This window comes from Symphalangus syndactylus, chromosome 7 (assembly GCF_028878055.3).
Source record: "Symphalangus syndactylus isolate Jambi chromosome 7, NHGRI_mSymSyn1-v2.1_pri, whole genome shotgun sequence".
NCBI lineage: Eukaryota > Metazoa > Chordata > Mammalia > Primates > Hylobatidae > Symphalangus > Symphalangus syndactylus.
Genome location: NC_072429.2, coordinates 4288408 through 4432586, shown reverse-complemented (window position 1 = coordinate 4432586; position 144179 = coordinate 4288408).

Genomic DNA, 144179 nt, shown 5'->3' with positions numbered 1-144179 from the left:
TAAGCGCTAAGAGGCCTACTTTGGGAAAAAGAATATCTTCAAATAAAAACTACACAGATGCATTCTGTGAAACTTATTTCTGATCTGTAAATTCAGTCAACAGAGATAAAACATATTTTTGATTGAGCAGTTATGAAACACTCTTTTTGTAGAAAATACAAGTGGAGATTCGGAGCGCTAAGAGGGTAATAGTGGAAAAAGGAATGTCTTCAAATATAAACTACACAGAATCATTCGGTGAAACTTCTTTCTGATCTGTGCATTCAGCTAACAGAGTTAAACCATACTTTTGATTGAGCAGATCTGAACACTCTTTCTGTAGAAAATGCAACTGGACATTTGGAGCGATAAGAGCGTAGTAGTGGAAAAAGGAATATATTCAAATATAAACTACACAGAAGCATTCTGTGAAACTTCTTTCTGATCTGAGCATTCAGCTAACAGAGTTAAACCATACTTTTGATTGAGCAGTTTTGAAACACTCTGTCTGTAGAAAATGCAACTGGACATTCGTAGCGCTAAGTGGGTAATAGTGGAAAAAAGAATATGTTCAAATATAAACTACACAGAAGCATTGTATGAAACTTCTTTCTGTTCTGTGCATTCAACTAACAGAGTTGAACCTTACTTTTGATTGAGCCGTTCTGAAACACTCTTTCTGTAGAAACTGCAATTGGACATTCTGAGCGCTAAGAGGCCTATATTGGGAAAAAGAATGTCTACAAATAAAAACTACACAGAAGAATTGTGTGAAACTTCTTTCTGTACTGTTTGTTCAACTAAAAGAGTTGAACCTTAGTTTTGATTGAGCCGTTCTGAAACACTCTTTCTGTAGAAAATGCAAGTGGAGATTCGGAGCGCTAAGAGGGTAATAGTGGAAAAAGGAATGTCTCCAAATATAAACTACACAGAATCATTCTGTTAAACTTCTTTCCGATCTGTGCATTCAGCTAACAGAGTTAAACCATACTTTTGATTGAGCAGATCTGAACACTCTTTCTGTAGAAAATGCAACTGGACATTTGGAGCGCTAAGAGAGTAGTAGTGGAAAAAGAAATATATTCAAATATAAACTACACAGAAGCATTCTGTGAAACTTCTTTCTGATTTGAGCATTCAGCTAACAGAGTTAAACCATACTTTTGATTGAGCAGTTTTGAAACACTCTGTCTGTAGAAAATGCAACTGGACATTCGTAGCGCTAAGTGGGTAATAGTGGAAAAAAGAATATGTTCAAATATAAACTACACAGAAGCATTGTATGAAACTTCTTTCTGTTCTGTGCATTCAACTAACAGAGTTGAACCTTACTTTTGATTGAGCCTTTCTGAAACACTCTTTCTGTAGAAACTGCAATTGGACATTCTGAGCGCTAAGAGGCCTATATGGGGAAAAATAATATCTTCAAATAAAAACTACACAGAAGCATTGTGTGAATCTTATTTCTGATATGTTCATTAAGCTAACATAGTTAAACCATACTTTTGATTGCGCAGTTCTGAACACTCTTTCTGTAGAAAATGCAAGTGGACATTCGGAGCGCTAAGAGGGTAATAGTGGAAAAAGGAATATATTCAAATATAAACTACACAGTAGCATTCTGTGAAAATTCTTTCTTTTCTGTGCATTCAACTAACAGAGTTGAACCTTACTTTTGATTGAGCCGTTCTGAAACACTCTTTCTGTAGAAACTGCAATTGGACATGCTAAGCGCTAAGAGGCCTACATTGGGAAAAAGAATCTCTTCAAATAAAAACTACACAGATGCATTCTGTGAAACTTATTTCTGATCTGTAAATTCAGTTAACAGAGATAAAACATATTTTTGATTGAGCAGTTATGAAACACTCTTTTTGTAGAAAATGCAAGTGGAGATTCCGAGCGCTAAGAGGGTAATAGTGGAAAAAGGAATGTCTTCAAATATATACTACACAGAATCATTCGGTGAAACTTCTTTCTGATCTGTGCATTCAGCTAACAGAGTTAAACCATACTTTTGATTGAGCAGATCTGAACACTCTTTCTGTAGAAAATGCAACTTGACATTTGGAGCGCTAAGAGTGTAGTAGTGGAAAAAGGAATATATTCAAATATCAACTACACAGAAGCATTCTGTGAAACTTCTTTCTGATCTGAGCATTCAGCTAAAAGAGTTAAACCATACTTTTGATTGAGCAGTTTTGAAACACTCTGTCTGTAGAAAATGCAACTGGACATTCGTAGCGCTAAGTGGGTAATAGTGGAAAAAAGAATATGTTTAAATATAAACTACACAGAAGCATTGTATGAAACTTCTTTCTGTTCTGTGCATTCAACTAACAGAGTTGAACCTTACTTTTGATTGAGCCTTTCTGAAACACTCTTTCTGTAGAAACTGCAATTGGAAATTCTGAGCGCTAAGAGGGCTCTATTGGGAAAAATAATATCTTCAAATAAAAACTACACAGAAGCATTGTGTGAAACTTATTTCTGATATGTTCATTAAGCTAACAGAGTTAAACCATACTTTTGATTGCGCAGTTCTGAACACTCTTTCTGTAGAAAATGCAAGTGGACATTCAGAGCGCTAAGAGGCTAATAGTGGAAAAAGGAATATATTCAAATATAAACTACACAGTAGCATTCTGTGAAAATTCTTTCTGTTCTGTGCATTCAACTAACAGAGTTGAACCTTACTTTTGATTGAGCCGTTCTGAAACACTCTTTCTGTAGAAACTGCAATTGGACATGCTAAGCGCTAAGAGGCCTACATTGGGAAAAAGAATATATTCAAATAAAAACTACACAGATGCATTCTGTGAAACTTATTTCTGATCTGTAAATTCAGTTAACAGAGATAAAACATATTTTTGATTGAGCAGTTATGAAACACTCTTTTTGTAGAAAATGCAAGTGGAGATTCGGAGCGCTAAGAGGGTAATAGTGGAAAAAGGAATGTCTGCAAATATAAACTACACAGAATCATTCGGTGAAACTTCTTTCTGATCTGTGCATTCAGCTAACAGAGTTAAACCATACTTTTGATTGAGCAGATCGGAACACTCTTTCTGTAGAAAATGCAACTGGACATTTGGAGCGCTAAGAGCGTAGTAGTGGAAAAAGGAATATATTCAAATATAAACTACACAGAAGCATTCTGTGAAACTTCTTTCTGATCTGAGCATTCAGCTAACAGAGTTAAACCATACATTTGATTGAGCAGTTTTGAAACACTCTGTCTGTAGAAAATGCAACTAGACATTCGTAGCGCTAAATGGGTAATAGTGGAAAAAAGAATATGTTCAAATATAAACTACACAGAAGCATTGTATGAAACTTCTTTCTGATCTGTGCATTCAGCTAACAGAGTTAAACCATACTTTTGATTGAGCAGATCTGAACACTCTTTCTGTAGAAAATGCAACTGGACATTTGGAGCGCTAAGAGCGTAGTAGTGGAAAAAGGAATATATTCAAATATAAACTACACAGAAGCATTCTGTGAAACATCTTTCTGATCTGAGCATTCAGCTAACAGAGTTAAACCATACTTTTGATTGAGCAGTTTTGAAACACTCTGTCTGTAGAAAATGCAACTGGACATTCGTAGCGCTAAGTGGGTAATAGTGGAAAAAAGAATATGTTCAAATATAAACTACACAGAAACATTGTATGAAACTTCTTTCTGTTCTGTGCATTCAACTAACAGAGTTCAACCTTACTTTTGATTGAGCCGTTCTGAAACACTCTTTCTGTAGAAACTGCAATTGGACATTCTGAGCGCTAAGAGGCCTATATTGGGAAAAGAATGTCTACAAATAAAAACTACACAGAAGAATTGTGTGAAACTTCTTTCTGTTCTGTTTGTTCAACTAAAAGAGTTGAACCTTAGTTTTGATTGAGCCGTTCTGAAACACTCTTTCTGTAGAAAATGCAAGTGGAGATTCGGAGCGCTAAGAGGGTAATAGTGGAAAAAGGAATGTCTCCAAATATAAACTACGCAGAATCATTCTGTGAAACTTCTTTCTGATCTGTGCATTCAGCTAACAGAGTTAAACCATACTTTTGATTGAGCAGATCTGAACACTCTTTCTGTAGAAAATGCAACTGGACATTTGGAGCGCTAAGAGAGTAGTAGTGGAAAAAGGAATATATTCAAATATAAACTACACAGAAGCATTCTGTGAAACTTCTTTCTGATCTGAGCATTCAGCTAACAGAGTTAAACCATACTTTTGATTGAGCAGTTTTGAAACACTCTGTCTGTAGAAAATGCAACTGGACATTCGTAGCGCTAAGTGGGTAATAGTGGAAAAAAGAATATGTTCAAATATAAACTACACAGAAGCATTGTATGAAACTTCTTTCTGTTCTGTGCATTCAACTAACAGAGTTGAACCTTAATTTTGATTGAGCCTTTCTGAAACACTCTTTCTGTAGAAACTGCAATTGGACATTCTGAGCGCTAAGAGGCCTCTATTGGGAAAAATAATATCTTCAAATAAAAACTACACAGAAGCATTGTGTGAAACTTATTTCTGATATGTTCATTAAGCTAACAGAGTTAAACCATACTTTTGATTGCGCAGTGCTGAACCCTCTTTCTGTAGAAAATGCAAGTGGACATTCGGAGCGCTAAGAGGGTAATAGTGGAAAAAGGACTATATTCAAATATAAACTACACAGTAGCATTCTGTGAAAATTCTTTCTGTTCTGTGCATTCAACTAACAGAGTTGAGCCTTACTTTTGATTGAGCCGTTCTGAAACACTCTTTCTGTAGAAACTGCAATTGGACATGCTAAGCGCTAAGAGGCCTACTTTGGGAAAAAGAATATCTTCAAATAAAAACTACACAGATGCATTCTGTGAAACTTATTTCTGATCTGTAAATTCAGTCAACAGAGATAAAACATATTTTTGATTGAGCAGTTATGAAACACTCTTTTTGTAGAAAATACAAGTGGAGATTCGGAGCGCTAAGAGGGTAATAGTGGAAAAAGGAATGTCTTCAAATATAAACTACACAGAATCATTCGGTGAAACTTCTTTCTGATCTGTGCATTCAGCTAACAGAGTTAAACCATACTTTTGATTGAGCAGATCTGAACACTCTTTCTGTAGAAAATGCAACTGGACATTTGGAGCGATAAGAGCGTAGTAGTGGAAAAAGGAATATATTCAAATATAAACTACACAGAAGCATTCTGTGAAACTTCTTTCTGATCTGAGCATTCAGCTAACAGAGTTAAACCATACTTTTGATTGAGCAGTTTTGAAACACTCTGTCTGTAGAAAATGCAACTGGACATTCGTAGCGCTAAGTGGGTAATAGTGGAAAAAAGAATATGTTCAAATATAAACTACACAGAAGCATTGTATGAAACTTCTTTCTGTTCTGTGCATTCAACTAACAGAGTTGAACCTTACTTTTGATTGAGCCGTTCTGAAACACTCTTTCTGTAGAAACTGCAATTGGACATTCTGAGCGCTAAGAGGCCTATATTGGGAAAAAGAATGTCTACAAATAAAAACTACACAGAAGAATTGTGTGAAACTTCTTTCTGTACTGTTTGTTCAACTAAAAGAGTTGAACCTTAGTTTTGATTGAGCCGTTCTGAAACACTCTTTCTGTAGAAAATGCAAGTGGAGATTCGGAGCGCTAAGAGGGTAATAGTGGAAAAAGGAATGTCTCCAAATATAAACTACACAGAATCATTCTGTTAAACTTCTTTCCGATCTGTGCATTCAGCTAACAGAGTTAAACCATACTTTTGATTGAGCAGATCTGAACACTCTTTCTGTAGAAAATGCAACTGGACATTTGGAGCCCTAAGAGAGTAGTAGTGGAAAAAGGAATATATTCAAATATAAACTACACAGAAGCATTCTGTGAAACTTCTTTCTGATTTGAGCATTCAGCTAACAGAGTTAAACCATACTTTTGATTGAGCAGTTTTGAAACACTCTGTCTGTAGAAAATGCAACTGGACATTCGTAGCGCTAAGTGGGTAATAGTGGAAAAAAGAATATGTTCAAATATAAACTACACAGAAGCATTGTATGAAACTTCTTTCTGTTCTGTGCATTCAACTAACAGAGTTGAACCTTACTTTTGATTGAGCCTTTCTGAAACACTCTTTCTGTAGAAACTGCAATTGGACATTCTGAGCGCTAAGAGGCCTATATGGGGAAAAATAATATCTTCAAATAAAAACTACACAGAAGCATTGTGTGAATCTTATTTCTGATATGTTCATTAAGCTAACATAGTTAAACCATACTTTTGATTGCGCAGTTCTGAACACTCTTTCTGTAGAAAATGCAAGTGGACATTCGGAGCGCTAAGAGGGTAATAGTGGAAAAAGGAATATATTCAAATATAAACTACACAGTAGCATTCTGTGAAAATTCTTTCTTTTCTGTGCATTCAACTAACAGAGTTGAACCTTACTTTTGATTGAGCCTTTCTGAAACACTCTTTCTGTAGAAACTGCAATTGGACATGCTAAGCGCTAAGAGGCCTACATTGGGAAAAAGAATCTCTTCAAATAAAAACTACACAGATGCATTCTGTGAAACTTATTTCTGATCTGTAAATTCAGTTAACAGAGATAAAACATATTTTTGATTGAGCAGTTATGAAACACTCTTTTTGTAGAAAATGCAAGTGGAGATTCCGAGCGCTAAGAGGGTAATAGTGGAAAAAGGAATGTCTTCAAATATATACTACACAGAATCATTCGGTGAAACTTCTTTCTGATCTGTGCATTCAGCTAACAGAGTTAAACCATACTTTTGATTGAGCAGATCTGAACACTCTTTCTGTAGAAAATGCAACTTGACATTTGGAGCGCTAAGAGTGTAGTAGTGGAAAAAGGAATATATTCAAATATCAACTACACAGAAGCATTCTGTGAAACTTCTTTCTGATCTGAGCATTCAGCTAAAAGAGTTAAACCATACTTTTGATTGAGCAGTTTTGAAACACTCTGTCTGCAGAAAATGCAACTGGACATTCGTAGCGCTAAGTGGGTAATAGTGGAAAAAAGAATATGTTTAAATATAAACTACACAGAAGCATTGTATGAAACTTCTTTCTGTTCTGTGCATTCAACTAACAGAGTTGAACCTTACTTTTGATTGAGCCTTTCTGAAACACTCTTTCTGTAGAAACTGCAATTGGAAATTCTGAGCGCTAAGAGGGCTCTATTGGGAAAAATAATATCTTCAAATAAAAACTACACAGAAGCATTGTGTGAAACTTATTTCTGATATGTTCATTAAGCTAACAGAGTTAAACCATACTTTTGATTGCGCAGTTCTGAACACTCTTTCTGTAGAAAATGCAAGTGGACATTCAGAGCGCTAAGAGGCTAATAGTGGAAAAAGGAATATATTCAAATATAAACTACACAGTAGCATTCTGTGAAAATTCTTTCTGTTCTGTGCATTCAACTAACAGAGTTGAACCTTACTTTTGATTGAGCCGTTCTGAAACACTCTTTCTGTAGAAACTGCAATTGGACATGCTAAGCGCTAAGAGGCCTACATTGGGAAAAAGAATATATTCAAATAAAAACTACACAGATGCATTCTGTGAAACTTATTTCTGATCTGTAAATTCAGTTAACAGAGATAAAACATATTTTTGATTGAGCAGTTATGAAACACTCTTTTTGTAGAAAATGCAAGTGGAGATTCGGAGCGCTAAGAGGGTAATAGTGGAAAAAGGAATGTCTGCAAATATAAACTACACAGAATCATTCGGTGAAACTTCTTTCTGATCTGTGCATTCAGCTAACAGAGTTAAACCATACTTTTGATTGAGCAGATCGGAACACTCTTTCTGTAGAAAATGCAACTGGACATTTGGAGCGCTAAGAGCGTAGTAGTGGAAAAAGGAATATATTCAAATATAAACTACACAGAAGCATTCTGTGAAACTTCTTTCTGATCTGAGCATTCAGCTAACAGAGTTAAACCATACATTTGATTGAGCAGTTTTGAAACACTCTGTCTGTAGAAAATGCAACTAGACATTCGTAGCGCTAAATGGGTAATAGTGGAAAAAAGAATATGTTCAAATATAAACTACACAGAAGCATTGTATGAAACTTCTTTCTGATCTGTGCATTCAGCTAACAGAGTTAAACCATACTTTTGATTGAGCAGATCTGAACACTCTTTCTGTAGAAAATGCAACTGGACATTTGGAGCGCTAAGAGCGTAGTAGTGGAAAAAGGAATATATTCAAATATAAACTACACAGAAGCATTCTGTGAAACTTCTTTCTGATCTGAGCATTCAGCTAACAGATTTAAACCATACTTTTGATTGAGCAGTTTTGAAACACTCTGTCTGTAGAAAATGCAACTGGACATTCGTAGCGCTAAGTGGGTAATAGTGGAAAAAAGAATATGTTCAAATATAAACTACACAGAAACATTGTATGAAACTTCTTTCTGTTCTGTGCATTCAACTAACAGAGTTCAACCTTACTTTTGATTGAGCCGTTCTGAAACACTCTTTCTGTAGAAACTGCAATTGGACATTCTGAGCGCTAAGAGGCCTATATTGGGAAAAAGAATGTCTACAAATAAAAACTACACAGAAGAATTGTGTGAAACTTCTTTCTGTTCTGTTTGTTCAACTAAAAGAGTTGAACCTTAGTTTTGATTGAGCCGTTCTGAAACACTCTTTCTGTAGAAAATGCAAGTGGAGATTCGGAGCGCTAAGAGGGTAATAGTGGAAAAAGGAATGTCTCCAAATATAAACTACGCAGAATCATTCTGTGAAACTTCTTTCTGATCTGTGCATTCAGCTAACAGAGTTAAACCATACTTTTGATTGAGCAGATCTGAACACTCTTTCTGTAGAAAATGCAACTGGACATTTGGAGCGCTAAGAGAGTAGTAGTGGAAAAAGGAATATATTCAAATATAAACTACACAGAAGCATTCTGTGAAACTTCTTTCTGATCTGAGCATTCAGCTAACAGAGTTAAACCATACTTTTGATTGAGCAGTTTTGAAACACTCTGTCTGTAGAAAATGCAACTGGACATTCGTAGCGCTAAGTGGGTAATAGTGGAAAAAAGAATATGTTCAAATATAAACTACACAGAAGCATTGTATGAAACTTCTTTCTGTTCTGTGCATTCAACTAACAGAGTTGAACCTTAATTTTGATTGAGCCTTTCTGAAACACTCTTTCTGTAGAAACTGCAATTGGACATTCTGAGCGCTAAGAGGCCTCTATTGGGAAAAATAATATCTTCAAATAAAAACTACACAGAAGCATTGTGTGAAACTTATTTCTGATATGTTCATTAAGCTAACAGAGTTAAACCATACTTTTGATTGCGCAGTGCTGAACCCTCTTTCTGTAGAAAATGCAAGTGGACATTCCGAGCGCTAAGAGGGTAATAGTGGAAAAAGGACTATATTCAAATATAAACTACACAGTAGCATTCTGTGAAAATTCTTTCTGTTCTGTGCTTTCAACTAACAGAGTTGAGCCTTACTTTTGATTGAGCCGTTCTGAAACACTCTTTCTGTAGAAACTGCAATTGGACATGCTAAGCGCTAAGAGGCCTACTTTGTGAAAAAGAATATCTTCAAATAAAAACTACACAGATGCATTCTGTGAAACTTATTTCTGATCTGTAAATTCAGTCAACAGAGATAAAACATATTTTTGATTGAGCAGTTATGAAACACTCTTTTTGTAGAAAATACAAGTGGAGATTCGGAGCGCTAAGAGGGTAATAGTGGAAAAAGGAATGTCTTCAAATATAAACTACACAGAATCATTTGGTGAAACTTCTTTCTGATCTGTGCATTCAGCTAACAGAGTTAAACCATACTTTTGATTGAGCAGATCTGAACACTCTTTCTGTAGAAAATGCAACTGGACATTTGGAGCGATAAGAGCGTAGTAGTGGAAAAAGGAATATATTCAAATATAAACTACACAGAAGCATTCTGTGAAACTTCTTTCTGATCTGAGCATTCAGCTAACAGAGTTAAACCATACTTTTGATTGAGCAGATCTGAACACTCTTTCTGTAGAAAATGCAACTGGACATTTGGAGCGATAAGAGCGTAGTAGTGGAAAAAGGAATATATTCAAATATAAACTACACAGAAGCATTCTGTGAAACTTCTTTCTGATCTGAGCATTCAGCTAACAGAGTTAAACCATACTTTTGATTGAGCAGTTTTGAAACACTCTGTCTGTAGAAAATGCAACTGGACATTCGTAGCGCTAAGTGGGTAATAGTGGAAAAAAGAATATGTTCAAATATAAACTACACAGAAGCATTGTATGAAACTTCTTTCTGTTCTGTGCATTCAACTAACAGAGTTGAACCTTACTTTTGATTGAGCCTTTCTGAAACACTCTTTCTGTAGAAACTGCAATTGGACATTCTGAGCGCTAAGAGGCCTATATGGGGAAAAATAATATCTTCAAATAAAAACTACACAGAAGCATTGTGTGAATCTTATTTCTGATATGTTCATTAAGCTAACATAGTTAAACCATACTTTTGATTGCGCAGTTCTGAACACTCTTTCTGTAGAAAATGCAAGTGGACATTCGGAGCGCTAAGAGGGTAATAGTGGAAAAAGGAATATATTCAAATATAAACTACACAGTAGCATTCTGTGAAAATTCTTTCTTTTCTGTGCATTCAACTAACAGAGTTGAACCTTACTTTTGATTGAGCCGTTCTGAAACACTCTTTCTGTAGAAACTGCAATTGGACATGCTAAGCGCTAAGAGGCCTACATTGGGAAAAAGAATCTCTTCAAATAAAAACTACACAGATGCATTCTGTGAAACTTATTTCTGATCTGTAAATTCAGTTAACAGAGATAAAACATATTTTTGATTGAGCAGTTATGAAACACTCTTTTTGTAGAAAATGCAAGTGGAGATTCCGAGCGCTAAGAGGGTAATAGTGGAAAAAGGAATGTCTTCAAATATATACTACACAGAATCATTCGGTGAAACTTCTTTCTGATCTGTGCATTCAGCTAACAGAGTTAAACCATACTTTTGATTGAGCAGATCTGAACACTCTTTCTGTAGAAAATGCAACTTGACATTTGGAGCGCTAAGAGTGTAGTAGTGGAAAAAGGAATATATTCAAATATCAACTACACAGAAGCATTCTGTGAAACTTCTTTCTGATCTGAGCATTCAGCTAAAAGAGTTAAACCATACTTTTGATTGAGCAGTTTTGAAACACTCTGTCTGTAGAAAATGCAACTGGACATTCGTAGCGCTAAGTGGGTAATAGTGGAAAAAAGAATATGTTTAAATATAAACTACACAGAAGCATTGTATGAAACTTCTTTCTGTTCTGTGCATTCAACTAACAGAGTTGAACCTTACTTTTGATTGAGCCTTTCTGAAACACTCTTTCTGTAGAAACTGCAATTGGAAATTCTGAGCGCTAAGAGGGCTCTATTGGGAAAAATAATATCTTCAAATAAAAACTACACAGAAGCATTGTGTGAAACTTATTTCTGATATGTTCATTAAGCTAACAGAGTTAAACCATACTTTTGATTGCGCAGTTCTGAACACTCTTTCTGTAGAAAATGCAAGTGGACATTCAGAGGGCTAAGAGGCTAATAGTGGAAAAAGGAATATATTCAAATATAAACTACACAGTAGCATTCTGTGAAAATTCTTTCTGTTCTGTGCATTCAACTAACAGAGTTGAACCTTACTTTTGATTGAGCCGTTCTGAAACACTCTTTCTGTAGAAACTGCAATTGGACATGCTAAGCGCTAAGAGGCCTACATTGGGAAAAAGAATATATTCAAATAAAAACTACACAGATGCATTCTGTGAAACTTATTTCTGATCTGTAAATTCAGTTAACAGAGATAAAACATATTTTTGATTGAGCAGTTATGAAACACTCTTTTTGTAGAAAATGCAAGTGGAGATTCGGAGCGCTAAGAGGGTAATAGTGGAAAAAGGAATGTCTGCAAATATAAACTACACAGAATCATTCGGTGAAACTTCTTTCTGATCTGTGCATTCAGCTAACAGAGTTAAACCATACTTTTGATTGAGCAGATCGGAACACTCTTTCTGTAGAAAATGCAACTGGACATTTGGAGCGCTAAGAGCGTAGTAGTGGAAAAAGGAATATATTCAAATATAAACTACACAGAAGCATTCTGTGAAACTTCTTTCTGATCTGAGCATTCAGCTAACAGAGTTAAACCATACATTTGATTGAGCAGTTTTGAAACACTCTGTCTGTAGAAAATGCAACTAGACATTCGTAGCGCTAAATGGGTAATAGTGGAAAAAAGAATATGTTCAAATATAAACTACACAGAAGCATTGTATGAAACTTCTTTCTGATCTGTGCATTCAGCTAACAGAGTTAAACCATACTTTTGATTGAGCAGATCTGAACACTCTTTCTGTAGAAAATGCAACTGGACATTTGGAGCGCTAAGAGCGTAGTAGTGGAAAAAGGAATATATTCAAATATAAACTACACAGAAGCATTCTGTGAAACTTCTTTCTGATCTGAGCATTCAGCTAACAGAGTTAAACCATACTTTTGATTGAGCAGTTTTGAAACACTCTGTCTGTAGAAAATGCAACTGGACATTCGTAGCGCTAAGTGGGTAATAGTGGAAAAAAGAATATGTTCAAATATAAACTACACAGAAACATTGTATGAAACTTCTTTCTGTTCTGTGCATTCAACTAACAGAGTTCAACCTTACTTTTGATTGAGCCGTTCTGAAACACTCTTTCTGTAGAAACTGCAATTGGACATTCTGAGCGCTAAGAGGCCTATATTGGGAAAAAGAATGTCTACAAATAAAAACTACACAGAAGAATTGTGTGAAACTTCTTTCTGTTCTGTTTGTTCAACTAAAAGAGTTGAACCTTAGTTTTGATTGAGCCGTTCTGAAACACTCTTTCTGTAGAAAATGCAAGTGGAGATTCGGAGCGCTAAGAGGGTAATAGTGGAAAAAGGAATGTCTCCAAATATAAACTACGCAGAATCATTCTGTGAAACTTCTTTCTGATCTGTGCATTCAGCTAACAGAGTTAAACCATACTTTTGATTGAGCAGATCTGAACACTCTTTCTGTAGAAAATGCAACTGGACATTTGGAGCGCTAAGAGAGTAGTAGTGGAAAAAGGAATATATTCAAATATAAACTACACAGAAGCATTCTGTGAAACTTCTTTCTGATCTGAGCATTCAGCTAACAGAGTTAAACCATACTTTTGATTGAGCAGTTTTGAAACACTCTGTCTGTAGAAAATGCAACTGGACATTCGTAGCGCTAAGTGGGTAATAGTGGAAAAAAGAATATGTTCAAATATAAACTACACAGAAGCATTGTATGAAACTTCTTTCTGTTCTGTGCATTCAACTAACAGAGTTGAACCTTACTTTTGATTGAGCCTTTCTGAAACACTCTTTCTGTAGAAACTGCAATTGGACATTCTGAGCGCTAAGAGGCCTCTATTGGGAAAAATAATATCTTCAAATAAAAACTACACAGAAGCATTGTGTGAAACTTATTTCTGATATGTTCATTAAGCTAACAGAGTTAAACCATACTTTTGATTGCGCAGTGCTGAACCCTCTTTCTGTAGAAAATGCAAGTGGACATTCGGAGCGCTAAGAGGGTAATAGTGGAAAAAGGACTATATTCAAATATAAACTACACAGTAGCATTCTGTGAAAATTCTTTCTGTTCTGTGCATTCAACTAACAGAGTTGAGCCTTACTTTTGATTGAGCCGTTCTGAAACACTCTTTCTGTAGAAACTGCAATTGGACATGCTAAGCGCTAAGAGGCCTACTTTGGGAAAAAGAATATCTTCAAATAAAAACTACACAGATGCATTCTGTGAAACTTATTTCTGATCTGTAAATTCAGTCAACAGAGATAAAACATATTTTTGATTGAGCAGTTATGAAACACTCTTTTTGTAGAAAATACAAGTGGAGATTCGGAGCGCTAAGAGGGTAATAGTGGAAAAAGGAATGTCTTCAAATATAAACTACACAGAATCATTCGGTGAAACTTCTTTCTGATCTGTGCATTCAGCTAACAGAGTTAAACCATACTTTTGATTGAGCAGATCTGAACACTCTTTCTGTAGAAAATGCAACTGGACATTTGGAGCGATAAGAGCGTAGTAGTGGAAAAAGGAATATATTCAAATATAAACTACACAGAAGCATTCTGTGAAACTTCTTTCTGATCTGAGCATTCAGCTAACAGAGTTAAACCATACTTTTGATTGAGCAGATCTGAACACTCTTTCTGTAGAAAATGCAACTGGACATTTGGAGCGATAAGAGCGTAGTAGTGGAAAAAGGAATATATTCAAATATAAACTACACAGAAGCATTCTGTGAAACTTCTTTCTGATCTGAGCATTCAGCTAACAGAGTTAAACCATACTTTTGATTGAGCAGTTTTGAAACACTCTGTCTGTAGAAAATGCAACTGGACATTCGTAGCGCTAAGTGGGTAATAGTGGAAAAAAAATATGTTCAAATATAAACTACACAGAAGCATTGTAGGAAACTTCTTTCTGTTCTGTGCATTCAACTAACAGAGTTGAACCTTACTTTTGATTACGCCGTTCTGAAACACTCTTTCTGTAGAAACTGCAATTGGACATTCTGAGCACTAAGAGGCCTATATTGGGAAAAAGAATGTCTACAAATAAAAACTACACAGAAGAATTGTGTGAAACTTCTTTCTGTACTGTTTGTTCAACTAAAAGTGTTGAACCTTAGTTTTGATTGAGCCGTTCTGAAACACTCTTTCTGTAGAAAATGCAAGTGGAGATTCGGAGCGCTAAGAGGGTAATAGTGGAAAAAGGAATGTCTCCAAATATAAACTACACAGAATCATTCTGTGAAACTTCTTTCCGATCTGTGCATTCAGCTAACAGAGTTAAACCATACTTTTGATTGAGCAGATCTGAACACTCTTTCTGTGGAAAATGCAACTGGACATTTGGAGCGCTAAGAGAGTAGTAGTGGAAAAAGGAATATATTCAAATATAAACTACACAGAAGCATTCTGTGAAACTTCTTTCTGATTTGAGCATTCAGCTAACAGAGTTAAACCATACTTTTGATTGAGCAGTTTTGAAACACTCTGTCTGTAGAAAATGCAACTGGACATTCGTAGCGCTAAGTGGGTAATAGTGGAAAAAAGAATATGTTCAAATATAAACTACACAGAAGCATTGTATGAAACATCTTTCTGTTCTGTGCATTCAACTAACAGAGTTGAACCTTACTTTTGATTGAGCCTTTCTGAAACACTCTTTCTGTAGAAACTGCAATTGGACATTCTGAGCGCTAAGAGGCCTTTATGGGGAAAAATAATATCTTCAAATAAAAACTACACAGAAGCATTGTGTGAATCTTATTTCTGATATGTTCATTAAGCTAACAGAGTTAAACCATACTTTTGATTGCGCAGTTCTGAACACTCTTTCTGTAGAAAATGCAAGTGGACATTCGGAGCGCTAAGAGGGTAATAGTGGAAAAAGGAATATATTCAAATATAAACTACACAGTAGCATTCTGTGAAAATACTTTCTGTTCTGTGCATTCAACTAACAGAGTTGAACCTTACTTTTGATTGAGCCGTTCTGAAACACTCTTTCTGTAGAAACTGCAATTGGACATGCTAAGCGCTAAGAGGCCTACATTGGGAAAAAGAATCTCTTCAAATAAAAACTACACAGATGCATTCTGTGAAACTTATTTCTGATCTGTAAATTCAGTTAACAGAGATAAAACATATTTTTGATTAAGCAGTTATGAAACACTCTTTCTGTAGAAAATGCAAGTGGAGATTCGGAGCGCTAAGAGGGTAATAGTGGAAAAAGGAATGTCTCCAAATATAAACTACGCAGAATCATTCTGTGAAACATCTTTCTGATCTGTGCATTCAGCTAACAGAGTTAAACCATACTTTTGATTGAGCAGATCTGAACACTCTTTCTGTAGAAAATGCAACTGGACATTTGGAGCGCTAAGAGAGTAGTAGTGGAAAAAGGAATATATTCAAATATAAACTACACAGAAGCATTCTGTGAAACTTCTTTCTGATCTGAGCATTCAGCTAACAGAGTTAAACCATACTTTTGATTGAGCAGTTTTGAAACACTCTGTCTGTAGAAAATGCAACTGGACATTCGTAGCGCTAAGTGGGTAATAGTGGAAATAGAGTATGTTCAAATATAAACTACACAGAAGCATTGTATGAAACTTCTTTCTGTTCTGTGCATTCAACTAACAGAGTTGAACCTTACATTTGATTGAGCCTTTCTGAAACACTCTTTCTGTAGAAACTGCAATTGGACATTCTGAGCGCTAAGAGGCCTCTATTGGGAAAAATAATATCTTCAAATAAAAACTACACAGAAGCATTGTGTGAAACTTATTTCTGATATGTTCATTAAGCTAACAGAGTTAAAACATACTTTTGATTGCGCAGTGCTGAACCCTCTTTCTGTAGAAAATGCAAGTGGACATTCGGAGCGCTAAGAGGGTAATAGTGGAAAAAGGACTATATTCAAATATAAACTACACAGTAGCATTTTGTGAAAATTCTTTCTGTTCTGTGCATTCAACTAACAGAGTTGAGCCTTACTTTTGATTGAGCCGTTCTGAAACACTATTTCTGTAGAAACTGCAATTGGACATGCTAAGCGCTAAGAGGCCTACTTTGGGAAAAAGAATATCTTCAAATAAAAACTACACAGATGCATTCTGTGAAACTTATTTCTGATCTGTAAATTCAGTCAACAGAGATAAAACATATTTTTGATTGAGCAGTTATGAAACACTCTTTTTGTAGAAAATACAAGTGGAGATTCGGAGCGCTAAGGGGGTAATAGTGGAAAAAGGAATGTCTTCAAATATAAACTACACAGAATCATTCGGTGAAACTTCTTTCTGATCTGTGCATTCAGCTAACAGAGTTAAACCATACTTTTGATTGAGCAGATCTGAAAAATCTTTCTGTAGAAAATGCAACTGGACATTTGGAGCGCTAAGAGAGTAGTAGTGGAAAAAGTAATATATTCAAACATAAACTACACAGAAGCATTCTGTGAAACTTCTTTCTGATCTGAGCATTCAGCTAACAGAGTTAAACCATACTTTTGATTGAGCAGTTTTGAAACACTCTGTCTGTAGAAAATGCAACTGGACATTCGTAGCGCTAAGTGGGTAATAGTGGAAAAAAGAATATGTTCAAATATAAACTACCCAGAAGCATTGTATGAAACTTCTTTCTGTTCTGTGCATTCAACTAACAGAGTTGAACCTTACTTTTGATTGAGCCGTTCTGAAACACTCTTTCTGTAGAAACTGCAATTGGACATTCTGAGCGCTAAGAGGCCTATATTGGGAAAAAGAATGTCTACAAATAAAAACTACACAGAAGAATTGTGTGAAACTTTTTTCTGTTCTGTTTGTTCAACTAAAAGAGTTGAACCTTAGTTTTGATTGAGCCGTTCTGAAACACTCTTTCTGTAGAAAATGCAAGTGGAGATTCGGAGCGCTAAGAGGGTAATAGTGGAAAAAGGAATGTCTCCAAATATAAACTACACAGAATCATTCTGTGAAACTTCTTTCCGATCTGTGCATTCAGCTAACAGAGTTAAACCATACTTTTGATTGAGCAGATCTGAACACTCTTTCTGTAGAAAATGCAACTGGACATTTGGAGCGCTAAGAGAGTAGTAGTGGAAAAAGGAATATATTCAAATATAAACTACACAGAAGCATTCTGTGAAACTACTTTCTGATTTGAGCATTCAGCTAACAGAGTTAAACCATACTTTTGATTGAGCAGTTTTGAAACACTCTGTCTGTAGAAAATGCAACTGGGCATTCGTAGGGCTAAGTGGGTAATAGTGGAAAAAAGAATATGTTCAAATATAAACTACACAGAAGCATTGTATGAAACTTCTTTCTGTTCTGTGCATTCAACTAACAGAGTTGAACCTTACTTTTGATTGAGCCGTTCTGAAACACTCTTTCTGTAGAAACTGCAATTGGACATTCTGAGCGCTAAGAGGCCTCTATAGGGAAAAAAAATATCTTCAAATAAAAACTACACAGAAGCGTTGTGTGAAACTTATTTCTGATATGTTCATTAAGCTAACAGAGTTAAACCATACTTTTGATTGCGCAGTGCTGAACCCTCTTTCTGTAGAAAATGCAAGTGGACATTCGGAGCGCTAAGAGGCTAATAGTGGAAAAAGGAATATATTCAAATATAAACTACACAATAGCATTCTGTGAAAATTCTTTCTGTTCTGTGCATTCAACTAACAGAGTTGAACCTTACTTTTGATTGAGCCGTTCTGAAACACTCTTTCTGTAGAAACTGCAATTGGACATGCTAAGCGCTAAGAGGCCTACATTGGGAAAAAGAATATCTTCAAATAAAAACTACACAGATGCATTCTGTGAAACTTATCTCTGATCTGTAAATTCAGTTAACAGAGATAAAACATATTTTTGATTCAGCAGTTATGAAACACTCTTTTTGTAGAAAAGGCAAGTGGAGATTCCGAGCGCTAAGAGGGTAATAGTGGAAAAAGGAATGTCTTCAAATATAAACTACACAGAATCATTCGGTGAAACTTCTTTCTGATCTGTGCATTCAGCTAACAGAGTTAAACCATACTTTTGATTGAGCAGATCTGAACACTCTTTCTGTAGAAAATGCAACTGGACATTTGGTGCGCTAAGAGCGTTGTAGTGGAAAAAGGAATATATTCAAATATAAACTACAAAGAAGCATTCTGTGAAACTTCTTTCTGATCTGAGCATTCAGCTAACAGAGTTAAACCATACTTTTGATTGAGCAGTTTTGAAACACTCTGTCTGTAGGAAATGCAACTGGACATTCGTAGCGCTAAGTGGGTAATAGTGGAAAAAAGAATATGTTCAAATATAAACTACACAGAAGCATTGTATGAAACTTCTTTCTGTTCTGTGCATTCAACTAACAGAGTTGAACCTTACTTTTGATTGAGCCTTTCTGAAACACTCTTTCTGTAGAAACTGCAATTGGACATTCTGAGCGCTAAGAGGCCTCTATTGGGAAAAATAATATCTTCAAATAAAAACTACACAGAAGCATTGTGTGAAACTTATTTCTGATATGTTCATTAAGCTAACAGAGTTAAACCATACTTTTGATTGCGCAGTTCTGAACACTCTTTCTGTAGAAAATGCAAGTGGACATTCGGAGCGCTAAGAGGGTAATAGTGGAAAAAGGAATATATTCAAATATAAACTACACAGTAGCATTCTGTGAAAATTCTTTCTGTTCTGTGCATTCAACTAAAAGAGTTGAACCTTACTTTTGATTGAGCCGTTCTGAAACACTCTTTCTGTAGAAACTGCAATTGGACCTGCTAAGCGCTAAGAGGCCTACATTGGGAAAAAGAATATCTTCAAATAAAAACTACACAGATGCATTCTGTGAAACTTATTTCTGATCTGTAAATTCAGTTAACAGAGATAAAACATATTTTTGATTGTGCAGTTATGAAACACTCTTTTTGTAGAAAATGCAAGTGGAGATTCGGAGCGCTAAGAGGGTAATAGTGGAAAAAGGAATGTCTTCAAATATAAACTACACAGAATCATTCGGTGAAACTTCTTTCTGATCTGTGCATTCAGCTAACAGAGTTAAACCATACTTTTGATTGAGCAGATCTGAACACTCTTTCTGTAGAAAATGCAACTGGACATTTTGAGCGCTAAGAGCGTAGTAGTGGAAAAAGGAATATATTCAAATATAAACTACACAGAAGCATTCTGTGAAACTTCTTTCTGATCTGAGCATTCAGGTAACAGAGTTAAACCATACTTTTGATTGAGCAGTTTTGAAACACTCTGTCTGTTGAAAATGCAACTGGACATTCGTAGCGCTAAGTGAGTAATAGTGGAAAAAAAATATGTTCAAATATAAACTACACAGAAGCATTGTATGAAACTTCTTTCTGTTCTGTGCATTCAACTAACAGAGTTGAACCTTACTTTTGATTGAGCCGTTCTGAAACACTCTTTCTGTAGAAACTGCAATTGGACATTCTGAGCGCTAGGAGGCCTATATTGGGAAAAAGAATGTCTACAAATAAAAACTACACAGAAGAATTGTGTGAAACTTCTTTCTGTTCTGTTTGTTCAACTAAAAGAGTTGAACCTTAGTTTTGATTGAGCCGTTCTGAAACACTCTTTCTGTAGAAAATGCAAGTGGAGATTCGGAGCGCTAAGAGGGTAATAGTGGAAAAAGGAATGTCTCCAAATATAAACTACACAGAATCATTCTGTGAAACTTCTTTCCGATCTGTGCATTCAGCTAACAGAGTTAAACCATACTTTTGATTGAGCAGATCTGAACACTCTTTCTGTAGAAAATGCAACTGGACATTTGGAGCGCTAAGAGAGTAGTAGTGGAAAAAGGAATATATTCAAACATAAACTACACAGAAGCATTCTGTGAAACTTCTTTCTGATCTGAGCATTCAGCTAACAGAGTTAAACCATACTTTTGATTGCGCAGTGCTGAACCCTCTTTCTGTAGAAAATGCAAGTGGACATTCTGAGCGCTAAGAGGGTAATAGTGGAAAAATTAATATATTCAAATATAAACTACACAGTAGCATTCTGTGAAAATTCTTTCTGTTCTGTGCATTCAACTAACAGAGTTGAACCTTACTTTTGTTTGAGCCGTTCTGAAACACTCTTTCTGTAGAAACTGCAATTGGACATTCTGAGCGCTAAGAGGCCTATATTGGGAAAAAGAATGTCTACAAATAAAAACTACACAGCAGAATTGTGTGAAACTTCTTTCTGTTCTGTTTGTTCAACTAAAAGAGTTGAACGTTAGTTTTGATTGAGCCGTTCTGAAACACTCTTTCTGTAGAAAATGCAAGTGGAGATTCGGAGCGCTAAGAGGGTAATAGTGGAAAAAGGAATGTCTCCAAATATAAACTACACAGAATCATTCTGTGAAACTTCTTTCTGATCTGTGCATTCAGCTAACAGAGTTAAACCATACTTTTGATTGAGCAGATCTGAACACTCTTTCTGTAGAAAATGCAACTGGACATTTGGAGCGCTAAGAGAGTAGTAGTGGAAAAAGGAATATAATCAAATATAAACTACACAGAAGCATTCTGTGAAACTTCTTTCTGATCTGAGCATTGAGCTAACAGAGTTAAACCATACTTTTGATTGAGCAGTTTTGAAACACTCTGTCTGTAGAAAATGCAACTGGACATTCGTAGGGCTAAGTGGGTAATAGTGGAAAAAAGAATATGTTCAAATATAAACTACACAGAAGCGTTGTATGAAACTACTTTCTGTTCTGTGCATTCAACTAACAGAGTTGAACCTTACTTTTGATTGAGCCGTTCTGAAACACTCTTTCTGTAGAAACTGCAATTGGACATTCTGAGCGCTAAGAGGCCTCTATAGGGAAAAATAATATCTTCAAATAAAAACTACACAGAAGCGTTGTGTGAAACTTATTTCTGATATGTTCATTAAGATAACAGAGTTAAACCATACTTTTGATTGCGCAGTGCTGAACCCTCTTTCTGTAGAAAATGCAAGTGGACATTCTGAGCGCTAAGAGGGTAATAGTGGAAAAATTAATATATTCAAATATAAACTACACAGTAGCATTCTGTGAAAATTCTTTCTGTTCTGTGCATTCAACTAACAGAGTTGAACCTTACTTTTGTTTGAGCCGTTCTGAAACACTCTTTCTGTAGAAACTGCAATTGGACATGCTAAGCGCTAAGAGGCCTACATTGGGAAAAAGAATATCTTCAAATAAAACTACACAGATGCATTCTGTGAAACTTATTTCTGATCTGTAAATTCAGTTAACAGAGATAAAACATATTTTTGATTGAGCAGTTATGAAACACTCTTTTTGTAGAAAATGCAAGTGGAGATTCGGAGCGCTAAGAGGGTAATAGTGGAAAAAGGAATGTCTTCAAATATAAACTACACAGAATCATTCGGTGAAACTTCTTTCTGATCTGTGCATTCAGCTAACAGAGTTAAACCATACTTTTGATTGAGCAGATCTGAACACTCTTTCTGTAGAAAATGCAACTGGACATTTTGAGCGCTAAGAGCGTAGTAGTGGAAAAAGGAATATATTAAAATATAAACTACACAGAAGCATTCTGTGAAACTTCTTTCTGATCTGAGCATTCAGGTAACAGAGTTAAACCATACTTTTGATTGAGCAGTTTTGAAACACTCTGTCTGTTGAAAATGCAACTGGACATTCGTAGCGCTAAGTGAGTAATAGTGGAAAAAAAATATGTTCAAATATAAACTACACAGAAGCATTGTATGAAACTTCTTTCTGTTCTGTGCATTCAACTAACAGAGTTGAACCTTACTTTTGATTGAGCCGTTCTGAAACACTCTTTCTGTAGAAACTGCAATTGGACATTCTGGGCGCTAGGAGGCCTATATTGGGAAAAAGAATGTCTACAAAAAAAAACTACACAGAAGAATTGTGTGAAACTTCTTTCTGTTCTGTTTGTTCAACTAAAAGAGTTGAACCTTAGTTTTGATTGAGTCGTTCTGAAACACTCTTTCTGTAGGAAATGCAAGTGGAGATTCGGAGCGCTAAGAGGGTAATAGTGGAAAAAGGAATGTCTCCAAATATAAACTACACAGAATCATTCTGTGAAACTTCTTTCTGATCTGTGCATTCAGCTAACAGAGTTAAACCATACTTTTGATTGAGCAGATCTGAACAATCTTTCTGTAGAAAATGCAACTGGACATTTGGAGCGCTAAGAGAGTAGTAGTGGAAAAAGGAATATATTCAAACATAAACTACACAGAAGCATTCTGTGAAACTTCTTTCTGATCTGAGCATTCAGCTAACAGAGTTAAACCATACTTTTGATTGAGCAGTTTTGAAACACTCTGTCTGTAGAAAATGCAACTGGACATTCGTAGCGCTAAGTGGGTAATAGTGGAAAAAAGAATATGTTCAAATATAAACTACACAGAAGCATTGTATGAAAATTCTTTCTGTTCTGTGCATTCAACTAACAGAGTTGAACCTTACTTTTGATTGAGCCTTTCTGAAACACTCTTTCTGTAGAAACTGCAATTGGACATTCTGAGCGCTAAGAGGCCTCTATTGGGAAAAATAATATCTTCAAATAAAAACTACACAGAAGCATTGTGTGAAACTTATTTCTGATATGTTCATTAAGCTAACAGAGTTAAACCATACTTTTGATTGCGCAGTGCTGAACCCTCTTTCTGTAGAAAATGCAAGTGGACATTCGGAGCGCTAAGAGGGTAATAGTGGAAAAAGGACTATATTCAAATATAAACTACACAGTAGCATTCTGTGAAAATTCTTTCTGTTCTGTGCATTCAACTAACAGAGTTGAACCTTACTTTTGATTGAGCCGTTCTGAAACACTCTTTCTGTAGAAACTGCAATTGGACATGCTAAGCGCTAAGAGGCCTACTTTGGGAAAAAGAATATCTTCAAATAAAAACTACACAGATGCATTCTGTGAAACTTATTTCTGATCTGTAAATTCAGTTAACAGAGATAAAACATATTTTTGATTGAGCAGTTATGAAACACTCTTTTTGTAGAAAATACAAGTGGAGATTCGGAGCGCTAAGAGGGTAATAGTGGAAAAAGGAATGTCTTCAAATATAAACTACACAGAAACATTCGGTGAAACTTCTTTCTGATCTGTGCATTCAGCTAACAGAGTTAAACCATACTTTTGATTGAGCAGATCTGAACACTCTTTCTGTAGAAAATGCAACTGGACATTTGGAGCGCTAAGAGCGTAGTAGTGGAAAAAGGAATATATTCAAATATAAACTACACAGAAGCATTCTGTGAAACTTCTTTCTGATCTGAGCATTCAGCTAACAGAGTTAAACCATACTTTTGATGGAGCAGTTTTGAAACACTCTGTCTGTAGAAAATGCAACTGGACATTCGTAGCGCTAAGTGGGTAATAGTGGAAAAAAGAATATATTCAAATATAAACTACACAGAAGCATTGTATGAAACTTCTTTCTGTTCTGTGCATTCAACTAACAGAGTTGAACCTTACTTTTGATTGAGCCGTTCTGAAACACTCTTTCTGTAGAAACTGCAATTGGACATTCTGAGCGCTAAGAGGCCTATATTGGGAAAAAGAATGTCTACAAATAAAAACTACACAGCAGAATTGTGTGAAACTACTTTCTGTTCTGTTTGTTCAACTAAAAGAGTTGAACGTTAGATTTGATTGAGCCGTTCTGAAACACCCTTTCTGTAGAAAATGCAAGTGGAGATTCGGAGCGCTAAGAGGGTAATAGTGGAAAAAGGAATGTCTCCAAATATAAACTACACAGAATCATTCTGTGAAACTTCTTTCTGATCTGTACATTCAGCTAATAGTGTTAAACCATACTTTTGATTGAGCAGATCTGAACACTCTTTCTGTAGAAAATGCAACTGGACATTTGGAGCGCTAAGAGAGTAGTAGTGGAAAAAGGAATATATTCAAATATAAACTACACAGAAGCATTCTGTGAAACTTCTTTCTGATCTGAGCATTGAGCTAACAGAGTTAATCCATACTTTTGATTGAGCAGTTTTGAAACACTCTGTCTGTAGAAAATGCAACTGGACATTCGTAGGGCTAAGTGGGTAATAGTGGAAAAAAGAATATGTTCAAATATAAACTACACAGAAGCGTTGTATGAAACTACTTTCTGTTCTGTGCATTCAACTAACAGAGTTGAACCTTACTTTTGATTGAGCCGTTCTGAAACACTCTTTCTGTAGAAACTGCAATTGGACATTCTGAGCGCTAAGAGGCCTCTATAGGGAAAAATAATATCTTCAAATAAAAACTACACAGAAGCGTTGTGTGAAACTTATTTCTGATATGTTCATTAAGCTAACAGAGTTAAACCATACTTTTGATTGTGCAGTGCTGAACCCTCTTTCTGTAGAAAATGCAAGTGGACATTCGGAGCGCTAAGAGGGTAATAGTGGAAAAATTAATATATTCAAATATAAACTACACAGTAGCATTCTGTGAAAATTCTTTCTGTTCTGTGCATTCAACTAACAGAGTTGAACCTTACTTTTGTTTGAGCCGTTCTGAAACACTCTTTCTGTAGAAACTGCAATTGGACATGCTAAGCGCAAAGAGGCCTACATTGGGAAAAAGAATATCTTCAAATAAAAACTACACAGATGTATTCTGTGAAACTTATCTCTGATCTGTAAATTCAGTTAACAGAGATAAAACATATTTTTGATTGAGCAGTTATGAAACACTCTTTTTGTAGAAAAGGCAAGTGGAGATTCCGAGCGCTAAGACTGTAATAGTGGAAAAAGGAATGTCTTCAAATATAAACTACACAGAATCATTCGGTGAAACTTCTTTCTGATCTGTGCATTCAGCTAACAGAGTTAAACCATACTTTTGATTGAGCAGATCTGAACACTCTTTCTGTAGAAAATACAACTGGACATTTGGAGCGCTAAGAGCGTAGTAGTGGAAAAAGGAATATATTCAAATATAAACTACACAGAAGCATTCTGTGAAACTTCTTTCTGATCTGAGCATTCAGCTAACAGAGTTAAACCATACTTTTGATTGAGCAGTTTTGAAACACTCTGTCTGTAGAAAATGCAACTGGACATTCGTAGCGCTAAGTGGGTAATAGTGGAAAAAAGAATATGTTCAAATATAAACTACACAGAAGCATTGTATGAAACCTCTTTCTGTTCTGTGCATTCAACTAACAGAGTTGAACCTTACTTTTGATTGAACCTTTCTGAAACACTCTTTCTGTAGAAACTGCAATTGGACATTCTGACCGCTAAGAGGCCTCTATTGGGAAAAATAATATCTTCAAATAAAAACTACACAGAAGCATTGTGTGAAACTTATTTCTGATATGTTCATTAAGCTAACAGAGTTAAACCATACTTTTGATTGCGCAGTTCTGAACACTCTTTCTGTAGAAAATGCAAGTGGACATTCGGAGCGCTAAGAGGGTAATAGTGGAAAAAGGAATATATTCAAATATAAACTACACAGTAGCATTCTGTGAAAATTCTTTCTGTTCTGTGCATTCAACTAACAGAGTTGAACCTTACTTTTGATTGAGCCGTTCTGAAACACTCTTTCTGTAGAAACTGCAATTGGACCTGCTAAGCGCTAAGAGGCCTACATTGGGAAAAAGAATATCTTCAAATAAAAACTACACAGATGCATTCTGTGAAACTTATTTCTGATCTGTAAATTCAGTTAACAGAGATAAAACATATTTTTGATTGAGCAGTTATGAAACACTCTTTTTGTAGAAAATGCAAGTGGAGATTCGGAGCGCTAAGAGGGTAATAGTGGAAAAAGGAATGTCTTCAAATATAAACTACACAGAATCATTCGGTGAAACTTCTTTCTGATCTGTGCATTCAGCTAACAGAGTTAAACCATACTTTTGATTGAGCAGATCTGAACACTCTTTCTGTAGAAAATGCAACTGGACATTTTGAGCGCTAAGAGCGTAGTATTGGAAAAAGGAATATATTCAAATATAAACTACACAGAAGCATTCTGTGAAACTTCTTTCTGATCTGAGCATTCAGGTAACAGAGTTAAACCATACCTTTGATTGAGCAGTTTTGAAACAGTCTGTCTCTTGAAAATGCAACTGGACATTCGTAGCGCTAAGTGAGTAATAGTGGAAAAAAAATATGTTCAAATATAAACTACACAGAAGCATTGTATGAAACTTCTTTCTGTTCTGTGCATTCAACTAACAGAGTTGAACCTTACTTTTGATTGAGCCGTTCTGAAACACTCTTTCTGTAGAAACTGCAATTGGACATTCTGAGCGCTAGGAGGCCTATATTGGGAAAAAGAATGTCTACAAATAAAAACTACACAGAAGAATTGTGTGAAACTTCTTTCTGTTCTGTTTGTTCAACTAAAAGAGTTGAACCTTAGTTTTGATTGAGCCGTTCTGAAACATTCTTTCTGTAGAAAATGCAAGTGGAGATTCGGAGCGCTAAGAGGGTAATAGTGGAAAAAGGAATGTCTCCAAATATAAACTACACAGAATCATTCTGTGAAACTTCTTTCTGATCTGTGCATTCAGCTAACAGAATTAAAACATACTTTTGATTGAGCAGATCTGAACAATCTTTCTGTAGAAAATGCAACTGGACATTTGGAGCGCTAAGAGAGTAGTAGTGGAAAAAGTAATATATTCAAACATAAACTACACAGAAGCATTCTGTGAAACTTCTTTCTGATCTGAGCATTCAGCTAACAGAGTTAAACCATACTTTTGATTGAGCAGTTTTGAAACACTCTGTCTGTAGAAAATGCAACTGGACATTCGTAGCGCTAAGTGGGTAATAGTGGAAAAAAGAATATGTTCAAATATAAACTACACAGAAGCATTGTATGAAACTTCTTTCTGTTCTGTGCATTCAACTAACAGAGTTGAACCTTACTTTTGATTGAGCCTTTCTGAAACACTCTTTCTGTAGAAACTGCAATTGGACATTCTGAGCGCTAAGAGGCCTCTATTGGGAAAAATAATATCTTCAAATAAAAACTACACAGAAGCATTGTGTGAACCTTATTTCTGATATGTTCATTAAGCTAACAGAGTTAAACCATACTTTTGATTGCGCAGTGCTGAACCCTCTTTCTGTAGAAAATGCAAGTGGACATTCGGAGCGCTAAGAGGGTAATAGTGGAAAAAGGACTATATTCAAATATAATCTACACAGTAGCATTCTGTGAAAATTCTTTCTGTTCTGTGCATTCAACTAACAGAGTTGAACCTTACTTTTGATTGAGCCGTTCTGAAACACTCTTTCTGTAGAAACTGCAATTGGACATGCTAAGCGCTAAGAGGCCTACTTTGGGAAAAAGAATATCTTCAAATAAAAACTACACAGATGCATTCTGTGAAACTTATTTCTGATCTGTAAATTCAGTTAACAGAGATAAAACATATTTTTGATTGAGCAGTTATGAAACACTCTTTTTGTAGAAAATACAAGTGGAGATTCGGAGCGCTAAGAGGGTAATAGTGGAAAAAGGAATGTCTTCAAATATAAACTACACAGAAACATTCGGTGAAACTTCTTTCTGATCTGTGCATTCAGCTAACAGAGTTAAACCATACTTTTGATTGAGCAGATCTGAACACTCTTTCTGTAGAAAATGCAACTGGACATTTGGAGCGCTAAGAGCGTAGTAGTGGAAAAAGGAATATATTCAAATATAGACTACACAGAAGCATTCTGTGAAACTTCTTTCTGATCTGAGCATTCAGCTAACAGAGTTAAACCATACTTTTGATGGAGCAGTTTTGAAACACTCTGTCTGTAGAAAATGCAACTGGACATTCGTAGCGCTAAGTGGGTAATAGTGGAAAAAAGAATATATTCAAATATAAACTACACAGAAGCATTGTATGAAACTTCTTTCTGTTCTGTGCATTCAACTAACAGAGTTGAACCTTACTTTTGATTGAGCCGTTCTGAAACACTCTTTCTGTAGAAACTGCAATAGGACATTCTGAGCGCTAAGAGGCCTATATTGGGAAAAAGAATGTCTACAAATAAAAACTACACAGCAGAATTGTGTGAAACTACTTTCTGTTCTGTTTGTTCAACTAAAAGAGTTGAACGTTAGTTTTGATTGAGCCGTTCTGAAACACCCTTTCTGTAGAAAATGCAAGTGGAGATTCGGAGCGCTAAGAGGGTAATAGTGGAAAAAGGAATGTCTCCAAATATAAACTACACAGAATCATTCTGTGAAACTTCTTTCTGATCTGTGCATTCAGCTAACAGAGTTAAACCATACTTTTGATTGAGCAGATCTGAACACTCTTTCTGTAGAAAATGCAACTGGACATTTGGAGCGCTAAGAGAGTAGTAGTGGAAAAAGGAATATATTCAAATATAAACTACACAGAAGCATTCTGTGAAACTTCTTTCTGATCTGAGCATTGAGCTAACAGAGTTAAACCATACTTTTGATTGAGCAGTTTTGAAACACTCTGTCTGTAGAAAATGCAACTGGACATTCGTAGGGCTAAGTGGGTAATAGTGGAAAAAAGAATATGTTCAAATATAAACTACACAGAAGCATTGTATGAAACTTCTTTCTGTTCTGTGCATTCAACTAACAGAGTTGAACCTTACTTTTGATTGAGCCGTTCTGAAACACTCTTTCTGTAGAAACTGCAATTGGACATTCTGAGCGCTAAGAGGCCTCTATAGGGAAAAATAATATCTTCAAATAAAAACTACACAGAAGCGTTGTGTGAAACTTATTTCTGATATGTTCATTAAGCTAACAGAGTTAAACCATACTTTTGATTGCGCAGTGCTGAACCCTCTTTCTGTAGAAAATGCAAGTGGACATTCGGAGCGCTAAGAGGGAAATAGTGGAAAAATTAATATATTCAAATATAAACTACACAGTAGCATTCTGTGAAAATTCTTTCTGTTCTGTGCATTCAAATAACAGAGTTGAACCTTACTTTTGATTGAGCCTTTCTGAAACACTCTTTCTGTAGAAACTGCAATTGGACATTCTGAGCGCTAAGAGGCCTCTATTGGGAAAAATAATATCTTCAAATAAAAACTACACAGAAGCATTGTGTGAAACTTATTTCTGATATGTTCATTAAGCTAACAGAGTTAAACCATACTTTTGATTGCGCAGTGCTGAACCCTCTTTCTGTAGAAAATGCAAGTGGACATTCGGAGCGCTAAGAGGGTAATAGTGGAAAAAGGACTATATTCAAATATAAACTACACAGTAGCATTCTGTGAAAATTCTTTCTGTTCTGTGCATTCAACTAACAGAGTTGAACCTTACTTTTGATTGAGCCGTTCTGAAACACTCTTTCTGTAGAAACTGCAATTGGACATGCTAAGCGCTAAGAGGCCTACTTTGGGAAAAAGAATATCTTCAAATAAAAACTACACAGATGCATTCTGTGAAACTTATTTCTGATCTGTAAATTCAGTTAACAGAGATAAAACATATTTTTGATTGAGCAGTTATGAAACACTCTTTTTGTAGAAAATACAAGTGGAGATTCGGAGCGCTAAGAGGGTAATAGTGGAAAAAGGAATGTCTTCAAATATAAACTACACAGAAACATTCGGTGAAACTTCTTTCTGATCTGTGCATTCAGCTAACAGAGTTAAACCATACTTTTGATTGAGCAGATCTGAACACTCTTTCTGTAGAAAATGCAACTGGACATTTGGAGCGCTAAGAGCGTAGTAGTGGAAAAAGGAATATATTCAAATATAAACTACACAGAAGCATTCTGTGAAACTTCTTTCTGATCTGAGCATTCAGCTAACAGAGTTAAACCATACTTTTGATTGAGCAGTTTGAAACACTCTGTCTGTAGAAAATGCAACTGGACATTCGTAGCGCTAAGTGGGTAATAGTGGAAAAGAGAATATGTTCAAATATAAACTACACAGAAGCATTGTATGAAACTTCTTTCTGTTCTGTGCATTCTACTAACAGAGTTGAACCTTACTTTTGATTGAGCCGTTCTGAAACACTCTTTCTGTAGAAACTGCAATTGGACATTCTGAGCGCTAAGAGGCCTATATTGGGAAAAAGAATATCTACAAATAAAAACTACACAGAAGAATTGTGTGAAACTTCTTTCTGTTCTGTTTGTTCAACAAAAGCAGTTGAACCTTAGTTTTGATTGAGTCGTTCTGAAACACTCTTTCTGTAGAAAATGCAAGTGGAGATTCGGAGCGCTAAGAGGGTAATAGTGGAAGAAGGAATGTCTACAAATATAAACTACACAGAATCATTCTGTGAAACTTCTTTCTGATCTGTGCATTCAGCTAACAGAGTTAAACCATACTTTTGATTGAGCAGATCTGAACACTCTTTCTGTAGAAAATGCAACTGGACATTTGGAGTGCTAAGAGAGTAGTAGTGGAAAAAGGAATATATTCAAATATAAACTACACAGAAGCATTCTGTGAAACTTCTTTCTGATCTGAGCATTCAGCTAACAGAGTTAAACCATACTTTTGATTGAGCAGTTTTGAAACACTCTGTCTGTAGAAAATGCAACTGGACATTCGTAGCGCTATGTGGGTAATAGTGGAAAAAAGAATATATTCAAATATAAACTACACAGAAGCATTGTATGAAACTTCTTTCTGTTCTGTGCATTCAACTAACAGAGTTGAACCTTACTTTTGATTGAGCCGTTCTGAAACACTCTTTCTGTAGAAACTGCAATAGGACATTCTGAGCGCTAAGAGGCCTATATTGGGAAAAAGAATGTCTACAAATAAAAACTACACAGCAGAATTGTGTGAAACTACTTTCTGTTCTGTTTGTTCAACTAAAAGAGTTGAACGTTAGTTTTGATTGAGCCGTTCTGAAACACTCTTTCTGTAGAAAATGCAAGTGGAGATTCGGAGCGCTAAGAGGGTAATAGTGGAAAAAGGAATGTCTCCAAATATAAACTACACAGAATCATTCTGTGAAACTTCTTTCTGATCTGTGCATTCAGCTAACAGAGTTAAACCATACTTTTGATTGAGCAGATCTGAACACTCTTTCTGTAGAAAATGCAACTGGACATTTGGAGCGTTAAGAGAGTAGTAGTGGAAAAAGAAATATATTCAAATATAAACTACACAGAAGCATTCTGTGAAACTTCTTTCTGATCTGAGCATTGAGCTAACAGAGTTAAACCATACTTTTGATTGAGCAGTTTTGAAACACTCTGTCTGTAGAAAATGCAACTGGACATTCGTAGGGCTAAGTGGGTAATAGTGGAAAAAAGAATATGTTCAAATATAAACTACACAGAAGCATTGTATGAAACTTCTTTCTGTTCTGTGCATTCAACTAACATAGTTGAACCCTACTTTTGATTGAGCCGTTCTGAAACACTCTTTCTGTAGAAACTGCAATTGGACATTCTGAGCGCTAAGAGGCCTCTATAGGGAAAAATAATATCTTCAAATAAAAACTACACAGAAGCGTTGTGTGAAACTTATTTCTGACATGTTCATTAAGCTAACAGAGTTAAACCATACTTTTGATTGCGCAGTGCTGAACCCTCTTTCTGTAGAAAATGCAAGTGGACATTCGGAGCGCTAAGAGGGAAATAGTGGAAAAATTAATATATTCAAATATAAACTACACAGTAGCATTCTGTGAAAATTCTTTCTGTTCTGTGCATTCAACTAACAGAGTTGAACCTTACTTTTGTTTGAGCCGTTCTGAAACACTCTTTCTGTAGAAACTGCAATTGGACATGCTAAGCGCTAAGAGGCCTACATTGGGAAAAAGAATATCTTCAAATAAAAACTACACAGATGTATTCTGTGAAACTTATCTCTGATCTGTAAATTCAGTTAACAGAGATAAAACATATTTTTGATTGAGCAGTTATGAAACACTCTTTTTGTAGAAAAGGCAAGTGGAGATTCCGAGCGCTAAGACTGTAATAGTGGAAAAAGGAATGTCTTCAAATATAAACTACACAGAATCATTCGGTGAAACTTCTTTCTGATCTGTGCATTCAGCTAACAGAGTTAAACCATACTTTTGATTGAGCAGATCTGAACACTCTTTCTGTAGAAAATGCAACTGGACATTTGGAGCGCTAAGAGCGTAGTAGTGGAAAAAGGAATATATTGAAATATAAACTACACAGAAGCATTCTGTGAAACTTCTTTCTGATCTGAGCATTCAGCTAACAGAGTTAAACCATACTTTTGATTGAGCAGTTTTGAAACACTCTGTCTGTAGAAAATGCAACTGGACATTCGTAGCGCTAAGTGGGTAATAGTGGAAAAAAGAATATGTTCAAATATAAACTACACAGAAGCATTGTATGAAACTTCTTTCTGTTCTGTGCATTCAACTAACAGAGTTGAACCTTACTTTTGATTGAGCCTTTCTGAAACACTCTTTCTGTAGAAACTGCAATTGGACATTCTGAGCGCTAAGAGGCCTCTATTGGGAAAAATAATATCTTCAAATAAAAACTACACAGAAGCATTGTTTGAAACTTATTTCTGATATGTTCATTAAGCTAACAGAGTTAAACCATACTTTTGATTGCGCAGTTCTGAACACTCTTTCTGTAGAAAATGCAAGTGGACATTCGGAGCGCTAAGAGGGTAATAGTGGAAAAAGGAATATATTCAAATATAAACTACACAGTAGCATTCTGTGAAAATTCTTTCTGTTCTGTGCATTCAACTAACAGAGTTGAACCTTACTTTTGATTGAGCCGTTCTGAAACACTCTTTCTGTAGAAACTGCAATTGGACCTGCTAAGCGCTAAGAGGCCTACATTGGGAAAAAGAATATCTTCAAATAAAAACTACACAGATGCATTCTGTGAAACTTATTTCTGATCTGTAAATTCAGTTAACAGAGATAAAACATATTTTTGATTGAGCAGTTATGAAACACTCTATTTGTAGAAAATGCAAGTGGAGATTCGGAGCGCTAAGAGGGTAATAGTGGAAAAAGGAATGTCTTCAAATATAAACTACACAGAAACATTCGGTGAAACTTCTTTCTGATCTGTGCATTCAGCTAACAGAGTTAAACCATACTTTTGATTGAGCAGATCTGAACACTCTTTCTGTAGAAAATGCAACTTGGCATTTTGAGCGCTAAGAGCGTAGTAGTGGAAAAAGGAATATATTCAAATATAAACTACACAGAAGCATTCTGTGAAACTTCTTTCTGATCTGAGCATTCAGGTAACAGAGTTAAACCATACTTTTGATTGAGCAGTTTTGAAACACTCTGTCTGTTGAAAATGCAACTGGACATTCGTAGCGCTAAGTGAGTAATAGAGGAAAAAAAAATATGTTCAAATATAAACTACACAGAAGCATTGTATGAAACTTCTTTCTGTTCTGTGCATTCAACTAACAGAGTTGAACCTTACTTTTGATTGAGCCGTTCTGAAACACTCTTTCTGTAGAAACTGCAATTGGACATTCTGAGCGCTAGGAGGCCTATATTGGGAAAAAGAATGTCTACAAATAAAAACTACACAGAAGAATTGTGTGAAACTTCTTTCTGTTCTGTTTGTTCAACTAAAAGAGTTGAACCTTAGTTTTGATTGAGCCGTTCTGAAACACTCTTTCTGTAGAAAATGCAAGTGGAGATTCGGAGCGCTAAGAGGGTAATAGTGGAAAAAGGAATGTCTCCAAATATAAACTACACAGAATCATTCTGTGAAACTTCTTTCTGATCTGTGCATTCAGCTAACAGAGTTAAACCATACTTTTGATTGAGCAGATCTGAACAATCTTTCTGTAGAAAATGCAACTGGACATTTGGAGCGCTAAGAGAGTAGTAGTGGAAAAAGGAATATATTCAAACATAAACTACACAGAAGCATTCTGTGAAACTTCTTTCTGATCTGAGCATTCAGCTAACAGAGTTAAACCATACTTTTGATTGAGCGGTTTTGAAACACTCTGTGTGTAGAAAATGCAACTGGACATTCGTAGCGCTAAGTGGGTAATGGTGGAAAAAAGAATATGTTCAAATATAAACTACACAGAAGCATTGTATGAAACTTCTTTCTGTTCTGTGCATTCAACTAACAGAGTTGAACCTTACTTTTGATTGAGCCGTTCTGAAACACTCTTTCAGTAGAAACTGCAATTGGACATTCTGAGCGCTAAGAGGCCTATATTGGGAAAAAGAATGTCTACAAATAAAAACTACACAGCAGAATTGTGTGAAACTACTTTCTGTTCTGTTTGTTCAACTAAAAGAGTTGAACGTTAGTTTTGATTGAGCCGTTCTGAAACACTCTTTCTGTAGAAAATGCAAGTGGAGATTCGGAGCGCTAAGAGGGTAATAGTGGAAAAAGGAATGTCTCCAAATATAAACTACACAGAATCATTCTGTGAAAATTCTTTCTGATCTGTGCATTCAGCTAACAGAGTTAAACCATACTTTTGATTGAGCAGATCTGAACACTCTTTCTGTAGAAAATGCAACTGGACATTTGGAGCGCTAAGAGCGTAGTAGTGGAAAAAGGAATATATTCAAATATAAACTACACAGAAGCATTCTGTGAAACTTCTTTCGGATCTGAGCATTCAGCTAACAGAGTTAAACCATACTTTTGATTGAGCAGTTTTGAAACACTCTGTCTGTAGAAAATGCAACTGGACATTCGTAGCGCTAAGTGGGTAATAGTGGAAAAAAGAATATGTTCAAATATAAACTACACAGAAGCATTGTATGAAACTTCTTTCTGTTCTGTGCATTCAACTAACAGAGTTGAACCTTACTTTTGATTGAGCCTTTCTGAAACACTCTTTCTGTAGAAACTGCAATTGGACATTCTGAGCGCTAAGAGGCCTCTATTGGGAAAAATAATATCTTCAAATAAAAACTACACAGAAGCATTGTGTGAAACTTATTTCTGATATGTTCATTAAGCTAACAGAGTTAAACCATATTTTTGATTGCGCAGTTCTGAACACTCTTTCTGTAGAAAATTCAAGTGGACATTCGGAGCGCTAAGAGGGTAATAGTGGAAAAAGGAATATATTCAAATATAAACTACACAGTAGCATTCTGTGAAAATTCTTTCTGTTCTGTGCATTCAACTAACAGAGTTGAACCTTACTTTTGATTGAGCCATTCTGAAACACTCTTTCTGTAGAAACTGCAATTGGACCTGCTAAGCGCTAAGAGGCCTACATTGGGAAAAAGAATATCTTCAAATAAAAACTACACAGATGCATTCTGTGAAACTTATTTCTGATCTGTAAATTCAGTTAACAGAGATAAAATATATTTTTGATTGAGCAGTTATGAAACACTCTTTTTGTAGAAAATGCAAGTGGAGATTCGGAGCGCTAAGAGGGTAATAGTGGAAAAAGGAATGTCTTCAAATATAAACTACACAGAATCATTCGGTGAAACTTCTTTCTGATCTGTGCATTCAGCTAACAGAGTTAAAACATACTTTTGATTGAGCAGATCTGAACATTCTTTCTGTAGAAAATGCAACTGGACATTTTGAGCGCTAAGAGCGTAGTAGTGGAAAAAGGAATATATTCAAATATAAACTACACAGAAGCATTCTGTGAAACTTCTTTCTGATCTGAGCATTCAGGTAACAGAGTTAAACCATACTTTTGATTGAGCAGTTTTGAAACACTCTGTCTGTTGAAAATGCAACTGGACATTCGTAGCGCTAAGTGAGTAATAGTGGAAAAAAAATATGTTCAAATATAAACTACACAGAAGCATTGTATGAAACTTCTTTCTGTTCTGTGCATTCAACTAACAGAGTTGAACCTTACTTTTGATTGAGCCGTTCTGAAACACTCTTTCTGTAGAAACTGCAATTGGACATTCTGAGTGCTAGGAGGCCTATATTGGGAAAAAGAATGTCTAAAAATAAAAACTACACAGAAGAATTGTGTGAAACTTCTTTCTGTTCTGTTTGTTCAACTAAAAGAGTTGAACCTTAGTTTTGATTGAGCCGTTCTGAAACACTCTTTCTGTAGAAAATGCAAGTGGAGATTCGGAGCGCTAAGAGGGTAATAGTGGAAAAAGGAATGTCTCCAAATATAAACTACACAGAATCATTCTGTGAAACTTCTTTCTGATCTGTGCATTCAGCTAACAGAGTTAAACCATACTTTTGATTGAGCAGATCTGAACAATCTTTCTGTAGAAAATGCAACTGGACATTGGGAGCGCTAAGAGATTAGTAGTGGAAAAAGGAATATATTCAAACATAAACTACACAGAAGCATTCTGTGAAACTTCTTTCTGATCTGAGCATTCAGCTAACAGAGTTAAACCATACTTTTGATTGAGCAGTTTTGAAACACTCTGTCTGTAGAAAATGCAACTGGACATTCGTAGCGCTAAGTGGGTAATAGTGGAAAAAACAATATGTTCAAATATAAACTACACAGAAGCATTGTATGAAACTTCTTTCTGTTCTGTGCATTCAACTAACAGAGTTGAACCTTACTTTTGATTGAGCCTTTCTGAAACACTCTTTCTGTAGAAACTGCAATTGGACATTCTGAGCACTAAGAGGCCTCTATTGGGAAAAATAATATCTTCAAATAAAAACTACACAGAAGCATTTTGTGAAACTTATTTCTGATATGTTCATTAAGCTAACAGAGTTAAACCATACTTTTGATTGCGCAGTGCTGAACCCTCTTTCTGTAGAAAATGCAAGTGGACATTCGGAGCGCTAAGAGGGTAATAGTGGAAAAAGGACTATATTCAAATATAAACTACACAGTAGCAGTCTGTGAAAATTCTTTCTCTTCTGTGCATTCAACTAACAGAGTTGAACCTTACTTTTGATTGAGCCGTTCTGAAACACTCTTTCTGTAGAAACTGCAATTGGACATGCTATGCGCTAAGAGGCCTACTTTGGGAAAAAGAATATCTTCAAATAAAAACTACACAGATGCATTCTGTGAAACTTATTTCTGATCTGTAAATTCAGTTAACAGAGATAAAACATATTTTTGATTGAGCAGTTATGAAACACTCTTTTTGTAGAAAATACAAGTGGAGATTCGGAGCGCTAAGTGGGTAATAGTGGAAAAAGCAATGTCTTCAAATATAAACTACACAGAATCATTCGGTGAAACTTCTTTCTGATCTGTGCATTCAGCTAACAGAGTTAAACCATACTTTTGATTGAGCAGATCTGAACACTCTTTCTGTAGAAAATGCAACTGGACATTTGGAGCGCTAAGAGCGTAGTAGTGGAAAAAGGAATATATTCAAATATAAACTACACAGAAGCATTCTGTGAAACTTCTTTCTGATCTGAGCATTCAGCTAACAGAGTTAAACCATACTTTTGATTGAGCAGTTTTGAAACACTCTGTCTGTAGAAAATGCAGCTGGACATTCGTAGCGCTAAGTGGGTAATAGTGGAAAAAAGAATATGTTCAAATATAAACTACACAGAAGCATTGTATGAAACTTCTTTCTGTTCTGTGCATTCAACTAACAGAGTTGAACCTTACTTTTGATTGAGCCTTTCTGAAACACTCTTTCTGTAGAAACTGCAATTGGGCATTCTGAGCGCTAAGAGGCCTCTATTGGGAAAAATAATATCTTCAAATAAAAACTACACAGAAGCATTGTGTGAAACTTATTTCTGATATGTTCATTAAGCTAACAGAGTTAAACCATACTTTTGATTGCGCAGTGCTGAACCCTCTTTCTGTAGAAAATGCAAGTGGACATTCGGAGCGCTAAGAGGGTAATAGTGGAAAAAGGAATGTCTCCAAATATAAACTACACAGAATCATTCTGTGAAACTTCTTTCTGATCTGTGCATTCAGCTAACAGAGTTAAACCATACTTTTGATTGAGCAGATCTGAACAATCTTTCTGTAGAAAATGCAACTGGACATTTGGAGCGCTAAGAGAGTAGTAGTGGAAAAAGGAATATATTCAAACATAAACTACACAGAAGCATTCTGTGAAACTTCTTTCTGATCTGAGCATTCAGATAACAGAGTTAAACCATACTTTTGATTGAGCAGTTTTGAAACACTCTGTCTGTAGAAAATGCAACTGGACATTCGTAGCGCTAAGTGCGTAATAGTGGAAAAAAAAATATGTTCAAATATAAACTACACAGAAGCATTGTATGAAACTTCTTTCTGTTCTGTGCATTCAACTAACAGAGTTGAACCTTACTTTTGATTGAGCCTTTCTGAAACACTCTTTCTGTAGAAACTGCAATTGGACATTCTGAGCACTAAGAGGCCTCTATTGGGAAAAATAATATCTTCAAATAAAAACTACACAGAAGCATTTTGTGAATCTTATTTCTGATATTTTCATTAAGCTAACAGAGTTAAACCATACTTTTGATTGCGCAGTGCTGAAACCTCTTTCTGTAGAAAATGCAAGTGGACATTCGGAGCGCTAAGAGGGTAATAGTGGAAAAAGGACTATATTCAAATATAAACTACACAGTAGCAGTCTGTGAAAATTCTCTCTCTTCTGTGCATTCAACTAACAGAGTTGAACCTTACTTTTGATTGAGCCGTTCTGAAACACTCTTTCTGTAGAAACTGCAATTGGACATGCTAAGCGCTAAGAGGCCTACTTTGGGAAAAAGAATATCTTCAAATAAAAACTACACAGATGCATTCTGTGAAACTTATTTCTGATCTGTAAATTCAGTTAACAGAGATAAAACATATTTTTGATTGAGCAGTTATGAAACACTCTTTTTGTAGAAAATACAAGTGGAGATTCGGAGCGCTAAGTGGGTAATAGTGGAAAAAGCAATGTCTTCAAATATAAACTACACAGAATCATTCGGTGAAACTTCTTTCTGATCTGTGCATTCAGCTAACAGAGTTAAACCATACTTTTGATTGAGCAGATCTGAACACTCTTTCTGTAGAAAATGCAACTGGACATTTGGAGCGCTAAGAGCGTAGTAGTGGAAAAAGGAATATATTCAAATATAAACTACACAGAAGCATTCTGTGAAACTTCTTTCTGATCTGAGCATTCAGCTAACAGAGTTAAACCATACTTTTGATTGAGCAGTTTTGAAACACTCTGTCTGTAGAAAATGCAGCTGGACATTCGTAGCGCTAAGTGGGTAATAGTGGAAAAAAGAATATGTTCAAATATAAACTACACAGAAGCATTGTATGAAACTTCTTTCTGTTCTGTGCATTCAACTAACAGAGTTGAACCTTACTTTTGATTGAGCCGTTCTGAAACACTCTTTCTGTAGAAACTGCAATTGTACATTCTGAGCGCTAAGAGGCCTATATTGGGAAAAAGAATGTCTACAAATAAAAACTACACAGAAGAATTGTGTGAAACTTCTTTCTGTTCTGTTTGTTCAACTAAAAGAGTTGAACCTTAGTTTTGATTGAGCCGTTCTGAAACACTCTTTCTGTAGAAAATGCAAGTGGAGATTCGGAGCGCTAAGAGGGTAATAGTGGAAAAAGGAATGTCTCCAAATATAAACTACACAGAATCATTCTGTGAAACTTCTTTCTGATCTGTGCATTCAGCTAACAGAGTTAAACCATACTTTTGATTGAGCAGATCTGAACACTCTTTCTGTAGAAAATGCAACTGGACATTTGGAGCGCTAAGAGAGTAGTAGTGGAAAAAGGAATATATTCAAATATAAACTACACAGAAGCATTCTGTGAAACTTCTTTCTGATCTGAGCATTCAGCTAACAGAGGTAAACCATACTTTTGATTGAGCAGTTTTGAAACACTCTGTCTGTAGAAAATGCAGCTGGACATTCGTAGCGCTAAGTGGGTAATAGTGGAAAAAGGAATATGTTCAAATATAAACTACACAGAAGCATTGTATGAAACTTCTTTCTGTTCTGTGCATTCAACTAACAGAGTTGAACCTTACTTTTGATTGAGCCTTTCTGAAACACTCTTTCTGTAGAAACTGCAATTGGACATTCTGAGCGCTAAGAGGCCTCTATTGGGAAAAATAATATCTTCAAATAAAAACTACACAGAAGCATTGTGTGAAACTTATTTCTGATATGTTCATTAAGCTAACAGAGTTAAACCATACTTTTGATTGCGCAGTGCTGAACCCTCTTTCTGTAGAAAATGCAAGTGGACATTCGGAGCGCTAAGAGGGTAATAGTGGAAAAAGGACTATATTCAAATATAAACTACACAGTAGCAGTCTGTGAAAATTCTTTCTGTTCTGTGCATTCAACTAACAGAGTTGAACCTTACTTTTGATTGAGCCGTTCTGAAACACTCTTTCTGTAGAAACTGCAATTGGACATGCTAAGCGCTAAGAGGCCTACTTTGGGAAAAAGAATATCTTCAAATAAAAACTACACAGATGCATTCTGTGAAACTTATTTCTGATCTGTAAATTCAGTTAACAGAGATAAAACATATTTTTGATTGAGCAGTTATGAAACACTCTTTTTGTAGAAAATACAAGTGGAGATTTGGAGCGCTAAGTGGGTAATTGTGGAAAAAGCAATGTCTTCAAATATAAACTACACAGAAACATTCGGTGAAACTTCTTTCTGATCTGTGCATTCAGCTAACAGAGTTAAACCATACTTTTGATTGAGCAGATCTGAACACTCTTTCTGTAGAAAATGCAACTGGACATTTGGAGCGCTAAGAGCGTAGTAGTGGAAAAAGGAATATATTCAAATATAAACTACACAGAAGCATTCTGTGAAACTTCTTTCTGATCTGAGCATTCAGCTAACAGAGTTAAACCATACTTTTGATTGAGCAGTTTTGAAACACTCTGTCTGTAGAAAATGCAGCTGGACATTCGTAGCGCTAAGTGGGTAATAGTGGAAAAAAGAATATGTTCAAATATAAACTACACAGAAGCATTGTATGAAACTTCTTTCTGTTCTGTGCATTCAACTAACAGAGTTGAACCTTACTTTTGATTGAGCCGTTCTGAAACACTCTTTCTGTAGAAACTGCAATTGGACATTCTGAGCGCTAAGAGGCCTATATTGGGAAAAAGAATGTCTACAAATAAAAACTACACAGAAGAATTGTGTGAAACTTCTTTCTGTTCTGTTTGTTCAACTAAAAGAGTTGAACCTTAGTTTTGATTGAGCCGTTCTGAAACACTCTTTCTGTAGAAAATGCAAGTGGAGATTCGGAGCGCTAAGAGGGTAATAGTGGAAAAAGGAATGTCTCCAAATATAAACTACACAGAATCATTCTGTGAAACTTCTTTCTGATCTGTGCATTCAGCTAACAGAGTTAAACCATACTTTTGATTGAGCAGATCTGAACACTCTTTCTGTAGAAAATGCAACTGGACATTTGGAGCGCTAAGAGAGTAGTAGTGGAAAAAGGAATATATTCAAATATAAACTACACAGAAGCATTCTGTGAAACTTCTTTCTGATCTGAGCATTCAGCTAACAGAGTTAAACCATACTTTTGATTGAGCAGTTTTGAAACACTCTGTCTGTAGAAAATGCAACTGGACATTCGTAGCGCTAAGTGGGTAGTAGTGGAAAAAAGAATATGTTCAAATATAAACTACACAGAAGCATTGTATGAAACTTCTTTCTGTTCTGTGCATTCAATTAACAGAGTTGAACCTTACTTTTGATTGAGCCTTTCTGAAACACTCTTTCTGTAGAAACTGCAATTGGACATTCTGAGCGCTAAGAGGCCTCTATTGGGAAAAATAATATCTTCAAATAAAAACTACACAGAAGCATTGTGTGAAACTTATTTCTGATATGTTCATTAAGCTAACAGATTTAAACCATACTTTTGATTGCGCAGTGCTGAACCCTCTTTCTGTAGAAAATGCAAGTGGACATTCGGAGCGCTAAGAGGGTAATATTGGAAAAAGGACTATATTCAAATATAAACTACACAGTAGCAGTCTGTGAAAATTCTTTCTGTTCTGTGCATTCAACTAACAGAGTTGAACCTTACTTTTGATTGAGCCGTTCTGAAACACTCTTTCTGTAGAAACTGCAATTGGACATGCTAAGCGCTAAGAGGCCTACTTTGGGAAAAAGAATATCTTCAAATAAAAACTACACAGATGCATTCTGTGAAACTTATTTCTGATCTGTAAATTCAGTTAACAGAGATAAAACATATTTTTGATTGAGCAGTTATGAAACACTCTTTTTGTAGAAAATACAAGTGGAGATTCGGAGCGCTAAGTGGGTAATAGTGGAAAAAGGAATGTCTTCAAATATAAACAACACAGAAACATTCGGTGAAACTTCTTTCTGATCTGTGCATTCAGCTAACAGAGTTAAACCATACTTTTGATTGAGCAGATCTGAACACTCTTTCTGTAGAAAATGCAACTGGACATTTGGAGCGCTAAGAGCGTAGTAGTGGAAAAAGGAATATATTCAAATATAAACTACACAGAAGCATTCTGTGAAACTTCTTTCTGATCTGAGCATTCAGATAACAGAGTTAAACCATACTTTTGATTGAGCAGTTTTGAAACACTCTGTCTGTAGAAAATGCAACTGGACATTCGTAGCGCTAAGTGGGTAATAGTGGAAAAAAGAATATGTTCAAATATAAACTACACAGAAGCATTGTATGAAACTTCTTTCTGTTCTGTGCATTCAACTAACAGAGTTCAACCTTACTTTTGATTGAGCCGTTCTGAAACACTCTTTCTGTAGAAACTGCAATTGGACATTCTGAGCGCTAAGAGGCCTATATTGGGAAAAAGAATGTCTACAAATAAAAACTACACAGAAGAATTGTGTGAAACTTCTTTCTGTTCTGTTTGTTCAACTAAAAGAGTTGAACCTTAGTTTTGATTGAGCCGTTCTGAAACACTCTTTCTGTAGAAAATGCAAGTGGACATTCGGAGCGCTAAGAGGGTAATAGTGGAAAAAGGAATGTCTCCAAATATAAACTACACAGAATCATTCTGTGAAACTTCTTTCTGATCTGTGCATTCAGCTAACAGAGTTAAACCATACTTTTGATTGAGCAGATCTGAACACTCTTTCTGTAGAAAATGCAACTGGACATTTGGAGCGCTAAGAGAGTAGTAGTGGAAAAAGGAATATATTCAAATATAAACTACACAGAAGCATTCTGTGAAACTTCTTTCTGATCTGAGCATTCAGCTAACAGAGTTAAACCATACTTTTGATTGAGCAGTTTTGAAACACTCTGTCTGTAGAAAATGCAACTGGACATTCGTATCCCTAAGTGGGTAATTGTGGAAAAAAGAATATGTTCAAATATAAACTACACAGAAGCATTGTATGAAACTTCTTTCTGTTCTGTGCATTCAACTAACAGAGTTGAACCTTACTTTTGATTGAGCCTCTCTGAAACACTCTTTCTGTAGAAACTGCAATTGGACATTCTGAGCGCTAAGAGGCCTCTATTGGGAAAAATAATATCTTCAAATAAAAACTACACAGAAGCATTGTGTGAAACTTATTTCTGATATGTTCATTAAGCTAACAGAGTTAAACCATACTTTTGATTGCGCAGTTCTGAACACTCTTTCTGTAGAAAATGCAAGTGGACATTCGGAGCGCTAAGAGGGTAATAGTGGAAAAAGGAATATATTCAAATATAAACTACACAGTAGCATTCTGTGAAAATTCTTTCTGTTCTGTGCATTCAACTAACAGTGTTGAACCTTACTTTTGATTGAGCCGTTCTGAAACACTCTTTCTGTAGAACCTGCAATTGGACATGCTAAGCGCTAAGAGGCCTACATTGGGAAAAAGAATATCTTCAAATAAAAACTACACAGATGCATTCTGTGAAACTTATTTCTGATCTGTAAATTCAGTTAACAGAGATAAAACATGTTTTTGATTGAGCAGTTATGAAACACCCTTTTTGTAGAAAATGCAAGTGGAGATTCGGAGCGCTAAGAGGGTAATAGTGGAAAAAGGAATGTCTTCAAATATAAACTACAAAGAATCATTCGGTGAAACTTCTTTCTGATCTGTGCATTCAGCTAACAGAGTTAAACCATACTTTTGATTGAGCAGATCTGAACACTCTTTCTGTAGAAAATGCAACTGGACATTTGGAGCGCTAAGAGCGTAGTAGTGGAAAAAGTAATATATTCAAATATAAACTACACAGAAGCATTCTGTGAAACTTCTTTCTGATCTGAGCATTCAGCTAACAGAGTTAAACCATACTTTTGTTTGAGCAGTTTTGAAACACTCTGTCTGTAGAAAATGCAACTGGACATTCGTAGCGCTAAGTGGGTAATAGTGGAAAAAAGAATATGTTCAAATATAAACTACACAGAAGCACTGTATGAAACTTCTTTCTGTTCTGTGCATTCAACTAACAGAGTTAAACCTTACTTTTGATTGAGCCTTTCTGAAACACTCTTTCTGTAGAAACTGCAATTGGACATTCTGAGCGCTAAGAGGCCTCTATTGGGAAAAATAATATCTTCAAATAAAAACTACACAGAAGCATTGTGTGAAACTTATTTCTGATATGTTCATTAAGCTAACAGAGTTAAAGCATACTTTTGATTGCGCAGTTCAGAACACTCTTTCTGTAGAAAATGCAAGTGGACATTCGGAGCGCTAAGAGGGTAATAGTGGAAAAAGGAATATATTCAAATATAAACTACACAGTAGCATTCTGTGAAAATTCTTTCTGTTCTGTGCATTCAACTAACAGATTTGAACCTTACTTTTGATTGAGACGTTCTGAAACACTCTTTCTGTAGAAACTGCAATTGGACATGCTAAGCGCTAAGAGGCCTACATTGGGAAAAAGAATATCTTCAAATAAAAACTACACAGATGCATTCTGTGAAACTTATTTCTGATCTGTAAATTCAGTTAACAGAGATAAAACATGTTTTGGATTGAGCAGTTATGAAACACTCTTTCTGTAGAAAATGCAAGTGGAGATTCGGAGTGCTAAGAGGGTAATAGTGGAAAAAGGAATGTCTTCAAATATAAACTACACAGAATCATTCGGTGAAACTTCTCTCTGATCTGTGCATTCAGCTAACAGAGTTAAACCATACTTTTGATTGAGCAGATCTGAACACTCTTTCTGTAGAAAATGCAACTGGACATTTGGAGCGCTAAGAGCGTTGTAGTGGAAAAAGGAATATATTCAAATATAAACTACACAGAAGCATTCTGTGAAACTTCTTTCTGATCTGAGCATTCAGCTAACAGAGTTAAACCATACTTTTGATTGAGCAGTTTTGAAACACTCTGTCTGTAGAAAATGCAACTGGACATTCGTAGCGCTAAGTGGGTAATAGTGGAAAAAAGAATATGTTCAAATATAAACTACACAGAAGCATTGTATGAAACTTCTTTCTGTTCTGTGCATTCAACTAACAGAGTTGAACCTTACTTTTGATTGAGCCTTTCTGAAACACTCTTTCTGTAGAAACTGCAATTGGACATTCTGAGCGCTAAGAGGCCTATATTGGGAAAAAGAATATCTACAAATAAAAACTACACAGAAGAATTGTGTGAAACTTCTTTCTGTTCTGTTTGTTCAACTAAAAGAGTTGAACCTTAGTTTTGATTGAGCCGTACTGAAACACTCTTTCTGTAGAAAATGCAAGTGGAGATTCGGAGCGCTAAGAGGGTAATAGTGGAAAAAGGAATGTCTCCAAATATAAACTACACAGAATCATTCTGTGAAACTTCTTTCTGATCTGTGCATTCAGCTAACAGAGTTAAACCATACTTTTGATTGAGCAGATCTGAACACTCTTTCTGTAGAAAATGCAACTGGACATTTGGAGCGCTAAGAGATTAGTAGTGGAAAAAGGAATATATTCAAATATAAACTACACAGAAGCATTCTGTGAAACTTCTTTCTGATCTGAGCATTCAGCTAACAGAGTTAAACCATACTTTTGATTGAGCAGTTTTGAAACACTCTGTCTGTAGAAAATGCAACTGGACATTCGTAGCGCTAAGTGGGTAATAGTGGAAAAAAGAATATGTTCAAATATAAACTACACAGAAGCATTGTATGAAACTTCTTTCTGTTCTGTGCATTCAACTAACAGAGTTGAACCTTACTTTTGATTGAGCCGTTCTGAAACACTCTTTCTGTAGAAACTGCAATTGGACATTCTGAGCGCAAAGAGGCCTATATTGGGAAAAAGAATGTCTACAAATAAAAACTACACAGAAGAATTGTGTGAAACTTCTTTCTGTTCTGTTTGTTCAACTAAAGGAGTTGAAACTTAGTTTTGATTGAGCCGTTCTGAAACACTCTTTCTGTAGAAAATGCAAGTGGAGATTCGGAGCGCTAAGAGGGTAATAGTGGAAAAAGGAATGTCTACAAATATAAACTACACAGAATCATTCTGTGAAACTTCTTTCTGATCTGTGCATTCAGCTAACAGAGTTTAACCATACTTTTGATTGAGCAGTTTTGAAACACTCTGTCTGTAGAAAATGCAACTGGACATTCGTAGCGCTAAGTGGGTAATAGTGGAAAAAAGAATATGTTCAAATATAAACTACACAGAAGCATTGTATGAAACTTCTTTCTGTTCTGTGCATTCAACTAACAGAGTTGAACCTTACTTTTGATTGAGCCTTTCTGAAACACTCTTTCTGTTGAAACTGCAATTGGACATTCTGAGCGCTAAGAGGCCTCTATTGGGAAAAATAATATCTTCAAATAAAAACTACACAGATGCATTATGTGAAACTTATTTCTGATCTGTAAATTCAGTTAACAGAGATAAAACCTATTTTTGATTGAGCAGTTATGAAACACTTTTTTGTAGAAAATGCAAGTGGAGATTCGGAGCGCTAAGAGGGTAATAGTGGAAAAAGGAATGTCTTCAAATATAAACTACACAGAATCATTCGGTGAAACTTCTTTCTGATCTGTGCATTCAGCTAACAGAGTTAAACCATACTTTTGATTGAGCAGATCTGAACACTCTTTCTGTAGAAAATGCAACTGGACATTTGGAGCGCTAAGAGCGTAGTAGTGGAAAAAGGAATATATTCAAATATAAACTACACAGAAGCATTCTGTGAAACTTCTTTCTGATCTGAGCATTCAGCTAACAGAGTTAAACCATACTTTTGATTGAGCAGTTTTGAAACACTCTGTCTGTAGAAAATGCAACTGGACATTCGTAGCGCTAAGTGGGTAATAGTGGAAAAAAGAATATGTTCAAATATAAACTACACAGAAGCACTGTATGAAACTTCTTTCTGTTCTGTGCATTCAACTAACAGAGTTGAACCTTACTTTTGATTGAGCCTTTCTGAAACACTCTTTCTGTAGAAACTGCAATTGGACATTCTGAGGGCTAAGAGGCCTCTATTGGGAAAAATAATATCTTCAAATAAAAACTACACAGAAGCATTGTGTGAAACTTATTTCTGATATGTTCATTAAGCTAACAGAGTTAAACCATACTTTTGATTGCGCAGTTCAGAACACTCTTTCTGTAGAAAATGCAAGTGGACATTCGGAGCGCTAAGAGGGTAATAGTGGAAAAAGGAATATATTCAAATATAAACTACACAGTAGCATTCTGTGAAAATTCTTTCTGTTCTGTGCATTCAACTAACAGGGTTGAACCTTACTTTTGATTGAGCCGTTCTGAAACACTCTTTCTGTAGAAACTGCAATTGGACATGCTAAGCGCTAAGAGGCCTACATTGGGAAAAAGAATATTTTCAAATAAAAACTACACAGATGCATTCTGTGAAACTTATTTCTGATCTGTAAATTCAGTTAACAGAGATAAAACATATTTTTGATTGAGCAGTTATGAAACACTCTTTTTGTAGAAAATGCAAGTGGAGATTCGGAGCGCTAAGAGGGTAATAGTGGAAAAAGGAATGTCTTCAAATATAAACTACACAGAATCATTCGGTGAAACTTCTTTCTGATCTGTGCATTCAGCTAACAGAGTTAAACCATACTTTTGATTGAGCAGATCTGAACACTTTTTCTCTAGAAAATGCAACTGGACATTTGGAGCGCTAAGAGCGTAGTAGTGGAAAAAGGAATATATTCAAATATAAACTACACAGAAGCATTCTGTGAAACTTCTTTCTGATCTGAGCATTCAGCTAACAGAGTTAAACCATACTTTTGATTGAGCAGTTTTGAAACACTCTGTAGAAAATGCAACTGGACATTCGTAGCGCTAAGTGGGTAATAGTGGAAAAAAGAATATGTTCAAATATAAACTACACAGAAGCATTGTATGAAACTTCTTTCTGTTCTGTGCATTCAACTAACAGAGTTGAACCTTACTTTTGATTGAGCCTTTCTGAAACACTCTTTCTGTAGAAACTGCAATTGGACATTCTGAGCGCTAAGAGGCTTCTATTGGGAAAAATAATATCTTCAAATAAAAACTACACAGAAGCATTGTGTGAAACTTATTTCTGATATGTTCATTAAGCTAACAGAGTTAAACCATACTTTTGATTGCGCAGTTCTGAACACTCTTTCTGTAGAAAATGAAGTGGACATTCGGAGCGCTAAGAGGGTAATAGTGGAAAAAGGAATATATTCAAATATAAACTACACAGTAGCATTCTGTGAAAATTCTTTCTGTTCTGTGCATTCAACTAACAGAGTTGAACCTTACTTTTGATTGAGCCGTTCTGAAACACTCTTTCTGTGGAAACTGCAATTGGACATGCTAAGCGCTAAGAGGCCTACATTGGGAAAAAGAATATCTTCAAATAAAAACTACACAGATGCATTCTGTGAAACTTATTTCTGATCTGTAAATTCAGTTAACAGAGATAAAACATATTTTTGATTGAGCAGTTATGAAACACTCTTTTTGTAGAAAATGCAAGTGGAGATTCGGAGCGCTAAGAGGGTAATAGTGGAAAAAGGAATGTCTTCAAATATAAACTACACAGAATCATTCGGTGAAACTTCTTTCTGATCTGTGCATTCAGCTAACAGAGTTAAACCATACTTTTGATTGAGCAGATCTGAACACTCTTTCTGTAGAAAATGCAACTGGACATTTGGAGCGCTAAGAGCGTAGTAGTGGAAAAAGGAATATATTCAAATATAAACTACACAGAAGCATTCTGTGAAACTTCTTTCTGATCTGAGCATTCAGCTAACGGAGTTAAACCATACTTTTGATTGAGCAGTTTTGAAACACTCTGTCTGTAGAAAATGCAACTGGACATTCGTAGCGCTAAGTGGGTAATAGTGGAAAAAAGAATATGTTCAAATATAAACTACACAGAAGCATTGTATGAAACTTCTTTCTGTTGTGTGCATTCAACTAACAGAGTTCCACCTTACTTTTGATTGAGCCGTTCTGAAACACTCTTTCTGTAGAAACTGCAATTGGACATTCTGAGCGCAAAGAGGCCTATATTGGGAAAAAGAATGTCTACAAATAAAAACTACACAGAAGAATTGTGTGAAACTTCTTTCTGTTCTGTTTGTTCAACTAAAAGAGTTGAACCTTAGTTTTGATTGAGCCGTTCTGAAACACTCTTTCTGTAGAAAATGCAAGTGGAGATTCGGAGCGCTAAGAGGGTAATAGTGGAAAAAGGAATGTCTCCAAATATAAACTACACAGAATCATTCTGTGAAACTTCTTTCTGATCTGTGCATTCAGCTAACAGAGTTAAACCATACTTTTGATTGAGCAGATCTGAACACTCTTTCTGTAGAAAATGCAACTGGACATTTGGAGCGCTAAGAGATTAGTAGTGGAAAAAGGAATATATTCAAATATAAACTACACAGAAGCATTCTGTGAAACTTCTTTCTGATCTGAGCATTCAGCTAACAGAGTTAAACCATACTTTTGATTGAGCAGTTTTGAAACACTCTGTCTGTAGAAAATGCAACTGGACATTCGTAGCGCTAAGTGGGTAATAGTGGAAAAAAGAATATGTTCAAATATAAACTACACAGAAGCATTGTATGAAACTTCTTTCTGTTCTGTGCATTCAACTAACAGAGTTGAACCTTACTTTTGATTGAGCCGTTCTGAAACACTCTTTCTGTAGAAACTGCAATTGGACATTCTGAGCGCAAAGAGGCCTATATTGGGAAAAAGAATGTCTACAAATAAAAACTACACAGAAGAATTGTGTGAAACTTCTTTCTGTTCTGTTTGTTCAACTAAAGGAGTTGAAACTTAGTTTTGATTGAGCCGTTCTGAAACACTCTTTCTGTAGAAAATGCAAGTGGAGATTCGGAGCGCTAAGAGGGTAATAGTGGAAAAAGGAATGTCTACAAATATAAACTACACAGAATCATTCTGTGAAACTTCTTTCTGATCTGTGCATTCAGCTAACAGAGTTTAACCATACTTTTGATTGAGCAGTTTTGAAACACTCTGTCTGTAGAAAATGCAACTGGACATTCGTAGCGCTAAGTGGGTAATAGTGGAAAAAAGAATATGTTCAAATATAAACTACACAGAAGCATTGTATGAAACTTCTTTCTGTTCTGTGCATTCAACTAACAGAGTTGAACCTTACTTTTGATTGAGCCTTTCTGAAACACTCTTTCTGTTGAAACTGCAATTGGACATTCTGAGCGCTAAGAGGCCTCTATTGGGAAAAATAATATCTTCAAATAAAAACTACACAGATGCATTATGTGAAACTTATTTCTGATCTGTAAATTCAGTTAACAGAGATAAAACCTATTTTTGATTGAGCAGTTATGAAACACTTTTTTGTAGAAAATGCAAGTGGAGATTCGGAGCGCTAAGAGGGTAATAGTGGAAAAAGGAATGTCTTCAAATATAAACTACACAGAATCATTCGGTGAAACTTCTTTCTGATCTGTGCATTCAGCTAACAGAGTTAAACCATACTTTTGATTGAGCAGATCTGAACACTCTTTCTGTAGAAAATGCAACTGGACATTTGGAGCGCTAAGAGCGTAGTAGTGGAAAAAGGAATATATTCAAATATAAACTACACAGAAGCATTCTGTGAAACTTCTTTCTGATCTGAGCATTCAGCTAACAGAGTTAAACCATACTTTTGATTGAGCAGTTTTGAAACACTCTGTCTGTAGAAAATGCAACTGGACATTCGTAGCGCTAAGTGGGTAATAGTGGAAAAAAGAATATGTTCAAATATAAACTACACAGAAGCACTGTATGAAACTTCTTTCTGTTCTGTGCATTCAACTAACAGAGTTGAACCTTACTTTTGATTGAGCCTTTCTGAAACACTCTTTCTGTAGAAACTGCAAATGGACATTCTGAGCGCTAAGAGGCCTCTATTGGGAAAAATAATATCTTCAAATAAAAACTACACAGAAGCATTGTGTGAAACTTATTTCTGATATGTTCATTAAGCTAACAGAGTTAAACCATACTTTTGATTGCGCAGTTCAGAACACTCTTTCTGTAGAAAATGCAAGTGGACATTCGGAGCGCTAAGAGGGTAATAGTGGAAAAAGGAATATATTCAAATATAAACTACACAGTAGCATTCTGTGAAAATTCTTTCTGTTCTGTGCATTCAACTAACAGAGTTGAACCTTACTTTTGATTGAGCCGTTCTGAAACACTCTTTCTGTAGAAACTGCAATTGGACATGCTAAGCGCTAAGAGGCCTACATTGGGAAAAAGAATATTTTCAAATAAAAACTACACAGATGCATTCTGTGAAACTTATTTCTGATCTGTAAATTCAGTTAACAGAGATAAAACATATTTTTGATTGAGCAGTTATGAAACACTCTTTTTGTAGAAAATGCAAGTGGAGATTCGGAGCGCTAAGAGGGTAATAGTGGAAAAAGGAATGTCTTCAAATATAAACTACACAGAATCATTCGGTGAAACTTCTTTCTGATCTGTGCATTCAGCTAACAGAGTTAAACCATACTTTTGATTGAGCAGATCTGAACACTCTTTCTGTAGAAAATGCAACTGGACATTTGGAGCGCTAAGAGCGTAGTAGTGGAAAAAGGAATATATTCAAATATAAACTACACAGAAGCATTCTGTGAAACTTCTTTCTGATCTGAGCATTCAGCTAACGGAGTTAAACCATACTTTTGATTGAGCAGTTTTGAAACACTCTGTCTGTAGAAAATGCAACTGGACATTCGTAGCGCTAAGTGGGTAATAGTGGAAAAAAGAATATGTTCAAATATAAACTACACAGAAGCATTGTATGAAACTTCTTTCTGTTCTGTGCATTCAACTAACAGAGTTCCACCTTACTTTTGATTGAGCCGTTCTGAAACACTCTTTCTGTAGAAACTGCAATTGGACATTCTGAGCGCTAAGAGGCCTATATTGGGAAAAAGAATGTCTACAAATAAAAACTACACAGAAGAATTGTGTGAAACTTCTTTCTGTTCTGTTTGTTCAACTAAAAGAGTTGAACCTTAGTTTTGATTGAGCCGTTCTGAAACACTCTTTCTGTAGAAAATGCAAGTGGAGATTCGGAGCGCTAAGAGGGTAATAGTGGAAAAAGGAATGTCTCCAAATATAAACTACACAGAATCATTCTGTGAAACATTTTTCTGATCTGTGCATTCAGCTAACAGAGTTAAACCATACTTTTGATTGAGCAGATCTGAACACTCTTTCTGTAGAAAATGCAACTGGACATTTGGAGCGCTAAGAGAGTAGTAGTGGAAAAAGGAATATATTCAAATATAAACTACACAGAAGCATTCTGTGAAACTTCTTTCTGATCTGAGCATTCAGCTAACAGAGTTAAACCATACGTTTGATTGAGCAGTTTTGAAACACTCTGTCTGTAGAAAATGCAACTGGACATTCGTAGCGCTAAGTGGGTAATAGTGGAAAAAAGAATATGTTCAAATATAAACTACACAGAAGCATTGTATGAAACTTCTTTCTATTCTGTGCATTCAACTAACAGAGTTGAACCTTACTTTTGATTGAGCCGTTCTGAAACACTCTTTCTGTAGAAACTGCAATTGGACATTCTGAGCGCAAAGAGGCCTATATTGGGAAAAAGAATGTCTACAAATAAAAACTACACAGAAGAATTGTGTGAAACTTCTTTCTGTTCTGTTTGTTCAACTAAAAGAGTTGAACCTTAGTTTTGATTGAGCCGTTCTGAAACACTCTTTCTGTAGAAAATGCAAGTGGAGATTCGGAGCGCTAAGAGGGTAATAGTGGAAAAAGGAATATATTGAAATATAAACTACACAGTAGCATTCTGTGAAAATACTTTCTGTTCTGTGCATTCAACTAACAGATTTGAACCTTACTTTTGATTGAGCCGTTCTGAAACACTCTTTCTGTAGAAACTGCAATTGGACATGCTAAGCGCTAAGAGGCCTACATTGGGAAAAAGAATATCTTCAAATAAAAACTACACAGATGCATTCTGTGAAACTTATTTCTGATCTGTAAATTCAGTTAACAGAGATAAAACATGTTTTGGATTGAGCAGTTATGAAACACTCTTTTTGTAGAAAATGCAAGTGGAGATTCGGAGCGCTAAGAGGGTAATAGTGGAAAAAGGAATGTCTTCAAATATAAACTACACAGAATCATTCGGTGAAACTTCTCTCTGATCCGTGCATTCAGCTAACAGAGTTAAACCATACTTTTGATTGAGCAGATCTGAACACTCTTTCTGTAGAAAATGCAACTGGACATTTGGAGCGCTAAGAGCGTAGTAGTGGAAAAAGGAATATATTCAAATATAAACTACACAGAAGCATTCTGTGAAACTTCTTTCTGATCTGAGCATTCAGCTAACAGAGTTAAACCATACTTTTGATTGAGCAGTTTTGAAACACTCTGTCTGTAGAAAATGCAACTGGACATTCGTAGCGCTAAGTGGGTAATAGTGGAAAAAAGAATATGTTCAAATATAAACTACACAGAAGCATTGTATGAAACTTCTTTCTGTTCTGTGCATTCAACTAACAGAGTTGAACCTTACTTTTGATTGAGCCTTTCTGAAACACTCTTTCTGTAGAAACTGCAATTGGACATTCTGAGCGCTAAGAGGCCTATATTGGGAAAAAGAATGTCTACAAATAAAAACTACACAGAAGAATTGTGTGAAACTTCTTTCTGTTCTGTTTGTTCAACTAAAAGAGTTGAACCTTAGTTTTGATTGAGCCGTACTGAAACACTCTTTCTGTAGAAAATGCAAGTGGAGATTCGGAGCGCTAAGAGGGTAATAGTGGAAAAAGGAAAGTCTACAAATATAAACTACACAGAATCATTCTGTGAAACTTCTTTCTGATCTGTGCATTCAGCTAACAGAGTTTAACCATACTTTTGATTGAGCAGTTTTGAAACACTCTGTCTGTAGAAAATGCAACTGGACATTCGTAGCGCTAAGTGGGTAATAGTGGAAAAAAGAATATGTTCAAATATAAACTACACAGAAGCATTGTATGAAACTTCTTTCTGTTCTGTGCATTCAACTAACAGAGTTGAACCTTACTTTTGATTGAGCCTTTCTGAAACACTCTTTCTGTTGAAACTGCAATTGGACATTCTGAGCGCTAAGAGGCCTCTATTGGGAAAAATAATATCTTCAAATAAAAACTACACAGATGCATTATGTGAAACTTATTTCTGATCTGTAAATTCAGTTAACAGAGATAAAACCTATTTTTGATTGAGCAGTTATGAAACACTTTTTTGTAGAAAATGCAAGTGGAGATTCGGAGCGCTAAGAGGGTAATAGTGGAAAAAGGAATGTCTTCAAATATAAACTACACAGAATCATTCGGTGAAACTTCTTTCTGATCTGTGCATTCAGCTAACAGAGGTAAACCATACTTTTGATTGAGCAGATCTGAACACTCTTTCTGTAGAAAATGCAACTGGACATTTGGAGCGCTAAGAGCGTAGTAGTGGAAAAAGGAATATATTCAAATATAAACTACACAGAAGCATTCTGTGAAACTTCTTTCTGATCTGAGCATTCAGCTAACAGAGTTAAACCATACTTTTGATTGAGCAGTTTTGAAACACTCTGTCTGTAGAAAATGCAACTGGACATTCGTAGCGCTAAGTGGGTAATAGTGGAAAAAAGAATATGTTCAAATATAAACTACACAGAAGCACTGTATGAAACTTCTTTCTGTTCTGTGCATTCAACTAACAGAGTTGAACCTTACTTTTGATTGAGCCTTTCTGAAACACTCTTTCTGTAGAAACTGCAATTGGACATTCTGAGCGCTAAGAGGCCTCTATTGGGAAAAATAATATCTTCAAATAAAAACTACACAGAAGCATTGTGTGAAACTTATTTCTGATATGTTCATTAAGCTAACAGAGTTAAACCATACTTTTGATTGCGCAGTTCAGAACACTCTTTCTGTAGAAAATGCAAGTGGACATTCGGAGCGCTAAGAGGGTAATAGTGGAAAAAGGAATATATTCAAATATAAACTACACAGTAGCATTCTGTGAAAATTCTTTCTGTTCTGTGCATTCAACTAACAGAGTTGAACCTTACTTTTGATTGAGCCGTTCTGAAACACTCTTTCTGTAGAAACTGCAATTGGACATGCTAAGCGCTAAGAGGCCTACATTGGGAAAAAGAATATTTTCAAATAAAAACTACACAGATGCATTCTGTGAAACTTATTTCTGATCTGTAAATTCAGTTAACAGAGATAAAACATATTTTTGATTGAGCAGTTATGAAACACTCTTTTTGTAGAAAATGCAAGTGGAGATTCGGAGCGCTAAGAGGGTAATAGTGGAAAAAGGAATGTCTTCAAATATAAACTACACAGAATCATTCGGTGAAACTTCTTTCTGATCTGTGCATTCAGCTAACAGAGTTAAACCATACTTTTGATTGAGCAGATCTGAACACTCTTTCTGTAGAAAATGCAACTGGACATTTGGAGCGCTAAGAGCGTAGTAGTGGAAAAAGGAATATATTCAAATATAAACTACACAGAAGCATTCTGTGAAACTTCTTTCTGATCTGAGCATTCAGCTAACGGAGTTAAACCATACTTTTGATTGAGCAGTTTTGAAACACTCTGTCTGTAGAAAATGCAACTGGACATTCGTAGCGCTAAGTGGGTAATAATGGAAAAAAGAATATGTTAAAATATAAACTACACAGAAGCATTGTATGAAACTTCTTTCTGTTCTGTGCATTCAACTAACAGAGTTCCACCTTACTTTTGATTGAGCCGTTCTGAAACACTCTTTCTGTAGAAACTGCAATTGGACATTCTGAGCGCAAAGAGGCCTATATTGGGAAAAAGAATGTCTACAAATAAAAACTACACAGAAGAATTGTGTGAAACTTCTTTCTGTTCTGTTTGTTCAACTAAAAGAGTTGAACCTTAGTTTTGATTGAGCCGTTCTGAAACACTCTTTCTGTAGAAAATGCAAGTGGAGATTCGGAGCGCTAAGAGGGTAATAGTGGAAAAAGGAATGTCTCCAAATATAAACTACACAGAATCATTCTGTGAAACTTCTTTCTGATCTGTGCATTCAGCTAACAGACTTAAACCATACTTTTGATTGAGCAGATCTGAACACTCTTTCTGTAGAAAATGCAACTGGACATTTGGAGCGCTAAGAGATTAGTAGTGGAAAAAGGAATATATTCAAATATAAACTACACAGAAGCATTCTGTGAAACTTCTTTCTGATCTGAGCATTCAGCTAACAGAGTTAAACCATACTTTTGATTGAGCAGTTTTGAAACACTCTGTCTGTAGAAAATGCAACTGTACATTCGTAGCGCTAAGTGGGTAATAGTGGAAAAAAGAATATGTTCAAATATAAACTACACAGAAGCATTGTATGAAACTTCTTTCTGTTCTGTGCATTCAACTAACAGAGTTGAACCTTACTTTTGATTGAGCCTTTCTGAAACACTCTTTCTGTAGAAACTGCAATTGGACATTCTGAGCGCTAAGAGGCCTATATTGGGAAAAAGAATGTCTACAAATAAAAACTACACAGAAGAATTGTGTGAAACTTCTTTCTGTTCTGTTTGTTCAACTAAAAGAGTTGAACCTTAGTTTTGATTGAGCCGTACTGAAACACTCTTTCTGTAGAAAATGCAAGTGGAGATTCGGAGCGCTAAGAGGGTAATAGTGGAAAAAGGAATGTCTACAAATATAAACTACACAGAATCATTCTGTGAAACTTCTTTCTGATCTGTGCATTCAGCTAACAGAGTTTAACCATACTTTTGATTGAGCAGTTTTGAAACACTCTGTCTGTAGAAAATGCAACTGGACATTCGTAGCGCTAAGTGGGTAATAGTGGAAAAAAGAATATGTTCAAATATAAACTACACAGAAGCATTGTATGAAACTTCTTTCTGTTCTGTGCATTCAACTAACAGAGTTGAACCTTACTTTTGATTGAGCCTTTCTGAAACACTCTTTCTGTTGAAACTGCAATTGGACATTCTGAGCGCTAAGAGGCCTCTATTGGGAAAAATAATATCTTCAAATAAAAACTACACAGATGCATTATGTGAAACTTATTTCTGATCTGTAAATTCAGTTAACAGAGATAAAACCTATTTTTGATTGAGCAGTTATGAAACACTTTTTTGTAGAAAATGCAAGTGGAGATTCGGAGCGCTAAGAGGGTAATAGTGGAAAAAGGAATGTCTTCAAATATAAACTACACAGAATCATTCGGTGAAACTTCTTTCTGATCTGTGCATTCAGCTAACAGAGTTAAACCATACTTTTGATTGAGCAGATCTGAACACTCTTTCTGTAGAAAATGCAACTGGACATTTGGAGCGCTAAGAGCGTAGTAGTGGAAAAAGGAATATATTCATATATAAACTACACAGAAGCATTCTGTGAAACTTCTTTCTGATCTGAGCATTCAGCTAACAGAGTTAAACCATACTTTTGATTGAGCAGTTTTGAAACACTCTGTCTGTAGAAAATGCAACTGGACATTCGTAGCGCTAAGTGGGTAATAGTGGAAAAAAGAATATGTTCAAATATAAACTACACAGAAGCACTGTATGAAACTTCTTTCTGTTCTGTGCATTCAACTAACAGAGTTGAACCTTACTTTTGATTGAGCCTTTCTGAAACACTCTTTCTGTAGAAACTGCAATTGGACATTCTGAGCGCTAAGAGGCCTCTATTGGGAAAAATAATATCTTCAAATAAAAACTACACAGAAGCATTGTGTGAAACTTATTTCTGATATGTTCATTAAGCTAACAGAGTTAAACCATACTTTTGATTGCGCAGTTCAGAACACTCTTTCTGTAGAAAATGCAAGTGGACATTCGGAGCGCTAAGAGGGTAATAGTGGAAAAAGGAATATATTCAAATATAAACTACACAGTAGCATTCTGTGAAAATTCTTTCTGTTCTGTGCATTCAACTAACAGAGTTGAACCTTACTTTTGATTGAGCCGTTCTGAAACACTCTTTCTGTAGAAACTGCAATTGGACATGCTAAGCGCTAAGAGGCCTACATTGGGAAAAAGAATATTTTCAAATAAAAACTACACAGATGCATTCTGTGAAACTTATTTCTGATCTGTAAATTCAGTTAACAGAGATAAAACATATTTTTGATTGAGCAGTTATGAAACACTCTTTTTGTAGAAAATGCAAGTGGAGATTCGGAGCGCTAAGAGGGTAATAGTGGAAAAAGGAATGTCTTCAAATATAAACTACACAGAATAATTCGGTGAAACTTCTTTCTGATCTGTGCATTCAGCTAACAGAGTTAAACCATACTTTTGATTGAGCAGATCTGAACACTTTTTCTCTAGAAAATGCAACTGGACATTTGGAGCGCTAAGAGCGTAGTAGTGGAAAAAGGAATATATTCAAATATAAACTACACAGAAGCATTCTGTGAAACTTCTTTCTGATCTGAGCATTCAGCTAACAGAGTTAAACCATACTTTTGATTGAGCAGTTTTGAAACACTCTGTCTGTAGAAAATGCAACTGGACATTCGTAGCGCTAAGTGGGTAATAGTGGAAAAAAGAATATGTTCAAATATAAACTACACAGAAGCATTGTATGAAACTTCTTTCTGTTCTGTGCATTCAACTAACAGAGTTCCACCTTACTTTTGATTGAGCCGTTCTGAAACACTCTTTCTGTAGAAACTGCAATTGGACATTCTGAGCGCTAAGAGGCCTATATTGGGAAAAAGAATGTCTACAAATAAAAACTACACGGAAGAATTGTGTGAAACTTCTTTCTGTTCTGTTTGTTCAACTAAAAGAGTTGAACCTTAGTTTTGATTGAGCCGTTCTGAAACACTCTTTCTGTAGAAAATGCAAGTGGAGATTCGGAGCGCTAAGAGGGTAATAGTGGAAAAAGGAATGTCTCCAAATATAAACTACACAGAATCATTCTGTGAAACTTTTTTCTGATCTGTGCATTCAGCTAACAGAGTTAAACCATACTTTTGATTGAGCAGATCTGAACACTCTTTCTGTAGAAAATGCAACTGGACATTTGGAGCGCTAAGAGAGTAGTAGTGGAAAAAGGAATATATTCAAATATAAACTACACAGAAGCATTCTGTGAAACTTCTTTCTGATCTGAGCATTCAGCTAACAGAGTTAAACCATACTTTTGATTGAGCAGTTTTGAAACACTCTGTCTGTAGAAAATGCAACTGGACATTCGTAGCGCTAAGTGGGTAATAGTGGAAAAAAGAATATGTTCAAACATAAACTACACAGAAGCATTGTATGAAACTTCTTTCAATTCTGTGCATTCAACTAACAGAGTTGAACCTTACTTTTGATTGAGCCGTTCTGAAACACTCTTTCTGTAGAAACTGCAATTGGACGTTCTGAGCGCAAAGAGGCCTATATTGGGAAAAAGAATGTCTACAAATAAAAACTACACAGAAGAATTGTGTGAAACTTCTTTCTGTTCTGTTTGTTCAACTAAAAGAGTTGAACCTTAGTTTTGATTGAGCCGTTCTGAAACACTCTTTCTGTAGAAAATGCAAGTGGAGATTCGGAGCGCTAAGAGGGTAATAGTGGAAAAAGGAATGTCTCCAAATATAAACTACACAGAATCATTCTGTGAAACTTCTTTTTGATCTGTGCATTCAGCTAACCGAGTTAAACCATACTTTTGATTGAGCAGATCTGAACACTCTTTCTGTAGAAAATGCAACTGGACATTTGGAGCGCTAAGAGAGTAGTAGTGGAAAAAGGAATATATTCAAATATAAACTACACAGAAGCATTCTGTGAAACTTCTTTCTGATCTGAGCATTCAGCTAACAGAGTTAAACCATACTTTTGATTGAGCAGTTTTGAAACACTCTGTCTGTAGAAAATGCAACTGGACATTCGTAGCGCTAAGTGGGTAATAGTGGAAAAAAGAATATGTTCAAATATAAACTACACAGAAGCATTGTATGAAACATCTTTCTGTTCTGTGCATTCAACTAACAGAGTTGAACCTTACTTTTGATTGAGCCTTTCTGAAACACTCTTTCTGTAGAAACTGCAATTGGACATTCTGAGCGCTATGAGGCCTCTATTGGGAAAAATAATAACTTCAAATAAAAACTACACAGAAGCATTGTGTGAAACATATTTCTGATATGTTCATTAAGCTAACAGAGTTAAACCATACTTTTGATTGCGCAGTTCTGAACACTCTTTCTGTAGAAAATGCAAGTGGACATTCGGAGCGCTAAGAGGGTAATAGTGGAAAAAGGAATATATTGAAATATAAACTACACAGTAGCATTCTGTGAAAATACTTTCTGTTCTGTGCATTCAACTAACAGATTTGAACCTTACTTTTGATTGAGCCGTTCTGAAACACTCTTTCTGTAGAAACTGCAATTGGACATGCTAAGCGCTAAGAGGCCTACATTGGGAAAAAGAATATCTTCAAATAAAAACTACACAGATGCATTCTGTGAAACTTATTTCTGATCTGTAAATTCAGTTAACAGAGATAAAACATGTTTTGGATTGAGCAGTTATGAAACACTCTTTTTGTAGAAAATGCAAGTGGAGATTTGGAGCGCTAAGAGGGTAATAGTGGAAAAAGGAATGTCTTCAAATATAAACTACACAGAATCATTCGGTGAAACTTCTCTCTGATCCGTGCATTCAGCTAACAGAGTTAAACCATACTTTTGATTGAGCAGTTTTGAAACACTCTGTCTGTAGAAAATGCAACTGGACATTCGTAGCGCTAAGTGGGTAATAGTGGAAAAAAGAATATGTTCAAATATAAACTACACAGAAGCATTGTATGAAACTTCTTTCTGTTCTGTGCATTCAACTAACAGAGTTGAACCTTACTTTTGATTGAGCCGTTCTGAAACACTCTTTCTGTAGAAACTGCAATTGGACATTCTGAGCGCAAAGAGGCCTATATTGGGAAAAAGAATGTCTACAAATAAAAACTACACAGAAGAATTGTGTGAAACTTCTTTCTGTTCTGTTTGTTCAACTAAAGGAGTTGAAACTTAGTTTTGATTGAGCCGTTCTGAAACACTCTTTCTGTAGAAAATGCAAGTGGAGATTCGGAGCGCTAAGAGGGTAATAGTGGAAAAAGGAATGTCTACAAATATAAACTACACAGAATCATTCTGTGAAACTTCTTTCTGATCTGTGCATTCAGCTAACAGAGTTTAACCATACTTTTGATTGAGCAGTTTTGAAACACTCTGTCTGTAGAAAATGCAACTGGACATTCGTAGCGCTAAGTGGGTAATAGTGGAAAAAAGAATATGTTCAAATATAAACTACACAGAAGCATTGTATGAAACTTCTTTCTGTTCTGTGCATTCAACTAACAGAGTTGAACCTTACTTTTGATTGAGCCTTTCTGAAACACTCTTTCTGTTGAAACTGCAATTGGACATTCTGAGCGCTAAGAGGCCTCTATTGGGAAAAATAATATCTTCAAAAAAAACTACACAGATGCATTATGTGAAACTTATTTCTGATCTGTAAATTCAGTTAACAGAGATAAAACATATTTTTGATTGAGCAGTTATGAAACACTTTTTTGTAGAAAATGCAAGTGGAGATTCGGAGCGCTAAGAGGGTAATAGTGGAAAAAGGAATGTCTTCAAATATAAACTACACAGAATCATTCGGTGAAACTTCTTTCTGATCTGTGCATTCAGCTAACAGAGTTAAATCATACTTTTGATTGAGCAGATCTGAACACTCTTTCTGTAGAAAATGCAACTGGACATTTGGAGCGCTAAGAGCGTAGTAGTGGAAAAAGGAATATATTCAAATATAAACTACACAGAAGCATTCTGTGAAACCTCTTTCTGATCTGAGCATTCAGCTAACAGAGTTAAACCATACTTTTGATTGAGCAGTTTTGAAACACTCTGTCTGTAGGAAATGCAACTGGACATTCGTAGCGCTAAGTGGGTAATAGTGGAAAAAAGAATATGTTCAAATATAAACTACACAGAAGCATTGTATGAAACTTCTTTCTGTTCTGTGCATTCAACTAACAGAGTTCAACCTTACCTTTGATTGAGCCGTTCTGAAACACTCTTTCTGTAGAAACTGCAATTGGTCATTCTGAGCGCTAAGAGGCCTATATTGGGAAAAAGAAGGTCTACAAATAAAAACTACACAGAAGAATTGTGTGAAACTTCTTTCTGTTCTGTTTGTTCAACTAAAAGAGTTGAACCTTAGTTTTGATTGAGCCGTTCTGAAACACTCTTTCTGTAGAAAATGCAAGTGGAGATTCGGAGCGCTAAGAGGGTAATAGTGGAAAAAGGAATGACTCCAAATATAAACTACACAGAATCATTCTGTGAAACTTCTTTCTGATCTGTGCATTCAGCTAACAGAGTTAAACCATACTTTTGATTGAGCAGATCTGAACACTCTTTCTGTAGAAAATGCAACTGGACATTTGGAGCGCTAAGAGCGTAGTAGTGGAAAAAGGAATATATTCAAATATAAACTACACAGAAGCATTCTGTGAAACTTCTTTCTGATCTGAGCATTCAGCTAACAGAGTTAAACCATACTTTTGATTGAGCAGTTTTGAAACACTCTGTCTGTAGAAAATGCAACTGGACATTCGTAGCGCTAAGTGGGTAATAGTGGAAAAAAGAATATGTTCAAATATAAACTACACAGAAGCATTGTATGAAACTCCTTTCTGTTCTGTGCATTCAACTAACAGAGTTGAACCTTACTTTTGATTGAGCCTTTCTGAAACACTCTTTCTGTAGAAACTGCAATTGGACATTCTGAGCGCTAAGAGGCCTCTATTGGGAAAAATAATATCTTCAAATAAAAACTACACAGAAGCATTGTGTGAAACTTATTTCTGATATGTTCATTAAGCTAACAGAGTTAAACCATACTTTTGATTGCGCAGTTCTGAACACTCTTTCTGTAGAAAATGCAAGTGTACATTCGGAGCGCTAAGAGGGTAATAGTGGAAAAAGTAATATATTCAAATATAAACTACACAGTAGCATTCTGTGAAAATTCTTTCTGTTCTGTGCATTCAACTAACAGAGTTGAACCTTACTTTTGATTGAGCCGTTCTGAAACACTCTTTCTTTAGTAACTGCAATTGGACATGCTAAGCGCTAAGAGGCCTACATTGGGAAAAAGAATATCTTCAAATAAAAACTACACAGATGCATTCTGTGAAACTTATTTCTGATCTGTAAATTCAGTTAACAGATATAAAACATATTTTTGATTGAGCAGTTATGAAACACTCTTTTTGTAGAAAATTCAAGTGGAGATTCGGAGCGCTAAGAGGATAACAGTGGAAAAAGGAATGTCTTCAAATATAAACTACACAGAATCATTCGGTGAAACTTCTTTCTGATCTGTGCATTCAGCTAACAGAGTTAAACCATACTTTTGATTGAGCAGATCTGAACACTCTTTCTGTAGAAAATGCAACTGGACATTTTGAGCGCTAAGAGCGTAGTAGTGGAAAAAGGAATATATTCAAATATACACAACACAGAAGCATTCTGTGAAACTTCTTTCTGATCTGAGCCTTCAGCTAACAGAGTTAAACCATACTTTTGATTGAGGAGTTTTGAAACACTCTGTCTGTAGAAAATGCAACTGGACATTCGTAGCGCTAATTGGGTAATAGTGGAAAAAAGAATATGTTCAAATATAAACTACACAGAAGCATTGTATGAAACTTCTTTCTGTTCTGTGCATTCAACTAACAGAGTTGAACCTTACTTTTGATTGAGCCGTTCTGAAACACTCTTTCTGTAGAAACTGCAATTGGACATTCTGAGCGCAAAGAGGCCTATATTGGGAAAAAGAATGTCTGCAAATAAAAACTACACAGAAGAATTGTGTGAAACTTCTTTCTGTTCTGTTTGTTCAACTAAAAGAGTTGAACCTTAGTTTTGATTGAGCCGTTCTGAAACACTCTTTCTGTAGAAAATGCAAGTGGAGATTCGGAGCGCTAAGAGGGTAATAGTGGAAAAAGGAATGTCTCCAAATATAAACTACACAGAATCATTCTGTGAAACTTCTTTCTGATCTGTGCATTCAGCTAACAGAGTTAAACCATACTTTTGATTGAGCAGATCTGAACACTCTTTCTGTAGAAAATGCAACTGGACATTTGGAGCGCTAAGAGAGTAGTAGTGGAAAAAGGAATATATTCAAATATAAACTACACAGAAGCATTCTGTGAAACTTCTTTCTGATCTGAGCATTCAGCTAACAGAGTTAAACCATACTTTTGATTGAGCAGTTTTGAAACACTCTGTCTGTAGAAAATGCAACTGGACATTCGTAGCGCTAAGTGGGTAATAGTGGAAAAAAGAATATGTTCAAATATAAACTACACAGAAGCATTGTATGAAACTTCTTTCTGTTCTGTGCATTCAACTAACAGAGTTGAACCTTACTTTTGATTGAGCCTTTCTGAAACACTCTTTCTGTAGAAACTGCAATTGGACATTCTGAGCGCTAAGAGGCCTCTATTGGGAAAAATAATATCTTCAAATAAAAACTACACAGAAGCATTGTGTGAAACTTATTTCTGATATGTTCATTAAGCTAACAGAGTTAAACCATACTTTTGATTGCGCAGTTCTGAACACTCTTTCTGTAGAAAATGCAAGTGGACATTCGGAGCGCTAAGAGGGTAATAGTGGAAAAAGGAATATATTCAAATATAAACTACACAGTAGCATTCTGTGAAAATTCTTTCTGTTCTGTGCATTCAACTAACAGAGTTGAACCTTACTTTTGATTGAGCCGTTCTGAAACACTCTTTCTTTAGTAACTGCAATTGGACATGCTAAGCGCTAAGAGGCCTACATTGGGAAAAAGAATATCTTCAAATAAAAACTACACAGATGCATTCTGTGAAACTTATTTCTGATCTGTAAATTCAGTTAACAGATATAAAACATATTTTTGATTGAGCAGTTATGAAACACTCTTTTTGTAGAAAATGCAAGTGGAGATTCGGAGCGCTAAGAGGATAACAGTGGAAAAAGGAATGTCTTCAAATATAAACTACACAGAATCATTCGGTGAAACTTCTTTCTGATCTGTGCATTCAGCTAACAGAGTTAAACCATACTTTTGATTGAGCAGATCTGAACACTCTTTCTGTAGAAAATGCAACTGGACATTTGGAGCGCTAAGAGCGTAGTAGCGGAAAAAGAAATATATTCAAATATAAACTACACAGAAGCATTCTGTGAAACTTCTTTCTGATCTGAGCATTCAGCTAACAGAGTTAAACCATACTTTTGATTGAGCAGTTTTGAAACACTCTGTCTGTAGAAAATGCAACTGGACATTCGTAGCGCTAAGTGGGTAATAGTGGAAAAAAGAATATGTTCAAATATAAACTACACAGAAGCATTGTATGAAACTTCTTTCTGTTCTGTGCATTCAACTAACAGAGTTGAACCTTACTTTTGATTGAGCCGTTCTGAAACACTCTTTCTGAAGAAACTGCAATTGGACATTCTGAGCGCTAAGAGGCCTATATTGGGAAAAAGAATGTCTACAAATAAAAACTACACAGAAGAATTGTGTGAAACTTCTTTCTGTTCTGTTTGTTCAACTAAAAGAGTTGAACCTTAGTTTTGATTGAGCCGTTCTGAAACACTCTTTCTGTAGAAAATGCAAGTGGAGATTCGGAGCGCTAAGAGGGTAATAGTGGAAAAAGGAATGTCTTCAAATATAAACTACACAGAATCATTCTGTGAAACTTCTTTCTGATCTGTGCATTCAGCTAACAGAGTTAAACCATACTTTTGATTGAGCAGATCTGAACACACTTTCTGTAGAAAATGCAACTGGACATTTGGAGCGCTAAGAGAGTAGTAGTGGAAAAAGGAATATATTCAAATATAAACTACACAGAAGCATTCTGTGAAACTTCTTTCTGATCTGAGCATTCAGCTAACAGAGTTAAACCATACTTTTGATTGAGCAGTTTTGAAACACTCTGTCTGTAGAAAATGCAACTGGACATTCGTAGCGCTAAGTGGGTAATAGTGGAAAAAAGAATATGTTCAAATATAAACTACACAGAAGCATTGTATGAAACTTCTTTCTGTTCTGTGCATTCAACTAACAGAGTTGAACCTTACTTTTGATTGAGCCTTTCTGAAACACTCTTTCTGTAGAAACTGCAATTGGACATTCTGAGCGCTAAGAGGCCTCTATTGGGAAAAATAATATCTTCAAATAAAAACTACACAGAAGCATTGTGTGAAACTTATTTCTGATATGTTCATTAAGCTAACAGAGTTAAACCATACTTTTGATTGCGCAGTTCTGAACACTCTTTCTGTAGAAAATTCAAGTGGACATTCGGAACGCTAAGAGGGTAATAGTGGAAAAAGTAATATATTCAAATATAAACTACACAGTAGCATTCTGTGAAAATTCTTTCTGTTCTGTGCATTCAACTAACAGAGTTGAACCTTACTTTTGATTGAGCCGTTCTGAAACACTCTTTCTGTAGTAACTGCAATTGGACATGCTAAGCGCTAAGAGGCCTACATTGGGAAAAAGAATATCTTCAAATAAAAACTACACAGATGCATTCTGTGAAACTTATTTCTGGTCTGTAAATTCAGTTAACAGATATAAAACATATTTTTGATTGAGCAGTTATGAAACACTCTTTTTGTAGAAAATGCAAGTGGAGATTCGGAGCGCTAAGAGGGTAACAGTGGAAAAAGGAATGTCTTCAAATATAAACTACACAGAATCATACGGTGAAACTTCTTTCTGATCTGTGCATTCAGCTAACAGAGTTAAACCATACTTTTGATTGAGCAGATCTGAACACTCTTTCTGTAGAAAATGCAACTGGACATTTGGAGCGCTAAGAGCGTAGTAGTGGAAAAAGGAATATATTCAAATATAAACTACACAGAAGCATTCTGTGAAACCTCTTTCTGATCTGAGCATTCAGCTAACAGAGTTAAACCATACTTTTGATTGAGCAGTTTTGAAACACTCTGTCTGTAGGAAATGCAACTGGACATTCGTAGCGCTAAGTGGGTAATAGTGGAAAAAAGAATATGTTCAAATATAAACTACACAGAAGCATTGTATGAAACTTCTTTCTGTTCTGTGCATTCAACTAACAGAGTTCAACCTTACCTTTGATTGAGCCGTTCTGAAACACTCTTTCTGTAGAAACTGCAATTGGTCATTCTGAGCGCTAAGAGGCCTATATTGGGAAAAAGAATGTCTACTAATAAAAACTACACAGAAGAATTGTGTGAAACTTCTTTCTGTTCTGTTTGTTCAACTAAAAGAGTTGAACCTTAGTTTTGATTGAGCCGTTCTGAAACACTCTTTCTGTAGAAAATGCAAGTGGAGATTCGGAGCGCTAAGAGGGTAATAGTGGAAAAAGGAATGACTCCAAATATAAACTACACAGAATCATTCTGTGAAACTTCTTTCTGATCTGTGCATTCAGCTAACAGAGTTAAACCATACTTTTGATTGAGCAGATCTGAACACTCTTTCTGTAGAAAATGCAACTGGACATTTGGAGCGCTAAGAGCGTAGTAGTGGAAAAAGGAATATATTCAAATATAAACTACACAGAAGCATTCTGTGAAACTTCTTTCTGATCTGAGCATTCAGCTAACAGAGTTAAACCATACTTTTGATTGAGCAGTTTTGAAACACTCTGTCTATAGAAAATGCAACTGGACATTCGTAGCGCTAAATGGGTAATAGTGGAAAAAAGAATATGTTCAAATATAAACTACACAGAAGCATTGTATGAAACTTCTTTCTGTTCTGTGCATTCAACTAACAGAGTTGAACCTTACTTTTGATTGAGCCTTTCTGAAACACTCTTTCTGTAGAAACTGCAATTGGACATTCTGAGCGCTAAGAGGCCTCTATTGGGAAAAATAATATCTTCAAATAAAAACTACACAGAAGCATTGTGTGAAACTTATTTCTGATATGTTCATTAAGCTAACAGAGTTAAACCATACTTTTGATTGCCCAGTTCTGAACACTCTTTCTGTAGAAAATGCAAGTGGACATTCGGAGCGCTAAGAGGGTAATAGTGGAAAAAGGAATATATTCAAATATAAACTACACAGTAGCATTCTGTGAAAATTCTTTCTGTTCTGTGCATTCAACTAACAGAGTTGAACCTTACTTTTGATTGAGCCGTTCTGAAACACTCTTTCTTTAGTAACTGCAATTGGACATTCTAAGCGCTAAGAGGCCTACATTGGGAAAAAGAATATCTTCAAATAAAAACTACACAGATGCATTCTGTGAAACTTATTTCTGATCTGTAAATTCAGTTAACAGATATAAATCATATTTTTGATTGAGCAGTTATGAAACACTCTTTTTGTAGAAAATTCAAGTGTAGATTCGGAGCGCTAAGAGGATAACAGTGGAAAAAGGAATGTCTCCAAATATAAACTACACAGAATCATTCGGTGAAACTTCTTTCTGATCTGTGCATTCAGCTAACAGAGTTAAACCATAATTTTGACTGAGCAGATCTGAACACTCTTTCTGTAGAAAATGCAACTGGACATTTGGAGCGCTAAGAGCGTAGTAGCGGAAAAAGAAATATATTCAAATATAAACTACACAGAAGCATTCTGTGAAACTTCTTTCTGATCTGAGCATTCAGCTAACAGAGTTAAACCATACTTTTGATTGAGCAGTTTTGAAACACTCTGTCTGTAGAAAATGCAACTGGACATTCGTAGCGCTAAGTGGGTAATAGTGGAAAAAAGAATATGTTCAAATATAAACTACACAGAAGCATTGTATGAAACTTCTTTCTGTTCTGTGCATTCAACTAACAGAGTTGAACCTTACTTTTGATTGAGCCGTTCTGAAACACTCTTTCTGTAGAAACTGCAATTGGACATTCTGAGCGCTAAGAGGCCTATATTGGTAAAAAGAATGTCTACAAATAAAAACTACACAGAAGAATTGTGTGAAACTTCTTTCTGTTCTGTTTGTTCAACTAAAAGAGTTGAACCTTAGTTTTGATTGAGCCGTTCTGAAACACTCTTTCTGTAGAAAATGCAAGTGGAGATTCGGAGCGCTAAGAGGGTAATAGTGGAAAAAGGAATGACTCCAAATATAAACTACACAGAATCATTCTGTGAAACTTCTTTCTGATCTGTGCATTCAGCTAACAGAGTTAAACCATACTTTTGATTGAGCAGATCTGAACACTCTTTCTGTAGAAAATGCAACTGGACATTTGGAGCGCTAAGAGAGTAGTAGTGGAAAAAGGAATATATTCAAATATAAACTACACAGAAGCATTCTGTGAAACTTCTTTCTGATCTGAGCATTCAGCTAACAGATTTAAACCATACTTTTGATTGAGCAGTTTTGAAACACTCTGTCTGTAGAAAATGCAACTGGACATTCGTAGCGCTAAGTGGGTAATAGTGGAAAAAAGAATATGTTCAAATATAAACTACACAGAAGCATTGTATGAAACTTCTTTCTGTTCTGTGCATTCAACTAACAGAGTTGAACCTTACTTTTGATTGAGCCTTTCTGAAACACTCTTTCTGTAGAAACTGCAATTGGACATTCTGAGCGCTAAGAGGCCTCTATTGGGAAAAATAATATCTTCAAATAAAAACTACACAGAAGCATTGTGTGAAACTTATTTCTGATATGTTCATTAAGCTAACAGAGTTAAACCATACTTTTGATTGCGCAGTTCTGAACACTCTTTCTGTAGAAAATGCAAGTGGACATTCGGAGCGCTAAGAGGGTAATAGTGGAAAAAGGAATATATTCAAATATAAACTACACAGTAGCATTCTGTGAAAATTCTTTCTGTTCTGTGCATTCAACTAACAGAGTTGAACCTTACTTTTGATTGAGCCGTTCTGAAACACTCTTTCTTTAGTAACTGCAATTGGACATGCTAAGCGCTAAGAGGCCTACATTGGGAAAAAGAATATCTTCAAATAAAAACTACACAGATGCATTCTGTGAAACTTATTTCTGATCTGTAAATTCAGTTAACAGATATAAAACATATTTTTGATTGAGCAGTTATGAAACACTCTTTTTGTAGAAAATGCAAGTGGAGATTAGGAGCGCTAAGAGGGTAATAGTGGAAAAAGGAATGTCTTCAAATATAAACTACACAGAATCATACGGTGAAACTTCTTTCTGATCTGTGCATTCAGCTAACAGAGTTAAACCATACTTTTGATTGAGCAGATCTGAACACTCTTTCTGTAGAAAATGCAACTGGACATTTGGAGCGCTAAGAGCGTAGTAGTGGAAAAAGGAATATATTCAAATATAAACTACACAGAAGCATTCTGTGAAACCTCTTTCTGATCTGAGCATTCAGCTAACAGAGTTAAACCATACTTTTGATTGAGCAGTTTTGAAACACTCTGTCTGTAGGAAATGCAACTGGACATTCGTAGCGCTAAGTGGGTAATAGTGGAAAAAAGAATATGTTCAAATATAAACTACACAGAAGCATTGTATGAAACTTCTTTCTGTTCTGTGCATTCAACTAACAGAGTTCAACCTTACCTTTGATTGAGCCGTTCTGAAACACTCTTTCTGTAGAAACTGCAATTGGTCATTCTGAGCGCTAAGAGGCCTATATTGGGAAAAAGAATGTCTACTAATAAAAACTACACAGAAGAATTGTGTGAAACTTCTTTCTGTTCTGTTTGTTCAACTAAAAGAGTTGAACCTTAGTTTTGATTGAGCCGTTCTGAAACACTCTTTCTGTAGAAACTGCAATTGGACATTCTGAGCGCTAAGAGGCCTATATTGGGAAAAAGAAAGTCTACAAATAAAAACTACACAGAAGAATTGTGTGAAACTTCTTTCTGTTCTGTTTGTTCAACTAAAAGAGTTGAACCTTAGTTTTGATTGAGCCGTTCTGAAACACTCTTTCTGTAGAAACTGCAATTGGACATTCTGAGCGCTAAGAGGCCTCTATTGGGAAAAATAATATCTTCAAATAAAACTACACAGAAGCATTGTGTGAAACTTATTTCTGATATGTTCATTAAGCTAACAGAGTTAAACCATACTTTTGATTGCGCAGTTCTGAACACTCTTTCTGTAGAAAATGCAAGTGGACATTCGGAGCGCTAAGAGGGTAATAGTGGAAAAAGGAATATATTCAAATATAAACTACACAGTAGCATTCTGTGAAAATTCTTTCTGTTCTGTGCATTCAACTAACAGAGTTGAACCTTACTTTTGATTGAGCCGTTCTGAAACACTCTTTCTTTAGTAACTGCAATTGGACATGCTAAGCGCTAAGAGGCCTACATTGGGAAAAAGAATATCTTCAAATAAAAACTACACAGATGCATTCTGTGAAACTTATTTCTGATCTGTAAATTCAGTTAACAGATATAAAACATATTTTTGATTGAGCAGTTATGAAACACTCTTTTTGTAGAAAATGCAAGTGGAGATTCGGACCGCTAAGAGGATAACAGTGGAAAAAGGAATGTCTTCAAATATAAACTACACAGAATCATTCGGTGAAACTTCTTTCTGATCTGTGCATTCAGCTAACAGAGTTAAACCATACTTTTGATTGAGCAGATCTGAACACTCTTTCTGTAGAAAATGCAACTGGACATTTGGAGCGCTAAGAGCGTAGTAGTGGGAAAAGGAATATATTCAAATATAAACTACACAGAAGCATTCTGTGAAACTTCTTTCTGATCTGAGCATTCAGCTAACAGAGTTAAACCATACTTTTGATTGAGCAGTTTTGAAACACTCTGTCTGTAGAAAATGCAACTGGACATTCGTAGCGCTAAGTGGGTAATAGTGGAAAAAAGAATATGTTCAAATATAAACTACACAGAAGCATTGTATGAAACTTCTTTCTGTTTTGTGCATTCAACTAACAGAGTTGAACCTTACTTTTGATTGAGCCGTTCTGAAACACTCTTTCTGTAGAAACTGCAATTGGACATTCTGAGCGCTAAGAGGCCTATATTGGGAAAAAGAATGTCTACAAATAAAAACTACACAGAAGAATTGTGTGAAACTTCTTTCTGTTCTGTTTGTTCAACTAAAAGAGTTGAACCTTAGTTTTGATTGAGGCGTTCTGAAACACTCTTTCTGTAGAAAATGCAAGTGGAGATTCGGAGCGCTAAGAGGGTAATAGTGGAAAAAGGAATGTCTTCAAATATAAACTACACAGAATCATTCTGTGAAACTTCTTTCTGATCTGTGCATTCAGCTAACAGAGTTAAACCATACTTTTGATTGAGCAGATCTGAACACTCTTTCTGTAGAAAATGCAACTGGACATTTGGAGCGCTAAGAGAGTAGTAGTGGAAAAAGGAATATATTCAAATATAAACTACACAGAAGCATTCTGTGAAACTTCTTTCTGATCTGAGCATTCAGCTAACAGAGTTAAACCATACTTTTGATTGAGCAGTTTTGAAACACTCTGTCTGTAGAAAATGCAACTGGACATTCGTAGCGCTAAGTGGGTAATAGTGGAAAAAAGAATATGTTCAAATATAAACTACACAGAAGCATTGTATGAAACTTCTTTCTGTTCTGTGCATTCAACTAACAGAGTTGAACCTTACTTTTGATTGAGCCTTTCTGAAACACTCTTTCTGTAGAAACTGCAATTGGACATTCTGAGCGCTAAGAGGCCTCTATTGGGAAAAATAATATCTTCAAATAAAAACTACACAGAAGCATTGTGTGAAACTTATTTCTGATATGTTCATTAAGCTAACAGAGTTAAATCATACTTTAGATTGCGCAGTTCTGAACACTCTTTCTGTAGAAAATGCAAGTGGACATTCGGAGCGCTAAGAGGGTAATAGTGGAAAAAGGAATATATTCAAATATAAACTACACAGTAGCATTTTGTGAAAATTCTTTCTGTTCTGTGCATTCAACTAACAGAGTTGAACCTTACTATTGATTGAGCCGTTCTGAAACACTCTTTCTGTAGTAACTGCAATTGGACATGCTAAGCGCTAAGAGGCCTACATTGGGAAAAAGAATATCTTCAAATAAAAACTACACAGATGCATTCTGTGAAACTTATTTCTGATCTGTAAATTCAGTTAACAGATATAAAATATATTTTTGATTGAGCAGTTATGAAACACTCTTTTTGTAGAAAATGCAAGTGGAGAATCTGAGCGCTAAGAGGGTAACAGTGGAAAAAGGAATGTCTTCAAATATAAACTACACAGAATCATTCGGTGAAACTTCTTTCTGATCTTTGCATTCAGCTAACAGAGTTAAACCATACATTTGATTGAGCAGATCTGAACACTCTTTCTGTAGAAAATGCAACTGGACATTTGGAGCGCTAAGAGCGTAGTAGTGGAAAAAGGAATATATTCAAATATAAACTACACAGAAGCATTCTGTGAAACTTCTTTCTGATCTGAGCATTCAGCTAACAGAGCTAAACCATACTTTTGATTGAGCAGTTTTGAAACACTCTGTCTGTAGAAAATGCAACTGGACATTCGTAGCGCTAAGTGGGTAATAGTGGAAAAAAGAATATGTTCAAATATAAACTACACAGAAGCATTGTATGAAACTTCTTTCTGTTCTGTGCATTCGACTAACAGAGTTGAACCTTACTTTTGATTGAGCCGTTCTGAAACACTCTTTCTGTAGAAACTGCAATTGGACATTCTGAGCGCTAAGAGGCCTATATTGGGAAAAAGAATGTCTACAAATAACAACTACACAGAAGAATTGTGTGAAACTTCTTTCTGTTCTGTTTGTTCAACTAAAAGAGTTGAACCTTAGTTTTGATTGAGCCGTTCTGAAACACTCTTTCTGTAGAAAATGCAAGTGGAGATTCGGAGCGCTAAGAGGGTAATAGTGGAAAAAGGAATGACTCCAAATATAAACTACACAGAATCATTCTGTGAAACTTCTTTCTGATCTGTGCATTCAGCTAACAGAGTTAAACCATACTTTTGATTGAGCAGATCTGAACACTCTTTCTGTAGAAAATGCAACTGGACATTTGGAGCGCTAAGAGCGTAGTAGTGGAAAAAGGAATATATTCAAATATAAACTACACAGATGCATTCTGTGAAACTTCTTTCTGATCTGAGCATTCAGTTAACAGAGTTAAACCATACTTTTGACTGAGCAGTTTTGAAACACTCTGTCTGTAGAAAATGCAACTGGACATTCGTAGCGCTAGGTGGGTAATAGTGGAAAAAAGAATATGTTCAAATATAATCTACACAGAAGCATTGTATGAAACTTCTTTCTGTTCTGTGCATTCAACTAACAGAGTTGAACCTTACTTTTGATTGAGCCTTTCTGAAACACTCTTTCTGTAGAAACTGCAATTGGACATTCTGAGCGCTAAGAGGCCTCTATTGGGAAAAATAATATCTTCAAATAAAAACTACACAGAAGCATTGTGTGAAACTTATTTCTGATATGTTCATTAAGCTAACAGAGTTAAACCATACTTTTGATTGCGCAGTTCTGAACACTCTTTCTGTAGAAAATGCAAGTGGACATTCGGAGCGCTAAGAGGGTAATAGTGGAAAAAGGAATATATTCAAATATAAACTACACAGTAGCATTCTGTGAAAATTCTTTCTGTTCTGTGCATTCAACTAACAGAGTTGAACCTTACTTTTGATTGAGCCGTTCTGAAACACTCTTTCTTTAGTAACTGCAATTGGACATGCTAAGCGCTAAGAGGCCTACATTGGGAAAAAGAATATCTTCAAATAAAAACTACACAGATGCATTCTGTGAAACTTATTTCTGATCTGTAAATTCAGTTAACAGATATAAAACATATTTTTGATTGAGCAGTTATGAAACACTCTTTTTGTAGAAAATGCAAGTGGAGATTCGGAGCGCTAAGAGGATAACAGTGGAAAAAGGAATGTCTTCAAATATAAACTACACAGAATCATTCGGTGAAACTTCTTTCTGATCTGTGCATTCAGCCAACAGAGTTAAACCATACTTTTGATTGAGCAGATCTGAACACTCTTTCTGTAGAAAATGCAACTGGACATTTGGAGCGCTAAGAGCGTAGTAGTGGAAAAAGGAATATATCAAATATAAACTACACAGAAGCATTCTGTGAAACTTCTTTCTGATCTGAGCATTCAGCTAACAGAGTTAAACCATACTTTTGATTGAGCAGTTTTGAAACACTCTGTCCGTAGAAAATGCAACTGGACATTCGTAGCGCTAAGTGGGTAATAGTGGAAAAAAGAATATGTTCAAATACAAACTACACAGAAGCATTGTATGAAACTTCTTTCTGTTCTGTGCATTCAACTAACAGAGCTGAACCTTACTTTTGATTGAGCCGTTCTGAAACACTCTTTCTGTAGAAACTGCAATTGGACATTCTGAGCGCTAAGAGGCCTATATTGGGAAAAAGAATGTCTACAAATAAAAACTACACAGAAGAATTGTGTGAAACTTCTTTCTGTTCTGTTTGTTCAACTAAAAGAGTTGAACCTTAGTTTTGATTGAGCCGTTCTGAAACACTCTTTCTGTAGAAAATGCAAGTGGAGATGCGGAGCGCTAAGAGGGTAATAGTGGAAAAAGGAATGTCTTCAAATATAAACTACACAGAATCATTCTGTGAAACTTCTTTCTGATCTGTGCATTCAGCTAACAGAGTTAAACCATACTTTTGATTGAGCAGATCTGAACACTCTTTCTGTAGAAAATGCAACTGGACATTTGGAGCGCTAAGAGAGTAGTAGTGGAAAAAGGAATATATTCAAATATAAACTACACAGAAGCATTCTGTGAAACTTCTTTCTGATCTGAGCATTCAGCTAACAGAGTTAAACCATACTTTTGATTGAGCAGTTTTGAAACACTCTGTCTGTAGAAAATGCAACTGGACATTCGTAGCGCTAAGTGGGTAATAGTGGAAAAAAGAATATGTTCAAATATAAACTACACAGAAGCATTGTATGAAACTTCTTTCTGTTCTGTGCATTCAACTAACAGAGTTGAACCTTACTTTTGATTGAGCCTTTCTGAAACACTCTTTCTGTAGAAACTGCAATTGGACATTCTGAGCGCTAAGAGGCCTCTATTGGGAAAAATAATATCTTCAAATAAAAACTACACAGAAGCATTGTGTGAAACTTATTTCTGATATGTTCATTAAGCTAACAGAGTTAAATCATACTTTTGATTGCGCAGTTCTGAACACTCTTTCTGTAGAAAATGCAAGTGGACATTCGGAGCGCTAAGAGGGTAATAGTGGAAAAAGGAATATATTCAAATATAAACTACACAGTAGCATTCTGTGAAAATTCTTTCTGTTCTGTGCATTCAACTAACAGAGTTGAACCTTACTTTTGATTGAGCCGTTCTGAAACACTCTTTCTGTAGTAACTGCAATTGGACATGCTAAGGGCTAAGAGGCCTACATTGGGAAAAAGAATATCTTCAAATAAAAACTACACAGATGCATTCTGTGAAACTTATTTCTGATCTGTAAATTCAGTTAACAGATATAAAACATATTTTTGATTGAGCAGTTATGAAACACTCTTTTTGTAGAAAATGCAAGTGGAGATTCTGAGCGCTAAGAGGGTAACAGTGGAAAAAGGAATGTCTTCAAATATAAACTACACAGAATCATTCGGTGAAACTTCTTTCTGATCTGTGCATTCAGCTAACAGAGTTAAACCATACTTTTGATTGAGCAGATCTGAACACTCTTTCTGTAGAAAATGCAACTGGACATTTGGAGCGCTAAGAGCGTAGTAGTGGAAAAAGGAATATATTCAAATATAAACTACACAGAATCATTCTGTGAAACTTCTTTCTGATCTGAGCATTCAGCTAACAGAATTAAACCATACTTTTGATTGAGCAGTTTTGAAACACTCTGTCTGTAGAAAATGCAACTGGACATTCGTAGCGCTAAGTGGGTAATAGTGGAAAAAAGAATATGTTCAAATATAAACTACACAGAAGCATTGTATGAAACTTCTTTCTGTTCTGTGCATTCAACTAACAGAGTTGAACCTTACTTTTGATTGAGCCGTTCTGAAACACTCTTTCTGTAGAAACTGCAATTGGACATTCTGAGCGCTAAGAGGCCTATATTGGGAAAAAGAATGTCTACAAATAACAACTACACAGAAGAATTGTGTGAAACTTCTTTCTGTTCTGTTTGTTCAACTAAAAGAGTTGAACTTTAGTTTTGATTGAGCCGTTCTGAAACACTCTTTCTGTAGAAAATGCAAGTGGAGATTCAGAGCGCTAAGAGGGTAATAGTGCAAAAAGGAATGTCTCCAAATATAAACTACACAGAATCATTCTGTGAAACTTCTTTCTGATCTGTGCATTCAGCTAACAGAGTTAAACCATACTTTTGATTGAGCAGATCTGAACACTCTTTCTGTAGATAATGCAACTGGACATTTGGAGCGCTAAGAGAGTAGTAGTGGAAAAAGGAATATATTCAAATATAAACTACACAGAAGCATTCTGTGAAACTTCTTTCTGATCTGAGCATTCAGCTAACAGAGTTAAACCATACTTTTGATTGAGCAGTTTTGAAACACTCTGTCTGTAGAAAATGCAACTGGGCATTCGTAGCGCCAAGTGGGTAATAGTGGAAAAAAGAATATGTTCAAATATAAACTACACAGAAGCATTGTTTGAAATTTCTTTCTGTTCTGTGCATTCAACTAACAGAGTTGAACCTTAGTTTTGATTGAGCCTTTCTGAAACACTCTTTCTGTAGAAACTGCAATTGGACATTCTGAGCGCTAAGAGGCCTATATTGGGAAAAATAATATCTTCAAATAAAAACTACACAGAAGCATTGTGTGAAACTTATTTCTGATATGTTCATTAAGCTAACAGAGTTAAACCATACTTTTGATTGCGCAGTTCTGAACACTCTTTCTGTAGAAAATGCAAGTGGACATTCGTAGCGCTAAGAGGGTAATAGTGGAGAAAGGAATATATTCAAATATAAACTACACAGTAGCATTCTGTGAAAATTCTTTCTGTTCTGTGCTTTCAACTAACAGAGTTGAACCTTACTTTTGATTGAGCCGTTCTGAAACACTCTTTCTGTAGAAACTGCAATTGGACATGCTAAGCGCTAAGAGGCCTACATTGGGAAAAAGAATATCTTCAAATAAAAACTACACAGATGCATTCTGTGAAACTTATTTCTGATCTGTAAATTCAGTTAACAGAGATAAAACATATTTTTGATTGAGCAGTTATGAAAAACTCTTTTTGTAGAAAATGCAAGTGGAGATTCGGAGCGCTAAGAGGGTAATAGTGGAAAAAGGAATGTCTTCAAATATAAACTACACAGAATCATTCGGTGAAACTTCTGATCTGTGCATTCAGCTAACAGAGTTAAACCATACTTTTGATTGAGCAGATCTGAACACTCTTTCTGTAGAAAATGCAACTGGACATTTGGAGCGCTAAGAGCGTAGTAGTGGAAAAAGGAATATATTCAAATATAAACTACACAGAAGCATTCTGTGAAACTTCTTTCTGATCTGAGCATTCAGCTAACAGAGTTAAAACATACTTTTGATTGAGCAGTTTTGAAACACTCTGTCTGTAGAAAATGCAACTGGACATTCGTAGCGCCAAGTGGGTAATAGTGGAAAAAAGAATATGTTCAAATATAAACTACACAGAAGCATTGTATGAAACTTCTTTCTGTTCTGTGCATTCAACTAACAGAGTTGAACCTTACTTTTGATTGAGCCTTTCTGAAACACTCTTTCTGTAGAAACTGCAATTGGACATTCTGAGCGCTAAGAGGCCTATATTGGGAAAAAGAATGTCTACAAATAAAAACTACACAGAAGAATTGTGTGAAACTTCTTTCTGTTCTGTTTGTTCAACTAAAAGAGTTGAACCTTAGTTTTGATTGAGCCGTTCTGAAACACTCTTTCTGTAGAAAATGCAAGTGGAGATTCGGAGCGCTAAGAGGGTAATAGTGGAAAAAGGAATGTCTCCAAATATAAATTACACAGAATCATTCTGTGAAACTTCTTTCTGATCTGTGCATTCAGCTAACAGAGTTAAAGCATACTTTTGATTGAGCAGATCTGAACACACTTTCTGTAGAAAATGCAACTGGACATTTGGAGCTCTAAGAGAGTAGTAGTGGAAAAAGGAATATATTCAAATATAAACTACACAGAAGCATTCTGTGAAACTTCTTTCTGATCTGAGCATTCAGCTAACAGAGTTAAACCATACTTTTGATTGAGCAGTTTTGAAACACTCTGTCTGTAGAAAATGCAACTGGACATTCGTAGCGCTAAGTGGGTAATAGTGGAAAAAAGAATATGTTCAAATATAAACTACACAGAATCATTGTATGAAACTTCTTTCTGTTCTGTGCATTCAACTAACAGATTTGAACCTTACGTTTGATTGAGCCTTTCTGAAACACTCTTTCTGTAGAAACTGCAATTGCACATTCTGAGCGCTAAGAGGCCTCTATTGGGAAAAATAATATCTTCAAATAAAAACTACACAGAAGCATTGTGTGAAACTTATTTCTGATATGTTCATTAAGCTAACAGAGTTAAACCATACTTTTGATTGCGCAGTTCTGAACACACTTTCTGTAGAAAATGCAAGTGGACATTCGGAGCGCTAAGAGGGTAATAGTGGAGAAAGGAATATATTCAAATATAAACTACACAGTAGCATTCTGTGAAAATTCTTTCTGTTCTGTGCATTCAACTAACAGAGTTGAACCTTACATTTGATTGAGCCGTTCTGAAACACTCTTTCTGTAGAAACTGCAATTGGACATGCTAAGCGCTAAGAACCCTACATTGGGAAAAAGAATATCTTCAAATAAAAACTACACAGATGCATTCTGTGAAACTTATTTCTGATCTGTAAATTCAGTTAACAGAGATAAAACATATTTTTGATTGAGCAGTTATGAAACACTCTTTTTGTAGAAAATGCAAGTGGAGATTTGGAGCGCTAAGAGGGTAATAGTGGAAAAAGGAATGTCTTCAAATATAAACTACACAGAATCATTCGGTGAAACTTCTTTCTGATCTGTGCATTCAGCTAACAGAGTTAAACCATACTTTTGATTGAGCAGATCTGAACACTCTTTCTGTAGAAAATGCAACTGGACATTTGGAGCGCTAAGAGCGTAGTAGTGGAAAAAGGAATATATTCAAATATAAACTACACAGAATCATTCTGTGAAACTTCTTTCTGATCTGAGCATTCAGCTAACAGAGTTAAACCATACTTTTGATTGAGCAGTTTTGAAACACTCTGTCTGTAGAAAATGCAACTGGACATTCGTAGCGCTAAGTGGGTAATAGTGGAAAAAAGAATATGTTCAAATATAAACTACACAGAAGCATTGTATGAAACTTCTTTCTGTTCTGTGCATTCAACTAACAGAGTTGAACCTTACTTTTGATTGAGCCGTTCTGAAACACTCTTTCTGTAGAAACTGCAATTGGACATTCTGAGCGCTAAGAGGCCTATATTGGGAAAAAGAATGTCTACAAATAACAACTACACAGAAGAATTGTGTGAAACTTCTTTCTGTTCTGTTTGTTCAACTAAAAGAGTTGAACTTTAGTTTTGATTGAGCCGTTCTGAAACACTCTTTCTGTAGAAAATGCAAGTGGAGATTCAGAGCGCTAAGAGGGTAATAGTGCAAAAAGGAATGTCTCCAAATATAAACTACACAGAATCATTCTGTGAAACTTCTTTCTGATCTGTGCATTCAGCTAACAGAGTTAAACCATACTTTTGATTGAGCAGATCTGAACACTCTTTCTGTAGATAATGCAACTGGACATTTGGAGCGCTAAGAGAGTAGTAGTGGAAAAAGGAATATATTCAAATATAAACTACACAGAAGCATTCTGTGAAACTTCTTTCTGATCTGAGCATTCAGCTAACAGAGTTAAACCATACTTTTGATTGAGCAGTTTTGAAACACTCTGTCTGTAGAAAATGCAACTGGGCATTCGTAGCGCCAAGTGGGTAATAGTGGAAAAAAGAATATGTTCAAATATAAACTACACAGAAGCATTGTTTGAAATTTCTTTCTGTTCTGTGCATTCAACTAACAGAGTTGAACCTTAGTTTTGATTGAGCCTTTCTGAAACACTCTTTCTGTAGAAACTGCAATTGGACATTCTGAGCGCTAAGAGGCCTATATTGGGAAAAATAATATCTTCAAATAAAAACTACACAGAAGCATTGTGTGAAACTTATTTCTGATATGTTCATTAAGCTAACAGAGTTAAACCATACTTTTGATTGCGCAGTTCTGAACACTCTTTCTGTAGAAAATGCAAGTGGACATTCGTAGCGCTAAGAGGGTAATAGTGGAGAAAGGAATATATTCAAATATAAACTACACAGTAGCATTCTGTGAAAATTCTTTCTGTTCTGTGCTTTCAACTAACAGAGTTGAACCTTACTTTTGATTGAGCCGTTCTGAAACACTCTTTCTGTAGAAACTGCAATTGGACATGCTAAGCGCTAAGAGGCCTACATTGGGAAAAAGAATATCTTCAAATAAAAACTACACAGATGCATTCTGTGAAACTTATTTCTGATCTGTAAATTCAGTTAACAGAGATAAAACATATTTTTGATTGAGCAGTTATGAAAAACTCTTTTTGTAGAAAATGCAAGTGGAGATTCGGAGCGCTAAGAGGGTAATAGTGGAAAAAGGAATGTCTTCAAATATAAACTACACAGAATCATTCGGTGAAACTTCTGATCTGTGCATTCAGCTAACAGAGTTAAACCATACTTTTGATTGAGCAGATCTGAACACTCTTTCTGTAGAAAATGCAACTGGACATTTGGAGCGCTAAGAGCGTAGTAGTGGAAAAAGGAATATATTCAAATATAAACTACACAGAAGCATTCTGTGAAACTTCTTTCTGATCTGAGCATTCAGCTAACAGAGTTAAAACATACTTTTGATTGAGCAGTTTTGAAACACTCTGTCTGTAGAAAATGCAACTGGACATTCGTAGCGCCAAGTGGGTAATAGTGGAAAAAAGAATATGTTCAAATATAAACTACACAGAAGCATTGTATGAAACTTCTTTCTGTTCTGTGCATTCAACTAACAGAGTTGAACCTTACTTTTGATTGAGCCTTTCTGAAACACTCTTTCTGTAGAAACTGCAATTGGACATTCTGAGCGCTAAGAGGCCTATATTGGGAAAAAGAATGTCTACAAATAAAAACTACACAGAAGAATTGTGTGAAACTTCTTTCTGTTCTGTTTGTTCAACTAAAAGAGTTGAACCTTAGTTTTGATTGAGCCGTTCTGAAACACTCTTTCTGTAGAAAATGCAAGTGGAGATTCGGAGCGCTAAGAGGGTAATAGTGGAAAAAGGAATGTCTCCAAATATAAATTACACAGAATCATTCTGTGAAACTTCTTTCTGATCTGTGCATTCAGCTAACAGAGTTAAAGCATACTTTTGATTGAGCAGATCTGAACACACTTTCTGTAGAAAATGCAACTGGACATTTGGAGCTCTAAGAGAGTAGTAGTGGAAAAAGGAATATATTCAAATATAAACTACACAGAAGCATTCTGTGAAACTTCTTTCTGATCTGAGCATTCAGCTAACAGAGTTAAACCATACTTTTGATTGAGCAGTTTTGAAACACTCTGTCTGTAGAAAATGCAACTGGACATTCGTAGCGCTAAGTGGGTAATAGTGGAAAAAAGAATATGTTCAAATATAAACTACACAGAATCATTGTATGAAACTTCTTTCTGTTCTGTGCATTCAACTAACAGATTTGAACCTTACGTTTGATTGAGCCTTTCTGAAACACTCTTTCTGTAGAAACTGCAATTGCACATTCTGAGCGCTAAGAGGCCTCTATTGGGAAAAATAATATCTTCAAATAAAAACTACACAGAAGCATTGTGTGAAACTTATTTCTGATATGTTCATTAAGCTAACAGAGTTAAACCATACTTTTGATTGCGCAGTTCTGAACACACTTTCTGTAGAAAATGCAAGTGGACATTCGGAGCGCTAAGAGGTTAATAGTGGAGAAAGTAATATATTCAAATATAAACTACACAGTAGCATTCTGTGAAAATTCTTTCTGTTCTGTGCATTCAACTAACAGAGTTGAACCTTACATTTGATTGAGCCGTTCTGAAACACTCTTTCTGTAGAAACTGCAATTGGACATGCTAAGCGCTAAGAACCCTACATTGGGAAAAAGAATATCTTCAAATAAAAACTACACAGATGCATTCTGTGAAACTTATTTCTGATCTGTAAATTCAGTTAACAGAGATAAAACATATTTTTGATTGAGCAGTTATGAAACACTCTTTTTGTAGAAAATGCAAGTGGAGATTTGGAGCGCTAAGAGGGTAATAGTGGAAAAAGGAATGTCTTCAAATATAAACTACACAGAATCATTCGGTGAAACTTCTTTCTGATCTGTGCATTCAGCTAACAGAGTTAAACCATACTTTTGATTGAGCAGATCTGAACACTCTTTCTGTAGAAAATGCAACTGGACATTTGGAGCGCTAAGAGCGTAGTAGTGGAAAAAGGAATATATTCAAATATAAACTACACAGAAGCATTCTGTGAAACTTCTTTCTGATCTGAGCATTCAGCTAACAGAGTTAAACCATACTTTTGATTGAGCAGTTTTGAAACTCTCTGTCTGTAGAAAATGCAACTGGACATTCGTAGCGCTAAGGGGGTAATAGTGGAAAAAAGAATATGTTCAAATATAAACTACACAGAAGCATTGTATGAAACTTCTTTCTGTTCTGTGCATTCAACTAACAGAGTTGAACCATACTTTTGATTGAGCCGTTCTGAAACACTCTTTCTGTAGAAACTGCAATTGGACATTCTTAGCGCTAAGAGGCCTATATTGGGAAATAGAATGTCTACAAATAAAAACTACACAGAAGAATTGTGTGAAACTACTTTCTGTTCTGTTTGTTCAACTAAAAGAGTTGAACCTTAGTTTTGATTGAGCCGTTCTGAAACACTCTTTCTGTAGAAAATGCAAGTGGAGATTCGGAGCGTTAAGTGGGTAATAGTGGAAAAAGGAATGTCTCCAAATATAAACTACACAGAATCATTCTGTGAAACTTCTTTCTGATCTGTGCATTCAGCTAACAGAGTTAAACCATACTTTTGATTGAGCAGATCTGAACACTCTTTCTGTAGAAAATGCAACTGGACATTTGGAGCGCTAAGAGAGTAGTAGTGGAAAAAGGAATATATTCAAATATAAACTACACAGAAGCATTCTGTGAAACTTCTTTCTGATCTGAGCATTCAGCTAACAGAGTTAAACCATACTTTTGATTGAGCAGTTTTGAAACACTCTGTCTGTAGAAAATGCAACTGGACATTCGTAGCGCTAAGTGGGTAATAGTGGAAAAAAGAATATGTTCAAATATAAACTACACAGAAGCATTGTATTAAACTTCTTTCTGTTCTGTGCATTCAACTAACAGAGTTGAACCTTACTTTTGATTGAGCCTTTCTGAAACACTCTTTCTGTAGAAACTGCAATTGGACATTCTGAGCGCTAAGAGGCCTATATTGGGAAAAAGAATGTCTACAAATAAAAACTACACAGAAGAATTGTGTGAAACTTCTTTCTGTTCTGTTTGTTCAACTAAAAGAGTTGAACCTTAGTTTTGATTGAGCCGTTCTGAAACACTCTTTCTGTAGAAAATGCAAGTGGAGATTCGGAGCGCTAAGAGGGTAATAGTGGAAAAAGGAATGTCTCCAAATATAAATTACACAGAATCATTCTGTGAAACTTCTTTCTGATCTGTGCATTCAGCTAACAGAGTTAAAGCATACTTTTGATTGAGCAGATCTGAACACACTTTCTGTAGAAAATGCAACTGGACATTTGGAGCGCTAAGAGAGTAGTAGTGGAAAAAGGAATATATTCAAATATAAACTACACAGAAGCATTCTGTGAAACTTCTTTCTGATCTGAGCATTCAGCTAACAGAGTTAAACCATACTTTTGATTGAGCAGTTTTGAAACACTCTGTCTGTAGAAAATGCAACTGGACATTCGTAGCGCTAAGTGGGTAATAGTGGAAAAAAGAATATGTTCAAATATAAACTACACAGAATCATTGTATGAAACTTCTTTCTGTTCTGTGCATTCAACTAACAGATTTGAACCTTACGTTTGATTGAGCCTTTCTGAAACACTCTTTCTGTAGAAACTGCAATTGCACATTCTGAGCGCTAAGAGGCCTCTATTGGGAAAAATAATATCTTCAAATAAAAACTACACAGAAGCATTGTGTGAAACTTATTTCTGATATGTTCATTAAGCTAACAGAGTTAAACCATACTTTTGATTGCGCAGTTCTGAACACACTTTCTGTAGAAAATGCAAGTGGACATTCGGAGCGCTAAGAGGGTAATAGTGGAGAAAGGAATATATTCAAATATAAACTACACAGTAGCATTCTGTGAAAATTCTTTCTGTTCTGTGCATTCAACTAACAGAGTTGAACCTTACATTTGATTGAGCCGTTCTGAAACACTCTTTCTGTAGAAACTGCAATTGGACATGCTAAGCGCTAAGAACCCTACATTGGGAAAAAGAATATCTTCAAATAAAAACTACACAGATGCATTCTGTGAAACTTATTTCTGATCTGTAAATTCAGTTAACAGAGATAAAACATATTTTTGATTGAGCAGTTATGAAACACTCTTTTTGTAGAAAATGCAAGTGGAGATTTGGAGCGCTAAGAGGGTAATAGTGGAAAAAGGAATGTCTTCAAATATAAACTACACAGAATCATTCGGTGAAACTTCTTTCTGATCTGTGCATTCAGCTAACAGAGTTAAACCATACTTTTGATTGAGCAGATCTGAACACTCTTTCTGTAGAAAATGCAACTGGACATTTGGAGCGCTAAGAGCGTAGTAGTGGAAAAAGGAATATATTCAAATATAAACTACACAGAAGCATTCTGTGAAACTTCTTTCTGATCTGAGCATTCAGCTAACAGAGTTAAACCATACTTTTGATTGAGCAGTTTTGAAACTCTCTGTCTGTAGAAAATGCAACTGGACATTCGTAGCGCTAAGGGGGTAATAGTGGAAAAAAGAATATGTTCAAATATAAACTACACAGAAGCATTGTATGAAACTTCTTTCTGTTCTGTGCATTCAACTAACAGAGTTGAACCATACTTTTGATTGAGCCGTTCTGAAACACTCTTTCTGTAGAAACTGCAATTGGACATTCTTAGCGCTAAGAGGCCTATATTGGGAAATAGAATGTCTACAAATAAAAACTACACAGAAGAATTGTGTGAAACATCTTTCTGTTCTGTTTGTTCAACTAAAAGAGTTGAACCTTAGTTTTGATTGAGCCGTTCTGAAACACTCTTTCTGTAGAAAATGCAAGTGGAGATTCGGAGCGTTAAGTGGGTAATAGTGGAAAAAGGAATGTCTCCAAATATAAACTACACAGAATCATTCTGTGAAACTTCTTTCTGATCTGTGCATTCAGCTAACAGAGTTAAACCATACTTTTGATTGAGCAGATCTGAACACTCTTTCTGTAGAAAATGCAACTGGACATTTGGAGCGCTAAGAGAGTAGTAGTGGAAAAAGGAATATATTCAAATATAAACTACACAGAAGCATTCTGTGAAACTTCTTTCTGATCTGAGCATTCAGCTAACAGAGTTAAACCATACTTTTGATTGAGCAGTTTTGAAACACTCTGTCTGTAGAAAATGCAACTGGACATTCGTAGCGCTAAGTGGGTAATAGTGGAAAAAAGAATATGTTCAAATATAAACTACACAGAAGCATTGTATTAAACTTCTTTCTGTTCTGTGCATTCAACTAACAGAGTTGAACCTTACTTTTGATTGAGCCTTTCTGAAACACTCTTTCTGTAGAAACTGCAATTGGACATTCTGAGCGCTAAGATGCCTCTATTGGGAAAAATAATATCTTCAAATAAAAACTACACAGAAGCATTGTGTGAAACTTATTTCTGATATGTTCATTAAGCTAACAGAGTTAAACCATACTTTTGATTGCGCAGTTCTGAACACTCTTTCTGTAGAAAATCAAGTGGACATTCGGAGCGCTAAGAGGGTAATAGTGGAAAAAGGAATATATTCAAATATAAACTACACAGTAGCATTCTGTGAAAATTCTATCTGTTCTGTGCATTCAACTAACAGAGTTGAACCTTACTTTTGATTGAGCCGTTCTGAAACACTCTTTCTGTAGAAACTGCAATTGGACATGCTAAGCGCTAAGAGGCCTACATTGGGAAAAAGAATATCTTCAAATAAAAACTACACAGATGCATTCTCTGAAACTTATTTCTGATCTGTAAATTCAGTTAACAGAGATAAAACATATTTTTGATTGAGCAGTTATGAAACACTCTTTTTGTAGAAAATGCAAGTGGAGTTTCGGAGCGCTAAGAGGGTAATAGTGGAAAAAAGAATGTCTTCAAATATAAACTACACAGAATCATTCGGTGAAACTTCTTTCTGATCTGTGCATTCAGCTAACAGAGTTAAACCATACTTTTGATTGAGCAGATCTGAACACTCTTTCTGTAGAAAATGCAACTGGACATTTGGAGCGCTAAGAGCGTAATAGTGGAAAAAGGAATATATTCAAATATAAACTACACAGAAGCATTCTGTGAAACTTCTTTCTGATCTGAGCATTCAGCTAACAGAGTTAAACCATACTTTTGATTGAGCAGTTTTGAAACACTCTGTCTGTAGAAAATGCAACTGGACATTCGTAGCGCTAAGTGGGTAATAGTGGAAAAAAGAATATGTTCAAATATAAACTACACAGAAGCATTGTATGAAACTTCTTTCTGTTCTGTGCATTCAACTAACAGAGTTGAACCTTACTTTTGATTGAGCCTTTCTGAAACACTCTTTCTGTAGAAACTTCAATTGGACATTCTGAGCGCTAAGATGCCTCTATTGGGAAAAATAATATCTTCAAATAAAAACTACACAGAAGCATTGTGTGAAACTTATTTCTGATATGTTCATTAAGCTAACAGAGTTAAACCATACTTTTGATTGCGCAGTTCTGAACACTCTTTCTGTAGAAAATCAAGTGGACATTCGGAGCGCTAAGAGGGTAATAGTGGAAAAAGGAATATATTCAAATATAAACTACACAGTAGCATTCTGTGAAAATTCTATCTGTTCTGTGCATTCAACTAACAGAGTTGAACCTTACTTTTGATTGAGCCGTTCTGAAACACTCTTTCTGTAGAAACTGCAATTGGACATGCTAAGCGCTAAGAGGCCTACATTGGGAAAAAGAATATCTTCAAATAAAAACTACACAGATGCATTCTCTGAAACTTATTTCTGATCTGTAAATTTAGTTAACAGAGATAAAACATATTTTTGATTGAGCAGTTATGAAACACTCTTTTTGAAGAAAATGCAAGTGGAGTTTCGGAGCGCTAAGAGGGTAATAGTGGAAAAAAGAATGTCTTCAAATATAAACTACACAGAATCATTCGGTGAAACTTCTTTCTGATCTGTGCATTCAGCTAACAGAGTTAAACCATACTTTTGATTGAGCAGATCTGAACACTCTTTCTGTAGAAAATGCAACTGGACATTTGGAGCGCTAAGAGCGTAATAGTGGAAAAAGGAATATATTCAAATATAAACTACACAGAAGCATTCTGTGAAACTTCTTTCTGATCTGAGCATTCAGCTAACAGAGTTAAACCATACTTTTGATTGAGCAGTTTTGAAACACTCTGTCTGTAGAAAATGCAACTGGACATTCGTAGCGCTAAGTGGGTAATAGTGGAAAAAAGTATATGTTCAAATATAAACTACACAGAAGCATTGTATGAAACTTCTTTCTGTTCTGTGCATTCAACTAACAGAGTTGAACCTTACTTTTGATTGAGCCGTTCTGAAACATTCTTTCTGTAGAAACTGCAATTGGACATTCTGAGCGCTAAGAGGCCTATATTGGGAAAAAGAATGTCTACAAATAAAAACTACACAGAAGAATTGTGTGAAACTTCTTTCTGTTCTGTTTGTTCAACTAAAAGAGTTGAACATTAGTTTTGATTGAGCCGTTCTGAAACACTCTTTCTGTAGAAAATGCAAGTGGAGATTCGGAGCGCTAAGAGGGTAATAGTGGAAAAAGGAAAGACTCCAAATATAAACTACACAGAATCATTCTTTGAAACTTCTTTCTGATCTGTGCATTCAGCTAACAGAGTTAAAACATACTTTTGATTTTGCAGTTCTGAACACTCTTTCTGTAGAAAATGCAAGTGGACATTCGGAGCGCTAAGAGGGTAATAGTGGAAAAAGGAATATATTCAAATATAAACTACACAGTAGCATTCTGTGAAAATTCTTTCTGTTCTGTGCATTCAACTAACAGAGTTGAACCTTACTTTTGATTGAGCCGTTCTGAAACACTCTTTCTGTAGAAAATGCAAGTGGACATGCTAATCGCTAAGAGGCCTACATTGGGAAAAAGAATATCTTCAAATAAAAACTACACGGATGCATTCTGTGAAACTTATTTCTGATCTGTAAATTCAGTTAACAGAGATAAAACATATTTTTGATTGAGCAGTTATGAAACACTCTTTTTGTAGAAAATGCAAGTGGAGATTCGGAGCGCTAAGAGGGTAATAGTGGAAAAAGGAATGTCTTCAAATATAAACTACACAGAATCATTCGGTGAAACTCCTTTCTGATCTGTGCATTCAGCTAACAGAGTTAAACCATACTTTTGATTGAGCAGATCTGAACACTCTTTCTGTAGAAAATGCAACTGGACATTTGGAGCGCTAAGAGCGTAGTAGTGGAAAAAGGAATATATTCAAATATAAACTACACAGAAGCATTCTGTGAAACTTCTTTCTGATCTGAGCATTCAGCTAACAGAGTTAAACCATACTTTTGATTGAGCAGTTTTGAAACACTCTGTCTGTAGAAAATGCAACTGGACATTCGTAGCGCTAAGTGGGTTATAGTGGAAAAAAGAATATGTTCAAATATGAACTACACAGAAGCATTGTATGAAACTTCTTTCTGTTCTGTGCATTCAACTAACAGAGTTGAACCTTACTTTTGATTGAGCCGTTCTGAAACACTCTTTCTGTAGAAACTGCAATTGGACATTCTGAGCGCTAAGAGGCCTATATTGGGAAAAAGAATGTCTACAAATAAATACTACACAGAAGAATTGTGTGAAACTTCTTTCTGTTCTGTTTGTTCAACTAAAAGAGTTGAACCTTAGTTTTGATTGAGCCGTTCTGAAACACTCTTTCTGTAGAAAATGCAAGTGGAGATTCGGAGCGCTAAGAGGTTAATAGTGGAAAAAGGAATGTCTCCAAATATAAATTACACAGAATCATTCTGTGAAACTTCTTTCTGATCTGTGCATTCAGCTAACAGAGTTAAACCATACTTTTGATTGAGCAGATCTGAACACTCTTTCTGTAGAAAATGCAACTGGACATTTGGAGCGCTAAGAGAGTAGTAGTGGAAAAAGGAATATATTCAAATATAAACTACACAGAAGCATTCTGTGAAACTTCTTCCTGATCTGAGCATTCAGCTAACAGAGTTAAACCATACTTTTGATTGAGCAGTTTTGAAACACTCTGTCTGTAGAAAATGCAACTGGGCATTCGTAGCGCCAAGTGGGTAATAGTGGAAAAAAGAATATGTTCAAATATAAACTACACAGAAGCATTGTTTGAAATTTCTTTCTGTTCTGTGCATTCAACTAACAGAGTTGAACCTTAGTTTTGATTGAGCCTTTCTGAAACACTCTTTCTGTAGAAACTGCAATTGGACATTCTGAGCGCTAAGAGGCCTATATTGGGAAAAATAATATCTTCAAATAAAAACTACACAGAAGCATTGTGTGAAACTTATTTCTGATATGTTCATTAAGCTAACAGAGTTAAACCATACTTTTGATTGCGCAGTTCTGAACACTCTTTCTGTAGAAAATGCAAGTGGACATTCGTAGCGCTAAGAGGGTAATAGTGGAGAAAGGAATATATTCAAATATAAACTACACAGTAGCATTCTGTGAAAATTCTTTCTGTTCTGTGCATTCAACTAACAGAGTTGAACCTTACTTTTGATTGAGCCGTTCTGAAACACTCTTTCTGTAGAAACTGCAATTGGACATGCTAAGCGCTAAGAGGCCTACATTGGGAAAAAGAATATCTTCAAATAAAAACTACACAGATGCATTCTGTGAAACTTATTTCTGATCTGTAAATTCAGTTAACAGAGATAAAACATATTTTTGATTGAGCAGTTATGAAAAACTCTTTTTGTAGAAAATGCAAGTGGAGATTCGGAGCGCTAAGAGGGTAATAGTGGAAAAAGGAATGTCTTCAAATATAATCTACACAGAATCATTCGGTGAAACTTCTGATCTGTGCATTCAGCTAACAGAGTTAAACCATACTTTTGATTGAGCAGATCTGAACACTCTTTCTGTAGAAAATGCAACTGGACATTTGGAGCGCTAAGACCGTAGTAGTGGAAAAAGGAATATATTCAAATATAAACTACACAGAAGCATTCTGTGAAACTTCTTTCTGATCTGAATATTCAGCTAACAGAGTTAAACCATACTTTTGATTGAGCAGTTTTGAAACACTCTGTCTGTAGAAAATGCAACTGGACATTCGTAGCGCCAAGTGGGTAATAGTGGAAAAAAGAATATGTTCAAATATAAACTACACAGAAGCATTGTATGAAACTTCTTTCTGTTCTGTGCATTCAACTAACAGAGTTGAAACTTACTTTTGATTGAGCCTTTCTGAAACACTCTTTCTGTAGAAACTGCAATTGGACATTCTGAGCGCTAAGAGGCCTCTATTGGGAAAAATAATATCTTCAAATAAAAACTACACAGAAGCATTGTGTGAAACTTATTTCTGATATGTTCATTAAGCTAACAGAGTTAAACCATACTTTTGATTGTGCAGTTCTGAACACTCTTTCTGTAGAAAATGCAAGTGGACATTCGTAGCGCTAAGAGGGTAATAGTGGAGAAAGGAATATATTCAAATATAAACTACACAGTAGCATTCTGTGAAAATTCTTTCTGTTCTGTGCATTCAACTAACAGAGTTGAACCTTACTTTTGATTGAGCCGTTCTGAAACACTCTTTCTGTAGAAACTGCAATTGGACATGCTAAGCGCTAAGAGGCCTACATTGGGAAAAAGAATATCTTCAAATAAAAACTACACAGATGCATTCTGTGAAACTTATTTCTGATCTGTAAATTCAGTTAACAGAGATAAAACATATTTTTGATTGAGCAGTTATGAAACACTCTTTTTGTAGAAAATGCAAGTGGAGATTCGGAGCGCTAAGAGGGTAATAGTGGAAAAAGGAATGTCTTCAAATATAAACTACACAGAATCATTCGGTGAAACTTCTTTCTGATCTGTGCATTCAGCTAACACAGTTAAACCATACTTTTTATTGAGCAGATCTGAACACTCTTTCTGTAGAAAATGCCACTGGACATTTGGAGCGCTAAGAGCGTAGTAGTGGAAAAAGGAATATATTCAAATATAAACTACACAGAAGCATTCTGTGAAACTTCTTTCTGATCTGAGCATTCAGCTAACAGAGTTAAAACATACTTTTGATTGAGCAGTTTTGAAACACGCTGTCTGTAGAAAATGCAACTGGACATTCGTAGCGCCAAGTGGGTAATAGTGGAAAAAAGAATATGTTCAAATATAAACTACACAGAAGCATTGTATGAAACTTCTTTCTGTTCTGTGCATTCAACTAACAGAGTTGAACCTTACTTTTGATTGAGCCTTTCTGAAACACTCTTTCTGTAGAAACTGCAATTGGACATTCTGAGCGCTAAGAGGCCTCTATTGGGAAAAATAATATCTTCAAATAAAAACTACACAGAAGCATTGTGTGAAACTTATTTCTGATATGTTCATTAAGCTAATAGAGTTAAACCATACTTTTGATTGTGCAGTTCTGAACACTCTTTCTGTAGAAAATGCAAGTGGACATTCGGAGCGCTAAGAGGGTAATAGTGGAAAAAGGAATATATTCAAATATAAACTACACAGTAGCATTCTGTGAAAATTCTTTCTGTTCTGTGCATTCAAATAACAGAGTTGAACCTTACTTTTGATTGAGCCGTTCTGAAACACTCTTTCTGTAGAAACTGCAATTGGACATGCTAATCGCTAAGAGGCCTACATTGGGAAAAAGAATATCTTCAAATAAAAATTACACAGATGCATTCTGTGAAACTTATTTCTGATCTGTAAATTCAGTTAACAGAGATAAAACATATTTTTGATTGAGCAGTTATGAAACACTCTTTTTGTAGAAAATGCAAGTGGAGATTCGGAGCGCTAAGAGGGTAATAGTGGAAAAAGGAATGTCTTCAAATATAAACTACACAGAATCATTCGGTGAAACTTCTTTCTGATCTGTGCATTCAGCTAACAGAGTTAAACCATACTTTTGATTGAGCAGATCTGAACACTCTTTCTGTAGAAAATGCAACTGGACATTTGGAGCGCTAAGAGCGTAGTAGTGGAAAAAGGAATATATTCAAATATAAACTACACAGAAGCATTCTGTGAAACTTCTTTCTGATCTGAGCATTCAGCTAACAGAGTTAAACCATACTTTTGATTGAGCAGTTTTGAAACACTCTGTCTGTAGAAAATGCAACTGGACATTCGTAGCGCTAAGTGGGTAATAGTGGAAAAAAGAATATGTTCAAATATGAACTACACAGAAGCATTGTATGAAACTTCTTTCTGTTCTGTGCATTCAACTAACAGAGTTGAACCTTACTTTTGATTGAGCCGTTCTGAAACACTCTTTCTGTAGAAACTGCAATTGGACATTCTGAGCGCTAAGAGGCCTATATTGGGAAAAAGAATGTCTACAAATAAAAACTACACAGAAGAATTGTGTGAAACTACTTTCTGTTCTGTTTGTTCAACTAAAAGAGTTGAACCTTAGTTTTGATTGAGCCGTTCTGAAACACTCTTTCTGTAGAAAATGCAAGTGGAGATTCGGAGCGCTAAGAGGGTAATAGTGGAAAAAGGAATGTCTCCAAATATAAATTACACAGAATCATTCTGTGAAACTTCTTTCTGATCTGTGCATTCAGCTAACAGAGTTAAACCATACTTTTGATTGAGCAGATCTGAACACTCTTTCTGTAGAAAATGCAACTGGACATTTGGAGCGCTAAGAGAGTAGTAGTGGAAAAAGGAATATATTCAAATATAAACTACACAGAAGCATTCTGTGAAACTTCTTTCTGATCTGAGCATTCAGCTAACAGAGTTAAACCATACTTTTGATTGAGCAGTTTTGAAACACTCTGTCTGTAGAAAATGCAACTGGACATTCGTAGCGCTAAGTGGGTAATAGTGGAAAAAAGAATATGTTCAAATATAAACTACACAGAATCATTGTATGAAACTTCTTTCTGTTCTGTGCATTCAACTAACAGATTTGAACCTTACGTTTGATTGAGCCTTTCTGAAACACTCTTTCTGTAGAAACTGCAATTGCACATTCTGAGCGCTAAGAGGCCTCTATTGGGAAAAATAATATCTTCAAATAAAAACTACACAGAAGCATTGTGTGAAACTTATTTCTGATATGTTCATTAAGCTAACAGAGTTAAACCATACTTTTGATTGTGCAGTTCTGAACACTCTTTCTGTAGAAAATGCAAGTGGACATTCGTAGCGCTAAGAGGGTAATAGTGGAGAAAGGAATATATTCAAATATAAACTACACAGTAGCATTCTGTGAAAATTCTTTCTGTTCTGTGCATTCAACTAACAGAGTTGAACCTTACTTTTGATTGAGCCGTTCTGAAACACTCTTTCTGTAGAAAATGCAATTGGACATGCTAATCGCTAAGAGGCCTACATTGGGAAAAAGAATATCTTCAAATAAAAACTACACAGATGCATTCTGTGAAACTTATTTCTGATCTGTAAATTCAGTTAACAGAGATAAAACATATTTTTGATTGAGCAGTTATGAAACACTCTTTTTGTAGAAAATGCAAGTGGAGATTCGGAGCGCTAAGAGGGTAATAGTGGAAAAAGGAATGTCTTCAAATATAAACTACACAGAATCATTCGGTGAAACTTCTTTCTGATCTGTGCATTCAGCTAACACAGTTAAACCATACTTTTTATTGAGCAGATCTGAACACTCTTTCTGTAGAAAATGCCACTGGACATTTGGAGCGCTAAGAGCGTAGTAGTGGAAAAAGGAATATATTCAAATATAAACTACACAGAAGCATTCTGTGAAACTTCTTTCTGATCTGAGCATTCAGCTAACAGAGTTAAAACATACTTTTGATTGAGCAGTTTTGAAACACTCTGTCTGTAGAAAATGCAACTGGACATTCGTAGCGCCAAGTGGGTAATAGTGGAAAAAAGAATATGTTCAAATATAAACTACACAGAAGCATTGTATGAAACTTCTTTCTGTTCTGTGCATTCAACTAACAGAGTTGAACCTTACTTTTGATTGAGCCTTTCTGAAACACTCTTTCTGTAGAAACTGCAATTGGACATTCTGAGCGCTAAGAGGCCTCTATTGGGAAAAATAATATCTTCAAATAAAAACTACACAGAAGCATTGTGTGAAACTTATTTCTGATATGTTCATTAAGCTAATAGAGTTAAACCATACTTTTGATTGTGCAGTTCTGAACACTCTTTCTGTAGAAAATGCAAGTGGACATTCGGAGCGCTAAGAGGGTAATAGTGGAAAAAGGAATATATTCAAATATAAACTACACAGTAGCATTCTGTGAAAATTCTTTCTGTTCTGTGCATTCAACTAACAGAGTTGAACCTTACTTTTGATTGAGCCGTTCTGAAACACTCTTTCTGTAGAAACTGCAATTGGACATGCTAATCGCTAAGAGGCCTACATTGGGAAAAAGAATATCTTCAAATAAAAACTACACAGATGCATTCTGTGAAACTTATTTCTGATCTGTAAATTCAGTTAACAGAGATAAAACATATTTTTGATTGAGCAGTTATGAAACACTCTTTTTGTAGAAAATGCAAGTGGAGATTCGGAGCGCTAAGAGGGTAATAGTGGAAAAAGGAATGTCTTCAAATATAAACTACACAGAATCATTCGGTGAAACTTCTTTCTGATCTGTGCATTCAGCTCACAGAGTTAAACCATACTTTTGATTGAGCAGATCTGAACACTCTTTCTGTAGAAAATGCAACTGGACATTTGGAGCGCTAAGAGCGTAGTAGTGGAAAAAGGAATATATTCAAATATAAACTACACAGAAGCATTCTGTGAAACTTCTTTCTGATCTGAGCATTCAGCTAACAGAGTTAAACCATACTTTTGATTGAGCAGTTTTGAAACACTCTGTCTGTAGAAAATGCAACTGGACATTCGTAGCGCTAAGTGGGTAATAGTGGAAAAAAGAATATGTTCAAATATGAACTACACAGAAGCATTGTATGAAACTTCTTTCTGTTCTGTGCATTCAACTAACAGAGTTGAACCTTACTTTTGATTGAGCCGTTCTGAAACACTCTTTCTGTAGAAACTGCAATTGGACATTCTGAGCGCTAAGAGGCCTATATTGGGAAAAAGAATGTCTACAAATAAAAACTACACAGAAGAATTGTGTGAAACTTCTTTCTGTTCTGTTTGTTCAACTAAAAGAGTTGAACCTTAGTTTTGATTGAGCCGTTCTGAAACACTCTTTCTGTAGAAAATGCAAGTGGAGATTCGGAGCGCTAAGAGGGTAATAGTGGAAAAAGGAATGTCTCCAAATATAAACTACACAGAATCATTCTGTGAAACTTCTTTCTGATCTGTGCATGCAGCTAACAGAGTTAAACCATACTTTTGATTGAGCAGATCTGAACACTCTTTCTGTAGAAAATGCAACTGGACATTTGGAGCGCTAAGAGAGTAGTAGTGGAAAAAGGAATATATTCAAATATAAACTACACAGAAGCATTCTGTGAAACTTCTTTCTGATCTGAGCATTCAGCTAACAGAGTTAAACCATACTTTTGATTGAGCAGTTTTGAAACACTCTGTCTGTAGAAAATGCAACTGGACATTCGTAGCGCTAAGTGGGTAATAGTGGAAAAAAGAATATGTTCAAATATAAACTACACAGAAGCATTGTATGAAACTTCTTTCTGTTCTGTGCATTCAACTAACAGAGTTGAACCTTACTTTTGATTGAGCCTTTCTGAAACACTCTTTCTGTAGAAACTGCAATTGGACATTCTGAGCGCTAAGATGCCTCTATTGGGAAAAATAATATCTTCAAATAAAAACTACACAGAAGCATTGTGTGAAACTTATTTCTGATATGTTCATTAAGCTAACAGAGTTAAACCATACTTTTGATTGCGTAGTTCCGAACACTCTTTCTGTAGAAAATGCAAGTGGACATTCGGAGCGCTAAGAGGGTAATAGTGGAAAAAGGAATATATTCAAATATAAACTACACAGTAGCATTCTGTGAAAATTCTTTCTGTTCTGTGCATTCAACTAACAGAGTTGAACCTTACTTTTGATTGAGCCGTTCTGAAACACTCTTTCTGTAGAAACTGCAATTGGACATGCTAAGCGCTAAGAGGCCTACATTGGGAAAAAGAATATCTTCAAATAAAAACTATACAGATGCATTCTGTGAAACTTATTTCTGATTTGTAAATTCAGTTAACAGAGATAAAACATATTTTTGATTGAGCAGTTATGAAACACTCTTTTTGTAGAAAATGCAAGTGGAGATTCGGAGCGCTAAGAGGGTAATAGTGGAAAAAGGAATGTCTTCAAATATAAACTACACAGAATCATTCTGTGAAACTTCTTTCTGATCTGTGCATGCAGCTAACAGAGTTAAACCATACTTTTGATTGAGCAGATCTGAACACTCTTTCTGTAGAAAATGCAACTGGACATTTGGAGCGCTAAGAGAGTAGTAGTGGAAAAAGGAATATATTCAAATATAAACAACACAGAAGCATTCTGTGAAACTTCTTTCTGATCTGAGCATTCAGCTAACAGAGTTAAACCATACTTTTGATTGAGCAGTTTTGAAACACTCTGTCTGTAGAAAATGCAACTGGACATTCGTAGCGCTAAGTGGGTAATAGTGGAAAAAAGAATATGTTCAAATATAAACTACACAGAAGCATTGTATGAAACTTCTTTCTGTTCTGTGCATTCAACTAACAGAGTTGAACCTTACTTTTGATTGAGCCTTTCTGAAACACTCTTTCTGTAGAAACTGCAATTGGACATTCTGAGCGCTAAGATGCCTCTATTGGGAAAAATAATATCTTCAAATAAAAACTACACAGAAGCATTGTGTGAAACTTATTTCTGATATGTTCATTAAGCTAACAGAGTTAAACCATACTTTTGATTGCGTAGTTCCGAACACTCTTTCTGTAGAAAATGCAAGTGGACATTCGGAGCGCTAAGAGGGTAATAGTGGAAAAAGGAATATATTCAAATATAAACTACACAGTAGCATTCTGTGAAAATTCTTTCTGTTCTGTGCATTCAACTAACAGAGTTGAACCTTACTTTTGATTGAGCCGTTCTGAAACACTCTTTCTGTAGAAACTGCAATTGGACATGCTAAGCGCTAAGAGGCCTACATTGGGAAAAAGAATATCTTCAAATAAAAACTATACAGATGCATTCTGTGAAACTTATTTCTGATTTGTAAATTCAGTTAACAGAGATAAAACATATTTTTGATTGAGCAGTTATGAAACACTCTTTTTGTAGAAAATGCAAGTGGAGATTCGGAGCGCTAAGAGGGTAATAGTGGAAAAAGGAATGTCTTCAAATATAAACTACACAGAATCATTCTGTGAAACTTCTTTCTGATCTGTGCATGCAGCTAACAGAGTTAAACCATACTTTTGATTGAGCAGATCTGAACACTCTTTCTGTAGAAAATGCAACTGGACATTTGGAGCGCTAAGAGAGTAGTAGTGGAAAAAGGAATATATTCAAATATAAACAACACAGAAGCATTCTGTGAAACTTCTTTCTGATCTGAGCATTCAGCTAACAGAGTTAAACCATACTTTTGATTGAGCAGTTTTGAAACACTCTGTCTGTAGAAAATGCAACTGGACATTCGTAGCGCTAAGTGGGTAATAGTGGAAAAAAGAATATGTTCAAATATAAACTACACAGAAGCATTGTATGAAACTTCTTTCTGTTCTGTGCATTCAACTAACAGAGTTGAACCTTACTTTTGATTGAGCCTTTCTGAAACACTCTTTCTGTAGAAACTGCAATTGGACATTCTGAGCGCTAAGATGCCTCTATTGGGAAAAATAATATCTTCAAATAAAAACTACACAGAAGCATTGTGTGAAACTTATTTCTGATATGTTCATTAAGCTAACAGAGTTAAACCATACTTTTGATTGCGTAGTTCCGAACACTCTTTCTGTAGAAAATGCAAGTGGACATTCGGAGCGCTAAGAGGGTAATAGTGGAAAAAGGAATATATTCAAATATAAACTACACAGTAGCATTCTGTGAAAATTCTTTCTGTTCTGTGCATTCAACTAACAGAGTTGAACCTTACTTTTTATTGAGCCGTTCTGAAACACTCTTTCTGTAGAAACTGCAATTGGACATGCTAAGCGCTAAGAGGCCTACATTGGGAAAAAGAATATCTTCAAATAAAAACTATACAGATGCATTCTGTGAAACTTATTTCTGATTTGTAAATTCAGTTAACAGAGATAAAACATATTTTTGATTGAGCAGTTATGAAACACTCTTTTTGTAGAAAATGCAAGTGGAGATTCGGAGCGCTAAGAGGGTAATAGTGGAAAAAGGAATGTCTTCAAATATAAACTACACAGAATCATTCGGTGAATCTTCTTTCTGATCTGTGCATTCAGCTAACAGAGTTAAAACATACTTTTGATTTAGCAGATCTGAACACTATTTCTGTTGAAAATGCAACTGGACATTTGGAACGCTAAGAGCGTATTAGTGGAAAAAGGAATATATTCAAATATAAACTACACAGAAGCATTCTGTGAAACTTCTTTCTGATCTGAGCATTCAGCTAACAGAGTTAAACCATACTTTTGATTGAGCAGTTTTGAAACACTCTGTCTGTAGAAAATGCAACTGGACATTCGTAGCGCTAAGTGGGTAATAGAGGAAAAAAGAATATGTTCAAATATAAACTACACAGAAGCATTGTATGAAACTTCTTTCTGTTCTATGCATTCAACTAACAGAGTTGAACCTTACTTTTGATTGAGCCGTTCTGAAACACTCTTTCTGTAGCAACTGCAATTGGACATTCTGAGCGCTAAGAGGCCTATATTGGGAAAAAGAATGTCTACAAATAAAAACTACACAGAAGAATTGTGTGAAACTTCTTTCTGTTCTGTTTGTTCAACTAAAAGAGTTGAACCTTAGTTTTGATTGAGCCGTTCTGAAACACTCTTTCTGTAGAAAATGCAAGTGGAGATTCGGAGCGCTAAGAGGGTAATAGTGGAAAAAGGAATGTCTCCAAATATAAACTACACAGAATCATTCTGTGAAACTTCTTTCTGATCTGTGCATTCAGCTAACAGAGTTAAACCATACTTTTGATTGAGCAGATCTGAACACTCTTTCTGTAGAAAATGCAACTGGACATTTGGAGCGCTAAGAGAGTAGTAGTGGAAAAAGGAATATATTCAAATATAAACTACACAGAAGCATTCTGTGAAACTTTTTTCTGATCTGAGCATTCAGCTAACAGAGTTAAACCATACTTTTGATTGAGCAGTTTTGAAACACTCTGTCTGTAGAAAATGCAACTGGACATTCGTAGCGCCAAGTGGGTAATAGTGGAAATAAGAATATCTTCAAATATAAACTACACAGAAGCATTGTATGAAATTTCTTTCTGTTCTGTGCATTCAACTAACAGAGTTGAACCTTACTTTTGATTGAGCCTTTCTGAAACTCTCTTGCTGTAGAAACTGCAATTGGACATTCTGAGCGCTAAGAGGCCTATATTCGGAAAAATAATATCTTCAAATAAAAACTACACAGAAGCATTGTGTGAAACTTATTTCTGATATGTTCATTAAGCTAACAGAGTTAAACCATACTTTTGATTGCGCAGTTCTGAACACTCTTTCTGTAGAATATGCAAGTGGACATTCGGAGCGCTAAGAGGGTAATAGTGGAGAAAGGAATATATTCAAATATAAACTACACTGTAGCATTCTGTGAAAATTCTTTCTGTTCTGTGCATTCAACTAACAGAGTTGAACCTTACTTTTGATTGAGCCGTTCTGAAACACTCTTTCTGTAGAAACTGCAATTGGACATGCTAAGCGCTAAGAGGCCTACATTGGGAAAAAGAATATCTTCAAATAAAAACTACACAGATGCATTCTGTGAAACTTATTTCTGATCTGTAAATTCAGTAAACAGAGATAAAACATATTTTTGATTTAGCAGTTATGAAACACTCTTTTTGTAGAAAATGCAAGTGGAGATTCGGAGCGCTAAGAGGGTAATAGTGGAAAAAGGAATGTCTTCAAATATAAACTACACAGAATCATTCGGTGAAACTTCTTTCTGATCTGTGCATGCAGCTAAGAGAGTTAAACCATACTTTTGACTGAGGAGATCTGAACACTCTTTCTGTAGAAAATGCAACTGGACATTTGGAGCGCTAAGAGCGTAGTAGTGGAAAAAGGAATATATTCAAATATAAACTACACAGAAGCATTCTGTGAAACTTCTTTCTGATCTGAGCATTCAGCTAACAGAGTTAAAACATACTTTAGATTGAGCAGTTTTGAAACACTCTGTCTGTAGAAAATGCAACTGGACATTCGTAGCGCTAAGTGGGTAATAGAGGAAAAAAGAATATGTTCAAATATAAACTACACAGAAGCATTGTATGAAAGTTCTTTCTGTTCTGTACATTCAACTAACAGAGTTGAAGCTTACTTTTGATTGAGCCGTTCTGAAACACTCTTTCTGTAGAAACTGCAATTGGACATTCTGAGCGCTAAGAGGCCTATATTGGGAAAAAGAATGTCTACAAATAAAAACTACACAGAAGAATTGTGTGAAACTTCTTTCTGTTCTGTTTGTTCAACTAAAAGAGTTGAACCTTAGTTTTGATTGAGCCGTTCTGAAACACTCTTTCTGTAGAAAATGCAAGTGGAGATTCGGAGCGCTAAGAGGGTAATAGTGGAAAAAGGAATGTCTCCAAATATAAACTACACAGAATCATTCTGTGAAACTTCTTTCTGATCTGTGCATTCAGCTAACAGAGTTAAACCATACTTTTGATTGAGCAGATCTGAACACTCTTTCTGTAGAAAATGCAACTGGACATTTGGAGCGCTAAGAGAGTAGTAGTGGAAAAAGGAATATATTCAAATATAAACTACACAGAAGCATTCTGTGAAACTTCTTTCTGATCTGAGCATTCAGCTAACAGAGTTAAACCATACTTTTGATTGAGCAGTTTTGAAACACTCTGTCTGTAGAAAATGCAACTGGACATTCGTAGCGCCAAGTGGGTAATAGTGGAAAAAAGTATATCTTCAAATATAAACTACACAGAAGGATTGTATGAAATTTCTTTCTGTTCTGTGCATTCAACTAACAGAGTTGAACCTTACTTTTGATTGAGCCTTTCTGAAACACTCTTTCTGTAGAAACTGCAATTGGACATTCTGAGCGCTAAGAGGCCTATATTGGGAAAAATAATATCTTCAAATAAAAACTACACAGAAGCATTGTGTGAAACTTATTTCTGATATGTTCATTAAGCTAACAGAGTTAAACCATACTTTTGATTGCGCAGTTCTGGACACCCTTTCTGTAGAAAATGCAAGTGGACATTCGGAGCGCTAAGAGGGTAAGAGTGGAGAAAGGAATATATTCAAATATAAACTACACAGTAGCATTCTGTGAAAATTCTTTCTGTTCTGTGCATTCAACTAACAGAGTTGAACCTTACTTTTGATTGAGCCGTTCTGAAACACTCTTTCTGTAGAAACTGCAATTGGACATGCTAAGCGCTAAGAGGCCTACATTGGGAAAAAGAATATCTTCAAATAAAAACTACACAGATGCATTCTGTGAAACTTATTTCTGATCTGTAAATTCAGTTAACAGAGATAAAACATATTTTTGATTGAGCAGTTATGAAACACTCTTTTTGTAGAAAATGCAAGTGGAGATTCGGAGCGCTAAGAGGGTAATAGTGGAAAAAGGAATGTCTTCAAATATAAACTACACAGAATCATTCGGTGAAACTTCTTTCTGATCTGTGCATTCAGCTAACAGAGTTAAACCATACTTTTGATTGAGCAGATCTGAACACTCTTTCTGTAGAAAATGCAACTGGACATTTGGAGCGCTAAGAGCGTACTAGTGGAAAAAGGAATATATTCAAATATAAACTACACAGAAGCATTCTGTGAAACTTCTTTCTGATCTGAGCATTCAGCTAACAGAGTTAAACCATACTTTTGATTGAGCAGTTTTGAAACACTCTGTCTGTAGAAAATGCAACTGGACATTCGTAGCGCTAAGTGGGTAATAGAGGAAAAAAGAATATGTTCAAATATAAACTACACAGAAGCATTGTATGAAACTTCTTTCTGTTCTGTGCATTCAATTAACAGAGTTGAACCTTACTTTTGATTGAGCCGTTCTGAAACACTCTTTCTGTAGCAACTGCAATTGGACATTCTGAGCGCTAAGAGGCCTATATTGGGAAAAAGAATGTCTACAAATAAAAACTACACAGAAGAATTGTGTGAAACTTCTTTCTGTTCTGTTTGTTCAACTAAAAGAGTTGAACCTTAGTTTTGATTGAGCCGTTCTGAAACACTCTTTCTGTAGAAAATGCAAGTGGAGATTCGGAGCGCTAAGAGGGTAATAGTGGAAAAAGGAATGTCTCCAAATATAAACTACACAGAATCATTCTGTGAAACTTCTTTCTGATCTGTGCATTCAGCTAACAGAGTTAAACCATACTTTTGATTGAGCAGATCTGAACACTCTTTCTGTAGAAAATGCAACTGGACATTTGGAGCGCTAAGAGAGTAGTAGTGGAAAAAGGAATATATTCAAATATAAACTACACAGAAGCATTCTGTGAAACTTTTTTCTGATCTGAGCATTCAGCTAACAGAGTTAAACCATACTTTTGATTGAGCAGTTTTGAAACACTCTGTCTGTAGAAAATGCAACTGGACATTCGTAGCGCCAAGTGGGTAATAGTGGAAAAAAGAATATCTTCAAATATAAACTACACAGAAGCATTGTATGAAATTTCTTTCTGTTCTGTGCATTCAACTAACAGAGTTGAACCTTACTTTTGATTGAGCCTTTCTGAAACTCTCTTTCTGTAGAAACTGCAATTGGACATTCTGAGCGCTAAGAGGCCTATATTGGGAAAAATAATATCTTCAAATAAAAACTACACAGAAGCATTGTGTGAAACTTATTTCTGATATGTTCATTAAGCTAACAGAGTTAAACCATACTTTTGATTGCGCAGTTCTGAACACTCTTTCTGTAGAATATGCAAGTGGACATTCGGAGCGCTAAGAGGGTAATAGTGGAGAAAGGAATATATTCAAATATAAACTACACAGTAGCATTCTGTGAAAATTCTTTCTGTTCTGTGCATTCAACTAACAGAGTTGAACCTTACTTTTGATTGAGCCGTTCTGAAACACTCTTTCTGTAGAAACTGCAAATGGACATGCTAAGCGCTAAGAGGCCTACATTGGGAAAAAGAATATCTTCAAATAAAAACTACACAGATGCATTCTGTGAAACTTATTTCTGATCTGTAAATTCAGTGAACAGAGATAAAACATATTTTTGATTGAGCAGTTATGAAACACTCTTTTTGTAGAAAATGCAAGTGGAGATTCGGAGCGCTAACAGGGTAATAGTGGAAAAAGGAATGTCTTCAAATATAAACTACACAGAATCATTCGGTGAAACTTCTTTCTGATCTGTGCATGCAGCTAACAGAGTTAAACCATACTTTTGATTGAGGAGATCTGAACACTCTTTCTGTAGAAAATGCAACTGGACATTTGGAGCGCTAAGAGCGTAGTAGTGGAAAAAGGAATATATTCAAATATAAACTACACAGAAGCATTCTGTGAAACTTCTTTCTGATCTGAGCATTCAGCAAACAGAGTTAAAACATACTTTAGATTGAGCAGTTTTGAAACACTCTGTCTGTAGAAAATGCAACTGGACATTCGTAGCGCTAAGTGGGTAATAGAGGAAAAAACAATATGTTCAAATATAAACTACACAGAAGCATTGTATGAAACTTCTTTCTGTTCTGTACATTCAACTAACAGAGTTGAAGCTTACTTTTGATTGAGCCGTTCTGAAACACTCTTTCTGTAGAAACTGCAATTGGACATTCTGAGCGCTAAGAGGCCTATGTTGGGAAAAAGAATGTCTACAAATAAAAACTACACAGAAGAATTGTGTGAAACTTCTTTCTGTTCTGTTTGTTCAACTAAAAGAGTTGAACCTTAGTTTTGATTGAGCCGTTCTGAAACACTCTTTCTGTAGAAAATGCAAGTGGAGATTCGGAGCGCTAAGAGGGTAATAGTGGAAAAAGGAATGTCTCCAAATATAAACTACACAGAATCATTCTGTGAAACTTCTTTCTGATCTGTGCATTCAGCTAACAGAGTTAAACCATACTTTTGATTGAGCAGATCTGAACACTCTTTCTGTAGAAAATGCAACTGGACATTTGGAGCGCTAAGAGAGTAGTAGTGGAAAAAGGAATATATTCAAATATAAACTACACAGAAGCATTCTGTGAAACTTCTTTCTGATCTGAGCATTCAGCTAACAGAGTTAAACCATACTTTTGATTGAGCAGTTTTGAAACACTCTGTCTGTAGAAAATGCAACTGGACCTTCGTAGCGCCAAGTGGGTAATAGTGGAAAAAAGAATATCTTCAAATATAAACTACACAGAAGCATTGTATGAAATTTCTTTCTGTTCTGTGCATTCAACTAACAGAGTTGAACCTTACTTTTGATTGAGCCTTTCTGAAACACTCTTTCTGTAGAAACTGCTATTGGACATTCTGAGCGCTAAGAGGCCTATATTGGGAAAAATAATATCTTCAAATAAAAACTACACAGAAGCATTGTGTGAAACTTATTTCTGATATGTTCATTAAGCTAACAGAGTTAAACCATTCTTTTGATTGCGCAGTTCTGAACACTCTTTCTGTAGAAAATGCAAGTGGACATTCGGAGCGCTAAGAGGGTAATAGTGGAGAAAGGAATATATTCAAATATAAAATACACAGTAGCATTCTGTGAAAATCCTTTCTGTTCTGTGCATTCAACTAACAGAGTTGAACCTTACTTTTGATTGAACCGTTCTGAAACACTCTTTCTGTAGAAACTGGAATTGGACATGCTAAGCGCTAAGAGGCCTACATTGGGAAAAAGAATATCTTCAAATAAATACTACACAGATGCATTCTGTGAAACTTATTTCTGATCTGTAAATTCAGTTAACAGAGATAAAACATATTTTTGATTGAGCAGTTATGAAACACTCTTTTTGTAGAAAATGCAAGTGGAGATTCGGAGCGCTAAGAGGGTAATAGTGGAAAAAGGAATGTCTTCAAATATAAACTACACAGAATCATTCGTTGAAACTTCTTTCTGATCTGTGCATTCAGCTAACAGTGTTAAACCATACTTTTGATTGCTCAGATCTGAACACTCTTTCTGTAGAAAATGCAACTGGACATTTGGAGCGCTAAGAGCGTAGTAGTGGAAAAAGGAATATATTCAAATATAAACTACACAGAAGCATTCTGTGAAACTTCTTTCTGATCTGAGCATTCAGCTAACAGAGTTAAACCATACTTTTGATTGAGCAGTTTTGAAACACTCTGTCTGTAGAAAATGCAACTGGACATTCGTAGCGCTAAGAGGGTAATAGAGGAAAAAAGAATATGTTCAAATATAAACTACACAGAAGCACTGTATGAAACTGCTTTCTGTTCTGTGCATTCAACTAACAGAGTTGAACCTTACTTTTGATTGAGCCGTTCTGAAACACTCTTTCTGTAGAAACTGCAATTGGACATTCTGAGCGCTAAGAGGCCTATATTGGGAAAAAGAATGTCTACAAATAAAAACTACACAGAAGAATTGTGTGAAACTTCTTTCTGTTCTGTTTGTTCAACTAAAAGAGTTGAACCTTAGTTTTGATTGAGCCGTTCTGAAACACTCTTTCTGTAGAAAATGCATGTGGAGATTCGGAGAGCTAAGAGGGTAATAGTGGAAAAAGGAATGTCTACAAATATAAACTACACAGAAGCATTCTGTGAAACTTATTTCTGATCTGTGCATTCAGCTAACAGAGTTAAACCATACTTTTGATTGAGCAGTTTTGAAACACTCTGTAGAAAATGCAACTGGACATTCGTAGCGCTAAGTTGGTAATAGTGGAAAAAAGAATATGTTCAAATATAAACTACACAGAAGCATTGTATGAAACTTCTTTCTGTTCTGTGCATTCAACTAACAGAGTTGAACCTTACTTTTGATTGAGCCTTTCTGAAACACTCTTTCTGTAGAAACTGCAATTGGACATTCTTAGCGCTAAGAGGCCTCTATTGGGAAAAATAATATCTTCAAGTAAAAACTACACAGAAGCATTGTCTGAAACTTATTTCTGATATGTTCATTAAGCTAACAGAGTTAAACCATACTTTTGATTGCGCAGTTCTGAACACTCTTTCTGTAGAAAATGCAAGTGGACATTCGTAGCGCTAAGAGCGTAATAGTGGAGAAAGGAATGTATTCAAATATAAACTACACAGTAGCATTCTGTGAAAATTCTTTCTGTTCTGTGCATTCAACTAACAGTGTTGAACCTTACTTTTGATTGAGCCGTTCTGAAACACTCTTTGTGTAGAAACTGCAATTGGACATGCTAAGCGCTAAGAGGCCTACATTGTGAAAAAGAATATCTTCAAATAAAAACTACACAGATGCATTCTGTGAAACTTATTTCTGATCTGTAAATTCAGTTAACAGAGATAAAACATATTTTTGATTGAGCAGTTATGAAACACTCTTTTTGTAGAAAATGCAAGTGGAGATTCGGAGCGCTAAGAGGGTAATAGTGGAAAAAGGAATGTCTTCAAATATAAACTACACAGAATCATTAGGTGAAACTTCTTTCTGATCTCTGCATTCAGCTAACAGAGTTAAACCATACTTTTGATTGAGCAGATCTGAACACTCTTTCTGTAGAAAATGCAACTGGACATTTGGAGCGCTAAGAGCGTAATAGTGGAAAAAGGAATATATTCAAATATAAACTACACAGAAGCATTCTGTGAAACTTCTTTCTGATCTGAGCATTCAGCTAACAGAGTTAAACCATACTTTTGATTGAGCAGTTTTGAAACACTCTGTCTGTAGAAAATGCAACTGGACATTCGCAGCGCTAAGTGGGTAATAGTGGAAAAAAGAATATGTTCAAATATAAACTACACAGAAGCACTGTATGAAACTTCTTTCTGTTCTGTGCATTCAACTAACAGAGTTGAACCTTACTTTTGATTGAGCCGTTCTGAAACATTCTTTCTGTAGAAACTGCAATTGGACATTCTGAGCGCTAAGAGGCCTATATTGGGAAAAAGAATGTCTACAAATAAAAACTACACAGAAGAATTGTGTGAAACTTCTTTCTGTTCTGTTTGTTCAACTAAAAGAGTTGAACATTAGTTTTGATTGAGCCGTTCTGAAACACTCTTTCTGTAGAAAATGCAAGTGGAGATTCGGAGCGCTAAGAGGGTAATAGTGGATAAAGGAATGTCTCCAAATATAAACTACACAGAATCATTCTGTGAAACTTCTTTCTTATCTGTGCATTCAGCTAACAGTGTTAAAACATACTTTTGATTGAGCAGATCTGAACACTCTTTCTGTAGAAAATGCAACTGGACATTTGGAGCGCTAAGAGAGTAGTAGTGGAAAAAGGAATATATTCAAATATAAACTACACAGAAGCATTCTGTGAAACTTCTTTCTGATCTGAGCATTCATCTAACAGAGTTAAACCATACTTTTGATTGAGCAGTTTTGAAACACTCTGTCTGTAGAAAATGCAACTGGACATTCGTAGCGCTAAGTGGGTAATAGTGGAAAAAAGAATATGTTCAAATATGAACTACACAGAAGCATTGTATGAAACTTCTTTCTGTTCTGTGCATTCAACTAACAGAGTTGAACCTTACTTTTGATTGAGCCGTTCTGAAACACTCTTTCTGTAGAAACTGCAATTGGACATTCTGAGCGCTAAGAGGCTTATATTGGGAAAAAGAATGTCTACAAATAAAAACTACACAGAAAATTGTGTGAACCTTCTTTCTGTTCTGTTTGTTCAACTAAAAGAGTTGAACCTTAGTTTTGATTGAGCCGTTCTGAAACACTCTTTCTGTAGAAAATGCAAGTGGAGATTCGGAGCGCTAAGAGGGTAATAGTGGAAAAAGGAATGTCTCCATATATAAACTACACAGAATCATTCTGTGAAACTTCTTTCTGATCTGTGCATTCAGCTAACAGAGTTAAACCATACTTTTGATTGAGCAGATCTGAACACTCTTTCTGTAGAAAATGCAACTGGACATTTGGAGCGCTAAGAGAGTAGTAGTGGAAAAAGGAATATATTCAAATATAAACTACACAGAAGTATTCTGTGAAACTTCTTTCTGATCTGAGCATTCAGCTAACAGAGTTAAACCATACTTTTGATTGAGCAGTTTTGAAACACTCTGTCTGTAGAAAATGCAACTGGACATTCGTAGCGCTAAGTGGGTAATAGTGGAAAATGAATATGTTCAAATATAAACTACACAGAGGCATTGTATGAAACTTCTTTCTGTTCTGTGCATTCAACTAACAGAGTTGAACCTTACTTTTGATTGAGCCTTTCTGAAACACTCTCTCTGTAGAAACTGCAATTGGACATTCTGAGCCCTAAGAGGCCTCTATTGGGAAAAAAAATATCTTCAAATAAAAACTACACAGAAGCATTGTGTGAAACTTCTTTCTGATATGTTCATTAAGCTAACAGAGTTAAACCATACTTTTGATTGCGTAGTTCTGAACACTCTTTCTGTAGAAAATGCAAGTGGACATTCGGAGCGCTAAGAGGGTAATAGTGGAAAAAGGAATATATTCAAATATAAACTACACAGTAGCATTCTGTGAAAATTCTTTCTGTTCTGTGCATTCAACTAACAGAGTTGAACCTTACTTTTGATTGAGCCGTTCTGAAACACTCTTTCTGTAGAAACTGCAATTGGACATGCTAAGCGCTAAGAGGCCTACATTGGGAAAAAGAATATCTTCAAATAAAAACTATACAGATGCATTCTGTGAAACTTATTTCTGATCTGTAAATTCAGTTAACAGAGATAAAACATATTTTTGATTGAGCAGTTATGAAACACTCTTTTCGTAGAAAATGCAAGTGGAGATTCGGAGAGCTAAGAGGGTAATAGTGGAAAAAGGAATGTCTTCAAATAGAAACTACACAGAATCATTCGGTGAAACTTCTTTCTGATCTGTGCATTCAGCTAACAGAGTTAAACCATTCTTTTGATTGAGCAGATCTGAACACTCTTTCTGTTGAAAATGCAACTGGACATTTGGAGCGCTAAGAGCGTAGTAGTGGAAAAAGGAATATATTCAAATATAAACTACACAGAAGCATTCTGTGAAACTTCTTTCTGATCTGAGCATACAGCTAACAGAGTTAAACCATACTTTTGATTGAGCAGTTTTGAAACACTCTGTCTGTAGAAAATGCAACTGGACATTCGTAGCGCCAAGTGGGTAATAGTGGAAAAAAGAATATGTTCAAATATAAACTACACAGAAGCATTGTATGAAACTTCTTTCTGTTCTGTTCATTCAACTAACAGAGTTGAACCTTAATTTTGATTGAGCCGTTCTGAAACACTCTTTCTGTAGAAACTTCAATTGGACATTCTGAGCGCTAAGAGGCCTATATTGGGAAAAAGAATGTCTACAAATAAAAACTACACAGAAGAATTGTGTGAAACTTCTTTCTGTTCTGTTTGTTCAACTAAAAGAGTTGAACCTTAGTTTTGATTGAGCCGTTCTGAAACACTCTTTCTGTAGAAAATGCAAGTGGAGATTCGGAGCGCTAAGAGGGTAATAGTGGAAAAAGAAATGTCTCCAAATATAAACTACACAGAATCATTCTGTGAAACTTCTTTCTGATCTGTGCATTCAGCTAACAGAGTTAAACCATACTTTTGATTGAGGAGATCTGAACACTCTTTCTGTAGAAAATGCAATTGGACATTTGGAGCGCTAAGAGAGTAGTAGTGGAAAAAGGAATATATTCAAATATAAACTACACAGAAGCATTCTGTGAAACTTCTTTCTGATCTGAGCATTCAGCTAACAGAGTTAAACCATACTTTTGATTGAGCAGTTTTGAAACACTCTGTCTCTAAAAAATGCAACTGGACATTCGTAGCGCTAAGTGGGTAATAGTGGAAAAAAAGAATATGTTCAAATATAAACTACACAGAAGCATTGTATGAAACTTCTTTCTGTTCTGTGCATTCAACTAACAGAGTTGAACCTTACTTTTGATTGAGCCGTTCTGAAACACTCTTTCTGTAGAAATTGCAATTGGACATTCTGAGCGCTAAGAGGCCTATATTGGGAAAAATAATATCTTCAAATAAAAACTACACAGAAGCATTGTGTGAAACTTATTTCTGATATGTACATTAAGCTAACAGAGTAAAACCATACTTTTGATTGCGCAGTTCTGAACACTCTTTCTGTAGAAAATGCAAGTGGACATTCGGAGCGCTAAGAGGGTAATAGTGGAAAAAGGAATATATTGAAATATAAACTACACAGTAGCATTCTGTGAAAATTCTTTCTGTTCTGTGCATTCAACTAACAGAGTTGAACCTTACTTTTGATTGAGCCGTTCTGAAACACTCTTTCTGTAGAAAATGCAATTGGACATGCTAAGCGCTAAGAGGCCTACATTGGGAAAAAGAATATCTTCAAATAAAAACTACACAGATGCATTCTGTGAAACTTATTTCTGATCTGTAAATTCAGTTAACAGAGATAAAACATATTTTTTATTGAGCAGTTATGAAACACTCTTTTTGTAGAAAATGCAAGTGGAGATTCGGAGCGCTAAGAGGGTAATAGTGGAAAAAGGAATGTCTTCAAATATAAACTACACAGAATCATTCGGTGAAACTTCTTTCTGATTTGTGCATTCAGCTAACAGAGTTAAACCATACTTTTGATTGAGCAGATCTGAACACTCTTTCTGTTGAAAATGCAACTGGACATCTGGAGCGCTAAGAGCGTAGTAGTGGAAAAAGGAATATATTCAAATATAAACTACATAGAAGCATTCTGTGAAACTTCTTTCTGATCTGAGCATTCAGCTAACAGATTTAAACCATACTTTTGATTGAGCAGATTTGAAACACTCTGTCTGTAGAAAATGCAACTGGACATTCTTAGCGCTAAGTGGGTAATAGTGGAAAAAAGAATATGTTCAAATATAAACTACACAGAAGCATTGTATGAAACTTCTTTCTGTTCTGTGCATTCAACTAACAGTGTTGAACCTTAATTTTGATTGAGCCGTTCTGAAACACTCTTTCTGTAGAAACTGCAATTGGACATTCTGAGCGCTAAGAGGCCTATATTGGGAAAAAGAATGTCTACAAATAAAAACTACACAGAAGAATTGTGTGAAACTTCTTTCTGTTCTGTTTGTTCAACTAAAAGAGTTGAACCTTAGTTTTGATTGAGCCGTTCTGAAACACTCTTTCTGTAGAAACTGCAATTGGACATTCTGAGCGCTAAGAGGCCTATATTGGGAAAAAGAATGTCTACAAATAAAAACTACACAGAAGAATTGTGTCAAACTACTTTCTGTTCTGTTTGTTCAACTAAAAGAGTTGAACCTTAGTTTTGATTGAGCCGTTCTGAAACACTCTTTCTGTAGAAAATGCAAGTGGAGATTCGGAGCGCTAAGAGGGTAATAGTGGAAAAAGGAATGTCTCCAAATATAAACTACACAGAATCATTCTGTGAAACATCTTTCTGATCTGTGCATTCAGCTAACAGAGTTAAACCATACTTTTGATTGAGCAGATCTGAACACACTTTCTGTAGAAAATGCAACTGGACATTTGGAGCGCTAAGAGAGTAGTAGTGGAAAAAGGAATATATTCAAATATAAACTACACAGAAGCATTCTGTGAAACTTCTTTCTGATCTGAGCATTCAGCTAACAGAGTTAAACCATACGTATGATTGAGCAGTTTTGAAACACTCTGTCTGTAGAAAATGCAACTGGACATTCGTAGCGCTAAGTGGGTAAGAGTGGAAAAAAGAATATTTTCAAATATAAACTACACAGAAACATTGTATGAAACTTCTTTCTGTTCTGTGCATTCAACTAACAGAGTTGAACCTTACTTTTGATTGAGCCTTTCTGAAACACTCTTTCTGTAGAAACTGCAATTGGACATTCTCAGCGCTAAGAGGCCTATATTGGGAAAAATAATATCTTCAAATAAAAACTACACAGAAGCATTGTGTGAAACTTATTTCTGATATGTACATTAAGCTAACAGAGTTAAACCATACTTTTGATTGCGCAGTTCTGAACACTCTTTCTGTAGAAAATGCAAGTGGACATTCGGAGCGCTAAGAGGGTAATAGTGGAAAAAGGAATATATTCAAATATAAACTACACAGTAGCATTCTGTGAAAATTCTTTCTGTTCTGTGCATTCAACTAACAGAGTTGAACCTTACTTTTGATTGAGCCATTCTGAAACACTCTTTCTGTAGAAACTGCAATTGGACATGCTAAGCGCTAAGAGGCCTACATTGGGAAAAAGAATATCTTCAAATAAAAACTACACAGATGCATTCTGTGAAACTTAATTCTGATCTGTAAATTCAGTTAACAGAGATAAAACATATTTTTGATTGAGCAGTTATGAAACACTCTTTTTGTAGAAAATGCAAGTGGAGATTCGGAGCGCTAAGAGGGTAATAGTGGAAAAAGGAATGTCTTCAAATATAAACTACACAGAATCATTCGGTGAAACTTCTTTCTGATCTGTGCATTCAGCTAACAGAGTTAAACCATACTTTTGATTGAGCAGATCTGAACACTCTTTCTGTTGAAAATGCAACTGGACATCTGGAGCGCTATGAGCGTAGTAGTGGAAAAAGGAATATATTCAAATATAAACTACACAGAAGCATTCTGTGAAACTTCTTTCTGATCTGAGCATTCAGCTAACAGATTTAAACCATACTTTTGATTGAGCAGATTTGAAAAACTCTGTCTGTAGAAAATGCAACTGGACATTCTTAGCGCTAAGTGGGTAATAGTGGAAAAAAGAATATTTTCAAATATAAACTACACAGAAGCATTGTATGAAACTTCTTTCTGTTCTGTGCATTCAACTAACAGAGTTGAACCTTACTTTTGATTGAGCCTTTCTGAAACACTCTTTCTGTAGAAACTGCAATTGGACATTCTGAGCGCTAGGAGGCCTATATTGGGAAAAATAATATCTTCAAATAAAAACTACACAGAAGCATTGTGTGAAACTTATTTGTGATATGTTCATTAAGCTAACAGAGTTAAACCATACTTTTGATTGCGCAGTTCTGAACACTCTTTCTGTAGAAAATGCAAGTGGACATTCGGAGCGCTAAGAGGGTAGTAGTGGAAAAAGGAATGTCTTCAAATATAAACTACACAGAATAATTCTGTGAAACTTCTTTCTGATTTGTGCATTCAGCTAACAGAGTTAAACCATACTTTTGATTGAGCAGATCTGAACGCTCTTTCTGTAGAAAATGCAACTGGACATTTGGAGCGCTAAGAGCGTAGTAGTGGAAAAAGGAATATATTCAAATATAAACTACACAGAAGCATTCTGTGAAACTTCTTTCTGATCTGAGCATTCAGCTAACAGAGTTAAACCATACTTTTGATTGAGCAGTTTTGAAACACTCTGTCTGTAGAAAATGCAACTGGACATTCGTAGCGCTAAGTGGGTAATAGTGGAAAAAAGAATATGTTCAAATATAAACTACACAGAAGCATTGTATGAAACTTCTTTCTGTTCTGTGCATTCAACTAACAGAGTTGAACCTTACTTTTGATTGAGCCGTTCTGAAACACTCTTTCTGTAGAAACTGCAATTGGACATTCTGAGCGCTAAGAGGCCTATTGTGGGAAAAAGAATGTCTACAAATAAAAACTACACAGAAGAATTGTGTGAAACTACTTTCTGTTCTGTTTGTTCAACTAAAAGAGTTGAACCTTAGTTTTGTTTGAGCCGTTCTGAAACACTCTTTCTGTAGAAAATGCAAGTGGAGATTCGGAGCGCTAAGAGGGTAATAGTGGAAAAAGGAATGTCTCCAAATATAAACTACACCGAATCATTCTGTGAAACTTCTATCTGATCTGTGCATTCAGCTAACAGAGTTAAACCATACTTTTGATTGAGCAGATCTGAACAGTCTTTCTGCAGAAAATGCAACTGGACATTTGGAGAGCTAAGAGAGTAGTAGTGGAAAAAGGAATATATTCAAATATAAACTACACAGAAGCATTCTGTGAAACTTCTTTCTGATCTGAGCATTCAGCTAACAGAGTTAAACTATACTTATGATTGAGCAGTTTTGAAACACTCTGTCTGTAGAAAATGCAACTGGACATTCGTAGCGCTAAGTGGGTAAGAGTGGAAAAAAGAATATTTTCAAATATAAACTACACAGAAGCATTGTACGAAACTTCTTTCTGTTCTGTGTATTCAACTAACAGAGTTGAACCGTACTTTTGATTGAGCCTTTCTGAAACACTCTTTCTGTACAAACTGCAATTGGACATTCTGAGCGCTAAGAGGCCTATATTGGGAAAAAGAATATCTTCAAATAAAAACTACAAAGAAGCATTGTGTGAAACTTATTTCTGATATGTTCATTAAGCTAACAGAGTTAAACCATACTTTTGATTGCGCAGTTCTGAACACTCTTTCTGTAGAAAATGCAAGTGGACATTCGGAGCGCTAAGAGGGTAATAGTGGAAAAAGGAATATATTCAAATATAAACTACACAGTAGCATTCTGTGAAAATACTTTCTGTTCTGTGCATTCAACTAACAGAGTTGAACCTTACTTTTGATTGAGCCGTTCTGAAACACTCTTTCTGTAGAAACTGCAATTGGACATGCTAAGCGCTAAGAGGCCTACATTGGGAAAAAGAATATCTTCAAATAAAAACTACACAGATGCATTCTGTGAAACTTATTTCTGATCTGTAAATTCAGTTAACAGAGATAAAACATATTTTTGATTGAGCAGTTATGAAACACTCTTTTTGTAGAAAATGCAAGTGGAGATTCGGAGCGCTAAGAGGGTAATAGTGGAAAAAGGAATGTCTTCAAATATAAACTACACAGAATCATTCGGTGAAACTTCTTTCTGATCTGTGCATTCAGCTAACAGAGTTAAACCATACTTTTGATTGAGCAGATCTGAACACTCTTTCTGTTGAAAATGCAACTGGACATTTGGAGCGCTAAGAGCATAGTAGTGGAAAAAGGAATATATTCAAATATAAACTACGCAGAAGCATTCTGTGAAACTTCTTTCTGATCTGAGCATTCAGCTAACAGATTTAAACCATAATTTTGATTGAGCAGATTTGAAAGACTCTGTCTGTAGAAAATGCAACTGGACATTCTTAGCGCTAAGTGTGTAATAGTGGAAAAAAGAATATGTTCAAATATAAACTACACAGAAGCATTGTATGAAACTCCTTTCTGTTCTGTGCATTCAACTAACAGAGTTGAACCTTACTTTTGATTGAGCCTTTCTGAAACACTCTTTCTGTAGAAACTGCAATTGGACATTCTGAGCGCTAAGAGGCCTATATTGGGAAAAATAATATCTTCAAATAAAAACTACACAGAAGCATTGTGTGAAACTTATTTCTGATATGTTCATTAAGCTAACAGAGTTAAAACATACTTTTGATTGCGCAGTTCTGAACACTCTTTCTGTAGAAAATGCAAGTGGACATTCGGAGCGCTAAGAGGGTAATAGTGGAAAAAGGAATGTCTTCAAATATAAACTACACAGAATCATTCTGTGAAACTCCTTTCTGATCTGTGCATTCAGCTAACAGAGTTAAACCATACTTTTGATTGAGCAGATCTGAACACTCTTTCTGTAGAAAATGCAACTGGACATTTGGAGCGCTAAGAGCGTAGTAGTGGAAAAAGGAATATATTCAAATATAAACTACACAGAAGCATTCTGTGAAACTTCTTTCTGATCTGAGCATTCAGCTAACAGAGTTAAACCATACCTTTGATTGAGCAGTTTTGAAACACTCTGTCTGTAGAAAATGCAACTGGACATTGATAGCGCTAAGTGGGTAATAGTGGAAAACAGAATATGTTCAAATATAAACTACACAGAAGCATTGTATGAAACTTCTTTCTGTTCTGTGCATTCAACTTACAGAGTTGAACCTTACTTTTGATTGAGCCGTTCTGAAACACTCTTTCTGTAGAAACTGCAATTGGACATTCTGAGAGCTAAGAGGCCTATATTGGGAAAAAGAATGTCTACAAATAAAAACTACACAGAAGAATTGTGTGAAACTTCTTTCTGTTCTGTTTGTTCAACTAAAAGATTTGAACCTTAGTTTTGATTGAGCCGTTCTGAAACACACTTTCTGTAGAAAATGCAAGTGGAGATTCGGAGCGCTAAGAGGGTAATAGTGGAAAAAGGAATGTCTCCAAATATAAACTACACAGAATAATTCTGTGAAACTTCTTTCTGATCTGTGCATTCAGCTAACAGAGTAAAACCATACTTTTGATTGAGCAGATATGAACACTCTTTCTGTAGAAAATGCAACTGGACATTTGGAGCGCTAAGAGAGTAGTAGTGGAAAAAGGAATATATTCAAATATAAACTACACAGAAGCATTCTGTGAAACTTATTTCTGATCTGAGCATTCAGCTAACAGAGTTAAACCATACTTTTGATTGAGCAGTTTTGAAACACTCTGTCTGTAGAAAGTGCAACTGGACATTCGTAGCGCCAAGTGGGTAATAGTGGAAAAAAGAATATCTTCAAATATAAACTACACAGAAGCATTGTATGAAATTTCTTTCTGTTCTGTGCATTCAACTAACATAGTTGAACCTTACTTTTGATTGAGCCTTTCTGAAACACTCTTTCTGTAGAAACTGCAATTGGACATTCTGAGCGCTAAGAGGCCTATATTGGGAAAAATAATATCTTCAAATAAAAACTACACAGAAGCATTGTGTGAAACTTATTTCTGATATGTTCATTAAGCTAACAGAGTTAAACCATACTTTTGATTGCGCAGTTCTGAACACACTTTCTGTAGAAAATGCAAGTGGACATTCGGAGCGCTAAGAGGGAAATAGTGGAGAAAGGAATATATTCAAATATAAACTACACAGTAGCATTCTGTGAAAATTCTTTCTGTTCTGTGCATTCAACTAACAGAGTTGAACCTTACTTTTGATTGAGCCGTTCTGAAACACTCTTTCTGTAGAAACTGCAATTGGACATGCTAAGCGCTAAGAGGCCTACATTGGGAAAAAGAATATCTTCAAATAAAAACTACACAGATGCATTCTGTGAAACTTATTTCTGATCTGTAAATTCAGTTAACAGAGATAAAACATATTTTTGATTGAGCAGTTATGAAACACTCTTTTTGTAGAAAATGCAAGTGGAGATTTGGAGCGCTAAGGGGGTAATAGTGGAAAAAGGAATGTCTTCAAATATAAACTACACAGAATCATTCGGTGAAACTTCTTTCTGATCTGTGCATTCAGCTAACAGAGTTAAACCATAATTTTGACTGAGCAGATCTGAACACTCTTTCTGTAGAAAATGCAACTGGACATTTGGAGCGCTAAGAGCATAGTAGTGGAAAAAGCAATATATTCAAATATAAACTACACAGAAGCATTCTGTGAAACTTCTTTCTGATCTGAGCATTCAGCTAACAGAGTTAAACCATACTTTTGATTGAGCAGTTTTGAAACACTCTGTCTGTAGAAAATGCCACTGGACATTCGTAGCGCCAAGTGGGTAATAGTGGAAAAAAGAATATGTTCAAATATAAACTACACAGAAGCATTTTATGAAATTACTTTCTGTTCTGTGCATTCAACTAACAGAGTTGAACCTTACTTTTGATTGAGCCTTTCTGAAACACTCTTTCTGTAGAAACTGCAATTGGACATTCTGAGCGCTAAGAGGCCTATATTGGGAAAAATAATATCTTCAAATAAAAACTACACATAAGCATTGTGTGAAACTTATTTCTGATATGATCATTAAGCTAACAGAGTTAAACCATACTTTTGATTGCGCAGTTCTGAACACTCTTTTTGTAGAAAATGCAAGTGGACATTCGGAGCGCTAAGAGGGTAATAGTGGAGAAAGGAATATATTCAAATATAAACTACACAGTAGCATTCTGTGAAAATCCTTTCTGTTCTGTGCATTCAACTAACAGAGTTGAACCTTACTTTTGATTGAGCCGTTCTGAAACACTCTTTCTGTAGAAACTGCAATTGGACATGCTAAGTGCTAAGAGGCCTACATTGGGAAAAAGAATATCTTCAAATAAAAACTACACAGATGCATTCTGTGAAACCTATTTCTGATCTGTAAATTCAGGTAACAGAGATAAAACATATTTTTGATTGAGCAGTTATGAAACACTCTTTTTGTAGAAAATGCAAGTGGAGATTCGGAGCGCTAAGAGGGTAATAGTGGAAAAAGGAATGTCTTCAAATATAAACTACACAGAATCATTCGTTGAAACTTCTTTCTGATCTGTGCATTCAGCTAACAGAGTTAAACCATACTTTTGATTGCTCAGATCTGAACACTCTTTCTGTAGAAAATGCAACTGGACATTTGGAGCGCTAAGAGCGTAGTAGTGGAAAAAGGAATATATTCAAATATAAACTACACAGAAGCATTCTGTGAAACTTCTTTCTGATCTGAGCATTCAGCTAACAGAGTTAAACCATACTTTTGATTGAGCAGTTTTGAAACACTCTGTCTGTAGAAAATGCAACTGGACATTCGTAGCGCTAAGTGGGTAATAGTGGAAAAAAGAATATGTTCAAATATAAACTACACAGAAGCATTGTATGAAACTTCTTTCTGTTCTGTGCATTCAACTTACAGAGTTGAACCTTACTTTTGATTGAGCCGTTCTGAAACACTCTTTCTGTAGAAACTGCAATTGGACATTCTGAGCGCTAAGAGGCCTATTTTGGGAAAAAGAATGTCTACAAATAAAAACTACACAGAAGAATTGTGTGAAACTACTTTCTGTTCTGTTTGTTCAACTAAAAGAGTTGAACCTTAGTTTTGTTTGAGCCGTTCTGAAACACTCTTTCTGTAGAAAATGCAAGTGGAGATTCGGAGCGCTAAGAGGGTAATAGTGGAAAAAGGAATGTCTCCAAATATAAACTACACCGAATCATTCTGTGAAACTTCTATCTGATCTGTGCATTCAGCTAACAGAGTTAAACCATACTTTTGATTGAGCAGATCTGAACAGTCTTTCTGCAGAAAATGCAACTGGACATTTGGAGCGCTAAGAGAGTAGTAGTGGAAAAAGGAATATATTCAAATATAAACTACACAGAAGCATTCTGTGAAACTTCTTTCTGATCTGAGCATTCAGCTAACAGAGTTAAACTATACTTATGATTGAGCAGTTTTGAAACACTCTGTCTGTAGAAAATGCAACTGGACATTCGTAGCGCTAAGTGGGTAAGAGTGGAAAAAAGAATATTTTCAAATATAAACTACACAGAAGCATTGTACGAAACTTCTTTCTGTTCTGTGCATTCAACTAACAGAGTTGAACCGTACTTTTGATTGAGCCTTTCTGAAACACTCTTTCTGTAGAAACTGCAATTGGACATTCTGAGCGCTAAGAGGCCTATATTGGGAAAAATAATATCTTCAAATAAAAACTACAAAGAAGCATTGTGTGAAACTTATTTCTGATATGTTCATTAAGCTAACAGAGTTAAACCATACTTTTGATTGCGCAGTTCTGAACACTCTTTCTGTAGAAAATGCAAGTGGACATTCGGAGCGCTAAGAGGGTAATAGTGGAAAAAGGAATATATTCAAATATAAACTACACAGTAGCATTCTGTGAAAATACTTTCTGTTCTGTGCATTCAACTAACAGAGTTGAACCTTACTTTTGATTGAGCCGTTCTGAAACACTCTTTCTGTAGAAACTGCAATTGGACATGCTAAGCGCTAAGAGGCCTACATTGGGAAAAAGAATATCTTCAAATAAAAACTACACAGATGCATTCTGTGAAACTTATTTCTGATCTGTAAATTCAGTTAACAGAGATAAAACATATTTTTGATTGAGCAGTTATGAAACACTCTTTTTGTAGAAAATGCAAGTGGAGATTCGGAGCGCTAAGAGGGTAATAGTGGAAAAAGGAATGTCTTCAAATATAAACTACACAGAATCATTCGGTGAAACTTCTTTCTGATCTGTGCATTCAGCTAACAGAGTTAAACCATACTTTTGATTGAGCAGATCTGAACACTCTTTCTGTTGAAAATGCAACTGGACATTTGGAGCGCTAAGAGCATAGTAGTGGAAAAAGGAATATATTCAAATATAAACTACGCAGAAGCATTCTGTGAAACTTCTTTCTGATCTGAGCATTCAGCTAACAGATTTAAACCATACTTTTGATTGAGCAGATTTGAAAGACTCTGTCTGTAGAAAATGCAACTGGACATTCTTAGCGCTAAGTGGGTAATAGTGGAAAAAAGAATATGTTCAAATATAAACTACACAGAAGCATTGTATGAAACTTCTTTCTGTTCTGTGCATTCAACTAACAGAGTTGAACCTTACTTTTGATTGAGCCTTTCTGAAACACTCTTTCTGTAGAAACTGCAATTGGACATTCTGAGCCCTAAGAGGCCTATATTGGGAAAAATAATATCTTCAAATAAAAACTACACAGAAGCATTGTGTGAAACTTATTTCTGATATGTTCATTAAGTTAACAGAGTTAAAACATACTTTTGATTGCGCAGTTCTGAACACTCTTTCTGTACAAAATGCAAGTGGACATTCGGAGCGCTAAGAGGGTAATTGTGGAAAAAGGAATGTCTTCAAATATAAACTACACAGAATCATTCTGTGAAACTCCTTTCTGATCTGTGCATTCAGCTAACAGAGTTAAACCATACTTCTGATTGAGCAGATCTGAACACTCTTTCTGTAGAAAATGCAACTGGACATTTGGAGCGCTAAGAGCGTAGTAGTGGAAAAAGGAATATATTCAAATATAAACTACACAGAAGCATTCTGTGAAACTTCTTTCTGATCTGAGCATTCAGCTAACAGAGTTAAATCATACCTTTGATTGAGCAGTTTTGAAACACTCTGTCTGTAGAAAATGCAACTGGACATTGATAGCGCTAAGTGGGTAATAGTGGAAAACAGAATATGTTCAAATATAAACTACACAGAAGCATTGTATGAAACTTCTTTCTGTTCTGTGCATTCAACTTACAGAGTTGAACCTTACTTTTGATTGAGCCGTTCTGAAACACTCTTTCTGTAGAAACTGCAATTGGACATTCTGAGAGCTAAGAGGCCTATATTGGGAAAAAGAATGTCTACAAATAAAAACTACACAGAAGAATTGTGTGAAACTTCTTTCTGTTCTGTTTGTTCAACTAAAAGAGTTGAACATTAGTTTTGATTGAGCCGTTCTGAAACACACTTTCTGTAGAAAATGCAAGTGGAGATTCGGAGCGCTAAGAGGGTAATAGTGGAAAAAGGAATGTCTCCAAATATAAACTACACAGAATAATTCTGTGAAACTTCTTTCTGATCTGTGCATTCAGCTAACAGAGTAAAACCATACTTTTGATTGAGCAGATCTGAACACTCTTTCTGTAGAAAATGCAACTGGACATTTGGAGCGCTATGAGAGTAGTAGTGGAAAAAGGAATATATTCAAATATAAACTACACAGAAGCATTCTGTGAAACTTCTTTCTGATCTGAGCATTCAGCTAACAGAGTTAAACCATACTTTTGATTGAGCAGTTTTGAAACACTCTGTCTGTAGAATGTGCAACTGGACATTCGTAGCGCCAAGTGGGTAATAGTGGAAAAAAGAATATCTTCAAATATAAACTACACAGAAGCATTGTATGAAATTTCTTTCTGTTCTGTGCATTCAAATAACAGAGTTGAACCTTACTTTTGATTGAGCCTTTCTGAAACACTCTTTCTGTAGAAACTGCAATTGGACATTCTGAGCGCTAAGAGGCCTATATTGGGAAAAATAATATCTTCAAATAAAAACTACACAGAAGCATTGTGTGAAACTTATTTCTGATATGTTCATTAAGCTAACAGAGTTAAACCATACTTTTGATTGCGCAGTTCTGAACCCACTTTCTGTAGAAAATGCAAGTGGACATTCGGAGCGCTAAGAGGGAAATAGTGGAGAAAGGAATATATTCAAATATAAACTACACAGTAGCATTCTGTGAAAATTCTTTCTGTTCTGTGCATTCAACTAACAGAGTTGAACCTTACTTTTGATTGAGCCGTTCTGAAACACTCTTTCTGTAGAAACTGCAATTGGACATGCTAAGCGCTAAGAGGCCTACATTGGGAAAAAGAATATCTTCAAATAAAAACTACACAGATGCATTCTGTGAAACTTATTTCTGATCTGTAAATTCAGTTAACAGAGATAAAACATATTTTTGATTGAGCAGTTATGAAACACTCTTTTTGTAGAAAATGCAAGTGGAGATTTGGAGCGCTAAGAGGGTAATAGTGGAAAAAGGAATGTCTTCAAATATAAACTACACAGAATCATTCGGTGAAACTTCTTTCTGATCTGTGCATTCAGCTAACAGAGTTAAACCATAATTTTGACTGAGCAGATCTGAACACTCTTTCTGTAGAAAATGCAACTGGACATTTGGAGCGCTAAGAGCATAGTAGTGGAAAAAGGAATATATTCAAATATAAACTACACAGAAGCATTCTGTGAAACTTCTTTCTGATCTGAGCATTCAGCTAACAGAGTTAAACCATACTTTTGATTGAGCAGTTTTGAAACACTCTGTCTGTAGAAAATGCCACTGGACATTCGTAGCGCTAAGTGGGTAATAGTGGAAAAAAGAATATGTTCAAATATAAACTACACAGAAGCATTGTATGAAACTTCTTTCTGTTCTGTGCATTCAACTAACAGAGTTGAACCTTACTTTTGATTGAGCCGTTCTGAAACACTCTTTCTGTAGAAACTGCAATTGGACATTCTGAGCGCTAAGAGGCCTATATTGGGAAAAAGAATGTCTACAAATAAAAACTACACAGAAGAATTGTGTGAAACTTCTTTCTGTTCTGTTTGTTCAACTAAAAGAGTTGAACCTTAGTTTTGATTGAGCCGTTCTGAAACACTCTTTCTGTAGAAAATGCAAGTGGAGATTCGGAGCGCTAAGAGGGTAATAGTGGAAAAAGGAATGTCTCCAAATATAAACTACACAGAATCATTCTGTGAAACATCTTTCTGATCTGTGCATTCAGCTAACAGAGTTAAACCATACTTTTGATTGAGCAGATCTGAACACACTTTCTGTAGAAAATGCAACTGGACATTTGGAGCGCTAAGAGAGTAGTAGTGGAAAAAGGAATATATTCAAATATAAACTACACAGAAGCATTCTGTGAAACTTCTTTCTGATCTGAGCATTCAGCTAACAGAGTTAAACCATACGTATGATTGAGCAGTTTTGAAACACTCTGTCTGTAGAAAATGCAACTGGACATTCGTAGCGCTAAGTGGGTAAGAGTGGAAAAAAGAATATTTTCAAATATAAACTACACAGAAACATTGTATGAAACTTCTTTCTGTTCTGTGCATTCAACTAACAGAGTTGAACCTTACTTTTGATTGAGCCTTTCTGAAACACTCTTTCTGTAGAAACTGCAATTGGACATTCTGAGCGCTAAGCGGCCTATATTGGGAAAAATAATATCTTCAAATAAAAACTACACAGAAGCATTGTGTGAAACTTATTTCTGATATGTACATTAAGCTAACAGAGTTAAACCATACTTTTGATTGCGCAGTTCTGAACACTCTTTCTGTAGAAAATGCAAGTGGACATTCGGAGCGCTAAGAGGGTAATAGTGGAAAAAGGAATATATTCAAATATAAACTACACAGTAGCATTCTGTGAAAATTCTTTCTGTTCTGTGCATTCAACTAACAGAGTTGAACCTTACTTTTGATTGAGCCATTCTGAAACACTCTTTCTGTAGAAACTGCAATTGGACATGCTAAGCGCTAAGAGGCCTACATTGGGAAAAAGAATATCTTCAAATAAAAACTACACAGATGCATTCTGTGAAACTTAATTCTGATCTGTAAATTCAGTTAACAGAGATAAAACATATTTTTGATTGAGCAGTTATGAAACACTCTTTTTGTAGAAAATGCAAGTGGAGATTCGGAGCGCTAAGAGGGTAATAGTGGAAAAAGGAATGTCTTCAAATATAAACTACACAGAATCATTCGGTGAAACTTCTTTCTGATCTGTGCATTCAGCTAACAGAGTTAAACCATACTTTTGATTGAGCAGATCTGAACACTCTTTCTGTTGAAAATGCAACTGGACATCTGGAGCGCTATGAGCGTAGTAGTGGAAAAAGGAATATATTCAAATATAAACTACACAGAAGCATTCTGTGAAACTTCTTTCTGATCTGAGCATTCAGCTAACAGATTTAAACCATACTTTTGATTGAGCAGATTTGAAAAACTCTGTCTGTAGAAAATGCAACTGGACATTCTTAGCGCTAAGTGGGTAATAGTGGAAAAAAGAATATTTTCAAATATAAACTACACAGAAGCATTGTATGAAACTTCTTTCTGTTCTGTGCATTCAACTAACAGAGTTGAACCTTACTTTTGATTGAGCCTTTCTGAAACACTCTTTCTGTAGAAACTGCAATTGGACATTCTGAGCGCTAGGAGGCCTATATTGGGAAAAATAATATCTTCAAATAAAAACTACACAGAAGCATTGTGTGAAACTTATTTGTGATATGTTCATTAAGCTAACAGAGTTAAACCATACTTTTGATTGCGCAGTTCTGAACACTCTTTCTGTAGAAAATGCAAGTGGACATTCGGAGCGCTAAGAGGGTAGTAGTGGAAAAAGGAATGTCTTCAAATATAAACTACACAGAATAATTCTGTGAAACTTCTTTCTGATTTGTGCATTCAGCTAACAGAGTTAAACCATACTTTTGATTGAGCAGATCTGAACACTCTTTCTGTAGAAAATGCAACTGGACATTTGGAGCGCTAAGAGCGTAGTAGTGGAAAAAGGAATATATTCAAATATAAACTACACAGAAGCATTCTGTGAAACTTCTTTCTGATCTGAGCATTCAGCTAACAGAGTTAAACCATACTTTTGATTGAGCAGTTTTGAAACACTCTGTCTGTAGAAAATGCAACTGGACATTCGTAGCGCTAAGTGGGTAATAGTGGAAAAAAGAATATGTTCAAATATAAACTACACAGAAGCATTGTATGAAACTTCTTTCTGTTCTGTGCATTCAACTAACAGAGTTGAACCTTACTTTTGATTGAGCCGTTCTGAAACACTCTTTCTGTAGAAACTGCAATTGGACATTCTGAGCGCTAAGAGGCCTATTGTGGGAAAAAGAATGTCTACAAATAAAAACTACACAGAAGAATTGTGTGAAACTACTTTCTGTTCTGTTTGTTCAACTAAAAGAGTTGAACCTTAGTTTTGTTTGAGCCGTTCTGAAACACTCTTTCTGTAGAAAATGCAAGTGGAGATTCGGAGCGCTAAGAGGGTAATAGTGGAAAAAGGAATGTCTCCAAATATAAACTACACCGAATCATTCTGTGAAACTTCTATCTGATCTGTGCATTCAGCTAACAGAGTTAAACCATACTTTTGATTGAGCAGATCTGAACAGTCTTTCTGCAGAAAATGCAACTGGACATTTGGAGAGCTAAGAGAGTAGTAGTGGAAAAAGGAATATATTCAAATATAAACTACACAGAAGCATTCTGTGAAACTTCTTTCTGATCTGAGCATTCAGCTAACAGAGTTAAACTATACTTATGATTGAGCAGTTTTGAAACACTCTGTCTGTAGAAAATGCAACTGGACATTCGTAGCGCTAAGTGGGTAAGAGTGGAAAAAAGAATATTTTCAAATATAAACTACACAGAAGCATTGTACGAAACTTCTTTCTGTTCTGTGTATTCAACTAACAGAGTTGAACCGTACTTTTGATTGAGCCTTTCTGAAACACTCTTTCTGTACAAACTGCAATTGGACATTCTGAGCGCTAAGAGGCCTATATTGGGAAAAAGAATATCTTCAAATAAAAACTACAAAGAAGCATTGTGTGAAACTTATTTCTGATATGTTCATTAAGCTAACAGAGTTAAACCATACTTTTGATTGCGCAGTTCTGAACACTCTTTCTGTAGAAAATGCAAGTGGACATTCGGAGCGCTAAGAGGGTAATAGTGGAAAAAGGAATATATTCAAATATAAACTACACAGTAGCATTCTGTGAAAATACTTTCTGTTCTGTGCATTCAACTAACAGAGTTGAACCTTACTTTTGATTGAGCCGTTCTGAAACACTCTTTCTGTAGAAACTGCAATTGGACATGCTAAGCGCTAAGAGGCCTACATTGGGAAAAAGAATATCTTCAAATAAAAACTACACAGATGCATTCTGTGAAACTTATTTCTGATCTGTAAATTCAGTTAACAGAGATAAAACATATTTTTGATTGAGCAGTTATGAAACACTCTTTTTGTAGAAAATGCAAGTGGAGATTCGGAGCGCTAAGAGGGTAATAGTGGAAAAAGGAATGTCTTCAAATATAAACTACACAGAATCATTCGGTGAAACTTCTTTCTGATCTGTGCATTCAGCTAACAGAGTTAAACCATACTTTTGATTGAGCAGATCTGAACACTCTTTCTGTTGAAAATGCAACTGGACATTTGGAGCGCTAAGAGCATAGTAGTGGAAAAAGGAATATATTCAAATATAAACTACGCAGAAGCATTCTGTGAAACTTCTTTCTGATCTGAGCATTCAGCTAACAGATTTAAACCATACTTTTGATTGAGCAGATTTGAAAGACTCTGTCTGTAGAAAATGCAACTGGACATTCTTAGCGCTAAGTGTGTAATAGTGGAAAAAAGAATATGTTCAAATATAAACTACACAGAAGCATTGTATGAAACTCCTTTCTGTTCTGTGCATTCAACTAACAGAGTTGAACCTTACTTTTGATTGAGCCTTTCTGAAACACTCTTTCTGTAGAAACTGCAATTGGACATTCTGAGCGCTAAGAGGCCTATATTGGGAAAAATAATATCTTCAAATAAAAACTACACAGAAGCATTGTGTGAAACTTATTTCTGATATGTTCATTAAGCTAACAGAGTTAAAACATACTTTTGATTGCGCAGTTCTGAACACTCTTTCTGTAGAAAATGCAAGTGGACATTCGGAGCGCTAAGAGGGTAATAGTGGAAAAAGGAATGTCTTCAAATATAAACTACACAGAATCATTCTGTGAAACTCCTTTCTGATCTGTGCATTCAGCTAACAGAGTTAAACCATACTTTTGATTGAGCAGATCTGAACACTCTTTCTGTAGAAAATGCAACTGGACATTTGGAGCGCTAAGAGCGTAGTAGTGGAAAAAGGAATATATTCAAATATAAACTACACAGAAGCATTCTGTGAAACTTCTTTCTGATCTGAGCATTCAGCTAACAGAGTTAAACCATACCTTTGATTGAGCAGTTTTGAAACACTCTGTCTGTAGAAAATGCAACTGGACATTGATAGCGCTAAGTGGGTAATAGTGGAAAACAGAATATGTTCAAATATAAACTACACAGAAGCATTGTATGAAACTTCTTTCTGTTCTGTGCATTCAACTTACAGAGTTGAACCTTACTTTTGATTGAGCCGTTCTGAAACACTCTTTCTGTAGAAACTGCAATTGGACATTCTGAGAGCTAAGAGGCCTATATTGGGAAAAAGAATGTCTACAAATAAAAACTACACAGAAGAATTGTGTGAAACTTCTTTCTGTTCTGTTTGTTCAACTAAAAGAGTTGAACCTTAGTTTTGATTGAGCCGTTCTGAAACACACTTTCTGTAGAAAATGCAAGTGGAGATTCGGAGCGCTAAGAGGGTAATAGTGGAAAAAGGAATGTCTCCAAATATAAACTACACAGAATAATTCTGTGAAACTTCTTTCTGATCTGTGCATTCAGCTAACAGAGTAAAACCATACTTTTGATTGAGCAGATATGAACACTCTTTCTGTAGAAAATGCAACTGGACATTTGGAGCGCTAAGAGAGTAGTAGTGGAAAAAGGAATATATTCAAATATAAACTACACAGAAGCATTCTGTGAAACTTATTTCTGATCTGAGCATTCAGCTAACAGAGTTAAACCATACTTTTGATTGAGCAGTTTTGAAACACTCTGTCTGTAGAAAGTGCAACTGGACATTCGTAGCGCCAAGTGGGTAATAGTGGAAAAAAGAATATCTTCAAATATAAACTACACAGAAGCATTGTATGAAATTTCTTTCTGTTCTGTGCATTCAACTAACATAGTTGAACCTTACTTTTGATTGAGCCTTTCTGAAACACTCTTTCTGTAGAAACTGCAATTGGACATTCTGAGCGCTAAGAGGCCTATATTGGGAAAAATAATATCTTCAAATAAAAACTACACAGAAGCATTGTGTGAAACTTATTTCTGATATGTTCATTAAGCTAACAGAGTTAAACCATACTTTTGATTGCGCAGTTCTGAACACACTTTCTGTAGAAAATGCAAGTGGACATTCGGAGCGCTAAGAGGGAAATAGTGGAGAAAGGAATATATTCAAATATAAACTACACAGTAGCATTCTGTGAAAATTCTTTCTGTTCTGTGCATTCAACTAACAGAGTTGAACCTTACTTTTGATTGAGCCGTTCTGAAACACTCTTTCTGTAGAAACTGCAATTGGACATGCTAAGCGCTAAGAGGCCTACATTGGGAAAAAGAATATCTTCAAATAAAAACTACACAGATGCATTCTGTGAAACTTATTTCTGATCTGTAAATTCAGTTAACAGAGATAAAACATATTTTTGATTGAGCAGTTATGAAACACTCTTTTTGTAGAAAATGCAAGTGGAGATTTGGAGCGCTAAGGGGGTAATAGTGGAAAAAGGAATGTCTTCAAATATAAACTACACAGAATCATTCGGTGAAACTTCTTTCTGATCTGTGCATTCAGCTAACAGAGTTAAACCATAATTTTGACTGAGCAGATCTGAACACTCTTTCTGTAGAAAATGCAACTGGACATTTGGAGCGCTAAGAGCATAGTAGTGGAAAAAGCAATATATTCAAATATAAACTACACAGAAGCATTCTGTGAAACTTCTTTCTGATCTGAGCATTCAGCTAACAGAGTTAAACCATACTTTTGATTGAGCAGTTTTGAAACACTCTGTCTGTAGAAAATGCCACTGGACATTCGTAGCGCCAAGTGGGTAATAGTGGAAAAAAGAATATGTTCAAATATAAACTACACAGAAGCATTTTATGAAATTACTTTCTGTTCTGTGCATTCAACTAACAGAGTTGAACCTTACTTTTGATTGAGCCTTTCTGAAACACTCTTTCTGTAGAAACTGCAATTGGACATTCTGAGCGCTAAGAGGCCTATATTGGGAAAAATAATATCTTCAAATAAAAACTACACATAAGCATTGTGTGAAACTTATTTCTGATATGATCATTAAGCTAACAGAGTTAAACCATACTTTTGATTGCGCAGTTCTGAACACTCTTTTTGTAGAAAATGCAAGTGGACATTCGGAGCGCTAAGAGGGTAATAGTGGAGAAAGGAATATATTCAAATATAAACTACACAGTAGCATTCTGTGAAAATCCTTTCTGTTCTGTGCATTCAACTAACAGAGTTGAACCTTACTTTTGATTGAGCCGTTCTGAAACACTCTTTCTGTAGAAACTGCAATTGGACATGCTAAGTGCTAAGAGGCCTACATTGGGAAAAAGAATATCTTCAAATAAAAACTACACAGATGCATTCTGTGAAACCTATTTCTGATCTGTAAATTCAGGTAACAGAGATAAAACATATTTTTGATTGAGCAGTTATGAAACACTCTTTTTGTAGAAAATGCAAGTGGAGATTCGGAGCGCTAAGAGGGTAATAGTGGAAAAAGGAATGTCTTCAAATATAAACTACACAGAATCATTCGTTGAAACTTCTTTCTGATCTGTGCATTCAGCTAACAGAGTTAAACCATACTTTTGATTGCTCAGATCTGAACACTCTTTCTGTAGAAAATGCAACTGGACATTTGGAGCGCTAAGAGCGTAGTAGTGGAAAAAGGAATATATTCAAATATAAACTACACAGAAGCATTCTGTGAAACTTCTTTCTGATCTGAGCATTCAGCTAACAGAGTTAAACCATACTTTTGATTGAGCAGTTTTGAAACACTCTGTCTGTAGAAAATGCAACTGGACATTCGTAGCGCTAAGTGGGTAATAGTGGAAAAAAGAATATGTTCAAATATAAACTACACAGAAGCATTGTATGAAACTTCTTTCTGTTCTGTGCATTCAACTTACAGAGTTGAACCTTACTTTTGATTGAGCCGTTCTGAAACACTCTTTCTGTAGAAACTGCAATTGGACATTCTGAGCGCTAAGAGGCCTATTTTGGGAAAAAGAATGTCTACAAATAAAAACTACACAGAAGAATTGTGTGAAACTACTTTCTGTTCTGTTTGTTCAACTAAAAGAGTTGAACCTTAGTTTTGTTTGAGCCGTTCTGAAACACTCTTTCTGTAGAAAATGCAAGTGGAGATTCGGAGCGCTAAGAGGGTAATAGTGGAAAAAGGAATGTCTCCAAATATAAACTACACCGAATCATTCTGTGAAACTTCTATCTGATCTGTGCATTCAGCTAACAGAGTTAAACCATACTTTTGATTGAGCAGATCTGAACAGTCTTTCTGCAGAAAATGCAACTGGACATTTGGAGCGCTAAGAGAGTAGTAGTGGAAAAAGGAATATATTCAAATATAAACTACACAGAAGCATTCTGTGAAACTTCTTTCTGATCTGAGCATTCAGCTAACAGAGTTAAACTATACTTATGATTGAGCAGTTTTGAAACACTCTGTCTGTAGAAAATGCAACTGGACATTCGTAGCGCTAAGTGGGTAAGAGTGGAAAAAAGAATATTTTCAAATATAAACTACACAGAAGCATTGTACGAAACTTCTTTCTGTTCTGTGCATTCAACTAACAGAGTTGAACCGTACTTTTGATTGAGCCTTTCTGAAACACTCTTTCTGTAGAAACTGCAATTGGACATTCTGAGCGCTAAGAGGCCTATATTGGGAAAAATAATATCTTCAAATAAAAACTACAAAGAAGCATTGTGTGAAACTTATTTCTGATATGTTCATTAAGCTAACAGAGTTAAACCATACTTTTGATTGCGCAGTTCTGAACACTCTTTCTGTAGAAAATGCAAGTGGACATTCGGAGCGCTAAGAGGGTAATAGTGGAAAAAGGAATATATTCAAATATAAACTACACAGTAGCATTCTGTGAAAATACTTTCTGTTCTGTGCATTCAACTAACAGAGTTGAACCTTACTTTTGATTGAGCCGTTCTGAAACACTCTTTCTGTAGAAACTGCAATTGGACATGCTAAGCGCTAAGAGGCCTACATTGGGAAAAAGAATATCTTCAAATAAAAACTACACAGATGCATTCTGTGAAACTTATTTCTGATCTGTAAATTCAGTTAACAGAGATAAAACATATTTTTGATTGAGCAGTTATGAAACACTCTTTTTGTAGAAAATGCAAGTGGAGATTCGGAGCGCTAAGAGGGTAATAGTGGAAAAAGGAATGTCTTCAAATATAAACTACACAGAATCATTCGGTGAAACTTCTTTCTGATCTGTGCATTCAGCTAACAGAGTTAAACCATACTTTTGATTGAGCAGATCTGAACACTCTTTCTGTTGAAAATGCAACTGGACATTTGGAGCGCTAAGAGCATAGTAGTGGAAAAAGGAATATATTCAAATATAAACTACGCAGAAGCATTCTGTGAAACTTCTTTCTGATCTGAGCATTCAGCTAACAGATTTAAACCATACTTTTGATTGAGCAGATTTGAAAGACTCTGTCTGTAGAAAATGCAACTGGACATTCTTAGCGCTAAGTGGGTAATAGTGGAAAAAAGAATATGTTCAAATATAAACTACACAGAAGCATTGTATGAAACTTCTTTCTGTTCTGTGCATTCAACTAACAGAGTTGAACCTTACTTTTGATTGAGCCTTTCTGAAACACTCTTTCTGTAGAAACTGCAATTGGACATTCTGAGCCCTAAGAGGCCTATATTGGGAAAAATAATATCTTCAAATAAAAACTACACAGAAGCATTGTGTGAAACTTATTTCTGATATGTTCATTAAGTTAACAGAGTTAAAACATACTTTTGATTGCGCAGTTCTGAACACTCTTTCTGTACAAAATGCAAGTGGACATTCGGAGCGCTAAGAGGGTAATTGTGGAAAAAGGAATGTCTTCAAATATAAACTACACAGAATCATTCTGTGAAACTCCTTTCTGATCTGTGCATTCAGCTAACAGAGTTAAACCATACTTCTGATTGAGCAGATCTGAACACTCTTTCTGTAGAAAATGCAACTGGACATTTGGAGCGCTAAGAGCGTAGTAGTGGAAAAAGGAATATATTCAAATATAAACTACACAGAAGCATTCTGTGAAACTTCTTTCTGATCTGAGCATTCAGCTAACAGAGTTAAATCATACCTTTGATTGAGCAGTTTTGAAACACTCTGTCTGTAGAAAATGCAACTGGACATTGATAGCGCTAAGTGGGTAATAGTGGAAAACAGAATATGTTCAAATATAAACTACACAGAAGCATTGTATGAAACTTCTTTCTGTTCTGTGCATTCAACTTACAGAGTTGAACCTTACTTTTGATTGAGCCGTTCTGAAACACTCTTTCTGTAGAAACTGCAATTGGACATTCTGAGAGCTAAGAGGCCTATATTGGGAAAAAGAATGTCTACAAATAAAAACTACACAGAAGAATTGTGTGAAACTTCTTTCTGTTCTGTTTGTTCAACTAAAAGAGTTGAACATTAGTTTTGATTGAGCCGTTCTGAAACACACTTTCTGTAGAAAATGCAAGTGGAGATTCGGAGCGCTAAGAGGGTAATAGTGGAAAAAGGAATGTCTCCAAATATAAACTACACAGAATAATTCTGTGAAACTTCTTTCTGATCTGTGCATTCAGCTAACAGAGTAAAACCATACTTTTGATTGAGCAGATCTGAACACTCTTTCTGTAGAAAATGCAACTGGACATTTGGAGCGCTAAGAGAGTAGTAGTGGAAAAAGGAATATATTCAAATATAAACTACACAGAAGCATTCTGTGAAACTTCTTTCTGATCTGAGCATTCAGCTAACAGAGTTAAACCATACTTTTGATTGAGCAGTTTTGAAACACTCTGTCTGTAGAATGTGCAACTGGACATTCGTAGCGCCAAGTGGGTAATAGTGGAAAAAAGAATATCTTCAAATATAAACTACACAGAAGCATTGTATGAAATTTCTTTCTGTTCTGTGCATTCAAATAACAGAGTTGAACCTTACTTTTGATTGAGCCTTTCTGAAACACTCTTTCTGTAGAAACTGCAATTGGACATTCTGAGCGCTAAGAGGCCTATATTGGGAAAAATAATATCTTCAAATAAAAACTACACAGAAGCATTGTGTGAAACTTATTTCTGATATGTTCATTAAGCTAACAGAGTTAAACCATACTTTTGATTGCGCAGTTCTGAACCCACTTTCTGTAGAAAATGCAAGTGGACATTCGGAGCGCTAAGAGGGAAATAGTGGAGAAAGGAATATATTCAAATATAAACTACACAGTAGCATTCTGTGAAAATTCTTTCTGTTCTGTGCATTCAACTAACAGAGTTGAACCTTACTTTTGATTGAGCCGTTCTGAAACACTCTTTCTGTAGAAACTGCAATTGGACATGCTAAGCGCTAAGAGGCCTACATTGGGAAAAAGAATATCTTCAAATAAAAACTACACAGATGCATTCTGTGAAACTTATTTCTGATCTGTAAATTCAGTTAACAGAGATAAAACATATTTTTGATTGAGCAGTTATGAAACACTCTTTTTGTAGAAAATGCAAGTGGAGATTTGGAGCGCTAAGAGGGTAATAGTGGAAAAAGGAATGTCTTCAAATATAAACTACACAGAATCATTCGGTGAAACTTCTTTCTGATCTGTGCATTCAGCTAACAGAGTTAAACCATAATTTTGACTGAGCAGATCTGAACACTCTTTCTGTAGAAAATGCAACTGGACATTTGGAGCGCTAAGAGCATAGTAGTGGAAAAAGGAATATATTCAAATATAAACTACACAGAAGCATTCTGTGAAACTTCTTTCTGATCTGAGCATTCAGCTAACAGAGTTAAACCATACTTTTGATTGAGCAGTTTTGAAACACTCTGTCTGTAGAAAATGCCACTGGACATTCGTAGCGCTAAGTGGGTAATAGTGGAAAAAAGAATATGTTCAAATATAAACTACACAGAAGCATTGTATGAAACTTCTTTCTGTTCTGTGCATTCAACTAACAGAGTTGAACCTTACTTTTGATTGAGCCGTTCTGAAACACTCTTTCTGTAGAAACTGCAATTGGACATTCTGAGCGCTAAGAGGCCTATATTGGGAAAAAGAATGTCTACAAATAAAAACTACACAGAAGAATTGTGTGAAACTTCTTTCTGTTCTGTTTGTTCAACTAAAAGAGTTGAACCTTAGTTTTGATTGAGCCGTTCTGAAACACTCTTTCTGTAGAAAATGCAAGTGGAGATTCGGAGCGCTAAGAGGGTAATAGTGGAAAAAGGAATGTCTCCAAATATAAACTACACAGAATAATTCTGTGAAACTTCTTTCTGATCTGTGCATTCAGCTCACAGAGTAAAACCATACTTTTGATTGAGCAGATCTGAACACTCTTTCTGTAGAAAATGCAACTGGACATTTGGAGCGCTAAGAGAGTAGTAGTGGAAAAAGGGATATATTCAAATATAAACTACACAGAAGCATTCTGTGAAACTTCTTTCTGATCTGAGCATTCAGCTAACAGAGTTAAACCATACTTTTGATTGAGCAGTTTTGAAACACTCTGTCTGTAGAAAATGCAACTGGACATTCGTAGCGCCAAGTGGGTAATAGTGGAAAAAAGAATATGTTCAAATATAAACTACACAGAAGCATTGTATGAAATTACTTTCTGTTCTGTGCATTCAACTAACAGAGTTGAACCGTACTTTTGATTGAGCCTTTCTGAAACACTCTTTCTGTAGAAACTGCAATTGGACATTCTGAGCGCTAAGAGGCCTATATTGGGAAAAATAATATCTTCAAATAAAAACTACAAAGAAGCATTGTGTGAAACTTATTTCTGATATGTTCATTAAGCTAACAGAGTTAAACCATACTTTTGATTGCGCAGTTCTGAACACTCTTTCTGTAGAAAATGCAAGTGGACATTCGGAGCGCTAAGAGGGTAATAGTGGAAAAAGGAATATATTCAAATATAAACTACACAGTAGCATTCTGTGAAAATACTTTCTGTTCTGTGCATTCAACTAACAGAGTTGAACCTTACTTTTGATTGAGCCGTTCTGAAACACTCTTTCTGTAGAAACTGCAATTGGACATGCTAAGCGCTAAGAGGCCTACATTGGGAAAAAGAATATCTTCAAATAAAAACTACACAGATGCATTCTGTGAAACTTATTTCTGATCTGTAAATTCAGTTAACAGAGATAAAACATATTTTTGATTGAGCAGTTATGAAACACTCTTTTTGTAGAAAATGCAAGTGGAGATTCGGAGCGCTAAGAGGGTAATAGTGGAAAAAGGAATGTCTTCAAATATAAACTACACAGAATCATTCGGTGAAACTTCTTTCTGATCTGTGCATTCAGCTAACAGAGTTAAACCATACTTTTGATTGAGCAGATCTGAACACTCTTTCTGTTGAAAATGCAACTGGACATTTGGAGCGCTAAGAGCATAGTAGTGGAAAAAGGAATATATTCAAATATAAACTACGCAGAAGCATTCTGTGAAACTTCTTTCTGATCTGAGCATTCAGCTAACAGATTTAAACCATACTTTTGATTGAGCAGATTTGAAAGACTCTGTCTGTAGAAAATGCAACTGGACATTCTTAGCGCTAAGTGGGTAATAGTGGAAAAAAGAATATGTTCAAATATAAACTACACAGAAGCATTGTATGAAACTTCTTTCTGTTCTGTGCATTCAACTAACAGAGTTGAACCTTACTTTTGATTGAGCCTTTCTGAAACACTCTTTCTGTAGAAACTGCAATTGGACATTCTGAGCCCTAAGAGGCCTATATTGGGAAAAATAATATCTTCAAATAAAAACTACACAGAAGCATTGTGTGAAACTTATTTCTGATATGTTCATTAAGCTAACAGAGTGAAAACATACTTTTGATTGCGCAGTTCTGAACACTCTTTCTGTACAAAATGCAAGTGGACATTCGGAGCGCTAAGAGGGTAATTGTGGAAAAAGGAATGTCTTCAAATATAAACTACACAGAATCATTCTGTGAAACTCCTTTCTGATCTGTGCATTCAGCTAACAGAGTTAAACCATACTTCTGATTGAGCAGATCTGAACACTCTTTCTGTAGAAAATGCAACTGGACATTTGGAGCGCTAAGAGCGTAGTAGTGGAAAAAGGATTATATTCAAATATAAACTACACAGAAGCATTCTGTGAAACTTCTTTCTGATCTGAGCATTCAGCTAACAGAGTTAAACCATACCTTTGATTGAGCAGTTTTGAAACACTCTGTCTGTAGAAAATGCAACTGGACATTGATAGCGCTAAGTGGGTAATAGTGGAAAACAGAATATGTTCAAATATAAACTACACAGAAGCATTGTATGAAACTTCTTTCTGTTCTGTGCATTCAACTTACAGAGTTGAACCTTACTTTTGATTGAGCCGTTCTGAAACACTCTTTCTGTAGAAACTGCAATTGGACATTCTGAGAGCTAAGGGGCCTATATTGGGAAAAAGAATGTCTACAAATAAAAACTACACAGAAGAATTGTGTGAAACTTCTTTCTGTTCTGTTTGTTCAACTAAAAGAGTTGAACATTAGTTTTGATTGAGCCGTTCTGAAACACACTTTCTGTAGAAAATGCAAGTGGAGATTCGGAGCGCTAAGAGGGTAATAGTGGAAAAAGGAATGTCTCCAAATATAAACTACACAGAATAATTCTGTGAAACTTCTTTCTGATCTGTGCATTCAGCTAACAGAGTAAAACCATACTTTTGATTGAGCAGATCTGAACACTCTTTCTGTAGAAAATGCAACTGGACATTTGGAGCGCTAAGAGAGTAGTAGTGGAAAAAGGAATATATTCAAATATAAACTACACAGAAGCATTCTGTGAAACTTCTTTCTGATCTGAGCATTCAGCTAACAGAGTTAAACCATACTTTTGATTGAGCAGTTTTGAAACACTCTGTCTGTAGAATGTGCAACTGGACATTCGTAGCGCCAAGTGGGTAATAGTGGAAAAAAGAATATCTTCAAATATAAACTACACAGAAGCATTGTATGAAATTTCTTTCTGTTCTGTGCATTCAACTAACAGAGTTGAACCTTACTTTTGATTGAGCCTTTCTGAAACACTCTTTCTGTAGAAACTGCAATTGGACATTCTGAGCGCTAAGAGGCCTATATTGGGAAAAATAATATCTTCAAATAAAAACTACACAGAAGCATTGTGTGAAACTTATTTCTGATATGTTCATTAAGCTAACAGAGTTAAACCATACTTTTGATTGCGCAGTTCTGAACCCACTTTCTGTAGAAAATGCAAGTGGACATTCGGAGCGCTAAGAGGGAAATAGTGGAGAAAGGAATATATTCAAATATAAACTACACAGTAGCATTCTGTGAAAATTCTTTCTGTTCTGTGCATTCAACTAACAGAGTTGAACCTTACTTTTGATTGAGCCGTTCTGAAACACTCTTTCTGTAGAAACTGCAATTGGACATGCTAAGCGCTAAGAGGCCTACATTGGGAAAAAGAATATCTTCAAATAAAAACTACACAGATGCATTCTGTGAAACTTATTTCTGATCTGTAAATTCAGTTAACAGAGATAAAACATATTTTTGATTGAGCAGTTATGAAACACTCTTTTTGTAGAAAATGCAAGTGGAGATTTGGAGCGCTAAGAGGGTAATAGTGGAAAAAGAAATGTCTTCAAATATAAACTACACAGAATCATTCGGTGAAACTTCTTTCTGATCTGTGCATTCAGCTAACAGAGTTAAACCATAATTTTGACTGAGCAGATCTGAACACTCTTTCTGTAGAAAATGCAACTGGACATTTGGAGCGCTAAGAGCATAGTAGTGGAAAAAGGAATATATTCAAATATAAACTACACAGAAGCATTCTGTGAAACTTCTTTCTGATCTGAGCATTCAGCTAACAGAGTTAAACCATACTTTTGATTGAGCAGTTTTGAAACACTCTGTCTGTAGAAAATGCCACTGGACATTCGTAGCGCTAAGTGGGTAATAGTGGAAAAAAGAATATGTTCAAATATAAACTACACAGAAGCATTGTATGAAACTTCTTTCTGTTCTGTGCATTCAACTAACAGAGTTGAACCTTACTTTTGATTGAGCCGTTCTGAAACACTCTTTCTGTAGAAACTGCAATTGGACATTCTGAGCGCTAAGAGGCCTATATTGGGAAAAAGAATGTCTACAAATAAAAACTACACAGAAGAATTGTGTGAAACTTCTTTCTGTTCTGTTTGTTCAACTAAAAGAGTTGAACCTTAGTTTTGATTGAGCCGTTCTGAAACACTCTTTCTGTAGAAAATGCAAGTGGAGATTCGGAGCGCTAAGAGGGTAATAGTGGAAAAAGGAATGTCTCCAAATATAAACTACACAGAATAATTCTGTGAAACTTATTTCTGATCTGTGCATTCAGCTAACAGAGTAAAACCATACTTTTGATTGAGCAGATCTGAACACTCTTTCTGTAGAAAATGCAACTGGACATTTGGAGCGCTAAGAGAGTAGTAGTGGAAAAAGGGATATATTCAAATATAAACTACACAGAAGCATTCTGTGAAACTTCTTTCTGATCTGAGCATTCAGCTAACAGAGTTAAACCATACTTTTGATTGAGCAGTTTTGAAACACTCTGTCTGTAGAAAATGCAACTGGACATTCGTAGCGCCAAGTGGGTAATAGTGGAAAAAAGAATATGTTCAAATATAAACTACACAGAAGCATTGTATGAAATTACTTTCTGTTCTGTGCATTCAACTAACAGAGTTGAACCTTACTTTTGATTGAGCCTTTCTGAAACACTCTTTCTGTAGAAACTGCAATTGGACATTCTGAGCGCTAAGAGGCCTATATTGGGAAAAATAATATCTTCAAATAAAAACTACACATAAGCATTGTGTGAAACTTATTTCTGATATGATCATTAAGCTAACAGAGTTAAACCATACTTTTGATTGCGCAGTTCTGAACACTCTTTTTGTAGAAAATGCAAGTGGACATTCGGAGCGCTAAGAGATTAATAGTGGAGAAAGGAATATATTCAACTATAAACTACACAGTAGCATTCTGTGAAAATCCTTTCTGTTCTGTGCATTCAACTAACAGAGTTGAATCTTACTTTTGATTGAGCCGTTCTGAAACACTCTTTCTGTAGAAACTGCAATTGGACATGCTAAGTGCTAAGAGGCCTACATTGGGAAAAAGAATATCTTCAAATAAAAACTACACAGATGCATTCTGTGAAACCTATTTCTGATCTGTAAATTCAGGTAACAGAGATAAAACATATTTTTGATTGAGCAGTTATGAAACACTCTTTTTGTAGAAAATGCAAGTGGAGATTCGGAGCGCTAAGAGGGTAATAGTGGAAAAAGGAATGTCTTCAAATATAAACTACACAGAATCATTCGTTGAAACTTCTTTCTGATCTGTGCATTCAGCTAACAGAGTTAAACCATACTTTTGATTGCTCAGATCTTAACACTCTTTCTGTAGAAAATGCAACTGGACATTTGGAGCGCTAAGAGCGTAGTAGTGGAAAAAGTAATATATTCAAATATAAACTACACAGAAGCATTCTGTGAAACTTCTTTCTGATCTGAGCATTCAGCTAACAGAATTAAACCATACTTTTGATTGAGCAGTTTTGAAACACTCTGTCTGTAGAAAATGCAACTGGACATTCGTAGCGCTAAGTGGGTAATAGTGGAAAAAAGAATATGTTCAAATATAAACTACACAGAAGCATTGTATGAAACTTCTTTCTGTTCTGTGCATTCAACTTACAGAGTTGAACCTTACTTTTGATTGAGCCGTTCTGAAACACTCTTTCTGTAGAAACTGCAATTGGACATTCTGAGCGCTAAGAGGCCTATATTGGGAAAAAGAATGTCTACAAATAAAAACTACACAGAAGAATTGTGTGAAACTTCTTTCTGTTCTGTTTGTTCAACTAAAAGAGTTGACCCTTAGTTTTGATTGAGCCGTTCTGAAACACTCTTTCTGTAGAAAATGCAAGTGGAGATTCGGAGCGCTAAGAGGGTAATAGTGGAAAAAGGAATGTCTCCAAATATAAACTACACAGAATCATTCTGTGAAACTTCTTTCTGATCTGTGCATTCAGCTAACAGAGTTAAACCATACTTTTGATAGAGCAGATCTGAACACTTTTTCTGTAGATAATGCAACTGGACATTTGGAGCGCTAAGAGAGTAGTAGTGGAAAAAGGAATATATTCAAATATAAACTACACAGAAGCCTTCTGTGAAACTTCTTTCTGATCTGAGCATTCAGCTAACAGAGTTAAACCATACTTTTGATTGAGCAGTTTTGAAACACTCTGTCTGTAGAAAATGCAACTGGACATTCGTAGCGCCAAGTGGGTAATAGTGGAAAAAAGAATATCTTCAAATATAAACTACACAGAAGCATTGTATGAAATTTCTTTCTGTTCTGTGCATTCAACTAACAGAGTTGAACCTTACTTTTGATTGAGCCTTTCTGAAACACTCTTTCTGTAGAAACTGCAATTGGACATTCTGAGCGCTAAGAGGCCTATATTGGGAAAAATAATATCTTCAAATAAAAACTACACAGAAGCATTGTGTGAAACTTATTTCTGATATGTTCATTAAGCTAACAGAGTTAAACCATACTTTTGATTGCGCAGTTCTGAACACACTTTCTGTAGAAAATGCAAGTGGACATTCGGAGCGCTAAGAGGGAAATAGTGGAGAAAGGAATATATTCAAATATAAACTACACAGTAGCATTCTGTGAAAATTCTTTCTGTTCTGTGCATTCAACTAACAGAGTTGAACCTTAATTTTGATTGAGCCGTTCTGAAACACTCTTTCTGTAGAA